The sequence below is a fragment of the Lipophrys pholis genome (genome assembly GCF_963383615.2).
Source record: "Lipophrys pholis genome assembly, chromosome: 14".
In the NCBI taxonomy this organism is placed as follows: domain Eukaryota; kingdom Metazoa; phylum Chordata; class Actinopteri; order Blenniiformes; family Blenniidae; genus Lipophrys; species Lipophrys pholis.
Window position 1 is genome coordinate 27,781,675 of NC_137633.1, and position 144,179 is coordinate 27,925,853.

The 144,179-nt window shown below is 43.8% G+C and overlaps 5 protein-coding genes across 5 annotated transcripts; 2 read left to right on the forward strand and 3 right to left on the reverse strand.

Annotated features, from left to right (window-relative positions):
* Positions 1 to 25,028: 25,028 nt before the first annotated feature.
* Positions 25,029 to 32,296, forward strand: ky (kyphoscoliosis peptidase). Its single transcript, XM_080479305.1, has 7 exons — positions 25,029 to 25,099; positions 26,012 to 26,604; positions 27,480 to 27,594; positions 27,705 to 27,822; positions 29,219 to 29,410; positions 29,596 to 29,786; positions 30,594 to 32,296. Exons 2-7 carry the CDS (start codon positions 26,032 to 26,034, stop codon positions 31,919 to 31,921), a joined length of 2,517 nt encoding a protein of 838 aa, XP_080335431.1. The 5' UTR covers positions 25,029 to 25,099; positions 26,012 to 26,031; the 3' UTR covers positions 31,922 to 32,296.
* Positions 32,297 to 39,167: 6,871 nt separating this feature from the next.
* On the reverse strand, positions 39,168 to 58,638 carry dnaaf9 (dynein axonemal assembly factor 9). The gene is made up of 37 exons (XM_080480084.1): positions 58,474 to 58,638; positions 57,766 to 57,845; positions 57,470 to 57,592; positions 57,270 to 57,394; positions 56,870 to 56,966; positions 56,637 to 56,743; positions 56,476 to 56,553; positions 55,708 to 55,809; positions 55,574 to 55,629; positions 55,372 to 55,507; positions 52,482 to 52,563; positions 52,259 to 52,295; positions 52,079 to 52,163; positions 51,918 to 51,994; positions 51,780 to 51,824; positions 51,625 to 51,670; positions 51,436 to 51,547; positions 51,157 to 51,227; positions 51,002 to 51,049; positions 50,447 to 50,537; positions 50,243 to 50,346; positions 49,945 to 50,088; positions 49,399 to 49,484; positions 49,221 to 49,322; positions 48,542 to 48,659; positions 48,360 to 48,448; positions 48,151 to 48,276; positions 47,437 to 47,562; positions 45,474 to 45,511; positions 44,057 to 44,192; positions 43,186 to 43,272; positions 42,448 to 42,554; positions 42,072 to 42,146; positions 41,115 to 41,302; positions 40,957 to 41,022; positions 39,846 to 39,939; positions 39,168 to 39,307 (listed from the first exon to the last, which is right to left on the reverse strand). The coding sequence occupies exons 1-37, from the start codon at positions 58,527 to 58,529 to the stop codon at positions 39,201 to 39,203; spliced, it is 3,447 nt and encodes a 1,148-aa protein (XP_080336210.1). The 5' UTR covers positions 58,530 to 58,638; the 3' UTR covers positions 39,168 to 39,200.
* Positions 58,639 to 60,991: 2,353 nt separating this feature from the next.
* On the forward strand, positions 60,992 to 67,221 carry LOC308119963 (uncharacterized protein). The gene is made up of 3 exons (XM_080480292.1): positions 60,992 to 61,060; positions 61,166 to 61,999; positions 65,342 to 67,221. Exons 1-3 carry the CDS (start codon positions 61,051 to 61,053, stop codon positions 66,052 to 66,054), a joined length of 1,557 nt encoding a protein of 518 aa, XP_080336418.1. The 5' UTR covers positions 60,992 to 61,050; the 3' UTR covers positions 66,055 to 67,221.
* Positions 66,849 to 71,822, reverse strand: cfd (complement factor D (adipsin)). The gene is made up of 5 exons (XM_080480294.1): positions 71,572 to 71,822; positions 71,316 to 71,472; positions 69,019 to 69,160; positions 68,650 to 68,940; positions 66,849 to 67,904 (listed from the first exon to the last, which is right to left on the reverse strand). Exons 1-5 carry the CDS (start codon positions 71,633 to 71,635, stop codon positions 67,725 to 67,727), a joined length of 834 nt encoding a protein of 277 aa, XP_080336420.1. The 5' UTR covers positions 71,636 to 71,822; the 3' UTR covers positions 66,849 to 67,724.
* Positions 71,823 to 135,714: 63,892 nt separating this feature from the next.
* foxi2 (forkhead box I2) lies at positions 135,715 to 137,757 on the reverse strand (the record flags this gene model as incomplete). Its single annotated transcript, XM_080479793.1, has 2 exons — positions 135,715 to 136,295; positions 137,127 to 137,757. 2 exons carry the CDS (start codon positions 137,755 to 137,757, stop codon positions 135,715 to 135,717), a joined length of 1,212 nt encoding a protein of 403 aa, XP_080335919.1.
* Between the last annotated feature and the right edge of the window lie 6,422 nt (positions 137,758 to 144,179).

The following is a 144,179-nucleotide window of genomic DNA, read 5'->3' on the forward strand; positions in this document are numbered from 1 at the left end:
TTTACTCACAACATCAAAATTATACTATTTTTATGATTTTTTTTCCCCTTAAAAACCGTGTTTTTCCGAAAGCTTTGCAACATCACATTTATAAACCAAGCTTCAGTTCAGTAAATGTTATTATCCATCTCGTTGTGATAAAATGTGAAAGGTTTTGGTTTCCTGGCAGCAGCAGAGCAGCTGCAGCAGTCATCCTCAGCCACACGTGGCCGATACGAGTCGTCATGTGCACCAGCAAAGTGAAACACCCCCCACCCCCACCACCACCACCCCCACCCCCACCACCACCCAAACCCCCCCCGCTCCCTTAAAGTAAGCCGTCCTGGAAACCTGAATGACATAACCAGCGCAGCTCAGACCACCCGGACTCCCCGGCACAGAGTTGGCCCTGCAACCCTTTCCTCTGCTCAAGGGCACGTGACACTTCCCATCGATTTCCCTGCCTGGACGCTGCCTCAGGCTTTCAGATTGGAACCGGCAACCCCGTGGTCACAAACATTGCTCAAAGCTCTCGGCTCCGACTGCCATCACAGATCTTCCTCAGACCATCCGAATAAACATGCAATGGTGTGTGTGTGTGTGTGTGTGTGTGTGTGTGTGTGTGTGTGTGTGTGTGTGTGTGTGTGTGTGTGTGTGTGTGTGTGTGTGTGTGTGTGTAAATGTGCGTGCGGCTTTACGAGTCCTCCCAGAAAACAGAGTCAGCCAGTGGAGAGGATAAAAATGTAAAAACTGACCGTAAAGCATCATGGTTCTCTTTAATGTTGTGATGTTTCACTCTAAGAATGTAGATTTTATTTACCTCGTACTCACTAAGCACTGTGGATATGAGGCTGAGTAGAAAATGAGCTGGATGATTCAATGTCCCGCCACCAGAAGGCTGTTTTGCCGTTGTGCAGTTTCCCTCCACTAGGCGGAGCTACAGAGACGTCAAACAGAAGTCCACCTCAATGTGTCGGGATGTGGCGAACACAGTGTGTCAGAAGATCCAAACGATGCTTCATTTGAAAAATCTCATGACGCCATGAAGCACCACCACCTTATTTACACCCGATTCACATGATGGTTTCGAGTGAAAACACCAAAGTTTCAGTGGGATTTGGGCGTCTTGTTTTACACAACAAGGGTCAGAGTCACGGACACTTTGAGAAATGTTTAGGAAGCACTCCCGAGGTGGAACTTTTTGAACACACTCCGTTTCTATGGAAACGGGGAATAGCAGTGTGTGTAGTTTCATTAAAAGAAAAACCAACATCAGCAAAACTAGTGGCCCAAAACAAAGATCTTTTCAAAACGCTCATGTGTGATTGTGAAACTTTTCTGAAACAAAAACCCAAAAACAATGTTTTCAGTTCAGCGTCGTCCTGTGCACGGAGGCTGAAGCAAAGCACCACCACACTGAACTAGGGTTGTTCGGTATACCGGTACTGTATTGGTATCGCGGTACTGACGCCTTTAAAACTATACTGGGCCCGGCTGGTACCGGTACTGGTATCTATTTATTTTCTAACGTCGCGGCGGAGCGTCACTGTGTTGTAATTTGCACCGAGGAGAGTCGTCGGTCCCTCTGTCGGCCGGCTGCTCTGCTTCCTGACTCAGGATGTTGTAGACGTGGCGAATGACCGGGGATCTCTAGGAGAGCCATCGTTGACGCGCGAGATATTGACGGCTCTTCACGCAATCATGGGGCGGGGGGCTACGGGATGTTGTGGACAATCTGGAAATTGGAAAGTGCGGAAAACAGCGCTATGGTTTCCTTAGTTTTTTTGGGGTTTTTTGCACTCCGGTTTCCGAGAGGTGTGAAAGAAACCGCCGAGACGGGGTGCGTGTGCTCCCACGCTCCTGTGCCCCGACACGAGAGCTGCAACTGAATAAGCCTTCATACTAGACCGAATTCACCAACAACATTCCTGGACACAACTTCAAAAGAAAAAATCAAAACAACGTATTTTCAAAACAATCTTCTCCCAACCGAGCTTGTACTTTGAAAAGAATACCGCATGCGTAAATGACATGGCGTTTGCGTCCATGTGAGAGGGCGCATGCGTAACTGACTTAACAACCCGTGGAAACTCCGTAAAAAGAAAGTGCATCACTAACGGAGCAGCAGAGAGCAAGAGTCTGGAGAGAGAGAGAGAGAGAGAGAGAGAGAGAGAGAGAGAGAGAGAGAGAGAGAGAGAGAGAGAGAGAGAGAGAGAGAGAGAGAGAGAGAGAGAGAGAGAGAGAGAGAGAGAGAGAGAGAGAGAGAGAGAGAGAGAGAGAGAGAGAGAGAGAGAGAGAGAGGAAACAATGGCTGTTGCTACATCCACAAGGCCGTAACTGTGTTACTCTTTATTTGGAAAAGTATCAAAAAGTATCGAACTACATGGTGGTATTGGTATCGATAAATGTTGGTATTGTGGCATCACTACACTGAACTGAAATAGTGTGAGGAAACGACTCCTGCAGGACGAGCAGGTCCAGCTATCGTTTACCCCGAGACACTGGAATCAGTGTGAGAACAGAATCCAGATCGCTGTAACACGACAGTCACCTGATCTGCTTCCGCTGGACTTCATGGAAGGTTTCAAGGCTTCAGGTTAACTGACCACGATGAGCCTCAACACAGAGCGAGCACGCCCAATACTCATGTACAGAATGCTGCGTCATAACTTTACAACATTTAAAATCCAATGCTATTCCTGAAGATGGTGATCAATTAAAATCTTTAAAGACTCCTGATTCACACTGTATATGTATGCCTTTTCAGGCATGCTAACTGGATATGGGATGTATATGTGTATACGTGATTATATATTATCCATTTTTTTCTAAATAGATCCTCATGAAATGTAACTTTAATTAATCATATTAAGGGTTTATAGAGGGATTTGTATATATACTTATATGTATGTGGGTAGAGGGAGTGTATATATGATTGCACACGTTAAAAAAAAATCACATGTCTGAAATTAATTAATAATAGTAAAAAATATGTTCTGGAATTAATTTCAACACTGAGAAACAAAACATTCGTGTCGCTGGTGGAAAAAAAAAGGGAAAATTGTCACCAAAAATATCACCAACAAATAAACAAATACATGACTATGCGGGATGTTTCAGGAGTAATTTCTACTCTCAGTCAAGGACAATTTTCTTGTTAAATCTACTTTACAACAAAATATAAAATCATAAATCAATTTCGATCATTCAAACGGTTTGAGCTGCAGTTTAGAGCCAGTTATGTGAGAAAAGTCAGGATTTATATCAACATATGTTTGTTGAAAAAAAAAGAGTAGCAGTATTGAAACTGAGAGATGTAACTATAAAGTATATTATCATCAATATCTTATCCAGAAACACAGATGAATACTGCATCCACTGGTTTGGATAAAATACACACACACACACACACACACACACACACACACACACACACACACACACACACACACACACACACACACACACACACACACACACACACACACACACACACACACACACACACCACTGCCCTCTGCTGGAGGCTCATCTCGTTTCTCTGCGGCTGTTTCTTCTATTGAAGCATTAAAGTGAGAATCTCAGTAGAAATGTGAGCATTAGCATTAACATTAGCATTCAGGTTCCATCCATTAACATTAACCTCGATGTGATTGTGAATTATATCAACTTGTTTTTAATTATCTAAAATATTTGATTTATTTCATTCCTATTCTGCTCTTTATATAATTTGTTAATAGTTTTGTATATAATGTTATTGATTAATGTGCAATAACAATAATAGTAATAAAACTGGAAATCAGTTATTATTGTATGAGTGAAAATAATAACAAAAAGCTCCAATATAGAACTGCGGTTATGATCATCATTAAAAAAAAGGTAATATTCATGTGGTTTCATCACTTAATATTGAATTATTGTGTCATCATTGGTGTGATTACCACTCCCAACATATCTGATTGGACCAGGTGCTGATTAATTCTTTGTATGCCCAGTCAGACTTGACTTTAACGACAGCATTTTAAAACCTGGATTCATCTCTTTTGAAGAAAATGATTTGTGTTTGTCCTTGATTTTCTCATCAGGACTCTCACTTCATAGAGATTCCGCTTTTCTTTCCTTTTTACAGTATTATTATTATTATTATTATTCTATGTCAGTATTCTGAGAGCAGGTGAAGCAGTGTGTCAGTCTGAGCAGCTTTAACACGCAGCATTAACACAGTAAGCGTACAGGACACCTTGTTGTCCGAGCAGGAAGACACAGCGACTCTGGGTGGGACTTCCTCTCCTCTGATCGCATTGTCCTCGTTCACATGCTGGCCGAGCGCCACGCAACCAGGAGAATAACAAAATGTGTCATGGAAAAACACACACACATGCACACGCACACGTTCTGCCAGCATTGTAACCCAACATTGACATCATGTTTATTCATTTCCAGGATTTTCACATCAATAGCACACTAAAGCACCAACACGCTGCCATTTGTCAATAAATCTGAATAAATTCAGCTGTTTTCTCCAGAACAATAGAAGATCCAGAACAATAGAAGATCCAGAACAATAGAAGATCCAGAACAATACGAGACACTGAGTATTGCCAAACTTTGGTCAAACAAAAGAGAAATTGTCAAATGACTTTGCTAATATCTCAATATCTACCCCCGTCCTGAAGGACTCTCGTCCTGGAGGACAACCCGTCCTGGAGGATACCCTGTCCTGGAAGACACCCTGTCCTGGAACACCCCGTCCTGGAGGATAACCCATCCTGGAACACCGCCATCCTGGAGGACAACCTATCCTGGAAGACACCCTGTCCTGGAACACCCCTGTCCTGAAACACCGCCGTCCTGGAGGACAACCCGTCCTGGAACACACCCCGTCCTGGAACACTCCCCGTCCTGGAGGACAACCTATCCTGGAAGACACCCTGTCCTGGAACACCCCTGTCTTGAAACACCGCCGTCCTGGAGGACAACCTGTCCTGGAACACACCCCGTCCTGGAACACTCCCCGTCCTGGAGGACAACCTATCCTGGAAGACACCCTTTTCCTGGAACACCCTCGTCCTGGAGGACCCTTGGTCCATCTCTAAACATTTCAAACTGCAGGCATCAATGCCCTTGATGCCAACAGACTAAATAAAGGGATCAAAAAGGCCGGTTGTAGGTTCAAAGCTCGTCTCTCTGCAGAAGGCAGCTGAAGACAGATTGTTGGCAAAGTTGCTGACAATCATGGACAATATCTCCCAATCCACTGCATGAAAGACTGGACAACCTGGAGCAGCTTCAGCCACAGACTCATCCAACGTCACTGACTAAAATCTACTTCTGCCTCCTACGCTGCAAAATATGCACAATATTTTTTTATACGTGTATGATCATATGTGCTGTGTTCATACTAATATTTGCACACTCAGTGTTTGGTTTTAGAAGTTAATCGTATAATATTTGTATACAGTGATGGAGAAATACGTTGTACAGTCGGTCATTACCGATAAAAATGCCCTTGGTCTGGTTAATATCCTCTTAAAACTGGTCTCATGTCCAAACTTTTCATTGGTGACTGAAAAAAACCAAGAATCACCTCCCAGTGTTTCATATCAATTGGCGCCGCCATTTTGAATGGTGACGTCATGTCACATGACTCGGCGGGGATTTCCGGTTCTTGTGTGGTGATTTGCACATTCATGTTTTAGAGAGTAGAGGCCTACAATGTTATGGTATTGGAACAATTTTGTTTCTTGTCTTGAGACAAACAATTGATGTTGACTTAATTTGTAATGACAGCCAAAAGTAATTTGTGAATTCTAGTCAGATAAGTTGTTTACTGCTGAAGTATTTAGTGTTTGTGATTTTATTTTTTTTTTCACATTATGTTCACATAAGGTTTTACATCTGTTTTGACAGTTTGTGATGCTGATAAACTTTATATTACCATAAACCAGTCTGACAAGCTGTCTGCTGCTGCAGCATCTCAGCTTCACCCCCAGGCAGCATTTCATGAAAGACCCTAAAACAACAGCGGCGTTACTGAATTAGCCCGTGTCCAGCAACACGTCACCGTGGAGCAGGAAAACAAGACATGTCTGGGTGTTTCAGGAATACGTTTGTAAAGGAGGTGTAGAAAAGCAGATTACAGTATATACTGTAATTTCCGGACTATTGAGCACACCTGAATATAAGCCAGAACGACTGAATTTAAAAAGGAAAAAAGAAAAATCGAAGTTACGTGATGCACCTGAATGCATCACCCATTAACGGTGGCATGAAGCTCATTAACCAGTAAAAATCCTTTAATTACCCGCGTCATTGTTTAAGACGTAGGATTCAAAGCCTGTGAAAAAAGTTATTGTTTTTTAGCCAGGAGAACCACATTGAGATTAATAATCTCTTTTTCAAGTGTGTCCTGGAGGGCTGGGGGGGTTGAGGGTCTTGCTCGGGGACCCCCAGTGCATGTTTTTGGGACTGTGGGGGAAACCGGAGTACCCGGAGGAAACCCACACGCACACAGAAAGGCCCTGTGTTTGAACCCACAACCTTCTTGCTGTGAGGCGAGTGTGCTAGCCACTGCGTCACCGTGCGGTCTAGAAGTAAGTGGCGTATAGTTGGAGAATTATGGGAATAAAATCACATCCCATTCAGAAGGATTAGAAATGTACCAAGACCAGCAGGAGTACTAACCTTTAGCTACTTGCTGATACCGAGTAATGACACAAGCAAGTACTTATCTGAAGGTCTAATTTATATTCCGGCAAACAATATGTAAAGACTATGTGTACTCCCACTGGTAATGTTCAGTCATTTAGGAGTGGCGGGCGCTCGGTAGAACAGGCTGAACACAGGCAATGTGTTTGCTGCTAAAGCCAGTTTAAGTAGTGGCAGCTCACAGTTAAAGGACGCAAACCTTAATTTTCAAAAAAGACGGGCGAAATAATAGAGCACAGCTTGATGCTCAAAAAAATAAAGGGAACACCTAAACAACACATCCGAGATCTCAATTAATGAAATATTGCAGTTGAAAGTCTTTATTCAATATATAGTAGAGTGTTGAGAACAAAATAACGTAAAAATGATCAATGTGAATATAAATCAAATTATTATCCCCTGGAGGTCTGGATTTGGAATCCTATCAAAATAAAAGTGGAGAATCACATTACAGGGTGATCAGACGTCAAGTAAGATTCCTCCAGACAAGTCAGAATGAGGCTCAGTAGTGTGTGTGTGGCCTCCACCTGCCTGGAGGACCTCCCCACAACGCCTGGGCATGTTTCTGATGGGGGGGCGGATGTTCTCCTGGGGGATGTTCTCCTGGGCGATGTTCTCCTGAGGTACGCTCTCCTGAGGTACGTTCTAATGAGGGATGTTCTCCTGGGGGATGTTCTCCTGAGGGATGGCCTCCTGAGGGATGGCCTCCTGAGGGATGGCCTCCTGAGGGATGGCCTCCTGAGGGATGTTCTCCTGAGGTACGCTCTCCTGAGGTACGTTCTAATGAGGGATGTTACCCTGGGGGATGTTCTCCTGAGGGATGTTCTCCTGAGGGATGGCCTCCTGAGGGATGGCCTCCTGAGGGATGGCCTCCTGAGGGATGGCCTCCTGAGGGATGTTCTCCTGAGGGATGACCTCCCAGACTTGGATCAAAGCATCAGTCACCTCCTGGACCGTCTGTGGTCAACGTTGGTTGGTGGATGGAACCAGACATGATGTCCAGATGAGCTCAGATGGATTGAGGTCTGGGGAACGGGCAGACCAGTCCAGAGCATCAAGACCTTCATGATGGAAGAACTGTTGACACACTTCAGCCACATGAGGCCCGGCATTGTCCTGCATCAGAAGGAACCCAGGAACCACTGCACCAGCATCTGGTCTCACGATGGGTCTGAGGATCTCATCCTGGTACCTCATGGCAGTCAGGGTACCTCTGGCACATGGAGGGCTGTGAACCATCCAAAGAAATGCCTCCCAACACCATTACTGACCCACTGCCAAACCGCTCATGCAGGAGGATGTTCCTGCAGTAGAACGTTCTCCAGGTTCTCCAGACTCTATCACATCTGTCACATGCTCAGTGTGAAGCTGCTCTCATCTGTGAAGAGCACAAGGCGCCAATGGCCAATCTGATAATATTGGTGTTCTCTGGCTAATGCCAGTGGCCCTGCACGGTGTTGGACTGTAAGAACAGCCCCCCCTTGTGGAAGTGGGCCCTCATAGCACCCTGGTGAAGTCTGTTTCTGATTGTTTGAGCAGAAACATCACATTAGTGACCTGCTGGAGGTCATGTTGCAGGGCTCCTCCTGTTCCTTCTTGCTCAAAGGAGGAGATAGAGGTCCTGCTGCTGGCTTGTTGCCCTCCTACGCCCCCTCCACGTCTCCTGGTGTCCTGGCCTGTCTCCTGGTGTCTCCTCCATGCTCTGGACACTGTGCTGGGAGACACAGCAGACCTTCTTACCACAGCTCACATTGATGTTTCATCTTGGATGAGTTGCTCAACCTGAGCAACTTGTGTTGGTTGTCGACTCGCCTCCTGCTGCCTCCAGGACTGAGAACACTATCAACATTCACAAGTGAGCAGAACATCAGCCAGGAACCAGGAGAACAGCGTCATGGTTTGTGGTCACCACCTGCAGAACCTCCTTTATAGGAGCTAATTGCCTCTCATTTCCTCATGTTGCCTGTTTCATTTGTATAACAGGAGAAATTGATTCACAATCAGAGTTGCTTCCCACCTGGACAGGTTGATTTCACACCAGTGTGACATACTTGGAGGTACATTGTGTTGTTTAGGGGTTCCCTTTACTTTTTTTGAGCAGTGTATATAATGTGTAGTCGAACCTCAGATGAGGGGATCCAATAAGAGCGGACACATTGTCGTACAGACCCCCGGCCAGCTCAGCTGGTAGAGCATGAGACTCTCAACCTCAGGGTAGAGGGTTCATGTCCCACGCCGGGCGCCACCTTCCCGTGGGCTCACCACCTGCTGGAAGGTTCTTAATGGTGCAATGTGAAAGCTGAACCGTTTTTCATCAATTGTGCATTTTCTGCTCAATCCAGCCAAAACCGTTTCAACATATTTTCATTTTATTAAAGCTCTGTCCCACCATGCAACTCATTAACAACTGATTTCTTCTTACAGGGGCGACCACAAAGGAAAACAATGTATGAATTTCCCCCTATTATTCACATATCTCCATTTTAAACACGCATGTTGGTGAAAACGAGTGAGAAACCGTGCAGATATGGTCAGTTTTGCAGAAGCTGCAGCTCACTATTTCTCTTCAACGTATTGAACCAGAAAACACACATATGGTCTGAAGTACCCTATACGTCCCCCCCCCCCCCCCCCTTAATGTGACCTGTGCAGGACTAAGAGGGTCGCGGATGTGTTCTCCTGAGTAGGTCAGCATGTAGAGCACGGCGTTAACAGCGTCAGAGAGCGAGGCTCGAATCCCCCCGGAAACCAAACAGCGTGTATGCACTCTGAGGTCCGCCCGGAGCGCCGGATGAAAGTGCCAGCCAAATGGCAGCGAAAAAAAGTGGTAATCCTGGTTAAGACAGACAGTTACACAATACACGCCAGATGATGCGTCTGTGTGTGTGTGTGTGTGTGTGTGTGTGTGTGTGTGTGTGTGTGTGTGTGTGTGTGTGTGTGTGTGTGTGTGTGTGTGTGTGTGTGTGTGTGTGTGTGTGTGTGTGTGTGTGTGTGTATATAGAAACTCAAGGTCAGAGGAATACAGATATTTTTTTTAACTTGCGAGGATTCAGGACTACAAAGCTCCTGTTGTACACTGGCCAATTAAAAAGTGAAGATAAAGCTGAGGAGGGTTCAGGGGGGTAATAGTGCGTCGCTCTGTGAATTGGTCCAATTAAAACACCCTGGATTTTATTTTATCATGTAAAAACTGAGGAGTATGAGACGTAAAATTCAACTAAATCCACAGCTTCTTTCCATCTCTCACTACCACTCACTCATTCATTTTTCCCTTTAAAACAACTTTACAGTTTAGTTCAGATGTTAAAGTCATAAAAAAATGACGCATTATCAACCTGCAGTACAACTTATGTAGCCGTAGCTCTGTCATTCAGAAAACACTCATATTTACATCCATCACTGTGACCGAGCAGACAGTTTCATTCAGAGGTGATTAACCCAGACGATGCCAGATTAATGCACCAACTTCAGATTATACCCCAGAAAAATGTTTTTTCTAAAAACAGTAGTGCTGTCAATTGATTAAAAAAGTAACTAATTGTTCACGATTAACTGCATTTTTTTTTCTTCTTCGGACTGAAGCTTGTATTACATATTGATTGGTGGAAAACCGAGCACACACACACATATACAGGAGAGCGAGGGAAAGAGAGGGAGCAGGAATAAATTATTTACCTGCAAGTTTCAAGTATTTCATTCAGCTTCAGCAGTTTGGTGGCTACTGGTCAGCCAACATGGCAACCTGCTGTTTTTCTGTGCAGAATTACTTCTGTGGTCGTAAAATTCAGCTTTACATACTGCTAATGACTTTTGTTTACTTTAACAAGGCACTTTTCAAAGTGAAACTTTCTGCCTTAATATTATCCAATAGTTGCTCAGTATTCTGCTGAGAAGAAAAAAAGAGGGCGGGACAAAACTGGGTTAATCATGTAACATTTTTTACACGTTAAATGTTTTAAAGTAATTAATTAAATGAACACATTATTTTTGACAGCACATAAAAAGTAAAAGATGAAATATAAATCCATCTTCTATTTGGTCCTCTACATGAGGAAGAACATGCAAACTGTGAACAAGCCGAGCCTGGACTCGAACCAGAGACTTTATGTTGTGAGGCAGGAGTTCAAACCACCACCCAACAAAGTAACAAGTGTTACCCCCTGGGACCTATATCCCACCGGGACCTGTTCCCCACTGGAACCTGTACCCCTCCGGGACCTGTTCCCCACTGAGACCTGTACCCCTCCGGGACCTGTTCCCCACTGGGACCTGTTCCCCACTGGGACCTGTACCCCTCCGGGACATGTTCCCCTCTAGGACTGCAAAGCATGTGGGCAAGATGATGGCTGACCCCTCCCACCCTAGACAAGAACTGTTCCAAGCCCTCCCCTCGGGCAGGAGGCTCCGGTCCATCAGAACCAGAATCTCACGCCATGAGAACAACTTCTTCCCGTCTGCCTCCGTCCTCCTGAACGAGGCCCTGGACCCCCACGGACCCAATTTCAGCCTGTATTCAGTATGTCCAGTTCTTAAAGCTGACTCTGGACTACAAACCATCTGCTCTGCTTCCAGCTCTGCGACCTTTTCCCTCCAAACACTGGATTCTACATTTGGATTCACACGCTGCTTCCAAGGGATGAGAACGACTTCAAGATGCCACATTTCACTGTTTGTTGGACTTAAATCTGCTTGTTTACATGTGTTGTGGCCCCGATCGCTCTGTTTACTCACATCTATCCACTTCTAAGTCCTTCTTCTGGAGGTCTTTCACGTCTCTTGGCACCATGGTGCAGAGCGGCCACGCAATCGTCTGCAGAAAACTGCTAATGACCGTCGACCGGCTTCGTTTCTTCTGATCAAAAGCTCCAGTTCAGATTCGTCTTTCGCCGGCCGAACAGTCGAATCACCAAGCATTTGTAAGATGTAGATTTGTAGTCGCAGCACAACTGGACATTAACTGAGACAGGCGGTAGATGAACGTGTGTGTGTGTGTGTGTGTGTGTGTGTGTGTGTGTGTGTGTGTGTGTGTAGGTTGCTGTTTGAAATAAACAGTACTGTTAATCCGTTCTTTTTCACATTCAGACTTTAGAGCAACTAATGAGCCTGGTTAGAGTCCGATATGTAACAACGACCCGAATTGTTATAAAATATAATGTAATAAAACCCAAAATGTAGTGACTGGTCACTCATGTAAAAAGATTTAACAAGAATTTAAATGTGATCCCTGGGGGTGCAGGGCCTCCCCCTTTCTGGTGGGGGTGCCCGCTGCGGCGCCGGGAGTGGGTCCTCCCTCCGACTCCCTCCCCCGCTGAGGCGAGCTGGCCCCTGCTGCCACGCTCCGGGTCTGCCTCGCTCCCGGATCTGGAGGAGCCCTAACCACTGGCTTCCAGCCGGGCTCGCACTGGGCCCTGCAGGTCTTAGACTCTGCTGTCTGGCCGTTGGGTGGGGTGGGGGCTCCCTGCCCGGTTCCCCGGGTCCTAAGCCAGCCACTTGGGGGTGGGGTGGGGCAGCGCGGGGGGTCCAGCTGGGCCAAGGTCCTAGGTCCTAGGCCAGGGAGGGTTCCCTCAGAACCCTCCCTGCCTTACCTCACCTTACTTCACTCTACAATAGGGAACAGTGGGGCGGTGCCTCGGGTGGGGGGGTCCAGGCTACTTAACTGGGGGGCGGGGGCATCACCCCCCCCCCCCCCCCCCCCCCCCCCCCCAGTGTGTGAGTGTGTGAGTGTCTGTGTCTGTGTGGGGTCTGTGGGGGTGTGGGTGGGGGTGTGGGTGTATCTATCAAGATCGGGGGGAGAATCATGGGGCGGGAAAGTGGGGGGTGGGATATGAGGCTCCTGGGGGTAGAGAGTTGACTGTCCTCCGACCGGGGCCTGTTCGGGCCTTTGCTTTTCCTGGTCCGGGGCGCGGCGGCTGGGGCCATCTCTGCCTTGCCGGGTTGGGGGGCGCAGTGGGTGGGCCGGCTCCAGGGGTGCGGCGGGCCTCGCCGCCGGGGTTGGGAGGGCTCTCAGCCCGCTCGGCCAGGGGCCCTGCTCCGGCCTTTTCTCGGCTTGGCGGCTTGGGTCGGGGCCTGCGGCCCTGTGCACTTTATCCTTCTCCCGGGCTCCTCTTGCCTGGGGGGGATTCCTCTCTGCATTCTCTATCTGGTGCTTTCTGGGCGGGGGCGTGGCTCTCTGGGGTGGTTCGCTGGGGCCTCCCTGGACTTGGGGGGCTGCCGTCCGCCAGGGTGGCGGTGTCCGGGCCCAATGGCCTCGGGCCCCGGGGTGTCGCTACGGGCCCCCCCACAACAGTTTCGGCCACACCCAGTGGACAAACCACACACACACACACACACACACACACACACACACACACACACACACACACACACACACACACTTCCACTCCTCACGAAAGGTGCTTCTGAAGTTGCTTGTTCTCTGTCATCATTTGCTCAAACTCTCAAAATCATGTTCCTCTTTTGTTGTTGCTTCTTTGTTAATTCATGTTCCTGCTTCACGTTACTGTCTAGATAGAGCTGCTCAGGCTGGTTAATCTAGAAAATCATGTTACTGTCTAGATAGAGCTGCTCAGGCTGGTTAATCTAGAAAATCATGTTACTGTCTAGATAGAGCTGCTCAGGCTGGTTAATCTAGGAAATCATGTTACTGTCTAGATAGAGCTGCTCAGGCTGGTTAATCTAAGAAATCATGTTACTGTCTAGATAGAGCTGCTCAGGCTGGTTAATCTAAGAAATCATGTTACTGTCTAGATAGAGCTGCTCAGGCTGGTTAATCTAGGAAATCATGTTACTGTCTAGATAGAGCTGCTCAGGCTGGTTAATCTAGAAAATCACATTACTGTCTAGATAGAGCTGCTCAGGCTGGTTAATCTAGAAAATCATGTTACTGTCTAGATAGAGCTGCTCAGGCTGGTTTAAACTAGGAAATCATGTTACTGTCTAGATAGAGCTGCTCAGGCTGGTTAATCTAAGAAATCATCTTACTGTCTAGATAGAGCTGCTCAGGCTGGTTTAATCTAGGAAATCATGTTACTGTCTAGATAAAGCTGCTCAGGCTGGTTTAATCTAGAAAATCATGTTACTGTCTAGATAGAGCTGCTCAGGCTGGTTAATCTAGAAAATCATCTTACTGTCTACATAGAGCTGCTCAGGCTGGTTTAATCTAATAACAGTTGTAAAGTATTTGGATCAGTGTGATAACTGCAAATAATATATGTAGCACTAACAAGGGTATTGTATGTATCCTCCCCCTCAACTTCTCTTCTCTCTCTTCTCTTCTCTCTCTCTCTCTCTCTCTCTTTGAGCGTTCCCCCCCGGTCGTGTACAGCAGCCATGCCAACTTCTAATAAAGGCAGGAACAGGAGGAGACTCCAGGTCTCTTCCTGTTCTAGAGTAAAAACTGTTCTGACTCCAGAAGGTTCTAGATCACATCAAGCTGCCGAACAGGACAAGGGCGAATAAATAAATAAATAAATATAATGTGATCTTAACATGTTTAATGTTATACATTATTTTGTAATGATGATTGGAGAAATAGATTACAGATTATATAGAACAGAAGACTAGAAATGACTTGGGCAACAGAAATCATACATGAACACGATAAACTGTATATAGAAATACGTATAAACAAATAGTCTGAAATGTTACAACTCATTCTTTCAGTGTTCTTTAAATTGGAGCTGGTCAAGTTCAAATCCAAACCATAAATCATTGACACACCTTATGATGTATTGAAATTATTACAGTATCAGGGCAACATATTTTTCCTGCCTCATAATGTAATATTTAAAGTTTTTAAGTTTTGTGCTCAGTGTCTTGTTACATCCTTGATCAGTTATTACTTGTCAGGTTCAGATTATACATTCTATTACATTCTATTTTATAACATTTTGGGTCGTTGCTATATATCGGGCTCTAACAAGCCTCAAACATGTTTCTGGATTATTTCCGGAGATTTCTCACTGAGTTTCACTCCCTGAGCTGCTTCTCGCTGCTCGCTCAGATTTGAGGAAGAATTTTTCACCGTAGATAAAAGTTTTCTTCTCACACAGAGTACACAGCGGACGCTAAGGTTTCTACTGAGTGGAATTCACTGTACTGTTGGTTCTTCTTCTCACATTAAAGGCAGCAGGTCCTGCTCTCCATGATGTTACACTTAGGCCTGGGCCATAAACCCAAAGTTTACCGAAATTTACGAAAATGACCGATGTCCTTTTACCTATTTCGTTATATTTGGTGTTTAAAAACCCTTGTGGCACAACGTACGCTGTGCAGCGTACGTTTCACATGCCTCGTTTACGATGACGTAGCGGGACGGTGCTTGGGTGCTGAGACGATTCTGAGCTTCATTCAGTCTTTAAATCGTGTTGAGACGCCACGTCAAACCAGATTCATGATGAAAACTAAAAGTGATGTTGTCCGTTAAAAAAACTTTTTTTTATTAATTGCTTCACGATTTATGATCAATCACAGTTTCTATGCATTCTAAATTTTGTAGATCTATATCTTCAGTGTAGCTCTATGCTTCCCCCTCCCTCACTGGATCACATGCCACAACCGGCCAATCGAAAAGAGAAAATGGCCGGCATATCAGGAAATGATGTTTTATTCAGTGTGTTTCAGACGATAAACATAATGGAGCAGATCACGGCTTTAGAAGCGATGGAAGCAACTCCTCTTTGATCGTCTGATTCATCGGGACTTGTAATCAGGGGGCGGAGTCACAGAGCTGCGACAATCCGCGCCTCCATCGCCGGCAGAGCGACGCATAGCGACCCGCCGTCCGCCGGGGCGCCACGTGAAAACTCATTTTATACACAACAGATGTAACTTTTTTCATGAGAATTAGGTTATATAGGCCTTTTTTCATATAACTGTGGAGGAATCCTGTGTTTTCAGGAGCAGTACATACCTGAGCCCCGCTGCTCTTCCAGTCAGCTCTTCGGAATATCCATATTTAGAATTTCTTCATAAGAGACTGTATTTTTAATACTTTGTGTTAGCAGGAAATTGAAGTTATTGTATACTTTTAAATGTATTCAGTCGTTCTCATTTCAAGTAATCTGTGCTTATCAGCTCTTTAATAAATCTTAACAACTAAAAGTTCCTAATTTGTATTTTCTTCATTCATTTTCAGACAGTGTAGTTTTATATTCCTTTAAAGTGTCAATAAATAGGTCCAGGGGAGTCATACTGTCAATATAACTGCCACATGAAGTGGCCAAACATTGTTTTGCGCAGGCGGCGCAGTGGAGTACTTATCCTCTATTTACCTTCATGGAGGTGAACTGCTCAATATATGGTGATATTGATTTGAGGCCATATCGCCCAGCCCTATTTACACTGACGTCACGCGGCTGATTGGTCAGACAGTCTCACTGTGGGCTGCTTGCGGGAAAGTAACTGTAATCTTATGACTGTTTTTGCAAAAGTAATCCCTTGCTTTACTTGTTACTTGAAAAAGTAATCAGATTGAGGCGTGAACCACTTCACCACCGCGCACCAACAACATAGACCAGGGGTGTCAACGTCATCCTGACTGGACTGAAATAGAAACATAGAGAGTGTTTCCACAGAAACAACGATGTAGTTAGTCTGCCGGGCCACTGGAGGGCGCTGTTGCTTGATTTTGTAATGAAACTACACAGACGTGTGCAGAGAACAAAACACTATAAAGGTGAAGAAAATGGAGAGAACCTGACATCCTAGTGGACTGATGAGGAACCGGATGATATCAGGGAGAGTCTCAACTATTAAACTACTGATCTGGACCATAAAACTAGAATATGGACCGCGGGTCGTACCACTACGGGTCGTACCACTACGGGTCGTACCGCTACGGGTCGTACCGCTACGGGTCGTACCACTACGGGTCGTACCACTACGGGTCGTACCACTATGGGTAGGGTCATACCACTACGGGTAGGGTCATACCACTACGGGTCGTACCACTACGGGTAGGGTCATACCACTATGGGTCGTACCACTATGGGTCGTACCACTACGGGTCGTACCACTACGGGTCGTACCACTACGGGTCGTACCACTACGGGGCCGCCATGTTTGTTTACAACTGGAGAGCAGGAGGGAGGAGGAGATGAGCAGTAACAGGCTCTGTAGCCTCCATCAGTCTCTGCAGGAGGGAACAGAGACCATGAAAGAATCTTTCCACTTTGGGAGACGGATTACAAACTTTGTGGATACAGTGGATCAGAACACTGGTGTCGTGTAAACGGACCCCCCAAACGTGAAGAAAGTTTTGCAGATACACTCGTACTGGTTGTCGTGTAAATGGGGCCTTAACAACGTTTGAATCTAAACTTTAAAGTTGATCTCTGTCATGGAGCAGAGTACACGCCATGAAAGTGTAGATATTTTCACAAAGAACAAACAGGAACTGAGGAAAACGACTGACATTTTAACATAAACTGATTTTAAATGAAGCCTGCAGCAAAATACAATGAAATGTCCAGAGCAACGCCACTCCGGTCCCAGCATCTGTTTGGACCATTTGCTTGGTGTTTTGGCCGAATGGAGCCTCTTGCGGCCGGTTTTGGCCCACGGGCCTCATGTTTGACACCCCTGATGGAGGCAAAGGTTTGGATTTTCATTGTAATTGTGCTCCTAATCTGAAGAGACACACCAAGTTTAAAACTAGATGGAGATCTTGAAGTGAAGCTACATACATGGAAAAGTACAAATACAGATTACTGACACTTTTGAGTATTTCCAGAGAAAAGTTGGGTGGGAAACGTGTTGATTTTTCCAAATGTTGCACTTTAAATGACTCAGCACAGTTTTAGAAAATGACCTGCAACGAATCAAACTTCAGCTGAAACTGAGAAGATTAAAATCATCTTACCTGCAGTGAAGCGACTCCCAGACTCCACCGCTCCGTCCTCCTCCATCTTGCTCCACACACACACACACACACACACACACACACACACACACACACACACACACACACACACACACACACACACACACACGTTGAGTTTCCACATCTGAAAGTGTCTGCAGGTAATCGCCGTCACCAGGTGTGGGTGACAGCGGCACGTGCCCGCGCAATGCGCGCAGTCAGTGACCTCGCCCACTGCGCATGCCACACGTGAAGCGCGTGTCCCCACCGTGCACACATCAACTCTGACACGTTTCTACATTTTTCTATCAATTTAAAACTTATTTGACAAAGTTTAAAACTCTGAGATATATATATATATATATATATATATATAATTTATTTATATACCATCACTATTTATTTCCTAATTATTGGAAAATAGATATAATTAAAATAATCTGGTGTGATAAAAACAACTTTTTTTTTTTTTTTTTTCTATTACAAGCAACACACAATTAAAATGTGAGAAGACTGTGTACACAAAAGTATAAAATGGATATAGATTTGTTTATATTTATAATAAATTAATGAATAAAGGTCAATAATAGAAATAAAATAATGAATGAGACATAAATACTTTTTTAAATTTCAGATGAAAAACAAGATTAAAACTTTGAGAATAATTAATTTTAGTAATGAATAAATGTGAGAATGAAAAGTAAATCTGTAATGAACTATTTCAAAAAGAAAAAAGTATATTTGGAAATTTAAAAAAAAAAGAAAGAAATTAAATAAAAATTCTAATAATCAATCAAATGTCTACTAGAATAATTTCAGCAAATGAAAATAAATCTAGTTGTTAAAGTCATTGGTATTAAAATAGAATATAAATATATAAAGTGTTATAATCCCATAAAATTGATTGATAAAATTACTTAAAAATGACCTAAAATCATTAAAAAAATTTAAAGATGAAATAATTTAGCTTTACCAACACGTGACTTGTACAAATATTGAGTTTGACAATATGATCACTTCTCACCGAGACAAAATTCTTATATAGATTTTAAAATTCTGAGATGTTTGAAAATGCAGCCAATTTTCAAAAAACGATTCTAATCATACTCGTCTCATTTCCAGGACGCGACGAGCCACCATGTCGACATCCTGTGGGGAGCTGACGGGGGTCAAGGTCAAGCTCAGGGAGCCACAGTGACCTGTGGGAATCAAACCTGCAAAATGTCTTCTTCTCTTACCTCGAGACCATCACTATTTATTTATTCCTGTAAAATAAATAAACAAAAGTATTCAATAGAAATATTTCTGAAGAAATAAATCAAAGTGATGAACTGACTTTCGAAGGAATATCAGCAGTTTTTCAATGACATCAGGACTATTGCATTGTGTCTTCAGGCTGATTATTTTCTGCTCACATTAATTCAAATCAAAGTAAAATACTTTGTACTTGTAATCTCCAGTGTGACTCTTCCGCAGTGCGTTCACTGCCCCAGTTTCTAAAATCGGCCTGTTTATTCTTAAAACCTCAATGCAAAGCCAACCCGTCATTAAATGTATTTTCAGAGGCAAGCTGTCCGGATAATCTACTTCTAATGCTGGTATTACCAAAGTCATTTCAAAAATGGGATATTTACAAGTGTTTAATTATTTCTAGCCAAATGAATGGAGATGGGCTTACAGACCGGCAGAGGCGGAGATCACATCCAGTTTTCATTTCTACCTCAGAATGTGTTGAACCTCGTGACCATAAAAACCTCCAGTCCAATTTAGAAATCTTTTCGTCTTAATGGACTCAGATTGTTGCTCCAGCTGCTGCATCAACACTGTGCTGCCAGAGCAATGACTAAATCAGCCTTTTATCGGCTATAAATAGCAGCAAACCGAAGTCCAGGTGAGATTCAGACAAACTCATTTCTGTCTTCGTCTACAGCCGCTGCAGCTCGCAAAAAAGACAACTGCAAAACATTTTTCTTTTACCGCGGCTGCCACAGTAACGAGGACGGAGACAACTGAGCACATTACAGCTCTGAGTGATTAGCCATAACAATATGACCACTGAGAGTGAGGTGAATAACGATGTTGGTGCGTGGGATGCTGCAGCCAGCGAGTGGACATTTCAAAGTTCTGTCAGAAGCAGGAAAATAGCAAGAGTAAAGATTTTAATGAGTTGGACTACAACTGGGTGAGAACATCTGTAAGTCTGCAGCTCTTGTTAGGAGACGACAAAATAAAAGACCCAAGGAGCAGACGTGGGAACAAACAAAAAGCATCTTTACTTAAAATGATCCAGAAACAGTGAGATCCTCAATAAGGGGAAACACAACCAAAGTCCAGGCTAAAGCTCCTGTGGCTGCATTTTGGAGGTCTGTTGCTCGGAGCCACTGACAATGCAACTTCCTGAAAATGTCTTCTAAGGTGGAAGTTTTTGAAAAAGATCTGTATTAATCTGTCAATATCTGCAAAAAAAGCATATGGAAAGAATTTTGCGTGTTGACTTGAAAACTAAGCCAAGGAAAGGAAAAGCAAAAACCAAAATGGCCACAATTGCTAGAAATAGCTTAAAATTTAGAGAAACAAAAATATGTGAGAGTCAAAACCGCTTTAACCGCTAAAGTTGCTCAAAGGGGCTGAAGCAGACAGACTTGCTCAAAAGAAAACAAAGTAAAACAGTTGAAATGGCTAATGCACTTGAGATTCAAAATTGTAAAAGAATTTATCCAAATGTCCACAGATTTAAATTAGACTAACTGCAAACTGGAGAAACATTTGTTTGTTTCATTTATGTACAAAATCATGAACTCAGATATCTTAATGTAAAGGTTGAACTTGTTCTGTGGCTCCAGATTAAGTTCATTTAATGGAAAGTGTAAAAAGTAATGTTGCAGATGAGGCTGAAGAGACAGATTAAACCCGACACACTGAGAACAACACAAGAACAGATGAAGACTGAAGAGGCGTCCAAACTCACCAACAACACTGACACTTCAAGAAACGCAAGTGCAGAACTCCTGAGAACCAGAACGCCTTCAAACTTCTGACCAAGTGGTTGGACATCACAGAAGAAAAAAGTTCTGCTCAGATAATGCATCGAGAACGAGTTCTGGAAAGTTCTCTACCAATGTCTTACTACGCCGCACAGTGTGGTCGCTGCCAGGAGCAAAGTTTGTAAGCATTAGTTCCTGCTGTTCCAAGACATTGACTGCAACTATCCTTGCTGGGTTCCGGGTTCCGGGTTCCGGGTTCCGGGTTCCGGGTTCCGGGTTCCGGGTTCCGGGTTCCGGGTTCCGGGTTCCAGGTTTGGGTCCTGGTGACGGTCCTGGTCCAATCCAACCAACAAACCGTCTCTCAAACTGCTGCTGACGTTAATGCTGGTTCTGATACAAGCTGTCAGGATGAATGCTTCCTGTTGTCTATGAGCCACTAAGAAATCCAACCACATAGGAGAAGGTGTCTGAGGAGAACTGGGCATCAGGATGAGATGGAGACGAGAGGAGGGCGAGCCAGTGGAGGGAGGCAGTGGGACATTTTGGTCCTGCTCGGGAAGCATCCTGCCCCCCGTGAGGATGATCCTATGACAGGTACCATCCACCTACACAGACCTTGTACAGTCTTTCTGATGGCCATGGTCTTTTCCACAAAGCAAACATGATTTAGTAAAGGTTTGAGGAACCCAACAACAGGTCTGAGGTCTGAGCTCTGCCTCTGGGGGTCATACTGAACAAACAAGTCTAAATCATGGACCCCTCAGAACTTATCTTCGTGGTCTGACACCAGAACACACCTTCAGACGGGTAGAGTCCATGATGGGTGGTCATAATGTTATGGCCGATGGGTGTAACTATAGAAAAGATTTTGAGGGCTTTTGGTTGGTTGATAGATCCCATAACAGCTCAGGGGCAAAATGTGTTTGAGGAATATAAAGCCAGTTGATCTCTCAGATCTGAGGGAAATATTGTTTGTGCCTGCAGTCAAAACCAGACGTCACAACTTCAACCACTCTCAGGTCAGATTTCACATTATTTCTCCCCAGTTTCACTTCTCCTGCTATACACCTGTAGTATTCTGTAGATCAGCTGATCTTAAGCCAATTAAACAGCAGCTGTGGATCTTTATCACTCCATTGGAAATAAGGCATCAGTTTCCAACGGCGCCATCTGCATCCAGAGGCGAAGATCAAGGGACTGAAATCCAAAATATAAAAACTTGTCAGTGCCTGGAAGCAGATTAAAATTCTTCTTTTTCAGCCTGCAGTGATTTTCCATTTCTTTGGCAGATCTCCCCTCCATGTGTCTCACCTCTCTTTGAGCCGGAGAGAATCCCCCCCCCACCTCTGCTCTCCCTAATAAGCCTGAGCGAGTTTCCTTGCAGACAGCTGTTCCAGATGGCATTGTCACTCTCTAGTTTCAGTCATCTGGCTCGGGGTGCACCACCAGCAGAGGTGGCTGTCCCTCCGCCGTGCCCACACATCAACACCAACATATGGCGGGATTACGTAACGGCGTCATGTCTGCTGGGTGATATGTTGGAGTGATCACCCGACACCCCCTCTTCTCCTTCTCTTCATCTCCTTCGCCTCGACAGTCTGCTCTGTTTCTCTCTCAGCTGTTTTTACCTACACACAGAAATGCACTGAAGATGACAGAGTGTTGAGTTGAAGGTGAGAAAAACCTTGATGCGTTCAGCTTCCTCAGCATGAAAACAGCCTGAAGAGATACTTGAAAGGAGCAAATTTGGTTTAGCTTACAAGTTCAAAGTGTTTGTGGTCCACATAGGAGACGATGCACTGGAGTCTGCCTTCGCTGTTTTGTCTCCTGGATATTTCTGCTGGGCTTATTTACCAAACTATGATGAAATAAACTTATACAATCACACTGTTTGTATCCACAAGAGAAGGGAGTTTAAACCCACTCCCCCCGTGGTTTTGGCATTTTTTAGGGCGTGTCCACATGAGAACTATGATCCATGTAATGGCACCATGTTTGTCCTATCATCCACACGGCGCGGCGTTTTAGGAGCCCAGAAACATAAACATAAAAAATAAACGGGCTCCAGAGTTGAGAAATTTTAAAACGGCGCCTCGATTTTGAGATGTGAACGGGCAAGACGTATATTTGCTGAAAACGATGATGTCATGGCCGATCCTTTCAACCTCTAACCCCACGACGTGACTTAAAAACCACAACAATGGTGAACTACATGCTGCAGGTCAGGCTGCTGAAGCTACTGATGAAAGTCGCAAAATAAGGTGATTTCTTGAATAAGAGTAGGAGTGTGTCTTCTGCATTGTTGGTGTATTTCTGTGGCAGCCTTACAGCGCCACCTACAGGCCTGGCAGATGTACTGCGTTGTTTTGAGCCATGTTCATACTGACGTGTGGATGCAATTTCTTTTAAGAACGACGGGGAGAAGAAAATACTGTTTTGGCTCGTGTGTGGCGCCTTAGTTGATCCTACAATGGAGCGAAACACCACCTGACTCTGAAGAAAGAGGTCGTATATATAACCAGAAAACACCTTTCTGTGGGTTATTAGGCCCTGTTTCCATGGCAACAACTTCAAGTGAAAACCAAAACGTTCATAGTGTTTTGGGTGTTCATTTGCATGACAGCTATGCTTGTAGTCACTGAAGACACAACTTTTTGAAAATGCTCAGTTTCAGTCGCCACGTAAACGGGGAAAACGCTTCTGTTGGTCCTGGTCACCACGGTCATGGTAACTCGCTGTTCTGCACATGCTCAGTGGATGGACAATAAAAACATGGTGTCATGACTCCCACTCCATATTCTCCTGGACTTGGTAGTTTTATTTTGACAGTCACCGTAATAACAATCCATCTTGGTAGTTTTATTTTGACAGTCACCGTAAAAACAATCCATCTTGGTAGTTTTATTTTGACAGTCACCGTAATAACAATCCCAACTTGGTAGTTTTATTTTGACAGTCACTGTAATAAAAATCCCACTTGGTAGTTTTATTTTGACAGTCACCGTAATAACAATCCCAACTTGGTAGTTTTATTTTGACAGTCACCGTAATAACAATCCATCTTGGTAGTTTTATTTTGACAGTCACTGTAATAACAATCCAACTTGGTAGTTTTATTTTGACAGTCACCGTAATAACAATCCCAACTTGGTAGTTTTATTTTGACAGTCACCGTAATAACAATCCAACTTGGTAGTTTTATTTTGACAGTCACTGTAATAACAATCCAACTTGGTAGTTTTATTTTGACAGTCACTGTAATAACAATCCAACTTGGTAGTTTTATTTTGACAGTCACTGTAATAACAATCCAACTTGGTAGTTTATTTTGACAGTCACCATAATAACAATCCAACCTGGTGGTCTGTCCACTAGAATGTCTGTGTTCTCCCGCTGTTAATGTTTAGGGCTCATTGTTCTCTGCTCTGTGTGTGTGTGTGTGTGTGTGTGTGTGTGTGTGTGTGTGTGTGTGTGTGTGTGTGTGTGTGTGTGTGTGTGTGTGTGGTTTCATTATAAAACAAACAAACAAACAGCACCAACAAGTGGCCCAACATGCTAACTACATCATTTTCAGCATTTATGCCGTTTCCATGGGAACAGACGTCATTTTCAGAATGTTTCCATGTAAATGTGAAACTTATCTGAAAGGAAAAGGTAAAAACAATGCGGTGACTTGAAATGATTAAACGGGTCCTGATTCTGAACAAAATGTCCCTTTAATAAAGAAGAAACCAACCTTACTAGAACCATGTCCAGCTCGCTGGTGTCCTGTTGACCTGGCCTTCTCCTGCATTACTTCTCCTTCATCATATCTGTCTACTGATATTCTAGTTTATTTTGGTAATAAGTAAAAAAAATAAATAAATAAATAATGCAAAAAACAGCATATTAACTGGATGAAAATGTTCTGCAGGACTTGGATGTTGGCTATTAACAAAGTAGATAAAACTTTTAATGGAAAGTTTGATGTTTTATAAACTTCTTCCCAAAGCAGAAAAGAGAAAATGCCGATTAGCAGAAATAAAGTGTATTTATTGTCTGTGTGTGAAGGAAGCAGGGTGACCGGGTGCATCCTTGATGTTGATGAGGTTCACGCCCCCTCCTCAACACTCAGTCCTTTTCTTTGGCCGGCTTGGAGCCCAATGCAGATCCTTCCTTGCATACTCTGCACTCGGCCGCCCCCCGTCCCGCCTGACCCCTCCGACCAAACATACTCACCACACAGAAGTGCGCAAGCGCCACCCTCATGGAAACACGCCAACGTCACACACACATTCACACACTGCACACACTGATTGACACATGCAGCAACACATCTGTAAGCTGCACACACACACTGACAGATGCACACGCAGATGTCACACTCCTCTGTTGGGGCTCACTCCATTGGCTGCTCTGAGCTGCTTTGTAGTATTTTTAGGCCTGTTATTCTGGGGCCTGTCCTGCCAGGCCACCGCGACTGTATATAAGCCTCCCCCCCTACAACTGGGGACCACTGAGAACCCAGTGGAAACATCTCTGTCCGACACTCCAGCAAACATCCAGCAGGCATTTAAATCCTCTCAGGGTGAGTCCAAGCTTTGGTTCACATTTAAGGACATCAAGTACAGTCTGAACTACCTGGATAGTATTATCTGAGTAACCTTTCATAGTAAATTGATCATTTTTAGCAGTATTCTGGAAGTTTGAAGTGAGATTTGCAAAACAAATTTGATGCCTAATTTAATTTCTTTTTCAGCTCCTCTAAAACAGACATCGTGCTTTTGTTTGGTGTTTAGGTATTGGGAATGTTTTGAGTCAATGTGAACCGCCTTGGGGTCGGGTGGGAGGGGGGGGTTGTCCAATACGTTTGGGATTTTCACAATAAATGCACTCCAGGAAAGTCAAAGGGCAGCGCCCTCACTTCCGATAGGACTTGATGACCTGTTGAGGGACACTTGAGCCGAGTTAGATATTCGCCCACAAGAGGCTTCAGCCCGGCTCGCCTGGTTGACGGACAGCGGCTGTGCCAACCTGCTGCTGCTTTCAGCCAATAAGTACTTTCTCCAGAGATTAACTTGTCACCATATGTTGCTTATTTTTGAGAGGCGATGAATGCAGCCATCAATCTGCAGGTGCATGAGTGCAATCTCTGGGGTCGTATTAATACACCAAAGTCTCTGACTTTCTTTATGCTCCAAGCAGCGACAGTGACTAATGACTCCAACCTTTGCGTTCATTTACGGGTATGAATAGACATGGTAAAATGGCTAATTCGTCACTGTCTTACATAAAATCTAGGGATATAGATTAAACTTTGTGCTTCTTTCCTTCCTCGGTGGAGCACGTGTAGGAGTGCTATGGATCTTCCCTCAGAAGTCAGGTGTCTGATCTCAGGCGGAGCACCATTCTGCAGCCCTGCCTGCTCACAGGATTACGCTAAAAATACCTCAAAGAAAATGGCTGTCTTTTAAATTTCCTCTGCTTTCTCTCTGGTTAGGACGCCATGTATCCAGCATAATGTCAGCTGAAGTTGCAATCCAGAAGTTCTCTTTGCCGTTTGCCTGTGCCGCACGACTTCCTCAGCAGGATGAGGTGAAACAGAAGGGCTGCGTGCGGGTGAAGGCCCTGGAGCTCCGCCACATCCAGGAGACTCCGGCCTTAAAGCAGACCAGCACTGTGCTGGGCGCCCTTGTGAACCATGACAAACCGGGCCAGGAGAGCTCAAAGCCGGGTCCAGGCGGAGACCAGGTCCCGGTCCAGCTGCTGGTCTGTACTGAAGCCTCCCAGAAGGCTGTGCACTCCAGGAAAAACGTGTTTGAGAAACTGACGGCGGAGAGCGAGGACCAGCGCCCGGTAGCAAAGAGACAGCTGTCGTCTGAGAGCGCGGCGAGGACCATCACCGTGGTGAAGAAGAGCGCCGTGAGGAAGGAGGCAGATGAGCACAAGTCGCTTCAGCAGAAGGTTCATCCAGGACAGAGGCGCACGCCGAGTGGCAATCAGACCGGGAAGAGGAAGCGACGGAAAGACCTATTCACCAGCTCAGAGGCGTTCCACAGGGTCGACTCCTACGTGATCAGGGCTGGAGCTGAGGTGAGGACACGTCCACACCACTGGTGGCAAGTAACTAAGTATCTCTACATCATGACTGAAGTACATCTCAGGTATCTGCACAGTTTGGTTTGTTTGGTTTTTTTACTTAACTTTAGTACATTTTAACATGAATATCTGTACTTTTACCTTTAATTCTTCAAACTGAATCGATGCTTTTAACCTTTGTGAGGATGATTCAGAGATAAAGAATCAATATAAAGTACAGTGGGATTATACCAGTTTTATTAATCCATGGATTAAACAGGTCTATTCATGGTCGCATGGGATTACAATCACAATAGATATAGAATGTGCATTAAATCCCACCACCACCCATAAAAATAAAAGAAAAAATTGTCTTTACTTTTTAACTCAAGTACATTTCAAAATCTGCATTTTGTTTCTCTAGTAAAGAAGCTGAATCTGCATTTTTACTTTTCTTTTACCAAAGTTTCTTTTGACACTTCTTGATTAAAAGATGTGAGTATTTTTGCCTCCTTTACGCCACATAAAGTACCGGTGTAATACTACAAAGGAACTGCTTGTGTTTTCATTTTCTATTCTTAATTCTTCAGCTTGAGTCCAGAGCTGCTTCATCTGCCAAGGAAACCAGAATCCCCGCTTCACAGCGAGTCACTCAGTTATTTCATCCAGACTGCAGAGAGGGAATAATTACATGAACTGCTGTAAAACCACCACGAGCAGCACTCACATCTTTGAGTGTGAAGGGAACTTTGTTTGTGAAATGCGCCGTAAGACGATGGAAAGTTTGTGACGCTTCAGACAGCGAAAACATAAAGACTACAGCCCGGATGTGTTAATTACCTTGAACAGTGTCTTACCTGACAGCTCGTGTCTGTGGATGTATGTTGCAGCTGAAGGAGAAGAGAGTCTACAATGTGAAGACGATCGTTCGGAGCATCACGCAGGGAGCCAGAAACGAGCTGGAGAAGCTTCGTGCCATCTGGGTCTGGCTGTGCAACAACATCGGTGGGTCTGCCGAGCTACACAAACGGCGATGTGATCAAACTTTGTGATAGATTAGTAGGGCTGCTCGTGATTGATTGAGAGCTGGAACAGAACGAAGCTTGTCTTTGCAGAGTACGATGTAAGTGGGTACCTCGGCCGCTCGGAGAAGCTGAGCTCGTCGGAGGAGGTGATCGCGGCCGGGCGAGGCGTCTGCTGCAGCTACTCCAACCTCTGTTCAGAGATGTGCAGGTGAACACAGAACTTAAAACTGCATCTGAGGCCCGCTTTACCAGATGTTTCCAGTGACAACACATCGTTTTTGAATTTTTGTTTCACAAAAGTTTCACGTTTAAACAGCAATATTTTGAAAACGGTGTCTGTTCACACAGGAATGGAGTTAGCATGCTATAAGTTGGCACTCTGGTTTTTTTTTAATGAAACCACATGCAGAGAACAAAGTTGGATTGTTATTACAGTGACTGTCAAAATAAAACTACCAAGTTTAGTCCGGCCGTGGTGCGCAGGAGCAGGTGAACGGTAGCTTTTCCCCCCGTTTCCATGGAGACGGAGCCCAATTGTTTTCAGACAGATGAATTTTCCTTCTGTTTTCACGGAGATGGAGTCAGTGTTTTAAAATGTTCACCTCGGGAGCCATTTTCAAAGAGTTGTGTTTTCAGTGGTTCCAAGCATCGTTGTTGTGTAAACAGACACGAGAGCTTTCTGTTGTTACTTGAAGATGTTGTCATGTGAACAGGCCCACACCCACACACAGGATGAAAGTTGTCCCGGGGGCTGGGTAACAATTAACAGCGCAGTAAACTTAGTGTATGAATAAATCACATAAGCGTGACAATGTCATCATAAAAATAATGAAGCCAAAGAAGGAATACATAGATCCAAGTACGGTAGAAGAAACTTCCTCATTGCACCCTGGACATCGCACTCTGTCCACCTTCAACAGTTGTTAAGTTTTTCTAAAACTCGTTTGATATTTCCTCAGATTCCCCCCCAAACCTTCAACTGATTTGTTTTTCTCATTCATCACTTAAATGCTGACTGTGCCCTCTGTTTGGTGCATGCGGCGACCTACAGTTGCCTAATGGGGCCATTTTTGCTGGAAATTACTGTCAGCTGCCTGGAAAATAGCCTGAGAAGAGCTGAGGTTGCAGTATTCATTTAGCGCCAGTCATTGGTAATACGAAAATATCAAATGGAAATGATTCAGTGCTCGTACGGCTCACTAAATTGAGCTGAAACCAACAACCGTGAGGAAAATACTTATGTTACTGTGCTGTTATACCTCTGTGACTATTTATTGTACAGCTACAAGAATATAAAGTACAAAATGAGTCCAAATGGCAGCACATACTTCTTTAAATCCTTCATACTAATAGACAGCAGTAAACACTCCAGCTCAGGGAGAGCTCTTTATATTCCCCTTCCTCCATTACTAACTCAAAAATATGCTGTATTTTTGCAGCCTTGGTCCCTTCTGAGTTCATGGCTGCCACTTTCAGCAGAATAACGTCCACTGAAGGGGCTGAATGTAACACACACACACACACACACACACACACACGGTTTGAGGACAAGGACATAAGACAAAAGGTGATGAGTGTGTGTGTCGCCCGGCTTGTGTTTGCAGAGAGGTGGGCATCGAGTGTCAGGAGGTGCCGGGCCACAGTAAGGGCATCGGATACCGGCAGGGCCAGAGTCTGAAGAACGTGAAATCGGATCACCTGTGGAATGCCGTGCTGCTGGGGGGGCAGTGGTTCCTACTGGACTCCTGCTGGGGGGCCGGCAGAGTCGACATGGAGCACGAAACCTTCGTCAAAAGGTACAAACACCAGTTCAGACCAGTCGTCGTCCAGCTGTGACGACATTTAACAAGGAAACACAGTGAGGGACTGGATTCTTTTGGTTTGGCAGTTTGTCGCTGCTCTGGGTTTATTTGAATACTCCTTTAACCAGCAGTGAGCCGAGTCTCAGATCAGTCTGCTTTCTCCATCTGTTGCCTCCAAGGTTTGATGATTTCTACTTCCTGACGGACCCAGAGGAGTTCATCGACTCGCACTTCCCCGATGAGGAGAAATGGCAGCTCCTGGACTCACCCATCGCCCTGGAGGACTTTGAGAGGAGGGTCTTCAAGACGTCAGCGTTCTTCACCATGGGACTCCGGCTGATTCAACCGCACCACTGCCACATCCTTACAGGTTCATCTTCACTTCCTCCCACTTGTTTTAGGTGGTGTACAAACAAGGTATTAAGTGTGTTTTACAAACCTTCAGTGACCTTTACTGGATATTAGTGTGGAGTTAACGTATGAGTAACAGGAAAAACTACAACTATATATTAGTTAAACAACTTGATTTTTGGACTTATAATTCTCTCTTTTACTAAGGACATGATTCACTTATTAGGTTTATCTGAAGTTACACCAGCTAGAGTAGGAAGATGCTCTATAATCTGGATGTTACTGCTTCCTAAAAGAACCAGAGCTATGTTCTAAAGTTGATCAAAAGAAGCGCTACCAGCTGAGATAATCTACCAACAGCTTCTACGCTAACATCATCACAGGTAATGGATACATGCTAATATTAATGGTGTACACTTTCAGACACTTCTATTATTACCCTCGAAAAGAGTGGATGAGTTACTTCAGGACAAACGAGGCACTGCTAATCTTGAAAAAAGGAGTTTAGTAAAATAAAGGCCAATAAGACAACTTTGACAAGCACTGAAGCTAACTGCTGGCTCGTAAAGCAGCAGCAGCTCTACTACTGTTACTACTATCCTCGTCAGTGATAATCAGTGATAAGTATAGTTTACACAAAATAGTTGTGTTACAATTATTCACCACAGTGCAATCAAATCATTAACAATTTGATAGATGTTTGAATTTCGCCTCGCCAATTTATAACTGCTGTTTTTGTTTCCTATTTACTCAAAGAAAACGGATCTTAAATCTTAAAAAAAGCTATTCTTTCTATTCTTTCTATTCTTTCGATGTCCCAACTCAGATGATGGAGAAGCCAACGTGTCTCTTGGCTTCACCAGACCAACGACCTTCACCTACGAGATCACGCAGCACCAGGACCTTCTCCACAGAGGAGCTTCAGAGCAGAAAGAGTCCGGAAACTCTTCGTCTGGCCTTCTTACCGTCTCCCACCGCAGCATGAAGCTGCAGCTCCTCCCGCCCGCCAGTGGCACGTACGACGTCAAGGTGTTTGCCAGACCGGAAAGTGCCACCACAACACTGTTCTGGGTCTGTTCCTTCACTGTCGAGTGTCCGACTCCCAGAGCCATGGAGGAGATCCCGGAGAACCCCTTCTTGTCTTGGGGCTTGCAGCCGTTCGCAGCATCGCTGGGGATCAGCAGCAGCAGCCAGGGCAGCGAGCTGGCAGAGGTGGAAGAGGGGGCGTTTAATTTGGTGTTAAAAACCTCCAGGCCTCTGCTGGTGCTCTGTGAACTGGTCCAACCGGAGCTGGAGGCGGCTGTGGCCAAACGCTGCCTGGCTACCCAGATCCAGACGGACGCCCTGACCTGCCACGTCCTGTGCCCGCTGCGAGGCTTCTACCGACTGTCGGTGTTCGTACGGGACTACGACAAAGTAGATGCAAAGTTTCAGAACGTGGCAAACTTCCTGCTGCACTGCAAAGGGAAGGTGGTGGGTTCAGATGAGCTGTTCCCTCCAAACCTGGGCTCAGTATGCGGACCAGGGACCAGGACCTCGGAGGCGGGCTTGTCCAAATTCAGCCACACGACTGCAGTGGTGAGTACCCAGCAAGGCAAGTGTAACATCACCTTCCACAACCAGCGGGACCTGGAGCTTCACAGCGTCCTCAGCCAGGAAGACAACAAAGCAGCAGCTATTCCTCTTTCACGCCATCTGTTCTGCACGTACACTGACAGCAAGGTGACCGTGAGCGCCAGCCTACCCCACGCTGGCGTGTTCCGACTCGGCCTCTACGCGAAGATCACCCCAGGTGGAGATTTCAACCCCATGTGTGACTTTGTTCTGAGGAACAGTTGCAAGCAGCCGGGGCCTCCGTTCCCCTGTGTCTATTCTGCCTGGAGAAAAGGCTGCGTGCTCTTCGAGCCCCGCGTGGGCCTACTGGAGCCGCTCTGCTGGGTCCGCTTCAGGATGCGGGTTCCCGGGGCCCAGAGGGTCAGCGTGGTGGGGGAGACGCGAACTGATCTGAAATTGAACAAGAGTCGGGTCTGGGAGGGGGAGGTGTTCAGTGCAAACAGTCTGCAGCAGCTGAAACTGGCCGCCTCCTTCGGGGAGTCCAGTGACATGACAGTCCTCATGGCCTTTGACATCAAGCAGCAGGAGGCCAACATGTGAGATCCCCACCGCACAACCGAGATGCTAATACGGACAAATCAACCAGGGGTCGAACGGATCTGCAAACACCTCAAAACTGTGAGCCATATTCTTTCAGGTTTACCTGCATCTGTATCAAACTAAAACACAGTCAGTCAGTGACACTGTGACTGAGTGAACTTTGCAGCAATGAAGCTATAAATACAACATGTCTTGTTTGTTGGGGTTGTTTGAAAGCTATTTTTTGATCGAAGTTGCATTTGCCATGAAAAACCTTTGGAGTTTGACGACGGTGCTCAGCTGTGATATCACAGTGATTATGAGTGCTTTTGTGCATTATTACTATGTTGGTTTTAAATAATGATGATTGTCAAAGGGTGTGCAATAAAATGTACTGTGAAGACAACGTCTAAACTGGACAAGTTTTTTGTTTTCAGCTGTTGTGAATGCATGTTACTGGAGAGATGATTGGAAATATGTTATTGACATATTGATTAACTGGTAAATAGATTTCAAAGTGTTTTATAAGTATAACTTTAAATGACTGATATGTTATGGTTCAATTGTTGTAGTCTCAAGGATATTTTATACATCAGGTCAGGTACTCTTTGCTGATACTGCACCGGATCGCCTTTTGCCTCAACTCTTTATGTCATGCTTTCACCACTTTGGTCCTTCCTGGTCTGGCAGCAGATTTGATTGGACATTAAGAGACAGACGTGGTCAGGAACAATACTCAGACGAGCTATAGGGTTTAAATTGGAACCAAGTGGACCAAAGAATGATAAGAAATCAGTCCCAGTTCCAGCGGTAATCTAGTCGTCCCCAAGTGGTCTCGTGCTGGTACCACCTGCACTACGGATTATGGCAGTATCTCATCAAATCACCTGTTTTCTACTGTTTCCACTAAAGTCAATGAGTTGTCTTGACCGAGCCGAACAGATTTGAGCTTCTGCAGTTCGGCTGACTGTAAATGATGCCTACCATTTCAGTGAAGCCACACGCCAACGGACGAACCCATTTGATAATCCGACGTTACAGATTGAGTGTTGTGCAGTGAAATCATATTCCTTTACAGTAGTAGTTCAACAAGTCAAATATCCTACTAAGCAATGAGTTCCTGCCAATTGTCGGATTAGATATTTGCATCAACAACAAGCATTTTCCTGATTTATCTACAACTGTTCCCCTTTTTTTTTTTTTACTTTGTAGCACCCTGAGATTGCATGTGAAACATTTCTGACTGTCTTTTCAAGATTCTACAAAACCTCTTTCTGTGGTTTTCTTTGAAAAATTTATTTCTAATCTGGACAACCTCAGCGCTGGAAAAGCCCCTCTGTGGTCTCTTGTAGTCCTGGACCACAGGTTTGGAACCACTGGTCTCGATAACTAAACTCAGCTTGAATTAAATCAAATCAAACATGAATCAAATAATAAAAATCAACTATCAAGAACACCTAACTCCAGGTTTTAAGACGGTAAAATGTGGTCTTTTTCATAGAAGCATAACTCTCTGAACATCTATGCTGAATGACTGTGGTGTGTTGAGGTAGAATGTGTTGTAGTAGTAGTGTGTGTGTGTGTGTGTGTGTGTGTGTGTGTGTGTGTGTGTGTGTGTGTGTGTGTGTGTGTGTGTGTGTGTGTGTGTGTGTGTGTGAGAGATAAACAGGCCTCTGAGTGCATGTACTGGTTAATGACTCCTTTGCAAACCCAATAGGCAGTTAAATCCAGGGTCAAGGTTGGGGATACTGTTCTTTCCATCCCACCAAAACATAATACATATTACTTTATTAGACCTCAAGTTATAAAAGATTACGTAAACAAAATCCACCATCCAGTAGAGTAAAAGTGAAAAGTGTCACAGAGAGCTCCATTGTAGTCGTGGTCTGGGCCCACTCAGCAGGCTTTGGCAGACGCCAGTGAGAATGATGAGTGTTTACATGTGGCTGTCATAATAGCCCACAAATAGCCTCTGCGCAGAGCCGCGGTAAAAATACAACAATAGTGGGGTGGGGGAGAAAGGGCGGTTAATGTTGGAAGAGATATGGTGAGAGCGTGTTTCAAGTGTGCTAAGTGTATCTGGGCGGATAGTCTTGCCTTGAGTTGCTGGGGAGAAAGTGGCAGCAAGGTGGTGGCGGGAGAGAGGCGAGGAAACGCTGATGTCAGAGGTTAGCCATGTGGAGGACGAGATCTGCCTGGCAACAATACAGCGCCACAGACACAGACACAGACACGCTCTCTGTAGAGGCGCAGCTTCAGGAAATCGAGGGACGTGTCGGCCACATTCTCAGCTGGTGTTTGTGGAACACAAACAAGCTGGTACAGTTACACTAAAGACACAGGAACCTGGGGAAAGTGAGCAGCCTGCCTCAGTGGCAGAAGGGACAGGTTGAAAAGGCTGAATGAATCCCCGTTCATTCATCAACAGACACGTCCACAACAACCCTGAACGGCTCAACATGCTGCATCGCGACAGGTTACTGTACACACCAGTAACCGATTACTGTCAGAAGTAATCTCATAACCACCACACTTTCAATAAGCTTCTTATTTTGAATGTTTCAGAATGGTTGTTAGCTTTAGCAATAGTTAGCATTAACAATCACTATTCCACTAAACTCCTGTTTACTGGAGGAGTGCCTCATCTGACCTGGATTAAGTTAATCTGACATCAACATGAAACATTTATGACATTTATAGCCTGCATCCATGGCAGCTGTGACAAGATAACATTTATTAAAGACTATTGATGTTTATCTTGTTAAGAATGTTGGTAGTTTCTCAGCTCGTTGCTCCGTCATCGATTCTTCAATCTGCTTCATTCAAGAAGGGCTAACATCCAGATTATAGCATCTTCCTCCACTAACTGACGTAGCTTCATTTGAATTTGAGAGTGAATCAGACTCACACTACTGACAGTTCAGCTCATGTTCCAGTTACAACAATTCGTCCAAGTAACTCGTAACTACAATCGGGACAAAAATAGGCAAAACTGCTTCCAACAGAGAAACAGTTCAAACATAAACTGAAGATAGAACACAAACTTTTAAAACATTTTCCATTTTAAAGAAAGAGCACACGTGGTTAGCCATATAAATATTTAATATATTACGTAATGCAATAAATACAACAGTTAGATTAGAAAAGCTTCAGTCACAGGAGAAAAACAGAAGTTAAAGTAGTTTTGTGCAAATGCAATTGAGTTTTGCTCACTTTGTGCGAAGACCCTCAGAATGTGGAAGTCAATTTGGCACCTTTGAAGTTACCCTTTTTTTTAAATTTTTTTTTTTTATTTGCTTCTCGTCACAACAGAGAACTATCTGAAGTTATTTTTATCCTTTCGTTTGGACGGCCTGTGGATGGGAGACAAGAAATGAGCCCTTTGCTTCTTTCCACAGATCTAATTCTGCCTTCATGACATCAAACACCTGCCAACTTTAATCAACACTTTTTACAGCTTTTGGTTTCTTTTGTTCCCAGTTAGTGGCGACAGACGGATATTAGCCACAATTTCACCTCCATCCCTTCCTGTACGACGGAAATCTGATGAGGCAAATATGTAATCTCACCCTGGAGAAGCGTGAGTACACCTGAGCGAATTCTTGTGGCTGCCTGCGGGCCAAGAGCTTGTGATTCCCTTTTAACCTCGATCGGACAGAACAGCCCAAACAATTAGCATCAGCATTCCCCTGAGGCCTGAGGAATATGTGGTCGGTTGAAAATCCATTTTCCCCCCAACATGCACAAAAATACCATAAAAAAGATCCACTTTTTCAAGAAGTGCGTACATTCCATGTCCGCACTGCAGCGGAAAAACACGAAACCAATTAACACCAAACTTTGTTTTAGTCCTATAACCTCAGCTACCGACGGCTGGCCTCCACACAGAGTGAGGAGCGCTCGGCGTGCCAGAGAGCGGCGTGGCGGCACACTGAGAGGCCGGTGGGGGGCTCCTCGGGGGGTCCCATGTGCAATGAGTAGGGATCGCCCGACTTTAGTCACAAACTCAATCTTCCTTTTGGAAGAGCACTGTGCTCCGATACAAGTCTTCCTTCTCTTGGCCTCCGGGGCCGAACACAAACAGAACATCTCAGATCGACGTCTTAAATGTTGTTCGGAGATTCTTCAGAAGAAAGTTGTTTTTAACTCGTGTCACAAATCAAATCAAGTCTCCGACAGCTGAACATAACTTTGGGAATCAGAGCAGCTGCAGTTCCTCTTTTGTTCACCTGTTTGTAAGAATACCTGAATGATAGTGAGCCCGCCAGCGGCCTGCCCCCGTGTGACCCCACCCACTTGACCCTCTGGCAGGGTAAAAACACACTCCGCGGATTCCTTTCACCAACACTGTTGAAGGACAGCCCCCCCCCCCCCCCCCCCCGAGCCGAGGGGGCGGGATCGAGCTCAGCTTTAATCTCTGCTTTTCTTAGCTGCACGTAGCCAAGGCACTGCTGGATCAGAGAAACCTGATGTCTCGCAACCAATCGGATCAAGCTCGTTTTTTTTCACACTAAAAAAAACTTGCATCTGCTTTTGCTTTTTGTTTTGCAGCTTGTGCGACAGAAAACATTTTGTTTGCATGTAGAATCTTCAATTCAGTCTTATAAAAATACCATCTGCCGTTTTGAGGTAATTCAATTTCTCAGCAGAGATTTAAAATAAATTTTTGAATCTTTTCACTTTGCTGTACCAGTTTGGTGAAAGGCAACTCTGCAGCATCATGTTCACATGACATGCAGAGTAGTGTAGTAGCAGGAGTGTACAGTATATGTAGGTTATGTACGTCTTACATAAGCCTCCGCTCTTTAAGGACGCGCTGCTTTTCCAATTAGATTCTGTGTTTCTGCTGCTTGACGTGGAAGAGGTGTCGGGTTTGTGGCGTACGACAGCCTCGCATCCATTTCATTGTCAGTCAGGAAACTCTCTACAGTATTACATAACATGAGAACGCCAGCAACTGTTGCTCCAGACAGGCAGCTTAGAGAGCGCATCTCTGAAACGCTGCTCGGAGGATCCAGCTTAAACAAGAGTGATCATTTTTTTACCGGACGATTTAAGTTACATATTACCCTCTGCCATTTGTTAAAAACGACACAGTAATCCGTTTGTGTTCTGTTATATCAGTCATTTGTGAGCAGAGGTAATACTTTTCTGCGGGGCCGTTTAATTTGACCCCAGAGTCTGACTTGTTATGCAAGCTGTGATCACAGAATGCTGAGTTTAGCGTCGTCCTTAAAGAGCCATCCGAGGATATTATAAGAAGGATATATAAAAACACACACAATAAAACAATTGCACTTGGTTTATAGAGTAAGAGAGACAATGTGGAATGAGTAACGGGGAGTTAGCTCCTCTCTAATACAATTGTGTCATGTGCTATCAGATCCTACGGATGTTCGATTTGTGGAAAAGCCCAACATGGTGTGGCTTGTTTGGATCCGAGCGGGCTCCGGGGAGAGAACAGACGGGGCCAGCAGTGTTCACACTCGGGATTATTTGAATGTGCAGACCGAGAGGTCGTCCGGGGTAAAATAGCTCGCCGGCAATGTGAGCAATTTGTTTGTGTCGAGAGTGAAAGAAAAACAAAGAATAATTGATTCTCTTAGTTTTACTGGCTGCTGACAGCACTGTCAAAACCACATGTAAAACATGCCAGCACGAGCTGCTAGCCCGAAATAGACTCGGGTCATCACTGATCTAAAAATACACTGGTAGATAAGAGCCCAACATCCAGAAGAGTTTGTTTCACTGGCGAGCTCTAATTAGTTTATTAGGACCTGAATATTAGACACAGCCAAAATCTCTACGCTGGAAACTGAGTCCAGGATTTTCTGGAGCAGAATATCTCAGTAACAGAAGGTTTACGAAGCATTCAGGTTCATTCAATCAAGCACCTCTGTAGAGTCTGTGAGGTTCACTGCTAACCCCTCTTAGAACGAAAGCTAGAAGATCTCCAGACATGGACAGGGCTCCTACACCTCATCAAATCTACCCAACAATGTATTGTGGGGGTCCAACACGCTCATGAATCACCACTGATCCTCCAAACATGAGACGGCATTAATAACAGCTCAAACCCTCCAGAGAAGCTACTTTTCAAACCCAATCTGAGACGTCACAAATGGAGAACTTGTGTAGGAACCCTGACAGGAGCAAGACATGCATAGAACATTAAAGCGGCAGGGTGGTCGTACTAACTGAGCCTCACACCTCATCTGAATGGCCCCGTGTTTACACCAGATTACAACCCATCTCCCACCCAGATGCATTGACACAGCAGACTAAAAAACACGAGAATATTCCCTCAAAAGAAACAAAGTGAGCAGTCTGCAGTGACATTAACACTCCGTGGCTGTGTTGTGTCTCATCATTAGTTAGCAGCATTACAATAAACAAGATAGGGTGTTTTATCTTCCTGCTCGATGTGCTTTATGAGGCTGTTTTTGGACTGCAACACTTGGCTACAGGATCTGAAGTCAGTTTTATTGCACTTCCATTAGATTCACTTTAGGAGTCTTAAAATAAAGCATGGGGATGGCGTGTGGCCGTGTGATTAACGGTATCATTCATCAGTTGTCTGCATCCAGCAGGCTGTCCAAGGTTCTTGCTCTGCTGCAGCTTGCAGACAAGCTAACAGGTGGAGCTTGGATTGGGTGACAACAGAGGAGGAGCGATTCTCGAGAAACCCCACCAGGGAGCCCACCCGAATCACACGGCTCTCTACGCCTGCCCAGAAATAGAGGCATTAATTTGCCAACTGTGATAAACAGAAACACACACGCTGGAGAAGAGTGGGCTTGGAAATTCCCCTCAACTGTGAAGCTCTCACAGCTCGCAGGCTTAAAGATGGGAGGCACGCGCTGCATTGTTTCTCAGATTCATTTCATCTCAGGACAAAAGTGTTTTGATTTCACCGGCCACGAGTGACCGCATCGACGAGCCACTTTGATTTGATAATGATGAAACCGAACTGGTCAGAGTGTTAACGGTGTGTTTAGTGGTGTGTCGGGCAGTGAGGCAGACCGCCACAGCGACAGAAGTGGGTTTTGAGAGGTGACGACACAGTTCAAACGCTCCCCTGCACGCCGCCTTTACATGCCTGGAAATTGGAAAGCAACAGAACAAGGAGGGATGGAGCGGACCTCGAGCAGCGGCAGCAGTTTTCTAAAGATGTGAACACACATTGCTCATTCATTGAGAATTCAGTGCGTGCGTGTGTGTGCCCCCCCCCATAGTCCCCCCCCCCCCCCCTCCATGAGTGAAAGACGACAGAGATAGTGAACGTACACAAATCATGTTATCATGGATCAAACAGGTCAGGCTGGGCCTGCAGCTCCAGCTGAGAGTTGAAACGCTCGATCTCCTTGTTGGCGTCACTGATGTAGTCTTCAATGAACAGCTCCATGTCTGCAGAAAGCGCGATGGAAGGAAAACACCAACATGATTCCGGCTGCTCGCATCAGCTTGTTTCTCCTCACTACATTCACTCACACTCGCTGCATGCAAACGTGCTTTACTTTTTGATTTATTTATTTTCGTGCGTCTGCCGTTAAAATAAAACTGAAGAATTTCATACAACCTGAGGCCGCATTAACGCCACGAAGTTTCAAGTGAAAAGGCATTGGTTTTGTGTTTTTGTTTCAGGAAAGTTTCACATCAGTCATGACACCACAGAGGAAACTTTGTTCTCTACTGAGCACGTGCACAACTACTAGTTATTTTGGCCGTGGAGACCAGGACCAGGAGCAGCCTTTTCCCGTTTCCACAGAGATGGAGTCAGAATGTTTTCCAAAAGTTGTGTTTTCAGTGGCTCAGAGCAGCATTATCATGTAGACAGACAACAACCAAACAAAAAGAAAGTTTGGGAGTTTCACTTGAAGAGGTGGTTTAAACAGGACCTGAGAGAAAGATGAGGTCTATTCCTGGTTTGAAGACAAAAGGATACTGGGATGGAGGCTTCTTTTCTTTCCAAAGATGTCCATGAATTGATAACCGTTGTAGAAGTAGCCAGGTGGCAACGGGTCCAAGTGTCTGTTCATCTGGACACAGATACATCAGATCAGATCCAGTCGAGGTTATTGATCAAAGGTCCTACAGCACTAAGTTCCTAACTCGGGAAGCCAGAGACAAAAAGCTGCATTCACACAGGGAGAACATGCAGATTAGTAATGAATGTAACTTTTAACCACTGTGCAGCATCATGCCTCTCCTGCTAAATGCTAAAACTAAAACTACATCAAAATGAGAAATTGATTGTTTGATAATTACAATTAATTTGTCTTGAATTCTCTTAATTTATGCTCTCTGGACATATTAAAATAGTTGTGTTTACTCCAATTGCATTTAAAAACAACATTTTGAATATGAACAACATAAATAACTTAACTTTTTTTTAAAAATTTTTTATCAGAGTTTGGAGTATCTAATTTTTCCCTTGATGCAATTCTGTCCTGACGAATGGAGTCGCATGCAGACATCACTGTGAATTATGTTTAGGCACGTATGAAAATATAGTCAGGAAATCAAACAGTGATTTCTCTTGCTCATTTATTTCCTGAGTCACTGATTTTGCAGCAGCTCCAGAAATATACACACGCATACACAATACACACTATTATATTAGATATCCTTACACTACAATCTGCTTTTCTAAAAATGCTGTCTTTACAAAAAGCCTGCTGACTTTTGCTTGAGATTATCGGAGCGGTTTTAATTTGACTACATGTTTGCGGCAGCACTTTACGGTTTACTTTATTTATATGAGACATAAACACCCCAACCCAAAAAGCTCATTTAAAATGAACTCCACACGTTTCTGCAGACACCTCTGACTGTTTGGAATATCCTGTACAATATAACTGACATGGATATGAATATTAACATGTTTCTGGACTGTGGGAGGAAACCGGAGAAACCGATCTGAACTCAAACCAGGGACCGTCTCACTGTGAGTCGAGTGGTAACCACTGCAGTAGAAAAAGATCGACCAGTGTTTGATGCAGTGGAGCAAAGGTTCTCACAGGTTTGAGGATATTGGCTCAACATTTTAAACTCACATGTATGGTCTTGAGTTCTTGTGGTGAAAGAGTATTTTTAGTCTTCTTTGCTTTCGTCATCTGCCGCTGGAAAACATCAGAGAGAGACAATAACAGTTATTTCTTTGAACCTGCTGCTTGACAGCAGACGCTACATGAGTCACGGAGGAGCTGCGGACCTGTTTGCCACACAGCCTCAGCCAATCCTTCAGCCCGTCTTCGTTCAGGCCGACGCCATCAAAGGTCAGGAAGCAGGAAGTGTCGGTCTCTGTGGGGCCGGGGGTCCGAGGGTCGGAGCTCTGGTCTGGGACCATGCTCAGAGTGCCACTTACTGCGTTGTAGCTCACCTCCATCAGTTGGTCGGAGTCTGGATGGTTCAGAGATGAAGCAATCAGATGAAAGTGTCACCTAACGTTCACACCGACCGCAACACCTGCTGCAGCGGCTTCATGTGTGGCGGCATGCTGTTGGTGGGGTGTTAATGTTTGAACATCCGCTCGGCCCCTCACATACCAACATGGCTCACAAAACTCACGTGTGGAACAAAACAGGATCAATCAAGTCCTGATTCAAAGGAAATATGCAGAAATGTACAAAAGCTACATAAGAAAAGCTAAATAAAACAAAGTGATGTAAATGAGACTCTACAGACGAAATGTGTTCTCTTGGGATCACACAGGCTCCACAACTCCCACCTCTACGAACAGCTGCACACTCACTAAACAGCAGCTCACATCCTCGCTGACATCTGCACTCATTCCTCATGCACCAGCGCTACACAAAGCTTCAAATTTTAAAAAAGAAAGTGTGAAAACTATGCAGAGGAAAGTAAACTGGTGAACTATGAGCTGATTTCTACACACCAGACATCAGACCGACAGCCAGGTAAAGTTCCTACCGTCACGAGCGCCCCCCTGCCTCCAGAGAAACCTTTTCTCTAATTATTCCCAAAACTGGGAAATGCAAAAGCAGATCAAACATTTTCCAAGGAAAGAAGTCACAATTGTTAAGTGATGATTTTCACAAGTAGGTTCTTTGGAATTCAATCAAAAGCTGATCTGAAATAGTTAAATGTTGGTACATGTGAAAAGTGATGCATTAGACAAAATAATTTAAAACCTAAAGGTGAAGACTACCTGAGAATCGGACTTTTCCCCAGATGTTGTACAGGTTTCCACGGAATGGGCTCAGACGCAGGGATGACTTGATGGCTAAAACAATGAGGAGTCTGTTAGAAACAAGCGCTGTCAAACTAATCACAGGGTGTGACAATTATAATGCAAATTAACAATTTCCCAACAAACGACATCGGTGGCAGGATACAGCAAGTGAGTGGTTGGGGAATACCGATTATTTGACAGGAAAGCTGATAATTACTTTGAGAGCTCAGCTGTCTCCATATTTGGAGGGAAAGGCGGGTTATGTAATCATCCCCAAATCCTGCCAGCTCATATCTGGAGCTTCTGTCACATGTAAGAGTCAGAAAAGAGGCGGAGGGGGCGGGGCTCTCACCTTTACAGCGGGTGACAAACAGAGGCCTCTCCAGGGGCCGGCAGAACGCCACGCGCTGCTGGGTGACGACCAGAGCCCCCGAACCGGAGCAGAAACGCCCTTTGCACCTGGAACACACGACATGTGCACATTAGACAAATGTGCGAGAAAGTTAAGTCCCGAGCAAGCCAAATGTTTGAGTTACATTTTGTCTTTGGCAGGATTGTTGTTTACTCTACCAGCTGCTCAGAGGAAATAGGCCAGTGTGTGTGGCTTGCTGGTGAAAGTGTGAGTGGATGATCAATCTGTAAACGTACGCACTCTCATCCGAAGGTGGAAATGTGTTCTAACAGTTAAGAAACGTGTAGGAAGTTTGTGAAACACTCTCATGTCTGCATACAGAGCATACAAACAAATACAGAGTGTCCAGACAGCCTGATGATCTGAGGGGGGATTAACAAGGAGTTCATATTAGGTTGACCATTGAGGCATGAGGGCAGAATGGACCTGGTCCAGAAGGAAAGAGACCCCCTCTGTGTTCATGGCAACTGCATGGCCCAGAGCTCGTTACTCTGCTGCCAGGAGGCAACTGGTGATGGAACACGAGATGCCCCGAGGGGCTTTACAGCAATCAGCAGCCGATACCCCCACCACTGCATCGGAGTGGCAATTAAACCGCCGGCTGGCCGGAGCGGAGGAAGCTGAGGCAGAAATTGAGCTGTCGCTCTGCAGCCAAAGGTTGAATGGTGGAGGTCTTACCATCCAGGGTAGAGGACATAGCGTGCCCGCAGCATCTGGGGCTCACTGAAGCCGGTCTCAGACAATATCAGAGCTACGTCTTCATTCCTGTGGAGGGAAAAATGAAGGGAAAAGGATGAATACCTGAGTCAGGGGTGTCAAACTCATTGGAGTTCAGGTTCCACATTCAGCCCAATATCACCCTGAGTGGGTAAAACAGTGTCAAAATTACGTTTACATTTAAACTTTCAAGTGTTTCTTTGTTAAAATATCTTTAGTTTCACAAAATCCAACAATTACAACAGAAAACAACTACAATCTCAACATGAAGCCAATTTTAATAAAACTTCTGATTTAAAATCCAGTGAACTGTCCAGAAAACTTGTCCTAGAGCTGTTGCATTCTGGGAGTTTTTACAGACTCCCCCTGACAGCGTGGCTTGAGGCTGTTTGATAGCAACCAGGGAGCTTTCATGGAAACATCACGAGATCTCAGCTCAGGCCTCAGTGTTGTGTCATGTCGCTACTCTTAAGAAATTTGTTAAAAAATACATATATATCTCAATATTTATTTGAAATTCATAGAATTTGCTTGGTGGTTTGGCCAGATTGGAGCCGGTTGCGGGCCAGTTCTGGCCCACAGGCCAGTTGTTTGACACCCCTGACCTGCATTCCCACTGAATGAAACCTTCAATAGTGCAAATATTCACCATTCATAATAGAGTTTTATAAACAACCGGGACAATTCTTCATCTATGTAATTGTAAAGAAGTAATGCAATTAATTAATAACTTTGTTAATTATTGGCATTTTGTTTGATATCAGTATTTGATAGAAAAAGCAGCAGGTAAATGAGCGTTGGCAGTGTTGATCATAATTCAGCAGGCACCCACCTGGTGACAGCTCCTTTCTCTGCCAGTATGAAAGCAGCCGTGGGGTTGGCAGAGCGTACCAACTGCTGAACATGCTGCATGAGAGGGTGCTTCTCCTCTGCTGTCAGCCCGGTGAACACCACTGTACTCACAATACCTGACATGCAAGCAGCCAGACACAGAATGTGAATTTCAGGTTGAAACGGGCGGCTCTCTCCACAATACAAAACCTTCTGAGTCGCTCTACATTTCCTCACTGGGTTGATTTACTGCTCTTAATGCTCCTGTTGTCTACCTGGGAGTGGAACATTTGATCTTTTCTACCAACTGTAAGGACATGAAGTGTAAGTAACAGACAGATTAGACTATGGTGGCGCTGCCTGTCCTCCATCCCCCTCCTCCACATTTCTGAACCAACCTGCCATCTACCTGGATCATTCCCAAGAATATCTACGCTGTCTTCACAATTTTATCTGTTTTGTGTTTTGCAAAGACTTAAAAATGGTGTTCTTTAAACATAGACATAGTTAAAAGTGATGAGTGATTTTAAATACAATTGAAAACAGGTTGAAGTAGTCCTACAAACTGTTAAAGTGAATGACCCGTCATATAATAAACTGGGAATAGATTCCACCATCAATATTAACCTGAGCCTGATGATTCACAGATCAAAAAGGAAATAACATTTCAATTCCGGGTTACTTTAATTCACAATATGTAATATCTATGTTCAATATGACTCAATACTAGTGAAAATAATTGAAGAGACGAGTCTGGCAGTACACGTTTGTACCATGAGGTGGAGTATTGAGTCAATGAAAGGAGCCGCTGAAGGACTAATTAATTTATTACCCACTGGACTCAACCTAAACCACTGCAGCTACTAACTGACTATTATGAATAGAAAAAGATGCAAAACTTGAATTTGAAGCTGTGCATAATTTTAATTACTAAAATCAAAGACATGAATTACATATTAATGGAGGTCTTATTAAGGATTTCATTTAACCGTCTTATGAATTTAATCATTTTCATATTATAATCAAAAACATGCAATGTGAAGATGTCTTGTCTAGATTTATTTTGATTTTATGACTGCAAATTGGTTCAATAAATGTGCAGTGAGTGACCGTTCCCCCTTTTGGCAAGACCCATCCATCCATGGATGAAGGCAGAAGTGGACCGTTCACACAACAGAGAAACACACTCATAATCACTCATATTGTTATTCTAACATCACCATTTAACAACACCTGAATGTTGTTCTGATTTCTGCATTGTGGAAAGAATCTGGAGTACCAGAGGAAACACACCACATTTGAAGCCCCGACCATTGAGTTAGATATTGTTTCATCAGGACTCGATAACAGAGTGTATCTTGGATGTATTTTGCGGTTGGGAAGGTGGTTAATACAACAGTCCAACAGGCATGACTTACCTTGGCTGCACTGCTCCAACAGCTTAGGGAAGGTAAACCTGAAGTGACAGAGGAAAGAAAAAAATACACTTAAGCACAGGGTAAGAAAAAGAAGCCAGAAAAACATACACAAACATAAATACAATCTGGCTTGATACATTTAAAGTCCCATTTTGAAATGTTGTACTGTCCCACCATCATAATCACTAAAAATAACCCTCTATTTATACACGATGGGAGCGTGCCAGTGCAGCACTGAACAGGCTGATTCCACGTTGTGGCCCCCGGCTGCACGCCGATTAGCCATAATAAGGATTCTTTTTTCCCCCCAAATCATGACATCTCAACTGCGCCTCACAGCTGATGAATGTAAAAGCTTTTTCTAATGGAATTTATGAGAGAAATTCATCTCGACTTTTCACATCGATCAGTGTTACACAGCACTTTGTGGATAAGCAATTTGAGGCGAGTGTCGCTCCGAGCAGCAGTGGGCTCCCCTGCAGGCCGGGCAGCAGCGATTTGAAAGGCATTTAGCTTTCCTGTCCTGGTATAATGAACCGTCTCCATCCATCACACAGAATAGATCATGACTGACTGATGAGCTTCATTGAAGAGGGAGTGTTGGTCACACATGTGGGTCTGGAGGATTAAAGGGCTCTGCTGGAGGGGGTGACGGGCAGGTCAGACCTAAGCTGGGCTAACCACTCCCAATTAGCACCATAGTCGGGGTTCATGGATCTCCACACAATCTACGGCAGCAGACGGTGGGGGGTTAGGTCGTTGAAGATGCTTCTTATGGGAAAGTGAACCTTTAATAAAACATTTTCCACTGCTGGACCATGTAAGGCTCGTCTGAGTTTATCTGAGTGGTCAGCATCACTTTTATAGCAGAAGATCCAGATTTATTAGTGAAGCTTAGCTTCAGCCTAAAGACCTTATTAGTGTTTTATGTAACATGTATAAATGTTCTGTGAAGAATCAAATTATCTGCATGCAAGCATCAGTGACCAGTGCAGCTTGGCTGTGCAATGGATGCCTATTAAGCGGAGTGGTATGTCATATTGTTTGGAGCAGAACAGTCAATCTACGACAGTGAGAAGCTCAGTAAGCTACATCTAAAGCCTGTAACAAAAGAAGAGTGAGATTAAATGTAGGGCTGATCCTCTCTGTAAAAGGGACACCGCCTTGAGTTTTAATAGCTTAAAGTGTCATGTAACCTTGTCCTGAAAACCTTCAGTGCTACAACAATTCATCAACATCCGGCTGTGTCTGTACTCGCCTGCTCCGTCCGCATGCTGAGAGAAACCCTCACAGGTCTGATTTACCTCTTTAATGTGGTACAAAAAGGCCCAAAGTAAATGAAAAAAAACAGTGGCTGCTCACCTTTTTTCAGCAAGGTTCATTTGTTAATGATGGTTATGTGGTGCTTCTTGTGCCAGGCACAGATTGAAGCACAGACAGGTCGCTGAATAGTGAGTTCCACAGATTGATGACTTGTTTTTCTGTGCTGAAACTGGGTCAGTGAACGCAGTTTGAACTGATGTGAAACCCGATCGAGTGCACAACCAAGCTACTTTTCAGCCATGTTACAACGGACTACAAGGCACTTCAGGTATGGTGGATTCTTTCACTTCTTCTGCAGTGTGTTGACACTGTTAGCCACATTCATCCCTTCACAAACAGACGCATCGATGGCGGCGGCTGCCAAGCATGGCGCTCAACCTCCAGCGGGAGTAATTCAGGGTTCAGTGTCTTCTTACTCAAGGACGCTCTGACATATGGACTGAACCCACAAGCTTGTGACTGGAAGACGACCAGCAGCTCTTCCAACGGGACTCCGCACAATGATAAGGGGTATTTTATGTCAGTGAATTAACGCATTATATTTCATTTATCTGCTACTATCTGTTCCTGAAAGGCGGCTGCAATAGAATCAATTAATCACCTTTAAGTAAACAGTTTGAAGATGCTTTGTAAATCTTACCGATGCTCCATGCAGGAGGACAGCGGGTTCACACAGGCAGTGACGGCACCGATAGTGAAACACGCCTGGAGGACTGGGTCAGGATGGAAGAGCACTGCCTGGACCACATCCAGAGCATCTGTGTACCTGCAGGTAGGAACACTCCGACATGTCAACTGTTATTCTTATGCCTGCCCTAGTGGCAAGGCGCAAAGACTACTATCCTAGGCGGGAGTTTAATTCTATTATTATTATTATTACTATTACCTTCGCCAACAAAAGCTGGGCCAAGAAGGTTATGTTTTCGGCTGCGTGTATTTATTTATTGGTTTGTACTTATGCATTTTACCAACTTTTCGCAAGAACTATTAACTCAAATTGCATGATTTTGGAATGTTAACAGCTAACCGTTTCCGAATAAATCCCATACAAAGTGGATGGGAGAGGCACCTCATGAAGGAGTTCAAAGGAAATCAGCAAGAAGAGGCAGGCATACAAAATTTCCTCTGGAATTGTCTGGTCTAATCACTACTATCCTATCAAAATGAGTCAGAATACCCCAACCTACATCTGTGTGTAGTCTGAGGAAATCTAAAAACAATTAACTGAGATAAAAATGACAAAGTCACTTAATGAGAAATATCATGATCTGTGGAGAAATGCTTCTATGTTGCTTTGTTTGGCTCCAGGAGATCTCAGCGCCCAGAGCCTCAGCTTGTCAGCAGGGTTTCTTACCCAGGCGAGAGCACCAGCAGCCGCTGTTTTCCTCTTACGCCTCTCTGACTCTCCAGAAAGCTCGACAAATACTGCTGGAGGTGAGAGGCTGAGAATCCGTGTGGACCTGGCTCGTATACCACCCACCTATAAGTGTAATGATTCAAATGAGCTTTATTTCTGCTGTTTTTTCACATTGATTTCAATATTATCACACTGCAGTGCTTTACCTTCCACGGTCCTTGTTCAGGTGCAACAGAAATCTGTGAAGTTTGTCCTTATGACTTCCTGGCAGTCCAGTGATGATGGTGATGACAACCTTTTCATAAATATAAAGACCACAGCAAATACGCATCACACTGGAGTTATTGTGACGGGACGACAGCAGAGCAGAAAACAGTGAAATCCTCACCTTGTCTCCATTGGCAGAGAAGTCTTTTTTGAGCTCTGCAGAGGGGAACAGCACCCCCAAGTGGTCATAAAGAATCGGCTCCTGACCGATGCTGCTCAAGGCAAAATGCTGGAGAAACCTGAAGAAAGCCCAAGAACAGAAATCAATAAAGAGACATGAGGTCACAACTGAAGGGTGGGTCACAATTCAGGTTTATCACCCACTAACACAGGAAGTTTTTAAGAGCCATTTATTGTAGATGAGCAACATTAGAAATGTATTTGAAGGCAGACAATCAGTGTTTATTCCTGAAGGAAAAGACAGTCGTCAATGAAACATGACTGAGAGTGCACGACTACTTTAACCGGCTGAGGATGTAAATCCAGCAGGTGAGAGGTTTGTCACAGATCTGGGAATACCAAAGTGTTGTTGTCCCTGCATGTAATCGTCTTTGTTTATCTGCACTGATAGGAGGGAAAACACGCATGCATTGCTTATTTTGGCCTGAATAATGAAGCTGCATTAGCTTAACCGTTTCTCCCGAGTGAAAAGACAATGCAGCACTGATGAAAACAGTAAATCAAGGCACACAGGCTTAAATGCTATTTTGGGAATACAATTTCATGATCAAACAACATCTAGCAGTAGTATCAGGTTTTATTGCTTGTTTGAAGCGCTCCACTGGTTTATGTGTACTAACATGTCTTGCTCGGGCAGCTGGGAATATGAAGTTTTGAGACTCCCTCTGCGCTTGGCCACTGGAGGTTCCTGACTGTTGTGAAGCTTCTGCAGTCTTGTGTGCCTGGAAGAAAACAAAACTCAGTGAGATTGTTTTCTAAAAGATAGTGCAGCTATAATTGACCCTGAATCAACCTTACATGTTCTTCTGGGTCCAGGTCAGCTGGTCCTGGTCCAACAGTTGCAGATTAAGTCCTGATTCTGAACTTTTCCACACTGACAAAACCTAAAAGAAGAAAAACAGCTGGATGAATGTTGATTCAGAAGCAGATTAAAACTTTAAACCAACTTGATTTCTGTAGTTTGTGTCGATTTTTACTCATTAATGAATATCTACAAGTTACATTTATGATTCATTCATTCATTTTCTTCCGCTTATCCGTTTCCGGGTCGCGGGGGTGACAGTCTGAGCACCGTCACCCAGATCACATGGCACCATTTAAGAACCTTCCTGCAGGTGTGAGCCCACGGGATGTTATGAGTACATAACAAATCAGTTTCTGCTTTACAAGTCAGTTCAAAGCTTACCGGTCAAGGAATACCACTGACAGTCTGACGGACCATATATAGTTTATTATGCAATACCTGTGAATGGTTGGATTGGACTCATTCTCATAATGTCAACAACTGTTGTGTTGACTTATGACAATCTGCTCTGCATATGAACAGCTGTCAGATGAACTGACCTTGGAATAGAAAGCTTGGTGGCTCTTCGACCTCGGCTGAAGAGCAAAGACCAGACACTGATCCGAGCTGTGGAGAGGGAAGGGAAGATGAGGAAGCAGATTGGCTCCGTACTCCACAAAGAGAGAAGCGACAGTGCCGGAGTCCTGGTGACGAGACAAAAAACCCAAGTTATACAACAAGACGTAACATAAGTGTGTACAGTTTTCAAAAACTGCCATTTAAATGAACGGTGGGTAAACATATGTAGAATAAAGCACGTCACAGAAGAAAATACACAATAATCACAGTTATACACACCAGATGGTAGAATTTGATGTTGTTGATGTGATGTTTGGACAGAGTGATGCTGCCATACTGAGAATGGATGAACAAGAGTCCCTCGGAGAAGAAGATGATCTTTCCTAAAATGGAAATGCATTTTAAAATATACACATGTACAATATTTAAAACTGCCCAGTGCACATTTTCTTTCAGTTTTTGCAAGATGTTTGTGAGCTTCACCTTCTTCAGGTGTGGAGAGTTGGCTGCCGGAGAACATGTACGCAGCGTCGGCTGAGGTCAGAATCGTCCCCAGACAAGTGTCGTCCTCGTTCTGGCACACACACACACACACACACACACACACACACACACACACACACACACACACACACACACACACACACACACACACACACACACACACACACACACACACACACACACACACACACACACACACACACACACACACACACACACACACACACACACACACACACACACACACACACACACACACACACACACACACACACACACACACACACACACACACACACACACACACACACACACACACACACACACACACACACACACACACACACACACACACACACACACACACACACACACACACACACACACACACACACACACACACACACACACACACACACACACACACACACACACACACACACACACACACACACACACACACACACACACACACGTTACAGGAACATGCATGGAGTGTCTAGTATCTGAAGGAGGGAGCAGGTTGGGACTGACCTTGGAGAGCTGCTGCGCCTGCTCGGACTGCTTCACATCAGATTCCATCTGACAAACAACAAAAAATACAACGTTGTTTATTTTCTGGGCACATGCAATTAAATGTTATTGGTTTTGTAATCAAGCAGAAATGAATGTTTGAGCATCACTCGCACCAGCCAGCAGGCGTATCGAGGCACAGTGGTCGTCAGGATGGTGTAGCAGCTGTCCGAGGACACAGTGCCATCTAGAGGGAAGGAACCAGGCTCATCAAGTGCCAAGCCCAAGAATGACTAACACAGAAACCAAATCCTCAGCACAGGAAACAAGCTATTTTTACACTAGAATTACTTTCTGAGTGTTCTGTGAACAGCGACTTGCAGATTTGTACTCATTGTATAAATCTAATATCCAGAAATCCATTCCCATCAGTCTGTGTCAAATCAATACTTCACCTCTCTGCAGAATGTTGATGCTGGACTCCAGAAAGGATTCAGAAAAGACCACAGAGCCCAGGTCCCCGCCGTCCTGCTGCAGGTTCGGGATGTCTCGGACAATCAGAGACGCCTGAGAGGAGAAACAATAAGTACACAAAGAGGACCGCGAACAATGTCTGTAGTTTCAGTCGTGATTCTCTGACTTACCGTTTTTATGATGTAACGGCTGCTTTCGTCAGTCAAAGGAATCACCCTGAAAATAAAAAAAACATTCAGAAAGAATCCGTTCAGTTTGCATCCTTCACAAAAACCCAACAATATACCAAGATGCATAAAAAAAGCCAATGAGCAATAAAACCTACATCCTTTGATTATTGATTGCCTGAATGCTGAATTCACATTTGGATCTGTAGAAAACAAACACGGAAGCAAACAAAAGACTTTTAAACATCAATAACGACCTCATATAGGAGGTAATATCATAGTAAAACTATCCGTACCTGAGAGCCCTGCAGTACTGATTTAAATTCATCGACTCCAGAGCCCGCAGAAAGGTGTTCTCTGCCACATCCTTCGTCTGAAAAAACCTCAGTGAGAAACTGCACAGGACACAGTGGAAGCTGGAAAAAACAACGTTCATTTGGTCTCTTTTCTTCCTCACCTTGAAGGCGCTGGTGGTGGACGAGTAACATTTGATTCCTGATAGGACTCCTTGAATAGCAGCGGAATAGATCTGGGACAAAAGTCTGATAAACACAATGAAAGAAACAACATATTTACCTTCACATGTCACGAAAAGCCATGAACCCAAAAGAAAAACATAAATGAAAGAAATACTCACAAGATTTCTGATTTACTTTGCTCTGCGCTCTGATTTCCTGAGGGAGAAAAGCAGTGCATGTAAATAAAATGGCGTGATGTTTCACCCAGCAGACACTAACTGTGGGGTTATGATGGAGGAGAAGCCTGAACCACCAGAGAACCTCTCCAGCCTCACACATCACCTCATTAAAACTCTTCAGGACCGGGAGTATTCTTCAACACGATCATAAAGTAAATCTCACCCAGGTAAGGAGTGTGTGTGGTCCCGAAGAAATAGGTTCGTGAGCAGGCCAGAGGTCCTTTTGGAGTCACACACTGCAGAATCTGAGGAGGGAATTTAAAAACTGTTTCAAGTCCGATCTGTAAATATGACAGGATGTTGATGTGGATGTTACTGACGTCACTGATGCTGGTTGTACCAAATGTCTTCAGCAGATGGTGCTGCACCCTGTTTTTGTCATGATTTACACATTGCAGAGACAATTGCAAGTTATATTATGTCATTAATCATCATTTTATCTTGCTTATTATGTTTAACCACTTTTTATTGAGTTTATTCAACTGTTTCAGGCTTGCATCCGTCTCTACATTTCATTTTCTAGCTCTGTGGACTTGATTTTGTGTGTGTGTGTGTGTGTGTGTGTGTGTGTGTGTGTGTGTGTGTGTGTGTGTGTGTGTGTGTGTGTGTGTGTGTGTGTGTGTGTGTGTGTGTGTGTGTGTGTGTGTGTGTGTGTGTGTGTATATACTGCTGAACTTCTAAGATGTTTCCTGGTTACATACAGTTTGTACATCGTGAATAATGCACCTGAAGATGCTATTATCCCCAAGTCACTGCATATTGTGCAAATATAATACAAGTATAACGAGATACTAGAGCGCAATCTGACATATTGTGACTGACTGGAATACGTGCGGATGTGTTAGTATAGTGAGGCAGAGAGGTGATGAAGCCCTGATGCGAATCAAGTGTGCCGCCTCACCTCTCTGCCCATAAAGAAGCCGCCCAGAGACACGTGTGACAGGCGGAAGAGACACATGCAGGACTGCAGAGTCTGTATGTGAGAGTTTTGGGTTTGTGGTTTTTCATTTATTTAAATAAAAGTAATGGGTTTGGAACTCCTGACTCCGTGCCTCTGTGGGGGAACCCAGCGGTGGCATGCTCTATTGCCACATTTACTTTTTTGGATTTAGTGTTCTTATCAATCATTTGGAGCTGGATTCAGATGCCATTTACACGTTTCAAGTCAAAACGCAAAGTTTTTGCATTTTCGTTTCAGAAACGTTTCGAGTTAACATAGCAACGTTTTCAAAACGATGTCAGTTTCCACGGAAACCGCAGAAACAGTGAAATGATGTAGTTAGGTTGCTGGAACACTACTGGGGGGTAATGAAGTCGCACACACATGCGGCAGCAGTGGTGTTTAGTCAGGGGCAGCACTGCTAGCACTGCTAGCACTGCTAGCACTGTCAAAAAGGATTTTTCTGGGTTTTTTCAATTAAAAAGTGATTCTGAAATCTGTGTCTCGAATCAATTAGGCTGCTTGTTCAGTATGCAACTTTATCCAGAAAACCACTGGTTATATTTTGTAAAGCTCAAATTTCCTACGTCCTAAAAAAGCATCACAGCTCCGTTCCTCTGCTGAGGCCAGCAGTAATTCCATCGCTCACCTCTGATGGAAGGTGGACGCTGCTATTGGGTTAAAATGTTGAGTGACAGGAACATCAGCCAATCAAATTGTGATGTGTTATTGGCGGAACGCCCCAGGGCAAGCAGAGTTTCTTGTGCTGGTCTTGGTGTCGTCATTGAAATGAGCTTCACTGATTGGCCCATGAGCAGGTGGTGATGACGCACTGTTATTATCTGATGTTCTGGAGGTGATGGCGGCGAATTTAACAGCAAGATCGGATGATACGATGGCGGACCTGCTTCTGGACCTTTTTCAAGGAGCTCGTTTGCAGAAGAAATGTAAATTGAGAGTAGAGGACGACTAAAGGCTTTGTGCAGCATTTTACAGCGGGAAACTACCGACACTACGACTGGGAGGCAGCGAGCTGGAGCTCAACAAGCTGTTCTGCTGGTCATGGTGACTCTTCACTACAGCTCAACAAGCTGTTCTGCTGGCCATGTTGACTCTTCAGTACCGCTCCAGAAGCTGTTCTGCTGGTCATGGTGACTCTTCAGTACAGCTCCAGAACATGGAGTAGCAGTGGTTTTAGCAGCCTCATGGAGCCGTTCATCAAAAAGGATGGCAGGATGGATTCCATCTACCAGTGATGGTGAGTGCTAGTTTGTTTTCTTTCTTTTTCTTTGTCTGGATTAGATTGGCGCTGCTGTGGGCATTTGGTTCTGTTTTTGATTGTAAAGTGGTGTTTCCCATACAATTGTGGCGGCTGCCACCATTAAATTATGTCAGGTTTTGGTTGGACCAACGTGATATCGCTCTGTTCATTCATCTCCGCATAACCTCTTTCTCCGCTATCGTCATTCACACAGATAGACGAGTGCGCATGCATGACAGTGGTGTGTCTTGATGTGTTGAGGTTGTTGATCAGCTGTCATGTTGGTATTGATAAAGTACTGATGAATAATAGTGACCTTACATTGGATTCAAATAGTTTTTTTACTGTAGGACATAATGTTGTATTGGCTGTATTGCATTGGGGGGGGTTGTTACTGCTGGCCCTGACTGAAACACCACCGCACGCTACCGTGCAGCAGGGAGCAATACGCTATAAACATTAAGAACGGGAATACGACCACAACCCAACGATGACTGCTTTTTACACTAAATGCATCTTCAACTACTGCTTCTCTCCACTCTGTTTTTTTTTTTTTTTTTTTTACTACTTTTAGCATGGCTTTTAACTGATTTTTCATCTTGAATCTGTGGATAATGGAGGAAACTAGATTTCTCTTGGGGATGAATGAAGTATCTGTGATCTACCCGGTTCACACGACCCTGAATGCCGATAGCAGGTATCATATACTCACGTCAGTAGTTTATAGATAAAGCCACCCCCCCCCCCCCCCCCCCCCCCCACATCACAATTGTTTTTTTTTCTAGTTTTGTTCTTTTATTCCACAGTGAAGTGTTGTGAGTTTTTCTCCTGTGGTGAACGTCTGTTTCTCACCATGTGTCTGGCTGAGGAGCCTTGCGGCCCTGTGCTGCGGACCTGATGACTCTCAGAAGGAAAGTTGAATGAATAGGTCTCCAGATCCTCTGAAGACGAATGTTTCCCAAACAACACAAAGGGCTGCTGACTTTTGCTGGAATAAAAACATGTCAATTTTACTATATTACAGTTAAACACAGTTGAGGACTAAAAGATATACCTCTTCTCTGTGATGTTACTGGAGATTAGGCCATGTGAGTAGTAAGTGCGGAACGGCTGTGGATGGAAAAGCAGTAAATTATTGTCCAGGTATGGTTACGTGTTGGTAGGACGATGTGGAAATGACATCTATACCTCTCCTGCTTGTGCTTCTGACAGCTCCAGAATGGACAAGTGACTCTCCAGGTCCATGCTTGAGAAAAAGCCGTTCCACTGTTTTTCAAAGTTTGCCAAATCCTAAAACACAATATCAGGAACACATTAACTAAATTTGGTTTCTCATTGATAAAAAAAATAAATATATATATAAATAAGAACAATATATATATATATATATATATAAACATTCATGTCAAATAACCGTATCTGTATATTTATACTATATGTATAACTGTGTACAATTGCCATTTCCAAATAAAAAAAAGAAAGAAAAATTAAAAAAAAAAAAAAAGAAACTTCTAAGCTCTTCCTCGTCTCCTGCTCAAACACACTTTCTCCAAACTGTCCTGATCTGACCTCTCGTCTTTTTTCTTTCAACTACTTATCCTCAGCTCTCTGATTTGATCCATTTAAAGCAGGGGTGCCCAAACTTGGTCCTCGAGGGCCCCTGTCTTGCATGTTCTAGTTCCTCCCTGCTTCAGCACACCTGAATCTGATGATGATGATGTCATCACCAAGGTTGTGAAAAAGCCCAATAACAAGCACCTCATTGCAATCAGGTGTGCTGCAACTGGGAGGAGCTAAAACATGCAGGACAGGGGCCCTCGAGGACCGAGGTTATACACCCCTGATTTAAAGCATCTCTGTGACCTCCAGCTCAGCATCCGTCTGTCTCCAGAGCACAGGTCATAACAGCTCTCACTCCTGGCCTGTAAGTTGATGAGGCAATCAAAAGAGTGTTACCTCTGTGAGGAGCTGATCCAGTGATACCGGGTCAAGTCTGTTGTAAGCCTGCCACAGCTTCTCACTCATGTCCATCAGCTGCAAAACCAAATACAGACAACATATAAGACAAGTAGAAAAAGACCACAACAATTCAGTTCATATTTCTATTGATGTTGTACCTTGTATTTCAAGGTAAAAAAGCTTCCTCCCCCAATACCGTCCAGAGCAAAGGCTTGAATGAGTGGCCACTTCTCCACCATGAACATATCAAACCTCTGAATGTGTCCTAAAAGTAAGAACAGGGTCGGTTAAAGTTCACAGCAGAACATGCTGTAGGTATGAATCAATAAAGCTACAGTGCACCATTTCTTAAACACACATGTTCGCTGCAGAGGAGGAACTGAATATTTACCCTGGGCACTGTTTGGGACTCCAATATGATAACAATCTTGCACCATTGTCACAAAACTGGAGATTTTGAATTCCTCTGCTGCTTCCTCGTCTTCATACTGAACATGTAGCAAGAAGAAAAAGGTTTTCAGTAAATAGAAGAATGATTTATTGTCACACATCACGAAAGTACAGCAAAACTTGTTCGATGCCAAAGACTCCTTCTAGGTCAAACTTACTTTTCTGTGATGTTTCAGATTTTCCAAAAACTTTGAATACAAGCAATGCATTACTGAAGCAGAAATTCGAAGCACACAAACTGGAGACAATAAAGAATGAGCAGCTATATTGGTGCATTTGATCAGACTGCCACACTGAGGCTAAGCATTCAGGAAGTGTAATAAATAGGAACGACAGGGAACCTCTGCTTCAGTCATGCAGTAGAGATGCAGGTTCCTCCAGTGGGACACGTAGGGTAACAGGTAACCGTAGTTCAGCGGGTTACAGTACAGGTGAACACATTCCGCCTTGATCAGCAGGATTACATCTGGCAAACAGACAAATGATGAGTTACAGTCAAGAAAACTAAGTCAGAGTTAATAATGTTGAGATTAACACTCACCATCCAGCATTTCTTCTGGGAACTCCTCGAGGACGTCCAGATTGACCTGGTGTTGCTCGTATAAACCATAGAACAAATATTTGGCCAGCTCAGTGCATCCTTCATTATATCTGCTGTCAATTCCTGAAATGGAAACAAACCTGATTAGTTTACTGTAGGGTTGCAAAATTCCGGGAATTTGGAATAGTTCCAAAATTCCCCATGGAAAGTCTCGGGAAAGTTTCCGGAAATTGTCTGCCCCTTTGCTGTCACTACAGTGACATACAATGTTATGTGGCCTGAACATGACAACATACCAAGAGAGCAGAGGATGCCATCCGGAGTGGAGCTGCTTCCCTCACACAGAAGAGTCTGGACCTGACGCAGGCGGCAGCAACTGGAAAACAACATGGTTAAACTAGAACTATGGAGTTATCTGTGGATTAGCACAATCTGGTTCGATACCAGAGTTGGAACGTTTCAGTATGGAGGTTCTTCGTGTCAGCAGGGGAGTCAAACACATCTTAGTCCAGGGGCCACATTCACCTCAAACTCATCTTTAGTGGTAAAAATACTCCCATACTAAATTTAAAGTTTTGATGAAAATGTCTGATGTAGACAGAATTAGTAATGTCGCAGCACTGCTGTTAAAAAATACTGTTTTCATGATGTGATGTACAGACTTACACTGCTGTAACGGTGTTAGAGAAGCTTTGATAGTAGATTGTGTTACATATTGTATATATATATATATTGTTTAATATTCAATCTCACGGTTTATTATCATTGGAAGCGTCATTAGACTACAGGTAAAGTCACCTGAAAAATATGATCATATCTAGGGACAGGAGATGTATATGAGTATACATTAAAACACATCTACAATCCGCTTTATTAGAAGTATAAATACTCTCCAGATGGTTTACATTATCTCTCTAACTGAAGCTGCCTCGATCGCTCCCGCTAGTGCTAACGTTAGCCGGTTAGCTGCAGCCTCTCCCGGTACAGCTCGGTGTAAACATTACCTGACGGCGGGGTTGATCCCAGACAGTTTCCCGTTAACTCTCCTTAAACCTGCCATTGCGACTGTATTTACGGCACACACGAAGCTCAATGGTTTAAAATTATTTGTCGTTCCGGGCCGAGCAGCTACATTTTCTCCTCCATCGCCCCGGCGAGAGTCCACACAGTAGAGCATAGCAACGGAGCGGACCATTCAAAAACAGGGGTTGTCCCGATCAATTTATTTTGATTTGGAGCGAAATGGACAATGTTGAAAAACAAAATCCATATAATGACGGCTTGGTGATGTAATGTAGTGTACAGTTTTCTAAAGAATAAACCTAAAAGAACACAGATCATAAAGTGAGTCATTTTAAAGAACAAGTCCCCCTATGTCACCGTGTAGTTTGGCCATGTCTGGGACGTTTGGCAGCGGAAGGCCGCGAGCAGCTGATGGTGGTGATGATGGTGATGGTGTTGATGATGGTGATGGTGGTGATGATGGTGATGGTGGTGATGATGGTGATGGTACAATCCGTCAGTAATCTGCAGTGAGGGGGGTTCCCTCAGACACTACTGTAGAATATTATACCTAGCTAATCTTATACTAATAGCATAACTATTACTCATTTGGTATTTATTAATCAATTTATTTTTTATCTTTCGTGTGCCTAAATTATAATTTTTTCATTACTGTCAATGTCATATAGTGTGTTGTTTTGAGTGCTCTTTTCATTACGTGTATCCTAGATTTTTATTTCTATTCTTCCATCCCATTAAAAACACAAAAACTATACATCATATATCACTGGAAACATTTATTTTTTACTGTAATCTTTATGATTGTAATTGGGCGTGATGGTGTCAGTCAGTCCTTATTAGTATAGTAGAAGACCGGGGTCCGAGTCCCCGACGGGGGAGATTTTGCATCTTTATTGTTCCTATTTAATCAGTTTCCAAGTTTAAAATTATGAAATCTATAAACTAATAAAATGAAATATAAAATTTATATTTTATATTAAATATATATTTATGATATATATATTTTTAATATATATTTTTTTCGTGGGAAAATCAAACCGATTTTATTCATTTTCATTCAAATGTAAATGCAATTGCATTAAATTTCTAAACTAAGACAAAATGAAGTGAGTCAACCCTGCAGGGAATCCAATGCAGGTCTTATACATGACAGGCAGAGATACCGTCTCCTCTTTGACGGCTTCCACACTAAACTAATTGTATGAAATTATTTCCTTAGATCAGAATTAGTTTTATTGTAAACCGTTTTCCTCGACTTGACTTGAGCTGCGAACTGCGCCGCCAAGTCGTAGTGACCGAAAATATATTGCATCATTAGTGGTGTAGGACTACCGTCGAAATGAATGGGAAACGTTTTTGACCGTTTAACTAAACAACCGGCTTGTGGGTGTAGGTCAATTTTTCCGACGAGACGATCTATAATCACTTTTATTTGTTGTTTTTCGTCTTAATTGTTATTTTGAAAATAAAAAAATAAAAAAAGTTTCTCCCCGTCGGGGAATCGAACCCCGGTCTTCCGCGTGACAGGCGGAGATACTGTCCACTATACTAACGAGGAAGGACTGAAAAGTATGGACTAAATAGACATCAAAACTTTTAATTTCTTCATGTAATGGTAATGGTGCTTGTTTTATATTCTATATTACGGTAAGTACAAATACTCATATTTACAAATATCCTCGGCAAAATACAAAGTAATGTTCTCCAAAACTACTTAAAAACATCTGCGCCTTTTAAACATCATTGGATTCAGTTTAGCTGTATGGAATGTCAAAATTTTTATTGAATTTCTCAGGAAATTATAAGTATATAACATTGCTCTACAGTAATTACATGTAAACAGTATTTGTTTTCTGTAGCAAATTAATTTAATCATGAAAAAAATGTAAACGAAAAAGTTGTTCAGTGAATTGCATACTGACTTTCCCCATGTGGTATTAATAAAGTCTGTTCATCTTACATTGTGTAGATTGTACTCAAGTAGGAATAGACTTACATCAGTGGAAAACAAAATAAAGCACAGGCACAAACAACAAGTGATTACTTATAGAAATCATTTGTGAGTCTTTATTTCCACCCCTGGAAAGAGGTTTAAAGGGTATTCACTTTTTAAAGACATAAATATGTGGCTTGTGGGCCAAAACTGCCCAGCTAAAGCTTATAGTCTGGTCCACATGATGACCTGCAAAGTGTAAAAACACCAAATTAAATGTAATTCATTGAGTGCAAAAATTATAGTATCATTAGTTTGTTTCATCTCTGCTGTTTGTGACTGTGTGTGCATGGATGTGCGTGTGTTCGTGTGTGTGTGTGTGTGTGTGCGTGCGTGCGTGCGTGCGTGCGTGCGTGCGTGCTTCGTGCTCAGGTCAAGCATGAGGAAGACACATTTTCCTTCTCCATTGTTTGCTGAATGTATTTCCTTCAGGTTCCACATGAACGGTCGTCACCAGGAAGCATTTTCAGCCTCCATATATTGCCAGATTCAGAAGCAGAGGATCCAGTTTCATGACTTTTCTTGATCTGACGAGGATCTTTGAACTGACTGGAGCAGCTACAACATGTCCCACAGTGAGTGAACACATGAATATGAATGTTTGTCATTAACTGCATGCACAATATCAAAGTATGTCTTGGATTTTGAATTCCTGAAGTAATATCTGTGTTCTCTGGCAGACAGCGAAGCAAACACGAGGGAGATGATGGTGGTCCTCTCCACGGCGGATCACTGGTCAGCTCTGAAGTCTCTGCTGCAGGACAGCTGCGTAGACAAAGGTCATCAGTTAACCTTCACCTCAGTGGAATCAAACCAGGTCTGTGATTTGAATGTGGAGGGCCACTCCATCAGCATGCGCTGTGCAGAGTTAAACCCGGACATGACGCAGGCAGACATCAGCCAGGCGGTTGACTGCTGCTTCAAATCCTGCTCAGATGGAATCAGTGTGTTTCTGCTGCTGATCCAAGGTGGAGCGTACACAAAGAGGGAAAGAAGACTCATCGAGGTCTTCCAGACGTGCTTTGGAGCTGAGGCACTGAAGTACCTAATCATCCTCTCAGTGGAGGATTGTCATGTGGTCGACAGGCTGGACGACAACCTGTTGGATCTGATCAAAGTGTGTGATGGCCGATACTGCAGAGTCGAGTCACCTGCTGCGGCCGACGGACTGCGAGCACTTGTCAAGATGGTCAACGGCATCGTGAGTGAAAACGGATCGAGCGGTTACACAGAGTCCATGCTCGGCGCAGCCAGGAAGAGGAGCACGGAGGACCAGGCCGTGGACATACTGAGGCAGAAGCTGATGCAGGCTCAGGAGAAGGAGCAGGTCTTTAAACAGCTGGTGGAGCAGCGAGAGGCCCACAGAGCCAGACACATGCAGGAGCTGAAGACCCAACACGCCGACGAGAGGCAGAAGGAAGCAGCCGAGCGGAAGAAATACGAGAGCAGGAGGCAGAGCCTGGAGGAGGCTCTCAATAGCCTCACTGTGCAGCTGCAGAAGACGCCCGCTGCTGGTGAGGGCCACTTCACAGTCACAATACTCACACTCACTAAAATTACAACAGTAGCCACTGAATAACAAATTCAACCATAAAGGTGATAACTTCACAATATTGTAAAACATTTCCACTCATGATTGAGAGCTAGTGCTGCATAGCATGTCATAAATATGATGACTATCGCAGCCATGAATATCTATGTTTGATAAAAAATGAGATGGGGGTGTTTGTTTATAAAGATTATCTCTAAAAAGTTTTATTGTAAACAGTTATATTGTATTATATATACAGTATATAATCTTCGACTTGACTGGCAAACAGCGCCACCAAATCGTCGTGGCCAAAAATATATTGCATCAGTAGTGTTTAGGACTATGATAGGTTGGGAAACGTTTCAGACCGTTTATAACTAAACAATCGGCCTGGAGGCGCCGGTCGATAACCGACGGGACGATCTGTAATCACTTTTATCTGTTGTTTTTAGTCTTAAAGGGGACATATCATGCTAAATCCACTTTTTTAGCCTTTAAATGCATTTTGTTGTATATTTAGAGTGTTTAGAAGTACAGAAAAGTTCAAAGTAGTCTCTTCAGGTGCTCCGTTGATATCTTTATATTCTGTTTTGGTCATATTTTGCGATCGGTTTCGATTTTTCTATTCTCTATTACGTTTTTTGAACAATGACGTCACAGTATTCTCAGCGGAACTGCCAAATTAGGACATCGACATTTCGAGCAATCCGCCATTTTTGTTTCTCGCTGCGATTTTGTAGTCCAACTGAAGTTACGAGAGGATAAGTCGAAATGTTCGGTTGTTGGATGTAGTAACCCACAAGCTTCGTTACACCGTCTCCCAGCATCAGAACCTTTTCCAAGTGCCTGGTTGAGTTTTATTTTTCACAGAAATGTACCCACATCTGTGGGTAAGGTCATTTTTGTGTGCGCGAAGCACTTTAAAGGAGACATATCATGCTTTTAAATCCTTCCTTTTTACATATAAATCATACAGTTGTGGTCTATACAACGCGAAACTGCAATGCTTGGGTCTGAATTCCTCATTATTAGAGCTCCACAGGCCCCTTTTCTACCCCTTTTCTGATGTGCTTCTGAGAGCAACTCGTTTTGGGGCGGTCTCTTCAAATGCAAATGACACACTTCATACCCCGCCTCCTCTCCAGGTTGCAGAGGTCACACTCGGTTCAACGTCACCCTGTTCGGCCATCTTTGTAGTTTGATAGAACAGATACAATTATCTAGCGGCGCAGAAACTTTATATTCACACATTATTTACAAAATGTCAACAACGGAAGATTTGTCCATCCAGCCATACATGTTGGAGCCAGAGTCGGACCCGGCGGAGCGAGATGAAAATGACGATGATGCACCTACAGAACAACGTCTTCATATGGATGTAACGCAATGGTGTGTTACTATATTTACACTAACTTCTCCATCCATGCCCACTACTACAATACTGCCTGTATTACAACGACTATTTAACACAGAAGTTACATTATAATCTAAAACGAGCACACAGCGCTAACATATGAAGACGGTGCAACTGCTAATGCTAACAAAACAATGACAGGGACGTCTTATCATCACACTTTTTAGCGTTATATACAGCTTACCGAAGTGCTCTGTTCGTCGTCTCCATAGATAGAAGGAACTGACCGCTCAATCAGACGAAGTCTTTCGGCAAATCCTTCTTTATACTGGCGGAGGTTGCTGAAGCAGTCGTCCTTAAAGTGATTCGCGCACACAAAAATGACCTTACCCACAGATGTGGGTACATTTCTGTGAAAAATAAAACTCAACCAGGCACTTCGAAAAGGTTCTGATGCTGGGAGACGGTGTAACGAAGCTTGTGGGTTACTACATCCAACAACCGAACATTTCCACTTATCCTCTCGTAACTTCGGTTGGACTACAAAATCGCAGCGAGAAACAAAAATGGCGGATTGCTCGAAATGTCGATGTCCTAATTTGGCAGTTCCGCTGAGAATACTGTGACGTCATTGTTCAAAAAACGTAATAGAGAATAGAAAAATCGAAACCGATCGCAAAATATGACCAAAACAGAATATAAAGATATCAACGGAGCACCTGAAGAGACTACTTTGAACTTTTCTGTACTTCTAAACACTCTAAATATACAACAACATGCATTTAAGGGCTAAAAAAGTGGATTTAGCATGATATGTCCCCTTTAAGGACGACTGCTTCAACAACCTCCACCAGTATAAAGAAGGATTTGCCGAAAGACTTGGTCTGATTGAGCGGTCAGTTCCTTCTATCTATGGAGACGACGAACAGAGCACTTCGGTAAGCTGTATATAACGCTAAAAAGTGTGATGATAAGACGTCCCTGTCATTGTTTTGTTAGCATTAGCAGTTGCACCGTCTTCATATGTTAGCGCTGTGTGCTCGTTTTAGATTATAATGTAACTTCTGTGTTAAATAGTCGTTGTAATACAGGCAGTATTGTAGTAGTGGGCATGGATGGAGAAGTTAGTGTAAATATAGTAACACACCATTGCGTTACATCCATATGAAGACGTTGTTCTGTAGGTGCATCATGGTCATTTTCATCTGGCTCCGCCGGGTCCGACTCTGGCTCCAACATGTATGGCTGGATGGACAAATCTTCCCTTGTTGACATTTTGTAAATAATGTGTGAATATAAAGTTTCTGCGCCGCTAGATAATTGTATCTGTTCTATCAAACTACAAAGATGGCTGAACAGGGTGACGTTGAACCGAGTATCACCTCTGCAACCTGGAGAGGAGGCGGGGTATGAAGTGTGTCATTTGCATTTGAAGAGACCGCCCCAAAACGAGTTGCTCTCAGAAGCGCATCAGAAAAGGGGTAGAAAAGGGGCCTGTGGAGCTCTAATAATGAGGAATTCAGACCCAAGCATTGCAGTTTCGCGTTGTATAGACCACAACTGTATGATTTATATGTAAAAAGGAAGGATTTAAAAGCATGATATGTCTCCTTTAAGTGTTGTGTTGAAAAAAAAGCAAAACTTTATGACTTCCTGTCAGGGAATCAAACCCCAGTCTTCTGCTGGGCAGGCAGAGACACTGTCCATTATACTAAAGAGGAGTAACACTACAGTGTGGAAAACTTTTTCTAAACATATATTTTTTTCAAGGACATTTCCCTGATTGGTAGTTTTGGTGAATTACTATTAAACTGTGCTTGAGGTATCCTCAATTATATGCTTCTGTCTTCTCTGTGGAATCGGATATCATTTTCATTTGTTGTGTGAAAGTGAAACAATGCGTTTTCACTTTTCACATGAAAGGTTGTCGTGTAAACGGAGTCTCAGAATGAATTTGTTTTTCTGCTTCAGATGAGGAATCCCAGAAGACGTCGGTGATCCTGTTGGGTCTCTCTGGCAGTGGGAAGTCTTCTGCTCTTGGTCTACTTCTGCAGCGAGCCGGGGGTCAGTACTCGGTCAATGGCTCCGTTCTGGATCCGGCCCCGCAGACGGTGTGCTGCAAGAGGAAGGAGGTGTCTGCGGTGGGGAGGCGGGTCATCCTGGTGGACACTCCAGAGCTGTGGGATGAAGACGGCGTGGAGAATGTGGAGCTGGTGAAGGACTGCCTTGCTCTGGCCTTGCCCGGTCCACACGTCTTCCTGCTGGTGCTCCAGATGGGACGCTTCACGCAGGGCGAGAGTGAGATGCTCGGACACCTGCAGAGGATCTTCGGACGGGAGTTTGCCGATCACGCCATTGTGCTCTTCGTCCAGGCCGAGTGCGACCAGCACAGACCTCAGAGGATCAACGACTACGTGTCAGGCGCTCATTCCGCTCTGCAGGATCTCATCCGGAAGTGTGGCAGTCGGTACTACGAGCTGAACATCACAAAGTCCCAGAATGCTTTGAGCTATCCTCAGGTGAAAGATCTGCTTCTGGGAATCAACAAACTGGTGGCTGCACACGGAGGACACGCCTACGCTGCGAGAAGATTTTGTCCTCAGGAGCTAAAGGAAAGGAGCAAAGAGCTTGAAGACAGGAAGGAGGGAGGGTTGGAAGGAAACTACTTACTGAGAGAAGTTTAATCTATGAAGCAACAGATTGATGAAATCTGTACGATGTGATTCAATCTAATAAAAGTTAAATGGATGATCATGAAGTTATCATGCCACCAGAATCTAAATGAGTCAAGTCAACTCACTATTTCATTGAGTGGGATTGCCAGCATTCATTATTCAAACTGACAAATCAATTATAAATTTGATGAATTCCAATGACATTTTGTTCCAAAACTCAAACTAATGGTGCATTTTAACTTATTTCAAGGGGAAAAAAGCATTTTCAGGTTTCTTTAATTGTATTAAACTGCTTTAGAAACTTAGTGCTTCCAAACTTTAAGCTGAATTTAAGATTAATACCCTATTGTTGCACATACAGAGGGAAGGTACTGCTTATATTTTTCTGAAATAAAACAATCAACATTGTTTTTTGATTTATTGGTGGTGGGGATTTTCAAAACTGAGCTAATCAGCTGAGACCATCAGGAGGTTTTTCTGTCTGCCTTCATGATTCAGCTGCACATTGTGTTTAGTTTAGCTTCTTCGGTATGAAAACGGACAAGTTTTCCAGATTTGTTTCACTGATATCTCATTTGCCTGGAGGTCAAAGGTCAATAAACCAGTAAAACTGCATGAAAACAAGAGGAAGGTACCTTAATCACAAGAACGAATTGTTATTGAAGAAAAACAGTCAGATTTAAGAAATGTTTTAATTGTCAGTCTGACACACAATGTGATTCTAATTAAGAGTCTATAAGGCCATGAGGGGAATAGTTTGGTGCATCATCAGTGCAGGATGATGAAGAAGTGAAAACATCCCATCAGAATGAACTGGGTTTTATTGAGTCATTTATACAGAGATAATATTACATGATGTGTGTTTGTTCACATGCATCGGTGTGTCCAGCCTGTCAGACGAGAGATTAAACATGAACAAAGAGACAAGCAGCTTCATCTTCATGCAAAAATATTCAGTGACTCAGAGGAATATGATATTGATATATCAGAGATTACATTGGTTTGCTTTTGGATCAATTGTAATGTTAAAATATCAATATTTACTCTGTACGTACTGTTTTTTGTTTAAAGTAAGAAATGATTTCAGGTCTTGTTTTTTGCCTTTCACATGATGCTGAAACAGCTGTCTGCTCACAGACGAGAAATAAAGAAGAACAAATAATATTCTTTGCCTTGGCGTCTTTTTAAAAGCTTTCATTTGAAATAAAATGTTAAAATACTACATTAATGCAGGTTTACCCTCACCCATCACATAGTATCCATGTATCTCAGATAACTGCTGTGGCTGTACTTCATATGGGAGAAGGAAAGGAGATCCGTGGGATGTGCTGCTAAATGTCAATCAGAGTTTGTAGATTTACCTGTTTTACTGTGTTGGATAGCAAAGCTCTCAATTATCTGGCTGAAATGTTTTTTATTAGAGACAACAGACAATAGATACTGATTGTGGAGGGACATTTTTGTTGTTTCAGTACATTCAAATACTAATTCACTGATGTTTAATTTCTGAAGAACACTTTCAGGGACAACCATTCTTTTATCACTAATAATTTGCATGATTGCAGGATTAGCATTTTTCATAAAGAAAAGTATGAATATTGAGCAGAATTGAGATGACTGAAGATCTCAGCCCTCCTCGTCTCAGTTGGTCCTCCCTGTGAGGAGCTGCTCTCAGCTGTTTATGTAGTCGGGTCCGTCGTCGCTGCAGGACGCAGGTTCATGGTGTTATCAATCCACTCAGTGTAGTGGGAGATGATGGTGTAAATTCCAGGTTTCTTTAACTGGCCACACTTTTTCCCTCCATTGGAGGTGATGCCCACCACGGTGCCGTTAAAGAGCAGCGGGCCGCCGGAGTCACCCTGAAAACAGAAGAAAACACAAAACCAGAAGCAGAAACAGGTTTGAAAGAGATGTCACAGGATAAAAGCAACGTTTTACACAATAGAAACAGTTCAAATGAACTGCAGTCATACAGCTGTGGATACAATATTAAGACATCAGATCCTGTTTTAAAATAACTAGTGATGGCCAGTAACAACTAAAATGTCTACTCTTTAATATACAGCTAGTTTTCTAGTTTCTAGTATTCTAGTGCTAATTTTAAGCAACTTGCACAGCATTAATTAGTAGCATGAAGCTAAAAACAAGACTAACACGCCAGGCTTCTACTGGACCAGGGCTGTCAAACTAATTTCAGACAAAATTCATCTTATATCAGCTACAGAAAGAGAAAACTCTCCATGTTTCCTTCAGTTTTGGTGCAAAACTACATGAACTTATGATAAAAAATCATGTTAATCAAACATCTCGTCTCAAAATCTGTAAAAATAAAGTTTTAAATTGCATCTGGTACAAAATACAGCAAAACATAGAAAAGACCCCTGTTATTCTTGTTGTCTTGTCTGGTGAAGATTTGACCTGCAAAACGCACTCAAACCATTTATGGGAATGATTTATAGCACACTACATGCAAAAAGTCCTCTGAGGTTAAACATCTTGGGATTACAGGTTTAATCCGGAGTATTTGACAACAACTTGACCCCGTGTGAGCCGACAGAGCGAACCACTGCACCACCGTGCCGCTCTGTAACGGCTCAGACTCACATCGCAGGTGTCTTCCTTCCTGTGCGGTTGGTCGCAGGGCTCCGGACACAGTTTGTGAGCACAGATCATGTTGCTGGTGAACTTCCTGCCGAAGTAGTCGCTGCGTCTGCAGCGGACCGGGTTCACCACGTCCATCACCACCTCCCGGAGCCGGTCCGGTCTGGACCCCAGGTTGTCCAGAGACCCCCAGCCGGCGGCCTCCACCTCTGCGTCAGTGTTGGGATTCGTGCCGCCGGCTCGCAGGAAGTCCACGGCTGCCACGGCTTCAGAGGCGTTGAAGGAACGATCCAGCTGCAAACGTCACACAGACGACTGTCTTCTCTGTTTCTTATCGTCTTTGACAGCAACAGCAGGACAGACGGGATTTACCTTAATTAAAGCGATGTCGTTGTCATAGTTGGACTCTGAGAATTCGGGGTGATTGTGAAGCTCTAGGATGTCGAAGGTTTGCTTTGTTTCTTCAGGTTCACTCAGAGAATGGACACCCAGCACGACCTTCCTCCCGTTTGGTCTGTGGAAAAAAGAATAACTGATTTAGAACATTTGGATGGAATTGCCTGCCAATAAAGTACCAGTAAAGGTATCAAGTATAAAATACCAGTAATAGTTGAAAAAGCATCAAGAAAGTACCAGAAATTATGAAAAAGTAGCAATACTGAACCAGAAATGGTTACAAACTATTAATAACATACCAGTAATAGAGAAAGTAGTTAAAGAGTATCCATAAATAACCACTAATAGTTAAAAAGTATCAATAAAGTACTAGTATTTAGTGACCATCAGCTGTGACAGTGAGCAAATGGCTCCGACGGATTCTGGAGGACTGCAGGAAGTGATTGGTTATCGAGAAGTGAGCGACCGATTTGAAAGCTTGTTGAACCTAAAGCATCATCTGCAGTTTTTGAGTGTTTTTCATCAAAATTCCATCCGCTTTGTATGGGAATTTTCTTTTCAGTTTTTTTGCGATTTTTGCGGAAACACTTTGCTGAATTGTTCACAAAAGTTATAGTGCACTATTCCCAAATTTTCAGCATTTGTTTGATGTGCTTTTTGTGAACATGCTCCCGACGGCGTGGGACTAGTTTGGCAGACGAAAATAGGCAGGAGAACTAAACGGGGCTCAACGATAGTAATAGTTTCATCCTGCCTGCTTCATAGGCAAGTACACAAAATTATACACACAACCAGGGGCGACTGGTTATTAGGGGCAGGTGAGGCTGAGCGCCACCTGGTGTCATCAGAAAGGACTGCATGCAAAGTATGCTATTAATTCAATTCTTTAAGATTATCTACAATATTTTCTTGTCTGTGAATAAAACTTCCTCTTATAGAGTACATAGTTACTGTGTGAGGACTGAACTCCCTGGTTCTTGGTCTCCTCTTGTGGTTTCAGGTTGTTTCCTCCTGATCCACACCGATGGTGCATTAGTGTAGCTCGCCCCTCTCTCACCATGCAGTGTGTATTGCATTAGTGCAGCTTGCCCCTCCCTCACCATGCAGTGTGTATTGCATTAGTGTAGCTCGCCCCTCTCTCACCATGCAGTGTGTATTGCATTAGTGTAGCTCGCCCCTCTCTCACCATGCAGTGTGTATTGCATTAGTGCAGCTCGCCCCTCCCTCACCATGCAGTGTGTATTGCATTAGTGTAGCTCGCCCCTCTCTCACCATGCAGTGTGTATTGCATTAGTGCAGCTTGCCCCTCTCTCATCATGCAGTGTGTATTGCATTAGTGTAGCTCGCCCCTCTCTCACCATGCAGTGTGTATTGCATTAGTGTAGCTCGCCCCTCTCTCACCATGCAGTGTGTATTGCATTAGTGCAGCTCGCCCCTCCCTCACCATGCAGTGTGTATTGCATTAGTGCAGCTCACCCCTCCCTCACCATGCAGTGTGTATTGCTTTAGTGCAGCTCGCCCCTCCCTCACCATGCAGTGTGTATTGCATGCAGTTAACTATAAGTGTTCATGCTCAGGCTGTGGCTCCATTCATTCAGTTCAGGTGATTTTGATGCTTGAAGCTCCGCCCACTAACAACGTCATTAGAAGCTCAAAGCTGATTGGCTGTTGCTGATTTAGGCTCTGCTTCACAGAACCAGAGTGAGTGGGACAAATACCAGCTTGATAGCAGCTAAAGCTAACAAACAGTTAAGAATCTAAATTAATTAGGTCGATTATTTATGAGTACAAGTTTGATACTCTTACATTTTCTGAGAAAATTTAAGTAAGTAGTTGTAAACTGTGTAATGCGGTGAGGAACACTTTTTAAGAATCTCATTAGCTTGTAGTTTTACTGGTGGTTGAGGGGCTGAGCTGCCGTCTCAGAGACTTCATGACCTGATTCAAACTCCATCATTGATATTTTTTTTTTATTTAATTTTTTATTTTTTTTGATCGGCTATTTCCAAGTATCAGTTATGGTTGTCATAACGTTGTGGCTAAAAGTTTGTGCGCACACTTTACTTTGGAATTCAGTAGTGTCACTACACCTGAAATAAAATCTTGCCCCACCAAGTCTTTACATCTAGAAACGCCACTGAACACAACATTTTAATAAATACAATAAAACTACAATTATTGAGCAAATTCATCGAAGAAACACAATTGTGTGTCCAGCAAACTCTACAAGTGTAAACCAAATGTTATGGCAAGGTTGTGGGCCGTCGTCTCACCCGGTGGGCAGACAGTGAGCCGCAGTCATCACCCACTGGTCCGCCACCACGAAGCCTCCACACTCGTGCTTCAGGTTCTCTCCTTCTGGCAGCTGGATGGACGCCATGTAGGGCCGTGAGTGCGGAGCCGCCTCCCTGCCACCGATTATACCCTCACCTCGCATGATTAAAGACAGCAATCGTTAACCAGATGCATTTAAAAAAGAAACGCGAATGCGGCAAAGCAGAGAAATCATGGAGAAGGAAACAAACTCACTCTGCGAAATGAGAGCGACGACAACCAAAGCAGCTCCAAACAGCATGCCGTTCCCTGACAACATGGCCTCGATTTAACTCACCCAACAGCAGCAGGCGACTGGTTTTAAAGGCTTCAATGATAAAGAGAGGAAACATAAATCAAGTGGGAGTGCGAGGCCTCTCAGGCTCGTCTTCCTGGAACAAAAACACAGGAAAGCATCAATGTCCTTTATTTTTTCACTGTGACTTTCCATTGGAAACACCCGACTCACACTTTAGCCACTTTAGCCGACTGACACACATACACACACACACACACACACACACACACACACGCACGCACGCACGCACGCACGCACGCACGCACGCACGCACGCACGCACGCACGCACGCACGCACGCACGCACGCACGCACGCACGCACGCACGCACACACACACACACACACACATAATTACAGACATCAACATTTTCACTTATAACGTTTCAGAACTCAGAGAATTACTCCAACTTAAGGTTGCATAATAGCAGGATTGTGGATAAGCTCCAGTTAACCTCACACACCTGAACACAACACCCACAGGAAGAGAACATTGTCTCTTTTCTTCCCGTAAATGAAGCAGGAAAACTGGAACCACGGCCAACAGACATTGTTTTTGTAGAGTTCAGGGCACAAAATGATCAGGTTGTTTATCACACTGCATGTTAACACACAGAGCACAGAAATGAATGATAGTTAGTAGAAGTTGGCAAAAGACTTAGAGATCTAGACAAAGTGTTGACTGTCAGGGAAGCTGAAAATGAAGTTTTCCTGTTGGAAAAAAACGCTATGAAAGTTCAGCATTTACGATTCAAAACACTGTTGTGAAAACGTGCACCAGGATTTTATCCACATGACATTTCTCTGCTGTTTTGGGAATTTCTTGATTGTAAATCTGTAAGGAACCGTGGTGTAGAGGTCAGCACTCTCTTCTCGTAGACAGAAGCTTGTGTATTTGAGTTTACATGTTCTCCCGCTGCATATGTGAGCCTTCTCCAGTTTCATCCTACACTTTAATTTCAATTACTGAGAGTGTAAACATTACTAAAATGTGTTTTCATTTTTCCAGAAGAACACATTTCTGATCTTGTTTTTTTTTTGTTTTTTTGTTTTTTTGTTCAACATGAGAAAACTACCATTAGGCCAGATCACTAACAATATGGTCTTGCAGCATGAAGATCAATCCAAAACACATTTGAACCCCTATGAATTATAATCATTAATTTTGTTCTTACTTAATGCACTCAGAGGTGAAAACTGTCCAATTCAAAGTGATTCTAAGTTCTTTCCTCTGGTTTCAGTGGTAGAAGATGCTCTCTGATGGTTTACTGATTCACTCAAAGGTGCAGTTCCTAACTCAATTTTAGGCTTGCACTGCCCCCTGTAGGGCGAAACAGGATTCACTCCTAATAATCTTGTCACCGCAGCGGCTAATTTAACATTTGACCAGAAGTTCATGTGAGGTTTTCTTGTACAAAACAGTTGATCATTTCTGTTTGATTAGGGCTGTTTTCTGTGAAACAAACTGATTACGATCAGCTCAATCTTTTATAATAGTGATTTCAGTTACATAAATACTTTGGGAGACATTATGTTCTGTGGGATTTGACCTGCTGATTATCATGTCGCATCATTACTGCAATGTGGAGAAATTCTTTTAATTTGATCGCTGAATCACGTTTTCCTTCCCGCCCTCATTAAGTCATGACTCGTGTTCTTACAATTACTAGTTAGGAAGGATATAATTGTTGAAAATTACAGGTTAAATCTGACAAAACATCTGTATCCACGCGGATTATGATGATGAGTCAATTTGGATACAAAGAGTTTGACTGCAAAGACGAACATCAAGTCTGTGGGAGTCATGCGGCAAAGCAGCAGCGGAAATTAATCACCAGTTCATGTTCAACATTTTCAGGCTAATTAAGACTAAATAACAGCTTCTTAATACTTTATTTTTAATGTCACCTGTGTGTGTGTGTGTGTGTGTGTGTGTGTGTGTGTGTGTGTGTGTGTGTGTGTGTGTGTGTGTGTGTGTGAGAGAGAGAGAGAGAGAGAGAGAGAGAGAGAGACTACTATACTATACTAGTGGGGACCAAACTCTGGTTGCACACTAACCCATTAGGCCTCCTGTTGCCAGAGTAACAAAAACTATGGCCTCATTAAGAGAAATCAATAAATTTGAACGCATGTGTATCAGTGAGTCTTTGGTCATGGTTAGAAACAGGATTATTTTAAAATTTATGTCTATGTCTGCATGCATATTTAAGCATATAATGTTCATATTAGTATAAATGGAGATGTTATTTTTTGTATGTGTCTGTATTTCTAAATGTTTTTATTTTAACAAAAGGCAAAAATTTAAATCATGATGTTTTTTCACTTATTAATGTTACTGAAGAAATGGGGAAGTTGCATAATATCGCAAAACAATCCATTTTGTTAATGTGTGTATCATCCTGTTAAACTTCATTGTGGGATCGAAATCTGCAATTGTGCAGCACTCATGGGTCTCCTACATTCTCTCCATCCTTTTGCTCTTTGACCATCAGGTAGAATCTCTGAGTCAGATATGCAGAATTGAATTTAAAAGGTTTTGGGAATAAATAATGACAATGAATAGTGATGCTGCAGTAACATTTGTGTGTGTGTGTGTGTGTGTGTGTGTGTGTGTGTGTGTGTGTGTGTGTGTGTGTGTGTGTGTGTGTGTGTGTGTGTGTGTGTGTGTGTGTGTGTGTGTGTGTTGAGTTTCTGTCCTGGTTGAGATGATGAAAATAAATGAGGCATTTGAAAGAGGAGAAATAGGAATTAGAGTCTTTTTCGACCTTTCTCCATCTAGTCTGGGAGCTCTTTTGTTTATTGTTTATGTTAATGACTTTGTACGATGTTGCAGTGAAATTCTCAAAATTCTCTTTGCAGATGACACAAACTTGTTTATGTCACACAGGCACATGGATCAGCTTGAAAAGCTCCTGAATGAGCAACTTGACTTGGTTTAAATGTAATAAATTATCATTAAATATTAGCAAGACCTTTCATATTATGTTCTGCTCAAACAGTCATGAGTACAGTGATCAGGCCATGAATAGAAATATAGATGGTATAGATATTAAAAAAGTGAATTCCATACATTTTTTAGGAATCCAAATAGATGAATTCATACATTTTAAAAATCATATTATAGAACTAGTAAAAAACTTGTTGTCGGCCTATTATTTAAAATGAGACGGTTCCAATTGAAGCTCTCTTATCACTGTACTTCTCTGTTTGAGCCTCACTTGAATTATTGTAACGTTTTCTGGAACAATACTTATTCTACTTACACGACAATAAAAAGCTCTAAGAATCATTTCATGGTCGATGCCAAACTCTCCAACAGCTCTTCCATAAATATGGTCTCCTAAAGCTTCCTGAAGTGAATCTTTATCACAACGCAGGTATTATGTATAATGTTGTTAATAGGTCAAATACTAGAATATTCAAACTCATTCCATTATACTTACCCTCTCACCATTATACCAGAAATAAACTGCTTCGAAAAGGTAAATATAGAAAACTAAAATGTACCAGTTTTAGTATAAGTCAGAGGTCCAAATGAGTCTGAAAGCAACTTAAAACAATCAGCCACACTTTCCATATTTAAAAGGAAACTAAAGAATCAGCTACTGGAGAGTTGTGCACGTGGTTTACCTTCATCTTAGTACTCACAGGGTTAAAAGGTTTTCTCTGTACATGGATCGATGATTTACTTTTACATGCACGTAAATGTGGAGTCATTTATTGTCTTTTCTTTTGATTTTAGGACCACAATTGTAGGGGGATGGGTTTGTTTCTATATGTGTATATGTACGTATGTATGTATGTGTATATATTAGTCCCCATCCATCACTACTCTCTAGTGATGTCTGAGGGATCTAGTTGTGGTTGAGCCATTTTTGGTTGAAGTACAACACAAGATGCACTGGGTGGTGGTGTGTTAGACCCCAACATGAGAAGCTCCAAGCTTTTTCAGGGTGTCCATTTTTTCACAATTTTGCAAATTCATGCACATTTCAAAATCCTTGTTGTATATGAGAAATTGTGGAAAGTAAGTAAATGAAATGAAATGAACGAATGAAAATTACGTTGTTTGGAGGTGAAGACATGAAGGTGACACTGAGGTTAGAGGTTGGTTAATGTTAGTTAGTTATGATTGAGTGTAGGTGAGACTACCATAAGTAATACTACAAGGCGTAGTAAAGCACATGTGTTTCCTGTTTTTCTACACTAATGAGGACCTCGCCCTGATGGTGCACTAAACCAGGAGGACATTTGACGCTGTGAGAACAAAATGGAAGACTGAATTATATGTTTATTTGAAGACTGTTGTGTGGTCAGACTGTGTTTATAGTCAATGTGGTAGACCAGGGGTCCCTCAGCTCGGTCCTGGAGGGTCTCGGTCCTGGAGGGTCTCGGTCCTGGAGGGTCTCGGTCCTGGAGGGTCTCGGTCCTGCAGGTTTAGCTCCTCCCTGCTGCAACACACCTGATAGCAATGAAGGGCTCGTTACTGAGCTCTTTCACAACCTTGGTGATGACATCATCATTAGATTCAGGTATGCTGAAGAGAGAGAACTAAAACATGCGGGACAGGCGCCCTCCAGGAGTTGGAGACCTCTGATATAGAGTTTGTGTCGAGTTCATTATTGTACACGTATTCATTATTATTGAGCTTTGAGTCAGTCTGCAGGATATTAAGTCAATGAGACGTCCCCTCAGGGAGGATAGAGATAACGTGTGTGTGTGTGTGTGTGTGTGTGTGTGTGTGTGTGTGTGTGTGTGTGTGTGTGTGTGTGTGTGTGTGTGTGTGTGTGTGTGTGCGTGTGTGTGTGCGTGTGTGTGTGTGTGTGTAGACATCCATATCTGTTCATCCATGTGTGTGGTCTGGCACCAAACCAGTTATTAGAGGTGAGTTAACAGAGTCATCTTCAACTTCATGTCACACCTCTCTCTCTCTCTCTCTCTCTCTCTCTCTCTCTCTCTCTCTCTCTCTCTCTCTCTCTCTCTTCTGCCCCCCCCCCCCCCCCCCCCCCGCCTCTCATTCACAGACACTGAGTCAGTGAGCTTGTCAGTTGTCTGGGAGGTTTTCTTTTTTCTTTTTCTTTTTTCTGTCAATCATTTCTTCATTCAGTCACTTTGTCTTCTTTATTCGTTCAGTTTTATTCTCTTCAGACTTTCCAAAGAACCTGAGAAGAACCAGGACGACCTGCCTGGAGGTCTGCAGAGACTGGGAGCCTGATGGCGGGCTGGACTGAGGATCCGTCCAGAACAAGCTGATGACTCATAACTGGGCACCGGGACACTTAGGGGAAGTGACGTAGAGTGAGTAACACGAGTACCACGAGTACCACGAGTACCACAAGTAACACCAGCTGATCTTAAAGTGGTCAGCCCAAAATGCATGATACGGACAAGTGTAAAGAGTCTGGGCTCACCCGAGACGCTTGTTAGCATCAGGTCAAAGACGGATCAGAGACTCGAAGAACCTGTTCAGGGTTCTTCGAGTCTCTGATCCGTCCTTTGGTTCATTGAGTGCGAGACGCAGTTGACATGCTGTCACTTCATCACTTCATCTCTCCTACAGTGTGTACCATAGTCTTCCTCATGTGTTTGCTGTAGGACTGTCTAACATTAACATGCAGAATTCAAACCTTCATTAAAATTAAAAGAGTGTCAATAAAATTGACTTTAACATCTCCCCTAAAGGAACATTGTGTTGCTGGATTGGAACCAATGTAGATAAATATGAAATGGCGTTACTTCAGTGGGGAGCCTTCACCGCTGACGACTTCTGTAGTGGACCGGGCCTCGTACCCACACCCTGTTTTTCTTTTCTTTTCTGAAAACCTTTAAGTGTGACTTCAGTGCTGTAAAGGTCCGTTTACACAGGAACAATTTCTTATGAAAACGCAAAACCTCTGTTGTGTTGTCGGTGTTTGTTTTTGACACTGAAAACTTCTCCCAAGGTTGAACGTTCTGGAGACTCTTGGTCTAGTAGTTACATTGCTACTGCGTATGGACACCACGGCCGTAGTAACTAGTAGTTCTGCACATGCTCAGTAGAGACAATCAGAACAAATTTTCCTCCGTGGTGTCATGACTCCCAGTCCTTATTCTCCTGGAGGTGGTAGTTTTATTTTGACAGTCACCGTAATAACAATCCTACTTGGTAGTTTTATTTTGACAGTCACCGTAATAATCCAACTTGGAACTTTTATTTTGACAGTTACCGTAATAACAATCCTACTTGGTAGTTTTATTTTGACAGTCACCGTAATAATCCAACTTGGTACTTTTATTTTGACAGTCACCGTAATAACAATCCTACTTGGTAGTTTTATTTTGACAGTCACCGTAATAATCCAACTTGGAACTTTTATTTTGACAGTTACCGTAATAACAATGCAAGTCTGTCCACTAGAATGTCCGTGTTCTCATATTGTTAGTGTTTAGAGCAGATTGTTCTCGACTGCATGTGTGTGTGGTTTCATTTTAAATACAGACAGCAGCGCCAACTAGTGGCCCAACATGCTCACTCCATTGTTTGCTGTGTAAATGGACATCATTTTCAGAATGTTGCTGTGAAAACACAAAACAATACATTTTACTTGACAGGTCATGTAAACAGGTCCTAGCAATACCTGGAAATCCATCACTAACGACCAAAACTGAGAAACAGGCTTACAGATTACTGTTCCCGCTGGTGGCAGTAATCCCGTTATGAGATGTACCTGTAACTTATATTAAAATACTCGTATTTCCACCACACCTTTGATAGGGACATAGTAACAGTCTGAAAGCGTTACCTGAAATCCAAAGCTTCCATACCTCTACATGTTTTCATTTTTAAACCGCCAAAGAAAAAAATTTACTTGAGTTTTGGTTTCAGTGAATTCTTCCAAATAAAGTCAACTGCAACAGAGCAGCATTCATGTCAAATAGTCCAAATCCTCATTAACTGCTGTAAAATCCCAAATCTTGTTAAAAACTGTGTGTGTGTGAGTTTCTCTTTGTCTCTCCAGTTGAGTGGTGGTCTTCTGCTTCACTGGCGGAGCTCCAGGAGAGAGGGATTACTGCTAAACGCGTCTAATCTCTGCTGTTTCCTCCGTCGGTCCAGGCCCATCTGATGGGAGCTTGTGTTTAGGAGGGGCTCCACGGGACCAGATACTCTTTAACTGTAATCTCTCTAATCTCTCTTCTTAGCGCAGGCCAGGGTCTCACAGACCTGCCATCTTCACACTCTGCCGCTGAGGGTCACATTTCTCTTCAAGCAATCCGGCAGCCTGGACTCTCACTTTGGGAAACATTCTCAGCTTTTGTCTAATGCAGAGACGTAAGACGTCATTATGGTGCTTCAAATGTCCTGAAATCTGAGGCCAAACGTTTGGAGAGCTTCATGTGAAGTTCAGAAGGTATAGTCGAGGTGAAAAACATAATATCCCGAGAGACATTTACTTTGCAAATTTGAAAGACTCAAGCAACTAATGATAAATCAAAACTACATTGCAATTGCACAAAAGTAATTTTGACAAATTTATATGTCATTACTTAAATAAATGCAACTGGGACTGAATGTTTGTATGTGTGTTTTAAAAACAGAAATCCTGGAGATCGTGGTAATATTACAGCTATAGTGAAGTTTTTAGGCTCTATTGTACTGGTGTTATTATCCTTAATCCCTCTATTTGGATTAAAATCTCAACGATCACAACAAATTCATCCATCCATCCATCCATCCATCTTCTCCCTCTTCTCCGTTCCCGGGTGGTGGTGGTGTCAGTCTGAGCACCGTCACCCAGATCACATTGCACCATTAAGAACCTTCCTGCAGGTGGAGAGCCCACAGGAAGGTGGAGAGCCCACAGGAAGGTGGAGAGCCCACAGGAAGGTGGAGAGCCCACAGGAAGGTGGAGAGCCCACAGGAAGGTGGAGAGCCCACAGGAAGGTGGAGAGCCCACAGGAAGGTGGAGAGCCCACAGGAAGGTGGAGAGCCCACAGGAAACAACAAATTCATTCTTATTCTAAAATATTGCACATTATTGTCACGCAGTAAAGCTCCACATGTTGCCAGTAAATGAAACGCTGAAAATTGAATGACACAAGACAAAATCTATGCCAGATTAAGTGTTTTCATGTATATTTTTGAACATATTTATATTTTCCCACCAAAAGCTGAATCCATTAATGTGACCTTGTCTCAGCTGTCTACGTGTTATTGTACACACTCAATTAAACAACTTAATTGAAAAATGACATTTCATATGTTTAAATGAAAGTAGGCTGACCAGAATGTTTGCATGTTGTAGTTCTCAGATTGTGAAATGTGTAGCAACTACAAATATATTGCCGATAAGAACTGTCAGAACTGAGCTGAAATAGTCAGGAGATTTCACATGCAACCATTCATCCACTGTCCTGCTCTGTCAGATTTCATTTTGCAGACAAAACCAACTGACAACGGGCAGAGGCAGGACACACCATGGACAGATCACCAGTCCAGTTATTCCCCCAGGCTCTCATGTCAGATGCATGTTTTTGTGGACTGTGGGAGGAAAGCACATCATAGGGACAACATGCAAACTGCACACAGAAAGGAGACTCAAGCCGGGACTCATCGGAGGGTACGTTCACACGTTTTCTGGTGAAAACGCATGACTTTAGTTGTGTTTTGGCTATCTGTTCACATGACTACAGTGCAACTTTCTGGAATGGCTCCCAAGGTGGAACTTTTAGAAAATGCTACAACTTCATTATTGTGTAATAACAATCCAACTTGGTCGTCTGTTTATACGAATGTTGTGTTCTCCCACTGTTAATGTTTATAGCATACTGTTCTCTACTGCATGTGTGTGTGGTTTCAATACGAAAACAACCAACAGTACCCACTAGTGGTCACACATGCTAACTACATCGTTTCAGCGTTTATGCCATTTTGGTGGAAACGGACATCATTTTCAAGACGTTACCATGTAAAGGTGAAACCATTCTGAAGCAAAAATGCTGCATTTCCATTTGAAACATTCAAAGCATGAGGTGAAAGAACCACTGCACCACTTTACACACTAGTTCTATGGCGTTTTCTCCTTTTTCCTTATATTTGAAATAAAACACAATATCCTAATAACTGATATTGATGTTTGTATTTTATATATTTGTATGCTGTGAATGATCCAAATGAAGCCAGTACATAGCAAGTAGAGGAAATATACAGAAATATAAAAACCTAAAATCTTTTCATGCATTAAGGTGTGAATGTGCTGTATTGTCCCATGAAGGGCCGAATCCCGTAATCTAAAAATTGTCCATCAATCTCTGTGCCTGTGTGTTTTTGTGGATTTAAATGATCATATGCCTTCAGCGTGTCGGCTATTAGACCTTCAAAGAAATCTGCAACTCTTCATGTTGGAATCTGCCTCCGAGTGTGTGTGTGAAGCCCGTTGGTTTGTTTTCTCATGAATGGTGAAATGTGTAAAAAGCATTTGCCTGCGCTCAGGCTCTTTATTTTTCCCAGTAAATGTGTGTGAAAGTCAAACTGACTGCTGAGGACGAGTGCGTCAAAACCTCCACGTTTCCCAGGAGAACTCTGAATCCCGTAAATCTGACATTTTTTCCCTCCTGGTGTTTGTCCCAGGAGGATCAGCAGGGAGATTCCACCTTTCCCACATTGCTCCTTGATCCACCCGACTCCTCCTCGCCTCACCCGTAAGCCTGGCTTTTGTCCCCATCTGCGCACCAGCGCTGGGTTTGTTTGTACATCCAGAAAACAGGCTGAGAACGTGCGACAGTCCCACAAAAGTGAGAAACGGCAGCTCACATTCCCACAAAGGAGGTGCACACTTCTCCAAACACATTCAGAAGAAGATACAAAAGGATGTGAGTGTAATTACAGTGAATGACTTGATATTAATCCCCAAATGAGCAAGTTTGAAAAGATTACCTGAAGGTCAGAGGAGGCAAAACTCCTGAAGGAGGTAACAAGAGAATATGATGAGAATACTTTGTTTCCTCATTCCGCAAAATTAAAACTGGGATTAAAACCATTGCTGTTGGTGATTCAGGGTAAGAAGAACCTAAAGTTCATCAAGTTCAGGGATCTGAGATCTGAGAAGAAGGCTTGAGGTGTTTCAATAGTTGGCCCGATGATTTAATCCTGCACCACAGATGTTAGTTTGCTAAACCAACTATTATTCAAGTCACGTAATCATTTGTTTAATTGCCATGCAGCCAACTGCCACTAGGCGGGGCTATAGTCATCAGACATAAGTCCTCATCCAGAGCGTAGACCTCAAGTAAACTCTATAGCAGTGAGATGGGACATTAGAGAAGTGTCCTCTCACAAAAACAGTGATTCGTGAATATTATCATCTTGAAAATGTCAGAAAGTAGCTTAGAATCTCTCCACTGGAGCAAAACAATCACATTGAAGTATTTAGATGTTAACCTGCTACCGCGATCCAAGACATCGCTTACCCAGAGACATTATAATCCCAGTGAACAGCTCGTCACAACAATGACCTCCTGCGATCTGCTTCCACTTCATTATTGTCCATCTACTGAGCATGTGCTCTTTACTACGGCCGTGGTGACCAGGGGCACCGAGTGTTTCCACCATTTGCTCGGGACGGAGGCCGAGTGTTTCCCAGAAAAGTGCGTTTTCCTCTCTTTATACAACAACGCAGTCGGAGCATGTTCAGAAAGTTGCATTTTCAGTGGCTTAGAGCATCATTGTCATGTAAACAGACTCTGAAAACACAACGAATGTTTTGCATTTTCTCTTGAAAACATTGTCATGGTAACGGGCCCTTGGCGTAGTTGACTAACCTCAATAATAACTTTGTTTTATGTGACAGAGAGGACAGTCACTCAGAATGTAACTATGAATGAATGAATGAATGAATGAGATTGTGTTCTGGGTACAGTATACAGTGTTTCTCCAATGGACACACAAAATGTACCAAAGCAGTGTTTTCAAGAAATACAGTGTAGATTAGAACCATATACCAGGAACACCTGAATATTCAGTTGGTCTGCAGAATTTTCAATCAAACTCATTAAGTTATAATTGTATATGTAAGTAACCTGACATCCCTCAAACAAAAACAAACATTTTAAGGTATCAGATAATGTTAATTAGTATATCAGTCAAAAGAGAATGTAAAAATTCTGTGAAATACTTTGGAAAATGCTTTCCTTGTGGTACGGTTTGTGTTTTGAGTGCTATCTCTCTTTTTGTCTGATTATTTATTCATAACAATTTTCACAGCCACTTGTTACACAACTGTTCTACATCCAATAGAAACGGATCCATAGGATCATATAATAACTACATTTGCTGGTTTATGATCAACAATTATATCTCATCTTCTTTAGTTCAAGCTGACTTTTTTTTGTTTACAAACCAGATGATTTTGAGAAAAAAAAGACCTTTCTAAAATAAACATCATAACATAAGCTTTCAAATGAAAAAAGAAATGTAAATTCAGGCGGTGAGAAGAGAGGGAAAAAAGATAACCTGAGTGCACAAAGAGAGCGAGAGACAGAGTGGTCTGAGACCGCGAGCCTCGTCTCAACATGTCGAGAAAGTGAGGTTTTCAGACGCTGTAATTTACTCAGATTCAGATTCAGATCACTTTGGCAGAACGTGGGACCACCTGCACTTCAGCTTCATGCATTCATGTGAGGAGCGACGCACAAAGCTGCTGTTTCATTTAACGCAGGAGATCTGAGGCCGGTACGAACTCTGACAGTCTGACACCTCCGTGTGTGTGTGTGTGTGTGTGTGTGTGTGTGTGTGTGTGTGTGTGTGTGTGTGTGTGTGTGTGTGTGTGTGTGTGTGTGTGTGTGTGTGTGTGTGTGTGTGTGTGTGTGTGTGTGTGTCAGCCTGCAGGGTTTAAAGCAGCTGTCAGTGCTCAGCAAGATGAATCTATATTGGAAGCTGTCAATGCTTTAATGAAGGAGGGTCAGGCCAGCTTTTCTCTCTGTCTGTACAGCCTTCTCTTGAATATCTGCTTCCTTTTTACCTTTTTACTCTTTCTAGTAAAGATTTGTGTCATGATTCCGGGGGGGCAGACCCAAGATGCAGAACACACAAGACAACGTTGGACAGATTTGAATGGGAAAAATCAAAGGTTTATTGAAAAGGGAGATCCTTCAGCTCCCAGTCAGCCACAGCTGAGAAGCTTCTCCACCGTGCAGGATGGGGGAGGATGGCGAGGACCGGGAGTCCGCAGGGGAACAGGAAACGCTGCGAAAGCGGGGGGGGGGACAGCCGAAGATTAACGAAAATCCAAAGGTACAAAAACCAGTCTTGATTAGTCTTGGCTCAATGCTACGACTTGCGAGCTCCGGGATCACCACTAGAGAAGAACTCTGAAGAGAGCTGGACCAAACCATTACCATCGCAGGAGTACGGACTGGTGACGACCATCTGGCAGCTCCAGGCTTTTAGGGGCGGAGCCTCTGATGAGCCACAGGTGAGACGAGTTGTCCTCTCGCACGGCTGCGCCTGCCTTGTTATCAAAATGCAAGAGGGAGGAAGGAACACTAAACACAGAACCGAAAGACCACCCCCACCAAAACAAACACAACACAAAACATAAATCTGCCAGGACCGGACCCACCGGAACCACCGGAAGCACTGGACCCACCCACCGGACCCACCCACCGGAACCACCGGACCCACCGGACCCACCGGACCCACCCACCGGACCCACCCACCGGAACCACCGGACCCACCGGACCCACCGGACCCACCGAAACCACCGGACCCACCGGATCCTGACAGATTTGATGACATTCTCAAAACACTTTAAACAAAATGTATGTTTGAATAGAGAGAGTTTAAGTCCTTTGATAGATTTAAAAGTACAGGAACAAATAACACAAATTCTAAATATGTTAAGTGGAGGGACAGTTGATGCTGATATTGAAATGTCTAAATCTAATGGAGACAGTTTGTGTTTGACGTGTCATTGCCCTGAGCGATGTCACAATGATTTAAAGAAGAAGTAAAAGTCAGGCCATGTTTACATGTATCCGAGTTTTTACAAAAACTGATATTACCCCCTCTCCTTTAAAAAAAAAAACTTAATTAAAACGGACCTCATATCCACCTGCTTCAGAGCTACTATGAGCAGACAAACCTGTAGGGGGCAGTGTAACAAGAAGCATGAAGCCCTGATAGCCAATTAGAATCCTGGAAAAAAAAAACACGTCACGAATTCTGACATGAATATCTGCCTTCATCTTTAGATGCAACCGGAGACACAGAATTCATCCAGAGCTCTAGTGTGGCCGGAGTTTTCAGAAATTATCGTTTGTGGTGAGTCGTAGCTGTGTTTATGTGTAAATGCGCTGCCCAACCTGAGAAACATCCCTGTCTTTTCAAATAGGTACATGTAAACGTGGCCTCAGTAACTAATCGTGCAGCTACTTGCTGAGGAGGGATCAACCCCCACAAAGGAAAGGTTCCCTTTCTTCAATTTTACTGGAGTGTAAGTATTTTTTCTCTGCTACTTTCCAAACAAACTACCTGCTGTTTAATATCAACAAGCCATGAAGGTAAAATAAAGACAAAGTGTTCGTGCTACTCAGAGCTGAAGTTGTCGTATCTCGTCTCTTCAGTGAAGTCAGACATCCCAGCAGTTTGATTGACATGGACGTGGACTTGAGCGTCTTTGATGTGCAACATGTGACGAGCGGCGCTCTTTGAAGCCGCCGTGTCTGAGTGTTGGACGCAGACGTCTGACAATCAGAGAGTCGCTGTGGGTCGGTCACAGGCGCTGACCCTTCACACCATTTTCACACCAGATTGAGAGTCACTCAACGGGAAAAGACACTGACTAAATCTGTCCATCTTTAATCCTGGCTTCACACACACACACACACACACACACACACACACACACACACACACACACACACACACACACACACACACACACACACACACACACACACACACACACACACACACACACACACACTGAGCCTGGCAAGTTAGAGTGTGTGTCAGCAGCCATGCCCGTTCACGACCGCAGGAGTGAAAACAAAATTCCAAATCTGAAGGATCCTGACTGTCAGTTGTAAAGAAAGGAAATCTCTTTCCTTCTAAGGAGAGTAAACACCTGGGGATTCAGGGACTAATTTGTTGAACATAGTTACAGTCGTCAAGGTGAAATCTGCCACATTTGAAGCGATGTTTACGTTGGAGGTGGCTGATTCCTTCGCCGCTGGCGTATTATGACTAGACATGGGCTGATTGTCAATAACTGTCACCCACAGAGGGGGAAAGAAATGGGGCCCATCTGCCTTTGCCTCTCATGTAATTAGCACTAAAACAAAATGTTTTGAGTTGAAATGTAGAGACTGGCACCCCTGCCAAGCTAGCATAGCATCGCAGGCCCAAAGAAAACATCAATGGGTGGCACGATGGAACAGAATCGCCCTTTTCCTGCTCATGAGGTATGCAAATGACGCAGGTCTGGGACACAAAGGCACCATTACGAGCTGATTAAAACATATGAGCTGTGCCATCTATTCTGCAGCGGTGTCTCCTGGTGTGTGCAGACGCATTGAGAGGACGCACCTGAAATCCGCTCGGGGCTCGATGCTGAACGAGCCCCCCGGGAAGGACGACGGGCCTGCAATCCACACCGGTGACAGATATATGTGAATATTAATGGAACCTCACACTATCTGGCGCTGCGCTACAACAACTGTCCCATTGTGCTAAATATCAGCTTGTGTTTTACACAGCGGTTAAGAGTAATGGGAGTGATGAAAACAAGTCTGTAAGTGGCTTCCCTCTGGAGGTCTCACCAACACAACACCCCGCTGGACCGTCTGCACAGTGGGAGCACATTCACTCACACATCAAAACAAAGCAACAGTTTAAACATGTGTAAAGCTTTGACGAATCAACAACAATAATAATCGGCACTTTGGAGTTTTCTACATTTGTGGCATTTTCAACTGCAGAACTGTAGGTGGCTGCATGACTGAACTCGGTTTCTTTGAGCCACGAACTTGGCTGTTGTGGTTTGTCCAAATGGTTTAAACGCCACCTGGTGCAGTCACGGGCAGTGAAATGGTGAACATTGTCTATTGAACCCTGGATCTGATCAATTCAGGACACAATATGTTTCACGAGGGCCGTAACTTCACAACGGATTGTGATGTGCAACCTGGAGCAACTCCTGCTGCTGCTTCAGAGTTTTATATTTTACCACCCCACTGCGTTGTCGTTGCCATTAAGTTACAGAAACTACATCCCAGCAGCTGCGCAGCATCAACATGAATTGATCCTTGGATGTCGGCTCTTCCCATCATTGTGAAGCAGAATTCACCAGGATTGTTCACCACTAACTGGGAAGGTGAGCTGGATTAGACCGTGGTGAGAGGATTAGCTTTACCCTGCTGATGATGTGTTGTTGCCATATAGTGATCCTCCAATCCAAACGTTGTTCTTATTGTCCCTCTACTGAGCATGTACAGAAATACTAGTGACTACGGCCGTGGTGACCACGACCAGAGGCAGTGTTACAGAAAAGTCGCTTTTCCCCCGTTTCCATGGAGACGGAGTGTTTTTGAAAAGTTCCACCTTAGGACTTTTCAAAAAGTTGTATTTTCTGTGATTCCAAGCAGAATTGTCACGTAAACCGGACATTAAAGAGGAGGTCCATTTTGTCCGTCTTTGTTTAACCAGTTGAGGACCGTCGTCCCTGATCAGGAGGGTTTAAATTGTATTTTTGATAACCCAGTATTCCAGAGGTTTTCATATCGTTCACTATGTGCATATTATACCTTGTTTGAAGCTAGCATATCCTAGAAAATGAATATTATGTTCATTTTATGATAAAAAATATAACCCTTAAACAATTAGCAATGATGCTGAGTAAAAGGCAAATCAGTAATCAACCATTACCTAACTTTTGTCTGTTTCTAAAAGTCCAGTACAATTTCAATGTGGGGCTTCTTGTGTTGATTCCTTTCATAATAATACACCACATTAATATCACACAATAGTGTCCATGTAGAACTCTAGCTGTTGCATTCAGGTATGTATAATTATAGAAATCAACTGGTTCTGAGAGATTAATTATTTAGTTTGGTTGTTAAATTGATTGTTAAATGTGATTGCAAAATGGAGCAGACTGAAGAGGGAACTTTTGTCTTTTTCTAACCTTTGCTCTCTAATGTGAACACAACTTTCAAGGATTAGAATCAGATAGTTTAAATGTTCTAATCCAAACCTCAGTCACAAAGGAAATGTTCACATGAAGCAGTAAATCCAATCACCCCCACAGCAATGGGATGAATGAAGCTTTGTTAAATTGTGTGTCATTGTGGTCAGATCTGTGCAAACGCAGCACAAGTACACACAATGTGTTGGAGATGAGTCAGTCACTTGACTTTATACTACATATGGGCGTATCAGATCCTTGACTTTCTCCTGTGAGTTGATTCCTCAAGATGGTAAAACGCTTCCTTTAGACATTGCATGCTTTGTGCATTTTATTCCTTAATTCTCTTTCTATTACCCAGCAATCCAAGCTCTTAACAGGTAATCAACGTAAAGCTGAGAGATCAGAGAGATTCCTCTGTCTTTAGTTTACAGGATCAGAAGTAGACGACAGTCATTCATAACTCAGGAGGAGAAACAGTGGCAGGATTGTTCAGCACCAACACCACACAGAATTTAACCCCTTTATTGAGGCAGATTGCTCAAATCCTAACCAACTAAAACAAATCCAGGAATGACTTTTAATTATTATGATGCCACAAGACTGACAAATCACTGCAGGCAAACCGCTGTGTGGCCTGTTTACAGGCTCATTATGAGCAAACAATTTGCCTGTGTGGTCAGTGGAGAGACAATGAGGTCAGTGACCTGAGGTAATGTCATTTCTCTTGTATGGATTGGATCAGGGAGTGTTGCCCCCCACCCCCGAGACTCCAGACCAGACTCTTCCCTAAAACTGCAAGAACCTGTTCATTCAATGTGCTGAGCTCTTTAAAGTCAGACCCACTCCTGATGTCCATCCATCCCTCCATCTTCTCCCTCTTCTCCGTTTCCAGGTGGTGGGGGTGTCAGTCTGAGCACCGTCACCCAGATCACAATGACCCATTAAGAACCTTCCTGCAGGTGGAGAGCCCACAGGAAGGTGGAGAGCCCACAGGAAGGTGGAGAGCCCACAGGAAGGTGGAGAGCCCACGGGAAGGTGGAGAGCCCACAGGAAGGTGGAGAGCCCACAGGAAGGTGGCGCCCGGCGTGGGACTTGAACTCTCTACCTTGAGATGGGACAAGAACCCTCTACCTTGAGATTAAGGCCCCGTTTACACGACAATGAATTCGAGTGTATCCACAAAACCTTCTTCACTTTTGGGGGGTCCGTTTACACGACACCAGTGTTCTGATCCTCTGTATCCGCAAAGTTTTTAATCCGGCTCCCAAAGTGGAAAGATTCTTTCACGGTCTCTGTTCCCTCCTGCAGAGACTGATGGAGGCTACAGAGCCTGTTACTGCTCATCTCCCCCTCCCTCCTGCTCATCCAGTTGTAAACAAACATGGCCGACCCTTAGTGGTTTGACTCGCGGTCGTATTCTAGTTTTATCCTCCAGATCAGTAGTTTGATAGTTGAGACTCTCCCTGATAGCATCCGATGTGTCATCAGTCCATACGGATGTAGGGTGCCCTCCATTTTCTTCACGTTTATAGTGCTTTGCTGGGGCTGGAAAGTATCCAGGATGACAGAGTTAAAGTAGATTATAACCTGATCCAGTCCCCCTCCTTCAGGCAACACAGAGAAACAGACATTGATCCGGTTTATGCCACTTTGGAGCAAACTATTAACTCAATTTTTCCAGCTCCATCGCAGCACAAATGATTGGGACTATTTTCACAGAGTTTAGCGTGGAGTGAATCGCCTGCTACAGCCTGGAGGAGCTGCTTTTCATTGTCATTGTCGTTCTCCTCGGAGAGCTGGCATTTTAAAACAATGACGCCTGGCTGCAGAGCGGCGCCTGGCTGCAGAGCGGCGCCTGGCTGCAGAGCGGCGCCTGGCTAAAAACATTTACGTTTCTGTTGCTTTGTGGTGTTTTCAGTGTAAAATCCCTCCAAACAGCAACATGTTGCCATGAAAAGTTGGATAGCACAGTGCTACTTCCCTAGCCTGCTCGCTGGCTGCAAACTGTGGAATGGATTTCCTGACTCATTCCTCCTGGTCTCATTGAGACCCGCCTCCCTTCAGGAAATCCAGTCCACAGTTTGCAGCCAGCGAGCAGAGCAGCAGCAGGGAAACACTGGGGATCATTTCAGCACCATGAAGCAGACCAGGATCATGAAGCAGACCAGGATCATGGATCAGGAATCACCGCAGGTTGGATCGGAAATTTCCGATCCGTGAATTACGTTGGTATCGGAACCCGATCCCGATACTGGATCGGATTTGCCCCATCCCTAGTTTTGAAAACGATGTCCATTTCAAGGGAAACTTCAGAAACGTATACATTAACAATGAGAGACTGTGAACTGTAAAACTACCTCTCTGGATGCAAACATTGTTCTTATTGTCCACTGAGCATGTGCAGAACAACTATTTACTACGGCCCAGGCGTGCATGTGGGACAGCAGAGCTTCCTCCAGCCACAAATTGCATTTTCAGTGACTAGTAGCACCGTTGTCATGTAAACGTCGTGTAAGACGTGTCCCTGCTTCAGCACACCTGGATCTAAACAGCATATCATCATCAAGCTCGTACAAAAACACAATAACGAGCTGTTCATTGCCATCAGGTGTGTTGGAACTGGGAGAATCTGAGGCCAGGTTTACACGTCCCCAGGTTCTTATGAAAACTGATGTGTCAAAATAATAATAATTACGTGGACAAAATAATCTTCATTTAAACAGACCTGCATATACACCTGGTTCAGAGCTACTATGACCAGCAAAACCTGTAGGGGGCAGTGTAACAAGAAGCATGAAGCTACGATAGCCAACCAGAGTCCAGGAAAAAGCACAACGTCATGCAAACGGAGACACTGAGTTTTTCTAAATCTCCACTGTGGCCGGAGTTTTCAGAAATCCTCATTAGTGGAGACTCATAGCTGTGTTTATCTGTAATTTCAAGAAATGCAGAGAAATATCACAGTTTCTCAAATACCCGGGTACGTGTAAATGGCGCCTGCACCCTGCAGGCTGAAGACCCTTCAGGACCGAGACCGGACAAGTCTGGGTAAAGTCTGTTACCTCAATGTTAATGTCGAACTCCCACAGGATCCTGATCATGGTATACAAAAATCACACAGACGTATCCAAAAAGTAGATTTAGTGATATTTTGAGCAGACAGAATGAATTCCTAATATATTTCACTGAACCACATTCTCAGACATGGCCTGCCACGTGCTTCAAGCTCCTTATGGGAATGTTTCTCAGTAACCTCTACGTCTTTGCCACCAGTCCCTCAACCTGAACCCGGCTGATGACAACCTCAGAATCAGGCCAGATCTCCTCTCTGAGGCTGTTGCTGGGTGTTTTTCAGCCGCTCACAGATGTTCTTTCTGCCTGTCTGTCTGCCTACCTGTCTACCTGTCTCGCCTCAAAGAACCCGTGTGCTTCGTTTGAGCTTGTCAACAAGCCGAGGAAACTCCTCCCATCCTTTCTTCACCTTACTTCTTCTCTCCCACCCGTCCTTCCCCGCCTCACTCGCCTCCTCCACAAACACCGGTTTGATTTATGGGCACGTCGAGCTCTGTGGCCCGGGACGACAGGTTATTTCCATTACTGCTGGATTCTCTGTAATAAGGGGATCCGATGTAATGGCACGCTGCGAGGCCAGCTGTCTTGTCCCAGCTGAGCAACAACAACAGAACCTCCATACACAGAAAATATTCACACTCTGCTGTTGTAACATTTCATGTAGTTGCATTTATCTCTGCTAACACATGCTTTCAGCGTCTTTCACTCATCAAACCTCCAGCGATGCATGGTTTTGTAATCTTTATCTGTAATTTCTGTTTGAGTCATAAAATGAAAATCCACCACACACAGACAAACGGATAGAAACTTGTCCACATTTGCCCAGAATACTTTGCTTCTGCTCACAAATACATCAACAACATGGCAGCGGTGTATTTAACAGCTTGTCAGGGTGTGTGAGGTCACACAACGTCGGGGGATCGATCCAGAGGTGCAGCACCTCCGTTTGCTCGCGATGAAGAAGAATCACTCTGAAATCTGATACGGTTGAGGTGGAATCAGTATGTGGAGCTTCATGGTGTCTCTGATGGAAAGAACATTATTATTGGTGTCATGTATCACCCACTTCTCCGTCATTAAAGATTTGAATCATAGTTTTTCCAGCGCTCTTGATTGATAAATATGGGAAGAAACTTTGTTTTATTTTGGGAGATTTTAACACAAGACAAGGCAGCTTTATTTGTGGAGCAAATACAATTTAATTCACATTAACACACACGTACTTGCAAAAGCAATGAGGGAGGTGAATAAAAAACAGGGAAAGATAAAACAAAAAAATGTAAAATATGGGCCCATATACACATCAATGTTTTCAATTGAAAACAGCCAATCAGGAGAGAGGATTCTGTCCCACAGTCAATCAGAAGAGGGTATTTTGTCAGTATGAGAAGAGTTTTCCCCGCTTGGAATCAACATATTCATTGAATCAGCAGCAGCAGAGAGGTGTTTTCTTTTTAGCCACATTAATACATTAACTCAGACACGAAGCTGCAAAAATGTCACCTCACTTATTTTCTGAAAATCTCCTCTCTTCTGATTGGCTGCGGGACAAAATCCTCTCTCCTGATTGGCTGTGAAATCCATCAGTCTCAGATAAGCACCACCTTTTTCTCTATGGACTGAACGCTCTGGTAGTAGCTGATATTTCAGCTGAGAGCTGCGATGTGTGATTTGTAGTTGAAAGAAACCAAATCTGTGACTCGTGAGGAAAAACTTCACATTGATACAGGTGCACAAGTATATTGTTCACCAAATTTACTGCAACAACTGTCGGAAAAATGTGAGCTTGTAAGTTTTTTAATCTGTGACTTGTAGAAAAGGATTTGTGCTCCTGTAATTAAGAATTTGTTACTGTGTGTGTGTGGTGTTGCATTTGTAGGGAGAAAAAAATTCTACAGGTGCAAAACTCACAGTACACAACTACAAACTCACAGTACACAACTACAAACTCACAGTACACAACTACAAACTCACAGTACACAATTACAAACTCACAGTACACAATTACAAACTCACAGTACACAATTACAAACTCACAGTACACAACTACAAACTCACAGTACACAACTACAAACTCACAGTACACAACTACAAACTCACAGTACACAACTACAAATTCCACTTTTACAAGTGCTCAAACCTTTTTCACCTATAATACCTCCTTAGCCCCGTCCAAAATGGCTGCATTACTCCCTAGTACGGTTTGAGGTGTCTGTCCTCTAGAATGTCTGTGTTCTTTCTTTGTTAATATCTAGAGCTCATTGTTCTCTGCTGCATGTGTGTGTGTGTGGTTTCAGTACGAGAACTGCTTTGTTTTCAGAACGTTTCCCAAACAAAAACACATCACTTTTATGATAAAATCAATTTTTTGAATTGACTGTTGAAGAGACTTTATAAATAAGATAATAATGTCAGTTTGACACTTTCTACCAATTTTTTTTTTTTGCAACATTTTATTGTGTGCTCTTTTTTTAAGACCATGCAAAGTCAGAAATATGAAAAAGCAGATCTTGAATTTTTGAAATTCTCCAAATTTCTCAATGAATGTATTGTAAAAGGTTCTTCTGAAACAAAATTGAACTCTTAGAGGAACTCATGTTACCTGGAGAAAAACCAGCAAGAACTGCAACTCACCACAGTGAGAGCAAAACCCACTGGGACTCCACCTGAGGATGCACCGCTGCATTGTGGATGCACCGCTGCATTGTGGATGCACCGCTGCATTGTGGATGCACCGCTGCATTGAGGATGCACCGCTGCATTGTGGATGCACCGCTGCATTGTGGATGCACCGCTGCATTGAGGATGCACCGCTGCATTGTGGATGCACCGCTGCATTGTGGATGCACCGCTGCATTTGGATGCACCGCTGCATTGAGGATGCACCGCTGCATTGTGGATGCACCGCTGCATTGAGGATGCACCGCTGCATTGAGGATGCACCGCTGCATTGTGGATGCACCGCTGCATTGAGGATGCACCGCTGCATTGTGGATGCACCGCTGCATTGTGGATGCACCGCTGCATTGTGGATGCACCGCTGCATTGTGCCAGAACAAAAGACTTTGAGATGAAGTTACAGATGTTTGACTCTGGTTGTGAAAACCTTTTGAGGGGAGGACACACACACACACACACACACACACACACACACACACACACACACACACACACACACACACACACACACACACACACACACACACACACACACACACACACACACACACACACACACACACACACACGCGCGCGTCAAAGCTGAAAATTTAGCAGTCTCATAGTCCGACTCAGCACTTTCTGCAGGTTCAGTGTGCAGCATTAGCATTAGCATTAGCATTAGCATCCTCAAATCGGCTTTAGCTGTTAAATGAAGTCTGGATTTTGGTATTTTAGCTCAATTTCCTTCTGGAGGAGCTGACATCCAGATTATAGAGCATCCCTCCCCTCTAACATCCAGATTATAGAGCCTCTTCCTTCTCTAACGTTCAGATTATAGAGCACCTTCCTTCTCTAACGTTCAGATTATAGAGCATCTTCCTTCTCTAACGTCCAGATTATAGAGCCTCTTCCTTCTCTAACGTTCAGATTATAGAGCATCTTCCTTCCCTAACGTCCAGATTATAGAGCATTTTCCTTCTCTAACGTCCAGATTATAGAGCACCTTCCTTCTCTAACGTTCAGATTATAGAGCCTCTTCCTTCTCTAACGTTCAGATTATAGAGCACCTTCCTTCTCTAACGTTCAGATTATAGAGCCTCTTCCTCCTCTAACATCCAGATTATAGAGCATCTTCCGCCTCTAACTGATGTAAATGTGATTATATTTCCCATTTCACCAACAGGCATTGAGGTGACAACACGTACCAGCATGTTTTCGATTTTACAAACTATGAGTGGATTCTTGATAAAGTGACGTGTTCGGATCATCTTACCTTTGTAATGTAACGTTCTCCGGCTCAGTGCACCGAGGCAGGCGGCGCGAGGCGCAGTGTGGGTGTTCTGTGTGTGTTTGTGTGTGTGTGTGTGTGTGTGTGTGTGTGTGTGTGTGTGTGTGTGTGTGTGTGTGTGTGTGTGTGTGTGTGTGTGTGTGTGTGTGTGTGTGCGTGTGTGTGTGATTCAGTGTCAGGTGGTTTTATATCACAGTGTAAGAAAGTGAAGAAAATAATGTTTATTTAAACAGTTCAGTTTCCATCATGATAAAATTATTAATTATATTAAGATAGAAATTGAGTTTAATACAGTTTCTTTGTTAAAAACAAAAGCAACAAGCCACTCCCCTCCCCCCTCTGAAGGTAAACTACCTCTTTCAAGACCTGCATGACTTCGTAATACTCACCGAACCTTTGCGTAATGTTCCTCATGAAGCTTTTTATGTCACTCGTAAAAAGCTAGAAACTGTAAATTAGAAGGTGTACAGTTGCATTTACCCTTCATTACATGCTGGAAATGTGTTTCTGGAGGCTTTTTGGAGTTAAAAGGAAGGATGAGTTGCGCCAGAGATGCAAGGAGGAGGGGAAATAATTCAGCAAGAGAAAGTCAATGCATGTAAAAACAATAGTGTAAATGCAGATTTCCAGCTGGAACCGGCCCTTTCTCCGGGTTCTCCCCCAGACAAGACACTCTCACGCACCCAAACAGGCGGTGGTTGTAGTGCAGAGTGAGGAGAAGAGGAGGGGGGTAATTTAAAGTTGAATTAGGGCCTTTTATACTGATGCCATATTGTCAACATGGCCCATAAAACCTCCTCCTCCTCTGCTCTGCCCTCCCCTTCGCTGCCATTCTTCCCTCGGTTCCTCTTTATTTCTTCTAATTCCAGGGACCGGCTGGGTCTTGCCTGGATTTGGAGAGTGCTTGGTTTCAAAGGGTAATTGACACCTTACCTGTAATTTCATGGTTTCACTCCACCTGCCTTTGATGTCTGGGTCTCCGTCGGGTTGGGATGCGGAGGGAAGAGGAGGCGATGTTGTGCCGCTGCACGCAGCACTGCCAGTCTCTTCCAGTTTCTTCCAGCCCGCCGCGGCCTTTTTTCTCCACATGAATGACGTCTCATGCAAACCCGGGTTATTAAAGACGAGGGGGGAGGAGGAAGAGGGAGGGGGGGCTTTTCTTGTGGTGACAAATAGGCGTGTGGAGTTGTCAGGATGAGAGACGACTCAGGGGCAGAGGCGGTGGCTTTTCCACTTTACCAACATCACATGGAAACCACATGAAAAAAAGTGTTGATGAACTTTTCTGGAATTTAGACAGAAAATAATCAGACGGTGGAGTTTTTAGGAATATTCAGAATTTAGTTTTTAGATGATCGATTCACGCGTCCATTCATATGATTCAAACTGAGCACACAACGATCACTGCAGACTGGATGAGATGGCTGTGCTGTGCAGTCAGACTGATGAAATTCATGACAGGACATTCATGAAGTTGTTTCAGCTTTGATTGAAACGCACCAAAGTTTGTATGAGAGACGCTTCAGTTCACTTTTAACAGAACCAAACTCAGAGTTTATCACCGCAGTCCCACAGCAGGAAGACCTACTTTTATTGACGGGACCTTTCTGTGTGGAGTTTGAATGTTCTTTTACAGCCTCCAGACACCTGCCTGTTGGTGGCGCTACATCAGGGAAGCAGATAAACTGAGTGTTTTCCTTTCACTAATTGACCCATGTCTTTGGGTTGAGGTTACAAATCAGGACAGTTGGTGGAAGAACATAGAAGAACAATAGAAGGTGAACAATAAACTATTTGATCTTAAATCACTGTAATCACTTTTATTTCTTTAGCTAGTATAGTTATTAGGATTTAGTTCAGGAATATAAGAAACTCAGGATGGGATTTATTGTGGACTTTCTGAAATTACAAAGAGACTACAAAAGTGGAGGAATGGTATCCTGCATGTTTTAAGGCACATTTAATGACTTTAAGAGAAAACACAAATGTTTCATAGCGTTTTACGTGTCCACTTACATGACAACGGGGCTCGGAGGCACTAAAAAGGCAACTTTCTGAGAATGCTCTGACTGTGTCTCCATGGAAACCAGGGGAAAATGCATCTTTATGAAAATGCACTGGCTTCGTCGCCATGGAATGACAGTAGCAGCGTTTCTGCATTCTCTTCAGGACGGAGCCCGAGCATTTTCAGAAAGTTGCATTTCCCCACGTTTTCCATGGAGATGGAGTTGGAGCATTTCTGTGTTTCCGGTAGCTCCGAGCACTGTTGTACATGAACCCTTGAAAAAACATAAATCAGTCATGTTTTATCGGCAGCAGAAAGCTGTAAACCACTGTCTGTTAATCGGGTCGTTATCAGCTCATTGTCACTGAACGAGTCACGAGTCTCTGTCTCATGTCTGCATTCCAGCACATGAAAATAGAAATATTGAGATATTGAGGAGCTGCTTGGATGCCACCGGGCAGAGAAAAGCCATCAGAATGAACTTTAAGGACTTCACGGAAAGTTTTTCCTGGTGTGTTTGAAGCTGCGGAGATGCTCCCGGTCGGGGTGAGAGGGAGGCTGCCTGCAGATCCAGGCGAGAAGAAATGAGTGATGAGAGGGGAGTGACAGGAAAATTGCATTTGTGCAACCATGAATCATTACAAACAACCCTTTAAAAGGCACCCCTCACTATAATTACCTCCTCTGCCATGCTCTATTACGGGGTACTTTATTACCTTCTATTACTCTGCTGTGCCTGCCTTGGCAGATGGAGACCTCACACTGACTAACAAAGCTTGGCAGGTGAATCTACAAGGAAAAAAAACACAGACACCCAAAAAGAGCAGCTTTTCTTCAGGGAGGGTTACGTAATCTGTGACCTTTTGATGCCTGCGACATTAAAGGATCAAACCTCAGAGCACAGCTGAAGACGTCAGCTCTCAAAGAAAAGACGAGTAATCCCAGAAAAACAATCATGAAAATGAAGAGAAAGTCTTTATTATCAGTGCAACTAAATGAAAACAATGATAGAAAACCCCCAGAATGAAACAAAGCCAAATTGTAATAACACCCAGAAAGTATAGATACAAGATTAAAAATGCAATTGTCAAAATCAGGAAAAAAATAACAGAAATACAAAGTGCAATCCTCAATTGTGCAATTATTTATATAAAAGAAACACACAGAAGTAAATAAAACCCAGATGAATAGAATTTATGAAATTACAAAATGTGAATATTCCTCCACATTATACTTTGTTTTGTGTATAAACGCCTCGAGCATTAAAAATGAATGTGAGTGATGTTTTTGTGTTTTTGAGGATGAAAGTCTTAAATATTCAGTAATGCTCAGTAGTCAAAGGCTGATAAACTACACACAAAAAGTGAAGATATTATTTTGTTGTTGTAAAATATTTTTTGGGCCACAAACCGTACAATTTGAAAGACCAGATTATTTCCTTTTGAATTATGGATGTACTGATAGCGATACCAGTATCAAGTATCGGTCCGGTACTGCACACAGTACTTGTACTCATTACAGATATCGGTTAAAACCCGAAGAGTATAACGTGACATCATGCGTCAGCAGCAGGTAGACGAGAGGACAAGCGATGTCAAGGATTAGAGATAACATGCATTTGTGGGATGAACAGCAGAGCTGAGTCTGGGCAAAATCTTCTTTCTTCACCGTCATCACCTGAGGGAATTATAACTGGACCTTTTTCAGGTATCTTCAACTCTTTTTAACAGGGGAAGTGAAACTTTGGAGCTTCAGGAGCAGAGTGCCGAGTCAACACCAAGACCTTCAAGACCTTGAAGGTCGTCTCGAGTCTGATCATTGCTTCACTGAGCTGCATTGTGGGATCTGTGGGTTATGCTGCTTCACACCAAGTTCACAGAGATTTGATCAAATTGAAGCTCTCACGTGTCAAATAAACGGACACGATGGGCCAGGTCTCGAGAGCTTTGGTGGATAAGATGAGTGTTTTACTGAGTTTACAGTTGCCCTGTTACTTAGACCCTTTCCAGATCTAGAAACCGAAAGTTACATATATAACTACGGTTCTATGAATCCTGGATAGTCATCGAGGCAGTCGCCAGAGGCGGTAGTTTAAGCACTGCATGTTCCATTTCGTGCATGCGCAGGTTGAATAATTATGTCAACAAAGTCACTCATGACCACTGGATGAGCTGGAGAGTCTATGTCTATCGGCGTCAGCATGTGATCTGTTCCTGTCAAAATCTTCTCGCGAGGACACGAGGATCCTGAGTGACAGGATGCTCTTGCAGTCATCCAGGATTCATAGAACCGTAGTTACATACGTAACTTTCGTTCTATTTCACCCTTCCAGATCGCCAGAGGCAGTGCTTTAAGCTCTGGATGACTTCTACCAGAAAGAATCCTCACCTACTCAAGGGTCTGAAGCTGTGGACAGTACAGTCACTGCCACAGGCTGGACACCTGCAACATTCACCTGATAGAAATGCCCAAAGGTGCAGGATGAGGACCAGGCAGCTGCATCACAGATGTCCTGTAGGAGAACGCCCCTCAAGGCGGCCCATGATGCAGCCATGCCTCTAGTACAGGGGTGGGCAATCCTGCTCCTCACAGTCCTGCACTGTTTCAACGTGTCCTCACATCAACACAGCTGACAGCAATTATTGGCTCATTATCAAGCTTTCTGCAGAGCCTCATCATGAAAACTCTGGTGTGTTTGAGCAGGGAAACATTGAAAACATGCAGGACTGTGGCCCTCGAGGACCAGGAATGCCCACCCCTGCTCTAGTAGGATGGCAGTTTATGCCCTGAGGCACCGGGATGCTCAGTGCACGATAGGCGTACTGAATGACCTCCACTACCCAGTGAGATTCTCTGTAGAAAGCACGGTTCCCCTTCTACAGCCTCCATGGCAGACAAAAGGCTGTCTGTTGTAAGCAGGCTAACCATCGCCTCCATGTACGTCTTAAGTGCCCGCACAGGCCAAACAGCAATGATGGCTCCCCCTTTCCCCCCGAGAAGCCCAGAGCCTGAAGGCAGCCACTCGATAGGCTGATTCATGTGATGAGGGGGCAACCGCTTGGGCGAAAATGAAGGATTTGGCCTGAGACTCACTCCAGAGCCATCAACCTTCCAGCGCAGACATGCCTGGCTCACTGACAGAGCATGCAGCTCTTCCACATATTTTGTCGTTGCCACAGCAAGAAGGAAGGCTGTCTTGAGAGACACCCACTTTAAATCAGTGTGTCCCAGTGGCTCGAAGGGCGGCTGGGAAAGAGACTGAAGCACGGCCTGCAAGTCCCATGTTGGCAGCTCCTGGACCCGGCACGGTCTGAGCCTCTGAGTCCCTTTCAGGAACTGCTTGACCAGATAATGCGATCCCACTGATCCACCTTGGTGTGATTGGCAGAGATAGCAGCCAAATACACCTGAGGGTGGAAGTAGTCCCGTTTCTGTCAAAAATGGACTGCAGGAAACGCAGTATTCCCACCACTGAACATGTTTCTGGTACCTCGTTGTGAGAGATACACCACTCCACAAATAGCTTCCACCGGTTAGCATAGAGTAACCTGGTGGATGGTGCCTGGCAGTTTAAGATGGTGTGGGCAACTGCACGGAGGTTCTTCATCTCTGGAAGATGCCACGGTGTCCCCTGCAGGAGTTTGAGCAACAGCTTGAACCATGGTCTTCCTGGCCAGCATGGGGCAACCAGAAGCAGGCGATGTAACCCTGCTGGACCCTGTGAAGCGTTGCTGGTATGAGGGGGAATGGAGGGAATGCGTAAATTCGGCCGGCCGGCCGGCCAGGTATGCACCTGGGCATCCTGCCCAAGGGGGCTGGTCTCTTCTCTCAGAGAGAACCAGAGAGGACCACTGATGCGCTGCCAAACATGGCCCATACCATGGTTTCCACCTCTGGATGAAGTCTCCACTCCTCGGACGGAGGCTTCTGACGTGAGAGTAGACCTGTGGCAGTGTTTCTGAGACCAGGAACATGCATTGCCCGGAGGCTTAGTACACAGCTGAGGTATTGTCTGACCGGACGAGAACATTCCAATCGCTTAGAACAGGGAGATAGTGCCTGAGCGCCAAGTATACAGCCTGAAGTTCCAACACATTTATGTGCTGCAGCTTCTGCTGAGTACTCCACAATCCCCTTACAGTCCTGGACAGCCACACTGCCCCCCACCCAACAAGAGAGGCGTCCATCTCGACAACCTCCCAGCGGGAGGCAACCGTCTCCAAGGTTACATCTGATATTAAGTATGCTCTCTCCCTCCAGGGTCGGAGGTTATGGAGGCACTGGGCAGACACCTTGACCACCTTGTGCCGGTGAGTGCTGTCACCAACCAGTCTCCTGCTGAGACAGTTTAAAGGACGATTGCCACACACAGCACATGGAAGGGGAGAACTTTGAGAAGCCGGTTCAGCCCCCTTAGGTCCAGGACTGGGTGAAATCCGCCCTCTTTCTTGAGCACCAGAAAGTAAGTGGAGTAAAACCCTCCAAAGCAAGCCTCCGGTTTCACTAGCTCGATGGCACCTTTTCCAAGAAGGGTGGCCACCTCGTGACATAGCACTAGGGATTTCACGGGATCTCTGACCATAGTGTGTTCAATCCAGCTGAAGGTAGGGGGCCGGTGTCGGAACTGTAATGTGTAACCCCTGGATAGCGTGGACACCACCCAAGGTCTGCTCTTCCCAGCAGTGGAGTTGCTCTTGGAGTTTGACGACCGGTCCGAGGTTCAGGTTCCGCCCTCGGGGGGATCCCCTAGGCCACTGAGCATATGGACGCGCTGCTACACGGCATTGCCGATTACCTGGCACCGTGACCTGCGGGCCCCAGGACTTCCCAGACGGGTGAGCGGACACCATGGGCAACCTGCCCCCGCTGCTGCCAAATATCCCTGCCTAAGAGGGGCAAGGGGTGCATGGTGCAGGTTGGCTGAGGGACTGGACTGAAGACTCCCCCCCGGAATCCTGCAAGGTATGTGACAGACCCAGTACCAGGTGTGACAGCAAATTACCCAAACGTCCCATATGAGTAGCAATGTTATAACTGCGGTTCAGCAAATCGTCTGTCAATCTGCACTGAGGCCGGGGGCAGCGTGCATCTGGTCTCACGGCCTCATCCGGCTAAACTATCAGTGTTGCAATGGCAGGCTACACTTGAGCTAGCTGTTTCAAGCCATAGCTGCCAGCATCATGCATGGCTGCCAGAGCCCTGCCATTGCTTGTGTGATGGGAGAGAACCCTCGAGTCCGGCCAGCATCTGCAGAGCTCCGCAATGTAGGGGTCAGAGGGAGGCACCACAAAGGCCGGGGGGTTGGGGGCCTGCCAGAAGAAAGCATTCGTCGTTCAGGAGGTGGGATGGCCCCGAGCCGGGGTTAACCACAAAGTCGGGCGCCCTGGGTTCTGTATGCAGGCGAAGCAAGATGGCCTTAACCTGCGCAAACTTGGTGGTGAGAGCATCCACCTTGTTAGCCAGAGCGTCAACCTTCGCCGGATACCGTGGTGGCGCGCTTAGCACCGCCAGCGGCTCTACCTGAAGAGGGCAGGTCTATCGTGTCCCCTGCCTCAGCCAACCTGGAGAGTCGCAGTGCATAAGGCATAAAACTGCAGTTTGTGCACGGATTATCAGATACCCTCCTCTTCAATGCCAAGACAAGCAGGACACCGATCATGACCGTCCTCTGCCTGAAGATGGGCCATGCATGAGACACACACGGCAGTCCATCCTCCCCAATTATTATGATTAGTAATTAATACATATTATTAACTATATTAATACGATTATTAATAAATATTATATTAGCAATTGTTATATTAATGATTAATGATTCTATTAATAATTGTTTATATCAATAATTATTATCAGTTAACACAGCTGATAAGGAGGTGTGAGCGAGAAAACCGCACATGTCGTTTCCTTTTTTTTTTTACTTCAGCTACAGCGGCTTCCATGTAGAAGCGTGATTCAGGCCAGCGAGCACACTGACCAAGAGTGATCAAACTATAAGCCCAGTGAATCTAACTGGAGCAACCCCCGACAGAAACTAGAGAGAGAGAGAGAGAGTGAGAGCAGTGCCAAGGTGAACACAGCCATTTAAGCTACAGCGCACCCGTTCAGTGTACAAGCTGCGCCAAAACACTGCTAGTGGCAGTGTGCCGGGAGGCCCCACACACCCACACACCAGCGAATCCACCGGTCAGGGTCACCACAACGGTGCCAACAGAAAGCCCAGTAGAGTAACACAGCAGAGTTACCTGAGCTGTTTAACACACAGAGGAGAGACAGGGGCGTAGCCGCGGAGATACCGAGGCTAAGGTAGCACACAATCACAAGGCGAATCTCCGCCAATGATAGTATGTGCACAGTACTCACCACCTCCGGCAGCCCCCTGGTACACTGGTCACATTAGTCAAGCGGCGCTCTCACCTGCCACTGACCGTGGGATCCCAGCCACACTTCAAAAAGGGAAAACAGCAAGTCGCAGCTTCTAGCGGACGAGAGTACTCGAGGCGCCAACCTTACGGTTACAAAGCTAGAAGCGACAAGCTGTGAATAGCAAATACCGACCTGGTATCGTATCCGCAATCGCGAGAAGATAGAAGAAACAGATCACCTGATGACACTGGTAGATATAGACTCTCCGGGTCATCCAGGGGTCATGGGTGACTTTGTTAATGTAGTTACTCGACTTGCGCATGCGCGAGATAGAGCATCCAGTGCTTAAAGCACCGCCTCTGGGGGTCTGGAAGGATAAAATAGAACAGCGGAGCAGTCAGCAGGTATCTAGAGTACCACAGGTCCAATACTCAACAGTCAAGAAGCAGTTTAAGAAGATCTGACTCACACTTTGCTCTCAAATGTACGTATGTTCCTGACTAAAGTGGCTGAAGGTAGAAAAATCTGGTTTTCTAACAAGTTGTTTTTTTTATTTGCTGAGCAGCCTTGTTACAGCAGAAACGATCTAACAGATGGCGGCAATTTGTATATTTTTTTTGATATGAAACTATAAAGAAAGCCCAATTTAAAAAAAAAAAAAATGCATAGAATTCCATGAATAAACTGTAATCTCAATGATGTGCTGCAAAGTATCAAAAAACCACAACAACAAAACATGATTCTTTGGCCCTGTTTACACGACAACGTTTCACGTGACAACACCTAATCCGCTAAAAATAAGGAGTGTGTTTCCACTGCAGCAGCGGACACAGAGACAATGATGTAGTTAGTCTGCCGGGCCACAGGAGGGCGCTTGATTTTGAAATGAAACTACACAGACGTGTGCAGAGTACAAAACACTATAAATGTGAAGAAAATGGAGAGAACCTGACATCCTAGTGGACTGATGATGCATCGGATGCTATCAGGGAGAGTCTCAACTATTAAACTACTGATCTGGACCATAAAACTAGAATATGGACCGCGGGTCGTACCACTACGGGTCGTACCACTACGGGTCGTACCACTACGGGTCGTACCACTACGGGTCGTACCACTACGGGTCGTACCACTACGGGTCGAACCACTACGGGTCGAACCACTACGGGTCGTACCACTACGCAGCTGCCATGTTTGTTTACAACTGGATGAGCAGGAGGGAGGGGGAGATGAGCAGTAACAGGCTCTGTAGCCTCCATCAGTCTCTGCAGGAGGGAACAGAGACCGTGAAAGAATCTTTCCACCTTGAGAGCCGGATTAAAAACTTTGCGGATACAGTGGATCAGAACACTGGTGTCGTGTAAACCGACCCCCAAAAGTGAAGGAAGTTTTGCGGATACACTCTAATTCGTTGTTGTGTAAACGGGGCCTTTATGTAACTCAACAAATCTTCACTGTGGCAGCAGCAGCTTGTTATAAAGAAACATTTTTGACAGAAGCAACAAAAGACTGGTAAATTTGTGTAACGCTCTGAGAATTAATTTGTGAAACATTTCACACCTCATTATGATAATAAGCAGCAAGTTCGAAGTTCGTCTGGGTTGAAAAGGGCATGGAGAGTCCTGAAGACAAGGTGTGGTTCACAAACTCTGGAAGGACTGAACAGACTCAGAAATACAATTTCACAGCTTTAAATTAAAGTGTCCAAGGACACTTTGGCATGTAGGCAGGGAGAGATGGGAATCGAACCTGCAACCTTCCAATAGGGAGACAATTGCTCTATCAACCGAGCTATGCCTGTCCCTTAAGTTATTATATTTCTCTTCATTTGGGCTGCACATTTACACATAAACGCAGCTACGACTCACCGCGAACGATGACACAGCCACAGTGGAGATCTAGATAAACTCTGTGTCTCCGGTTGCATCGAAAGGGAGGTAGGCGGATATTTACGTCACAATTTGTGGCATCTTGTTTTTTTTCCAGGATTCTGATTGGCTATCATAGCTTCATGCCTATCGCAACACTGCCCCCTACAGGTTTGGCTGCTCATAGCAGCTCTGAACCAGTGCGTATTCACAAAGCATCCTAAGGATAAAAGTAGCTTCGGGGCATGTAGTGCATATGTCAGGCGTTTAGGGGCGCTGTGACTCACCAAATACACCACAAACGCAGAAGACAGAGAGCATAGAAATTTAGAAGCAGACTCCTCCTCATAAATTTTTATATAATTCACAGCCGAGCTGGGGTTTTAGAATTTCCCACTCTGGGACATGTGTTGAATTTTTTTTTTTTAAGTTTTCAGGCTCCTAAACCATTGCCTCGTGTAGCTGATCGGCCAAAAACGGTCCGTTTTCGTAAAACAGCATTCTCGTGTGGACGGCTCCTTAATGGCTGTTGGTGTGGGTGTGTGTGTGTGTGTGTGTGTGTGTGTGTGTGTGTGTGTGTGTGTGTGTGTGTGTGTGTGTGTGTGTGTGTGTGTGTGTGATGGATGACAGACCAATGCAGGTGTAACCTGTCCCTTCATTTCCACGGAGACAGAGTCACAATTTTTTGAAAAAGTTAGGTAGCTTGGAGTGTTTTTTTTTCTCTGGAAAACGCAAATGTACAGTAGGAACAGAAATTTAACTCCTGAATTCAGATATAACCCGTTCCTGCAGGAATGCGTCATAAACAAAGGAATCGATGAACCATCCAGACCAAGCCCAGCACAGAGAAGTGGATCATACAGTGTGGGGGGGGGGGGGGGCCCTCTCCCCCGCTGTGAGCCCCGGCCGACGCTGCCTGACTGCCTGGCTGCCCCGGCTCTGCTGGGCCAGCGGGCACCGGTCCAGTTCTCTCTTCAAATTATCAGCTCTGCTCGGCAGAGGAAGGCCAGCGGGGTGAGAAGATCTCCACCCACCCCCCCACATACTCCACTCCTCCCACCTCCACCCCCTCCCCGTCTGAAGCCCTCGCTGGCCCGGTGTGAAGCCGATGGAGCGTCGCGGATGGCCCTGGATTGCACCTGCGCCGGGGGCTTTCCACTCCATCCCCCCTTTGGTTCACACACATGCAGCCCCCCAGACCAGAACCATGATTCCCTGCGAGTTTCAATCAGGTGGTCCAACGAGCCCCCGACACCCAGAAAACTCTACTTTCTTCAAGAAACCCACCGATTCTCAGGCATGATGGAGTTTTATTCACAATCCGATAAATAATACTGGCTCATATTTAAGTTAAAGAATGGCTGGTCGTGTCATTGTTCCTTTTAGTTTGAGGGAAAACTTATTTTTAAAAAGCATCTCCTGAAAATATGTCAATCATCATGAATGTGCTCAACTGAGTGAATTTAACCCTTTAGAAGGGTTCATGTGGAGGTCACTGGACACATTTTACTGAATATCGGATGAATCTAACAGAACAATGTGAGAAAAACTCAAATCTGTGGGTTGATTTAGAGTACAGTCAATAAATGTCGCTATCACCATAATGTTAAAGAAATGACATGTTAGAATGTTAGATTATTAGGACTTCAACTGAGTTAATTTCTAAACTCTGATTCAGATTTAATTAAATTTTTTTGAAAGAAAAACAATGCAGCTTTCTGGTGTCAATGTAGAAAGTATAACAAACAATTTAAAATAACAATCTGTTCTAGACAGACCACCGAGTTGGGTTGTTACTACGGTGACTGTCAAAATAAAACTTCCAGGACTGGGAGCCAAGACACCACAGAGGAAACTTTGTTCTGATTGGCTCTACTGAGCATGTGCAGAACGACCAGTTACTATGGCCGTGGTGAGCAGCAGCAGGAGCAGAGGTCGAGACCTTGAGCGTTTTCCCCCCTTTCCACTAAGATGGAGTCAGAGTGTTTTCTAAAACTTGTGTTTTCAGTGGCTCAGAGCACCGTTGTCGTGTCACCACACCAAAGGTTTTCCATTTTCTCTTTGGCTGGACTTAGTCCTGCAGACGAGGCTCAGAACTCAGAACGAAAAACAGAACAACAGACAAAAAGACACAGACAAACTGCCAACGGGCACAGAACTGACTTCCAATATAAAGAGCTGCCACCAGGGGGCGACACTCAGACACAGGTGAAACATATCAGGACCAATCAGAACATGAGGAGGAGAAGTGAAGGAGGCGGAGCGTGGAGACTTTCTGTTCTTCCTGTTCCTGTTGCTTTCACAATAATAAAATACACTTTAATCCAAACTACATTTTTGAAGGCAGTTTGTTCATTTAGTGGCCAGAAGTTTCTTCCTGCATGTTTCCTGTGATGTAGTTTAGTTGATAATCGTTTCAAACAAAGGCTTCAGATCTGTGAGAATCAGGTCTGTGTTCCCCCTCCGACCCCTCCGCAGGAGGAACCCTCAGATGGTTGTTTTCCTGTTTGTTCACGCCGTGCACACATGAAAAAACCTGGAAAACAAGCCGCACAGAGCCGGAGCTGCGAGCTGCTGGAGGTCAGCGTGCTATAGGTCACACTCCCCTCGCTGCTCACTCGCTCACGACTTCAGCCTGTCCCTGCCAATTAGAGCTCTTCATGAGTAACGAAGCATTCATTCGCTCATACATTCATTCGTCACAGACCTTCCCAGCATCTCCTCATATTCACTAAATCTGCTCAGATTTTATTAATTTGTTCCGATGTTGTAACCTTCAGGAATGATGTGCACTATTCTCCAATCGTCTATTTAATTTTCTTTGGCATTAAACGAATGCTTTACCTGCTCAATGAAAGCATCATGACGGCCGTGGATGAAGCTAGAAATGTTTGTCTTTGAGGTGCAGAAGCTTGATGCTGGGGATTCTTTCTGATGGAGTTTTCAGGGGTGTCATGGATAATGGAGGGGGGGGGGGGTTCACGGCTTTGAATAGGGGTCGGAGATCGTGTTTACCTCAAAACAAAATGCAGGCTGATTCTGATCCGCTGCCAGTGTAAACGTGGAAACTGTCAACCACACACACACAAAGCAGCTGCATCGTCTTGCCACTCGCCCCTGTAGATGTTTCTGTGGAGAATCAAACGTTATTACATCTGCTTTAACCTCCAAATACTGAGCACATGCAGAAGAACTAGTGGTGACCAGGACCAGGAGCAATGTTTCAGAAAAGTTTCTGTGTGAATGTGAAACACATAACGTGGCGTTTTCACTTTGAACGTTGTCGTGAAAACGAGGTCGAAAATAGTGATATGAACAATAATCCCCGTAAGGCAGCTTTCTGCTGTTTAGGAGTGTTCTACTCTTCAGACTTGTTTAATTCAAACATTAATTCTGGTGTTTACGTCTTCATCCTGCGACCTCCTGAAATCGTCTCTGTCTTTCGTTCCTTGTGTGTCTCCAGTGAGCCGTCACGAGCGCCAGCTGACCAGCGGCTCGGAGCCGACGTTCAGGGCGGTGAACCCATACAGGCGTACGTGAGGACCCTCAGAACCAGCACACACACACACACACACACACACACACACACACACACACACACACACACACACACACACACACACACACACACACACACACACACACACACACACACACACACTGCAGCCCACCATTAGTAGGAATGATGGTGCTTTCTCTCTCTTATACAAATCCTTCAAGACACACACAGATGTACCCCCCCCCACACACACACACACTGAAACTTGCCCCCACCCTGCTCCTCGCCATGGAGGCTGAATCCGCCCTCTGGATGAACCTTCGCTGAGGACCCTTGGCTCAGAGGGGGCTGGATTAGAGTGTGTGTGTGTGTGTGTGTATTTGTGTGTGTGTGTGTGTGTGTGTGTGTGTGTGTGTGTGTGTGTGAAATTTGATACATAGAAACATACACACAGTTTCGCAAATTATGTTTTACTGTTGTATGTTTAGTGATCATCGATCAGCGAATCAAATTTTTTTTCATTTTAGAACTTCTTTGTTTTTTTGGTTGTTTCTTTAGAAATTACATTCTGTATATTTCCCCATTTCTCTGCACAGTAATTGGAATTATTTCTGCTTGATTTACTGCCTGCTGTAGTTTGAATGACGCCATGAACATAAAGAGATTCATGATCTCACATGCAGCTCTCATATTTGAGTTCTACCTCTATGAGATTAGAATGGAATGGTTTATTTGTCATTATATGATGAATAATGAAGTTAAATTGCAGGTTTTGCTCCCTTCAGCATCAAAATACATACAAATAAAGTCTGCAAAATACATTGAAAACCAATATAAAAGCACTCATAATATAAATGTAGCCCTGTGTAAAAATACCCTATTAGATATTATTAGATACCACACATTAGTTGGAATATGTGAATTAAAATATTTTGTTTTGGGTTGAAATTTGAAAAGCACCTTTTTTTTGAGGAGTTGTTTGTTGTCAATGTTTTATTGTTTTATGTTGTTTTCAGTTCTAAAACTTTTTGATTTCTTTTGCTGGTGTTCAGAGATGAAGTTTGTTTTGGTTGACACCCACATTGTGTTGTAACTGCTGATTGGAGGGAGAATAGCTCCAGCAGATATTGATGACGTGAGGCGGCACATACAGCAGCTGATGGCAGCAGGGATTATAACAGAATCCCGTAGTCCTAATGCCTCCCCGATTGTCATTGTCCGAAAGAAAAATGGAAAAATAAGAATTTGTATAGATTACAGAACTCTAAACAACCGCACAATACCAGACCAGTACACAATGCCACGCATTGACGACGCTCTGGATTCGTTGTCAGGCAGCAGGTGGTTCTCTGTACTAGATCTCCGTAGTGGCTACTACCAGATCGATATGGCTGAGGAAGACAAAGAAAAAACTGCCTTTATCTGTCCCCTTGGTTTTTACCAGTTCGAGCGCATGCCACAAGGAATTACCGGAGCGCCTGCCACGTTCCAGCATCTGATGGAGAAAGCAATTGGTGACATGCATCTTCTGGAAGCCTTGGTGTATTTAGATGACATTATAGTGTTTGGGAAGACCCTTGAAGAACATGAGCAACGTCTATTGAAGGTGCTGGACCGATTAGAGGAGATCGGGTTGAAAGTGTCCATTGACAAATATCAATTCTGTCAGCCGCGAGTCAAATATGTTGGTCACATTGTGTCTGCTAATGGTATAGCGACTGATCCAGAGAAGGTGGAAGTGGTGAAACACTGGGAAGTGCCCCCTCACCTAAAGCCTCTCAATTCATTTCTTGGGTTCTGTGGTTACTATCGGAGGTTTATCAAAAATGACTCCGCTATCATCCGTCCCCTCACTGAGCTTACCAAAGGATATGCCCCCACTTGGTATGATGCTAAGATTAAAAAGAAAGCAGATGCAAACAAAGTCTATTTTAAAACCTCTGAGCCTTTTGGAGAGCGGTGGACTCCAGCCTGTCAGGAAGCATTTGAGAAAATCCGTGACTGCCTGGTAAATGCTCCGGTGTTAGCATTCGCTGATCCCACCAGAACTTACATCCTGCATGTGGACGCCAGTATGAATGGATTAGGTGCTGTCCTGAATCAAGAATATCCAGAGGGCCTTAGACCTGTTGCTTTTGCAAGTCGGAAACTCAAAGACTCTGAGTTTGACTACCCAGTCCACCAATTGGAGTTCCTGGCGTTAAAGTGGGCCGTCGTGGATAAATTCCATGACTATTTATATGGTGCAAAATTCATTGTAAGAACAGATAACAACCCACTAACCTATGTTTTGACCTCAGCAAAACTCAATGCGGTGGGACATCGCTGGCTCGCTGCTCTCGCCACATATGATTTCATCATCCAATATCGTCCAGGGCGACACAATACTGAAGCTGACTTATTGTCTCGGCAGGAGTGGGGTAGTATCCCAACTGCTGGTGTTAAAGCGCTTTGCAAAAGGGCCTGTGTCAGAAAAGAAGAGGTGGTACCTGATCGATTGGTGGATCAGCTTGGAGCTCCAGCCACTGCGATACCAGATGTTTTTGTGTTTCCTGTGAATCTCAGTTTAAACACCCTTGATCAGTTAAATCCAAAGGAAATCCAAACATCACAAGACCGGGATCCAACGATTGGACGGGTCAAGAAAGCAATTGAGAACAATCAGAAACTGAATCTTTCTAAAACTGACTCACAAGAAACTGTTTTGCTCCTCCGTGAAAGCACCAAACGAGGTTTCAGGCGGAATACTCTTCAGAGTGAAAGAAAAACCATGTGGGAAACGCATCAGACAGCTTGTCTTACCATCCAGGTATCGACCAATGGTGTTAAGATCCCTGCATGATGAATGTGGACACATGGGGATAGAAAGAACCAGAGAGTTGATAACAGACCGGTTCTACTGGCCGTGCATGGCAGCTGAAGTTGAGAAGTACATTCAAACATGTGGGAAGTGTATAACAAGGAAAACACTCCCTAAGCGTGCCGCACCGCTTAAGCAGATCACAAGTAATGGTCCCTTAGATTTAGTCTGTATTGACTTTTTACAGATAGAGCCTGACTCCAAAGGTGTTGCTAACGTGTTGGTAGTAACTGATCATTATACACGTTATGCACAGGCATTTCCTACCAAAAACCAAAAAGCTGTCACTGTTGCCAAAATATTGTGGGAAAAGTATTTTGTGCATTATGGCCTGCCGGCGCAGATACATTCTGATCAGGGCAGAGATTTTGAGAGTCGACTGATTAAAGAGTTTTTGTCCATGCTAGGGATCCGTAAATCTCGAACTTCTCCCTATCACCCACAGGGTGATGCGCAACCAGAGAGATTCAATCGCACACTTCTGGCGATGCTTGGGACCCTAGACACTGTGAAAAAACAATGCTGGAGTCAGCATATCGGTCACCTTGTACATGCCTATAATGCCACCAAAAATGATGCTACTGGATACTCACCTTATTCACTCATGTTTGGAAGAGAAGCCAGATTGCCGATTGACATCTGTTTCGGTATCTCCCCCGAGGGAGAGAGTGAGTCATCCTACCAGCAATACATTGCTCGGTTGAGGAGAGACCTGCAGAATGCCTATAAGTTGGCATCTGATGCTGCTACCCAATGTCATTTACAAAATAAAAAACGCTACGACCAACGAGTGAGAAATCAGCCCTTGGAAGTAGGAGACAGAATCCTCATTCGAAATATGGGATTACAAGGCAAACACAAACTACAGGATCGATGGAAGCCAGTCCCATATGTCGTTGTCAAAAAGTTACCCAATCTGCCAGTGTACAAAGTTAAACCAGAACATGGTCCAGGGTTGATCAAGACATTGCATCGAGATCATCTTTTGCCCATCGGTTATTTGGTCAGGATGTCAGAACCTTCCGATGATGTAGGACCCGTAAGGAGACCGGTAACCCGATCTGATACCCGTCAAAGAAAAACTCAACCTGGTCCTCAAACCGAAAATGACACCACAACATCAGAGTCCGAACTTGACACTACCTATGTGCCTTGGGAGTTTGATGAGGATGAGGTCAGAAGGCAACTGAAAACCCACCATCGACATCCTAAAGAGAATAGGAGCCCTGAAAGTTCTGAAGAGGAGAGTTCTGAAGTTCCTGAAACCCAACCTGGCATAGAAACTGAGAGTGACAATGCTTCTGAAAACTCCCAACCTTCTACTTCTGATTCAGATTCCCAAGAGATAACTGACTCTGCAGAAGAACAGCATTTAGAAGGCAAAGCAAAGTCACCCTTTTTGAGCAGAGCGAGAGGTGAAAGTTCTGATACAGGTATCAGACATCAAAATGAATCATCGTCGGCCCCTGTTCGAAAGTCTCAGAGAAAACCAAAACCCCCATTAAGACTTAACTATGACAAACCAGGTATTCCTTCCAGTGAACCAGTTACAATCATGCATCATGGTATGGTCATTGAATTAAAGCTTAACCCTCCCGACAAAGTCAGAAATACTTCAAGACAAAACCGTAAAATATGCAGAACGTTGTCAGATGAGGAAGGAAAGAAAATAAAGAAACGGTTTCCAAATCCAAGAGACACCCAGTCTAATGAGGACATCTACACGGTTAGAAGGGGGAGGATGTAGCCCTGTGTAAAAATACCCTATTAGATATTATTAGATACCACACATTAGTTGGAATATGTGAATAAAAATATTTTGTTTTGGGTTGAAATTTGAAAAGCACCTTTTTTTTTGAGGAGTTGTTTGTTGTCAATGTTTTATTGTTTTATGTTGTTTTCAGTTCTAAGACTTTTTCATTTCTTTTGCTGGTGTTCAGAGATGAAGTTTGTTTTGGTTGACACCCACATTGTGTTGTAACTGCTGATTTGGCAGTTCCGCTGCGAATACTGTGACGTCATTGTTCAAAAAACGTAATAGAGATTAGAAAAATCGAAACCGATCGCAAAATATGACCAAAACAGAATATAAAGATATCAACGGAGCACCTGAAGAGACTACTTTGAACTTTTCTGTACTTCTAAACACTCTAAATATACAACAAAATGCATTTAAGGGCTAAAAATGTGGATTTAGCATGATATGTCCCCTTTAAGGCAAGCATTTCTTGTGGCAACCAAAGGTAAATTGTACTTTGTGTGTTTTGGGAATGCACTGCCCGTAATAATGAAGCTTAAAGGTGATCAGCTGTTGAGCTAATGTGAATATCCATGTGAAATCCTGTGCAAATCATGCAGAGGCAGAAGAAGGCCAACAACCTGCCACCTGTTTTGGAACGGTCCTGCTGTTTCTTCTACTGGAGAAAGACTCCTGCCCAGTTCCTGCTACCCCCCTGCTCTCCCTCCATGACAGAAACCCCCCCCACACACACACACCCCACTCATCCAACCCCTGTGAGTACTGCACCGATCATTTTGCAGCTCCTTGAGCGAAGCGGCCAGAAAGTTTGGGCCTCACCGGACCCAGACGTCGAAACAGGCCGGCCACCAACCTTTTGCCAGTGGTACCGGGTGGAGGGGTGGGTGGTGTGATTAACCATTCAATTATCTTGTTTTGGTGGTTGTTTTCGTTGATTGATGATTTGTTTCATAAAAGAAGCACCATGAGAGTTACAAGGAATTTTGATTTATTGGCAAAGTAGAAGATTGTTTTGTTCGAGTGAAGGATTATTATTTTGAGTTCGAAGAGTTAAAAAGGTTCTGCGAAACCAGTTCTGTTGACAATAAGATTTAAACCTAATTTTTTCAACGGTTTAGCGTAAAATAGTTTTTCATTTTAAGAAAACCCTTGGTTGCAATTGTCTTGCTCTAATTTATTTTTTGTTTTATAATAAATGTCCAGACATTTTGGTATATAAGTTGTTGTTGTGTCCCATTACTTTTTGTTAATATGAACTCAGGCCCTCTCTCATAGCCTTCACATGAGAATTGGGTTACATAAGTGACGAGTTCAGCTCAAGCCCTGGCCTGGATCCGCAAAGGAGAAAAGAACCGCCACTATGGGAAGACCAAGATGAACCAGCGCAGCAGCCGCTCTCACACCATCTTCCGGATGATCATAGAGAGCCGGGACCGAAGCGACTCAGTGACAGGAGAAAACGCAGACGGAGGCATTATTGTGTCTCATTTGAACTTGGTGGATCTGGCCGGGTCTGAGAGAGCCAGCCAGACAGGAGCTGAAGGTACTCGCTTCAAAGAGCGCTGCAATATCAACCGCAGCTTGTTCAGCTTTAATTCAATGACCATACCATGATGCATGATTGTAACTGGTTCACTGGAAGGAATACCTGGTTTGTCATAGTTAAGTCTTAATGGGGGTTTTGGTTTTCTCTGAGACTTTCGAACAGGGGCCGACGATGATTCATTTTGATGTCTGATACCTGTATCAGAACTTTCACCTCTCGCTCTGCTCAAAAAGGGTGACTTTGCTTTGCCTTCTAAATGCTGTTCTTCTGCAGAGTCAGTTATCTCTTGGGAATCTGAATCAGAAGTAGAAGGTTGGGAGTTTTCAGAAGCATTGTCACTCTCAGTTTCTATGCCAGGTTGGGTTTCAGGAACTTCAGAACTCTCCTCTTCAGAACTTTCAGGGCTCCTATTCTCTTTAGGATGTCGATGGTGGGTTTTCAGTTGCCTTCTGACCTCATCCTCATCAAACTCCCAAGGCACATAGGTAGTGTCAAGTTCGGACTCTGATGTTGTGGTGTCATTTTCGGTTTGAGGACCAGGTTGAGTTTTTCTTTGACGGGTATCGGATCGGGTTACCTCCTAACGGGTCCTACATCATCGGAAGGTTCTGACATCCTGACCAAATAACCGATGGGCAAAAGATGATCTCGATGCAATGTCTTGATCAACCCTGGACCATGTTCTGGTTTAACTTTGTACACTGGCAGATTGGGTAACTTTTCAACAACGACATATGGGACTGGCTTCCATCGATCCTGTAGTTTGTGTTTGCCTTGTAATCCCATATTTCGAATGAGGATTCGGTCTCCTACTTCCAAGGGCTGATTTCTCACTCGCTGGTCGTAGCGTTTTTTATTTTGTAAATGACATTGGGTAGCAGCATCAGATGACAACTTATAGGCATTCTGCAGGTCTCTCCTCAACCGAGCAATGTATTGCTGGTAGGATGACTCACTCTCTCCCTCGGGGGAGATACCGAAACAGATGTCAATCGGCAATCTGGCTTCTCTTCCAAACATGAGTGAATAAGGTGAGTATCCAGTAGCATCATTTTTGGTGGCATTATAGGCATGTACAAGGTGACCGATATGCTGACTCCAGCATTGTTTTTTCACAGTGTCCAGGGTCCCAAGCATCGCCAGAAGTGTGCGATTGAATCTCTCTGGTTGCGCATCACCCTGTGGGTGATAGGGAGAAGTTCGAGATTTACGGATCCCTAGCATGGACAAAAACTCTTTAATCAGTCGACTCTCAAAATCTCTGCCCTGATCAGAATGTATCCGCGCCGGCAGGCCATAATGCACAAAATACTTTTCCCACAATATTTTGGCAACAGTGACAGCTTTTTGGTTTTTGGTAGGAAATGCCTGTGCATAACGTGTATAATGATCAGTTACTACCAACACGTTAGCAACACCTTTGGAGTCAGGCTCTATCTGTAAAAAGTCAATACAGACTAAATCTAAGGGACCATTACTTGTGATCTGCTTAAGCGGTGCGGCACGCTTAGGGAGTGTTTTCCTTGTTATTCACTTCCCACAGGTTTGAATGTACTTCTCAACTTCAGCTGCCATGCACGGCCAGTAGAACCGGTCTGTTATCAACTCTCTGGTTCTTTCTATCCCCATGTGTCCACATTCATCATGCAGGGATCTTAACACCATTGGTCGATACCTGGATGGTAAGACAAGCTGTCTGATGCGTTTCCCACATGGTTTTTCTTTCACTCTGAAGAGTATTCCGCCTGAAACCTCGTTTGGTGCTTTCACGGAGGAGCAAAACAGTTTCTTGTGAGTCAGTTTTAGAAAGATTCAGTTTCTGATTGTTCTCAATTGCTTTCTTGACCCGTCCAATCGTTGGATCCCGGTCTTGTGATGTTTGGATTTCCTTTGGATTTAACTGATCAAGGGTGTTTAAACTGAGATTCACAGGAAACACAAAAACATCTGGTATCGCAGTGGCTGGAGCTCCAAGCTGATCCACCAATCGATCAGGTACCACCTCTTCTTTTCTGACACAGGCCCTTTTGCAAAGCGCTTTAACACCAGCAGTTGGGATACTACCCCACTCCTGCCGAGACAATAAGTCAGCTTCAGTATTGTGTCGCCCTGGACGATATTGGATGATGAAATCATATGTGGCGAGAGCAGCGAGCCAGCGATGTCCCACCGCATTGAGTTTTGCTGAGGTCAAAACATAGGTTAGTGGGTTGTTATCTGTTCTTACAATGAATTTTGCACCATATAAATAGTCATGGAATTTATCCACGACGGCCCACTTTAACGCCAGGAACTCCAATTGGTGGACTGGGTAGTCAAACTCAGAGTCTTTGAGTTTCCGACTTGCAAAAGCAACAGGTCTAAGGCCCTCTGGATATTCTTGATTCAGGACAGCACCTAATCCATTCATACTGGCGTCCACATGCAGGATGTAAGTTCTGGTGGGATCAGCGAATGCTAACACCGGAGCATTTACCAGGCAGTCACGGATTTTCTCAAATGCTTCCTGACAGGCTGGAGTCCACCGCTCTCCAAAAGGCTCAGAGGTTTTAAAATAGACTTTGTTTGCATCTGCTTTCTTTTTAATCTTAGCATCATACCAAGTGGGGGCATATCCTTTGGTAAGCTCAGTGAGGGGACGGATGATAGCGGAGTCATTTTTGATAAACCTCCGATAGTAACCACAGAACCCAAGAAATGAATTGAGAGGCTTTAGGTGAGGGGGCACTTCCCAGTGTTTCACCACTTCCACCTTCTCTGGATCAGTCGCTATACCATTAGCAGACACAATGTGACCAACATATTTGACTCGTGGCTGACAGAATTGACATTTGTCAATGGACACTTTCAACCCGATCTCCTCTAATCGGTCCAGCACCTTCAATAGACGTTGCTCATGTTCTTCAAGGGTCTTCCCAAACACTATAATGTCATCTAAATACACCAAGGCTTCCAGAAGATGCATGTCACCAATTGCTTTCTCCATCAGACGCTGGAACGTGGCAGGCGCTCCGGTAATTCCTTGTGGCATGCGCTCGAACTGGTAAAAACCAAGGGGACAGATAAAGGCAGTTTTTTCTTTGTCTTCCTCAGCCATATCGATCTGGTAGTAGCCACTACGGAGATCTAGTACAGAGAACCACCTGCTGCCTGACAACGAATCCAGAGCGTCTTCAATGCGTGGCATTGTGTACTGGTCTGGTATTGTGCGGTTGTTTAGAGTTCTGTAATCTATACAAATTCTTATTTTTCCATTTTTCTTTCGGACAATGACAATCGGGGAGGCATTAGGACTACGGGATTCTGTTATAATCCCTGCTGCCATCAGCTGCTGTATGTGCCGCCTCACGTCATCAATATCTGCTGGAGCTATTCTCCTTGACCTTTCCCTGAACGGTCGGGGATCATGCAGGCGTATGTGATGTTCTACTCCTGTCGCCAGACCAACATCCCACTCATGCAGTGAGAAAACTTTTCGCCTCTCAGCTAACTTCTGCTGAAGCCGCCTCTTCCACTCTTTAGGGATTGGGGAATCTCCAAAGTCAAAAAGTTTTGGGTCTATTGCTTCCGTTGAGGACTCGGATGATTGAACTGGGGTGACTGTGTCCACAACATACATCTCTGCAATAACCGTTCCCACTGGTATCGCTGTTTCTTTTTTAGACTCATTCTGAATGAGCACTGTGAAATTGTTGCCATCTAGATTAGCATTTGGGAGCACACCGGGCTGTACCAGTACACCAGCAGGTAAAGCCTGAACAGTGGGTGCATCAATCAATACAAGCTCTTTACTTGAGGTATTATGTTTATCTATTTTGCACGTGGCATAATATTTTGCACCCGGAGCCACAATGAGGGGACCAGGTCCTGTCCATTTTATTTGTCCTAAGACTACTTCTTCCTTGGCTGATTGTGCCTTCACTGGGGCATACACAGACTGGATTCTCATTGAATGCACATCATCTATGGTGCTCTTTGATTTTGATTTTACCAAGTCTAATAACCGGCTGAACAAAGATGTGTTAGTGCCTACTAATACAGGGGCTTGCTGGTTGTTTTTCGGCTCAGGACAGATCAATGCAAGCACCTCTACTTGCCCGGAGACACCGGTGATCTCTTTAGCAAACTCCATGTCTACTACAATATAACCTCTATAGGGATATTCTGTATCAGCAAGGCCCCACAGACCAAGACGGGAGAGTGGTTGTATGGGGACATCTGCTAGATGCTCCTTGTACCAACTTTCAAAAATTATAGTCACATTAGACCCACTGTCAATCAGAGCATCACAGGATACATTATTGACCCTAATGGAATGAATGAATGATGGGCCCACCAGACCCTCAGGTAAGCTTGCATCTGTTGAAGGGACTTCAATTTTGTTGACATTAGCAACATCGCCTGCCGTAGACTTTGAATTTGTTTTATTTGGATCAGACGCTTCTCGCAATGCACGAATTAGTTTTCTTATTACTTTATGTGGGTTCTCTGCTGCTGTGCATCGGGTGGCTATGTGACCATTTACCCCACATCTATAACAGAAATACTGATTAGAATCTTTGGACAATGATGGGTTAAACGGAGTAGATTTATTGGTTTGTACTACTTTATGTCTACTAGGCTGTGTCAGGTTCCCTTGCTGCTGGGCGGATGTGTAGTTCACTGCCATTACACGCATTTTATTTTGTAGCACTTCCACTTGTTTCTTTAATGACTCCAGTTCACTTGATGGCTCCATTTTCGGGGTTTTCCTCCATTCTTTTGGTCCATGGACGGAACCAGCAGCAATCGATTGGGGCCGTGAGCTGTCGTTCTTCCTCTCCAACTGTGCTCTCAAATCTTGAATTTGAGCCTTTAACTGTTGCTGCGAAAGGGACTCAGAAGGCTCCTTCTCGGCCTGGATGGCACGTACCTGCTGCCGTCGTACAGGGGCTGCTTGTCTGGCAGAGTGACGATTTTCTTCTTCAATCACTTCTCGTAGCAAGTGCAGAAAGGTGGGGGGATTATCTTTTCGCTCCCTCACTTTCAACTGAAGCAACATAAGATCTGACGTTGATCCTTTAATAAGTTGCTCTATTCTGGCCTTATTGGCTGAAGTAACAGGTAGACTCTCATTAGGCTGCTGTTGAAGGGCTCTGAATGACAAATAGAGTTCTTCACCCGATTCCACAGTACCTAAAATGCTCGTTATTGCCTCTATGTACTCATGGGAGCTAGCATCGGGTTCTGTCATACGAACAGCTTGGATGATCTCCAAAGCAGGTCCTTTGAGACTTTCCAGTATTCGTCGTCGTTTTTCTTTGTCAGAGCACTCCCCTTCCTCTACTAGGAGTGTTGCCTGTTCCAACCACACACAAAACGGAAAATGTCCGTAGTCGTCTATAGGCATGGCTGTCAGCTGATCTGTTTGTTTTGCTCATTATATCACCCATTGCACGGATGATGGACTCAGAGTTGCTGTCTCCCGCTCCTGGTGAGATGCATGGACTCTGAATATCTTCTAAAGTTTTTCCTTCTTGTTTTAGAAAAGCTTGCAGTTTTACTTCAAACTCATCAAGTGGCTTTTCTATGTAGTACACTGATTTCCAGGTACTTCCACCACTGATTGGCATCACTTCTGGGGGGATTCTAGTGGGGTCTATTTCTTCCCGACATTCACACAACACCATTAAGGACTGTTGTTGAGGGTGAAACATTTTACCTTTAACCACTACTTTACTTAAAGCTTTAATAGTCTCTGCTGTTTCTTCTACCTCAGCTGTTGAAACACTTTCAGGCACTCCATATAATAAGAGAGCATGTTTCACATTGACTGACTCTCCTCTGCACCAATTAACCAACTCATTTTGTGACGGGCTGCCCATTTGAGTTTCCATTTTTTAATATTTAAAGTTGTTGTGTCCCGTAGATTTTACTTTATTTGTTACTTTTAATGATACAGTTTGTGAATCAAGAATATCCCAGCAGTGCCTCCATTTATGTAACCCCTGTGAGTACTGCACCGATCATTTTGCAGCTCTTTGAGCGAAGCGGCCAGAAAGTTTGGGCCTCACCGGACCCAGACGTCGAAACAGGCCGGCCACCAACCTTTTGCCAGTGGTACCGGGTGGAGGGGTGGGTGGTGTGATTAACCATTCAATTATCTTGTTTTGGTGGTTGTTTTCGTTGATTGATGATTTGTTTCATAAAAGAAGCACCATGAGAGTTACAAGGAATTTGGATTTATTGGCAAAGTAGAAGATTGTTTTGTTCGAGTGAAGGATTGTTATTTTGAGTTCGAAGAGTTAAAAAGGTTCTGCGAAACCAGTTCTGTTGACAATAAGATTTAAACCTCATTTTATCAACGGTTTAGCGTAAAATAGTTTTTCATTTTAAGAGAACCCTTGGTTGCAATTGTCTTGCTCTAATTTATTTTTTGTTTTATAATAAATGTCCAGAAATTTTGGTATATAAGTTGTTGTTGTGTCCCATTACTTTTTGTTAATATGAACTAAGGCCCTCTCTCATAGCCTTCACATGAGAATTGGGTTACATAAATGGAAATAGAAAGTTTGAAGATGTTAAAAGGGAAGTGATTCAACACAGAGACACTTTATAAAAGCATCAGCAGCAGGAGATTAAAACCAGCAACGTCCAGGTCAAGGTTAATAACTGTTTAGTACTCTGCATATTTGGTGTTGAATTGATCTGCAGCACTTTCCGGAACACAAAAGTTAAAAAATGTGACGAGCTGAATGGCTTTCGTCCTAGTATATTTTCTATACTTTCCGTGTTCAGATGCAAAATGCCTGCTGCATTCGTCCTCGTTTAATGCTTTTGTCTTACTTTTGACTGAAGGACTTCCCCCAAGGTTTGATGAAATATTTGTGTTGTATTTCATTCTATTCTATTGTACACGGTGACGGAAATGAAGTGTATTCGAAAAGTTGTGTTTTCAGTGGCTCTGAGCACTGTTGTCGTGTAAACAGCTAAAACGCAATGCAAGTTCTGTGTTTTCACTTGAAACACCCTAAATGGGCCCTAAATGACGAAATGCAGGCAGAGACCCTGCAGCCCCCCTGATGTGTAACCACAAACACACCCGCCATCCTCTGGACCCCTGGACTCCTACCTGGACCCCCATGGCCCCCCTGGACCCCCCCCCCCCCCCCCCCCTCCATCGTGCACCTGTTAACAGCTCTGTCCCAACCTGCCCTCCATTCCTCCAAACTTCATCACACAAACCTCCCCATGGCAGACCTGATGAGCTCAGATCAGCTCCATTCAGTCGACTTCCTTATATTGAGGAAGTGTTTCGGCCCAGCAGCAGCAGCAGCAGCAGCAGCAGCAGCAGCAGCAGCAGCAGCAGCAGCAGCAGCAGCAGCAGCAGCAGCTCTGAATCCGTCCTGCTGACAGACTCGGACTGCAGCCACGAGCGTGAGGCCTGTACACCCCCGACATGTCTTTTTCTTCCGCCAAGCCCCAGACGTGCTGCTGCGCCAAGGCCTCATCGAACTCGGCATCTTCTGCCCAGAGGTGTCAGGACTCGTTCCTTCTGTAGCTGCATGAAAGGAGCCTCGTTGCGCAGCACAGTGTGCCACTCGGGTTACATACATTCAGAGCCAGGATTTACCGGACTAATCCAGAAACTGGATTTCTGATACGCTCTGAAACATGTGACTGGGGGGGGTTAACCATCTAAGTTTACCAATCAAACTGCTACTGAAAGCTATTAAAATGAATAACTCTTGGCAATAACAGGTTGGTAACAGATTACTAAATCAGTTGTGTAATCTGATTGGCCCACCTGGCTTATTCAGCTCCATCAGGAGTCTAAATGTTAAAGAAAGTGACAGGTACCTGCTTTGCCCCCAAGCTGTCAATCTTCTGGATCCCCTCCGATTGTATGGAGCACTAACATTAACCTCCAAAAGAATAAATAAACATTAACTTCTTATAACTCCTGTCCAGTGGCGTTTCTAGATGTAAATTCTTGGTGTGGCAAGATTTTATTTCAGGTTTAGTGACACTACTGAATTCCAAAGTAAAGTGTGTGCACAACCTTTTAGCCACAACATTATAACAACCATATAGGCATTGATCCCATAAAAATGTTGAGCCTTGGAAATAGCTGATCAAAAAATAAATAAATAAAAAAATATATACAGTATATATCGACGAAGGGGTTCAAACCAGGTCATAATGGTTCCACTGCGGAGACTCTGCCACTCGACCAACGATAAAGATGCAAATTGATGAGATTCTTAAGAACTGTTTCTCACCGTGTCACACAGTGTACAACTACTTATTTTAATTTATTCTGTTAAACAAAGTGTTTCAAACCCGTACTGGTAAATAATCAAACTAATTAATGGCTGGAGCCACAGCCTGAGCATGAACACTTACAGTTAACTGCATGCAATACACACTGCATGGTGAGAGAGGGGCGAGCTACACTAGAGCATCTTCCTCCTCGAACATCCAGATTATAGTGCATCGTCCTCCTCGAACATCCAGATTATAGAGCATTGTCCTCCAGATTATAAAGCATTTTCCTCCCATAACATCCAGATTATAGAGCATCTTCCTCCATTAAAATCCATATTATAAACTACGGATTTGCGAATAATATATTATATTATTTTCGGGAGTCTTTGTTTTCTTCACAGGTGTTTGATGGTTTCAGGACGAGGCAGAATGTCATATTTTCTCTAAAGCACGACGGCTGAACTCAAGTGTTACAGTTTGTTTTGTTGTGTCTTTGGGCTGGGGAGAGGGAGTTCACCTCTCTTTGACCCCGCTCCTCCTCCTCCTCCTCCTCCTCCTCCTCCTCCTCCTCCTCCTCCTCCTCCTCCTGGTGTGGGTGTCCAGGGCTCTGATGTCCAGACCGTAACAATGCGGCACTGTGCTGTCCTGAGTCATGGACCCACACAATGACGATGTTGATTAGTGCAGCGTGGTGGTGGCGGGGCTGATCGTGGTGGGGCCTGATGATGGTGGGGCTGGTGGCGGGGCCTGATGGCGGGGCTGATCGTGGTGGGGCCTGATGACGGTGGGGCTGGTGGCGGGGCCTGATGGCGGGGCTGATGGTGGTGGGGCTGGTGGTGGGGCCTGATGGTGGTGGGGCTGGTGGCGGGGCCTGATGGTGGTGGGGCTGGTGGTGGCGGGGCTGATGGTGGTGGCAGGGCTGGTGGTGGCGGGGTCTGAATGTGGTGGGGCTGGTGGCGGGGCCTGATGGTGGTGGCGGGGCCTGAATGTGGTGGGGCTGGTTGTGGTGGCAGGGCTGGTGGGGCTGGTGGAGCTGGTGGTGGTAGTGGAGCAGGTGGTGGTGGTGGGGCTGGTGGCGGGGCCTGATGGTGGTGGGGCTGGTGGTGGCGGGGCTGATGGTGGTGGCAGGGCTGGTGGTGGCGGGGTCTGAATGTGGTGGGGCTGGTGGCGGGGCCTGATGGTGGTGGCGGGGCCTGAATGTGGTGGGGCTGGTTGTGGCGGGGCTGATGGTGGGGCTGGTGGTGGTGGCGGGGCTGGTGGTGGTGGCAGGGCTGGTGGGGCTGGTGGAGCTGGTGGTGGTAGTGGAGCAGGTGGTGGTGGTGGGGCTGGTGGTAGCGGCTGCAGCGGGGCCCGGTCTGGCCACGGTTAATAGCTTATTACTCAGCGTAAAGTAACTGCGATCTGGAGAGGTGCCAGGAGAACGGGCCCAATTAAAGGAGAAAAGAGAGGAGGCGGGTGTGTGTGTGTGTGTGTGTGGCTGTGTGTGTGTGTGTGTGTGTGTGTGTGTGTTTAGGGAGAGGTGGGAGTGTCAGGGAGGGGGTGAGGATGAGGGCAGCCATGTACATTCCTCCCAGCTTTGGTCTAATTCGCCCATGACGGGTTCCCTGGGGACTGACACCCTCCTTCTTTGAAAATATTTGAGTATCCTCCTGCTCTGTTGTTCCAAAACACCTCTGAAATAAACCCCCAACACGCTCACAGGCTGCGTTAGTGCCGCTCCGTTATGGGTAAACAACCCTGTTTACTTGTTGATACAGTTTGGGGGAGCAGACATGGAGAATATGAAGGAATAAAACTCTTATTTACACTGATGCTGTCCCGCATGCCTGTATGGAGACCACCGGACACTTAATGACATTTAACTTTAATCTGATGTGATCAGCTGATGCTCTTAACACAGATTACACTGAGTGATGAAACACAATGAGATTACAGCACTGTCCCGGTGCTGAGGCGTTAGATCTCCACAAAGCAGATTTTACTGATTTTATAAAGTTGATTTCAGACAGACGTTAGGTTGTAGGAGGAATCACTCACACGCACACGCACACGCACACACACACCAGCAGCATCTTAAGTTTAGGCCTCATTAGATGATAAATAAGTCTTCATAACATGTGAATGTGTGCTTCCTTCATATAATATTATAATCCCAAAACACTTTAGTCTCTTTGGGTTCTAATTGATCCAAATTTAAAAGAAGACACAGACAAAAAAATCAGAATTATGAGTTTTTCACAAACAAATAACAGTTTTGGTTTTATTCTTAAATCTTGGATTAGGAAGGTGACCATACTTGTTAACGTCTACATTTCTTCCTGTTTCCTTTCAACTGATAGATTAATAGATGAATCTCAATGATAGGAGATACTGATGATCAGCTATTCTACACATTGTGATGCTGCTGGTACGTTTTGTTGGCTTTGCCCTGGTCAAGCATCTTCTCCTTCCACATAATTTACCTGAGAAAAAACAAACACTGAAAAGTCGGACTTGATTCAAGCTTTGTCCACATAGTTTAAATGTTTTTTGTTTTTTAATGTCTGATGGTTTTTTAAGTCACATTTAGCAAATACATTTTTTTAATATAATTCATTACACAGAAGAACGATGTATGTACTTACTTATTTACAGACATCTAAGGAACAATGTTGCATGAGTTTAGAGAATTTTTGTGTTTGCAAATAATTGTTAACTCAAGTGTCTTTAAATTATGGTTAAAAATTACTCTGAATACCAATTACTTCACAATAGTGTTTCTATCAGATCATGTATATTTGAAGTATGTGTGTATGTATAAATAATGTGCTATTTTTATGTATCACAATGTCTTGATGAAAATAAACTGCATAAAATATTTCACCATTTTCGAACTAAACAAAACTCTCAATTGGATCATTTTCTCACAATATTTCTTAAAAGTTCACCTTCACATAATTGAGCTTCACTGTTGGAATGATATGTTTAAAATGGTCATCTCTCTTTTGATGCTCCAAGTTCTTAGCTTATATATATATATATATACTTTTATAATAATACTTTTCCCGCTGCATGATTTCACATTAATCAATCAAGACCAAAGCAATGGGCAGCAGCTACAATAGTGTGTACAATTCAAATATAATCCCTTCAATGGTCATGAATTTACACATAAAGCACTGAAACAGGAGGAAACGTAACAGTAAAGTACTTCGGTCAACAAGATTCTTTTTGTTCTTTCCATGTGAAAAAGACCCAAACATGACCAGCTCTTCATGACTGAATGTGGGTCTTGTTTGAGTTTATTAAGCACCTGTAGGTAGGGAGCATCAGTAGAAGCCGCCAGTTGAAGCTTTGCGACAGTAAAAGAAGTCATCACAGTCTCTCAGCAGAGACACTGGACTTCCCCGTCGCTGGATAAAGTGGAATAAAGCTATTGTAACACTGTGTTACTGGGATTTCTCTCAATGGGATGTGGAGTCTGTCAGTTTGATGTTTAAGCTCCAGGAGGAAGAACAACAGAAGGGGTTAATGTAATCCATTACATTAGTGGGGGCCTCTAATAACTGGTCTCTCCCGGCGTCTCTATTGGCCCGCGGAGTTTCCATTGTGCTGCCCGGTGCAGGTGTGGGACATGCTTTGTTGATCATAATCCCCCCGGCAAGGGGAGAGGCTTTGAGTGTGTTTGACGTACCCCACCGGCAGGCCCTTTGCTCCTCGGCCGCCGAGCAGCCACCGTCTCCAGCCGCCGCTCATGGGATCCGACAGGCGGAAAAATAATGAACAACACCTCAACCCGGAGCTGACCTGGCTCCAATTCACCAGCTCCACACGAGGAGTAAACGAACCACTTAATTGAGCCTTCCAGGATCAAATCATACTCAGGACCCCCCCCAGGCCGGCCCACTATCAACCCTCCCTGTTCGGGCTCCGTCCCGGACACAACCCATCAAGATGTTTTCCTACACACACCCCCACACTCTCATTCTTCTTTAACAGCTATGTGCAAAGACGGGCAGGTTCACTGAGCAGAGGAACACAGCTGCTCACTCACAGTCTGGACACTTTCACCCGCTGGAGACGGATATTACAAGAAAAACATCCATCACAAGTCACAAGACGTCAAAAAATACATCACAAAAAGGAAACAAATGACATATTGAAGTCTAATTTATTCTCCATGTCCAGATGTAACAGCTCTGTTGATGATCCAGGTCCATCAGCTGCTGTTCCAGAATCTTCTTCACATTTTAGCCGCGATTAATCCTGGACGTTTTACTGTAGCAGCTTTCTGTTGTCATACAATGACATCTAGTGGTCAAAGAGGGCACATACGTCCACACTTTGATATATATTTGCTTCTTAATATAACTCACATGACGAGCTGAACTACTGAAAAAATTGTGACTTGTATTCTGGCAAATACGGTGACATTCTGTATAACTTTCCCAAGACATGGTGGAGCAACTACCATATTTCCCAGACTATAAGTCGTCTCTCAACAAATGCGTCACAAGGATAAATAATCCCGGTCCAGCCTCACTGTTCCAGAACTTTCTGTGAATTTGTTCCTCAGCTTTTAGCTCACAATAGCCTTCTTTGTTTTCTTTGTTACGGTAACAGTTTCAACAGTTTTAACAGTATATTACGGTCAGAAATGAAGTTTTTCTGCGGTACCGTCGCAGCTTTCTGTGGCCATACAGTGACATCTAGTGTTTACACATGGTATGTTCGATGTTAATTGACTCTTAAGATAAATCTCATGGGCATCCAAACAACTAAAAAAAGTGCAATTTATAGTGCAGAATATACAGCGTAAATATCCAGAGTTTTGTAGTTTAAAACTCGACACACCCCAAATCGTTGTGTCAAAGTTAGATTTTCAGTAAACTCCTGTCTACTGGAGATGGTGCGACTCATCATTTCTGGCAAAAACATGAAAGATGTATTTCCACGAGTGGCATTAGCATTTGCCTGTGTCGTCAGTAACTGTGATTAACATTAGCAGCCTTAAAGTTGCTCGACCAGAATCCACACGAGAACAAATTCAACATTTATGAGCCAGTTTTAGTTGTCAAAGGACATCTCTACGTTTTCAATACTGTTCTGAAGGAAATTTCTCATTACACTCATACAAACGAGGCATGTGAATCTCCACCACTGACGACGGTTCCATACGCACCTCGATACACCAGCGATACGATACCTCAGCGATTCATTGAATCCCCTGGCGATACGATGCGATACGATACACCCCTGTTCCCGATTCGATACGATTTGATAGCGATTCAGTTTTACACAATGCGATACAATGCAATTTCGTGCAATACTGTATGATTCAACATGATGCAAAGAAATTATACCAAAAATTTTATTAGAAAATATGAAGCTGTGATAGTAGGTAGAACATGAGACTCTCGAGGTAGAGGGTTCATGTCCCACGCCGGGCGCCACCTTCCTGTGGGCTCTCCACCTTCCCGTGGGCTCTCCACCTTCCTGTGGGCTCTCCACCTTCCCGTGGGCTCTCTACCTTCCTGTGGGCTCTCCACCTTCCTGTGGGCTCTCCACCTTCCTGTGGGCTCTCCACCTTCCCGTGGGCTCTCTACCTTCCTGTGGGCTCTCCACCTTCCTGTGGGCTCTCCACCTTCCTGTGGGCTCTCCACCTTCCTGTGGGCTCTCCACCTTCCCGTGGGCTCTCTACCTTCCTGTGGGCTCTCCACCTTCCTGTGGGCTCTCCACCTTCCTGTGGGCTCTCCACCTTCCCGTGGGCTCTCTACCTTCCTGTGGGCTCTCCACCTTCCTGTGGGCTCACCACCTGCAGGAAGGTTCTTATGGTGCAATGTGATCTGGGTGATGGTGCTCAGACTGACACCACCACCACCCGAGAACAGAGAAGATGGATGGATGGAAGCTGCAATTCCGTATGGTACGAGAGGCAGAGGATTTATTCTTTTTTCCAATCCTCATAAGCAGCAAATTTAATAAAAAAGTTCACATTGTGCTTATGACCTACTAGAACTATGCATCACTTCATCATCTTCTTTTTGGCCTCTTAAAACGCACAAACACAAAAAACAGGCCTTTTCACAGGGTTGGGATTTGGAACCAGATTCAACATAAGGAACAGGAATCGGTTCTTCACATGTGGAACTAGTTTTATCACACCGTCACAACTTAAACAGTAAGACAACAACAACAATCACTATAAATGAGTAACTTAAAGTGACACTTTCAATAGTGCAATGTCCATATTCCTGTCTGCCAGACGAAACTAAGATTTCAAATATAAATGATACAAATAATAAAAAGCTTTTACAATCACGGTAGGTCTTTCACAACTATTACTTGGCAGTAGCAGCTGCTGTAAAGAGACTGACTCTAACTGAGTCATATTCAATGTAAATGACACAAAAAATAAATAAAAACAATATGCAATTTTGAAAACAGATCTGTCTGTAAATGCCACTCTCACTGCTAACCCCTAACTTGGTGGTTTATTTCAGATGTGTCTTTTTTCCCCAGGAAGATTAGTTGGTCCACATGTTGAGGAAGAAGCAGACTGACTCTGCTGTCACGATATCACCTGCTGGGCTGAACACTCCTTCAGAGGGAACGCTTGTTTCCAGGGTTTAGCAGCATGGCATTCTTTACAAACTTGTCAAGTTTACCATCTTTCTTGTAAAAGCCAAAGTACTTCTAAACGCCTGATTTAAAATTTTGCGGTGCACCAAAGACCTGATCTACCTGCTCACTGCTGCTCTCGCGGACCTCCATGCTGTGGCACTGGCTTGCAGAAGAAATGTGGTCCAGGCTTCAGGGAAGCAGGGACAGTGATGGTGCATTCAATGTGCCTCGGAAACACGGGATAGATTTAAATACAATGTGAAAAAATACAACGTGTAAAACAAATTTTCTCGCTGTATTTTTTCAAAAAATACATTGTGAAAAAATGTATGCAACCGTGGATTTTAAGATGCATCTCGATTTCACCTGTAAATTGCACCGATGCACACTGAAGGAACTGATACACTCGCATTGCACACGTTTGTATCTAGATACGATTCATATCCATTAATCTCCACATGCTTAATACAAACACGTATTTCCAGCATTTCAATTCCGCAGAATTACCCGAGTTTGTGACATCTTGCAGTCACAGAAAGTCCAGAGGATTCCCGAAGCAAGATCCCGTTTGTACCCGGGATCTCATGGGATCTTGATTCACACTGGAACAACACTTAATGTTTATACTCTTTCTTTGAGAAAGTCTGGCTTGTTTTGGGGCAAAAGGTGTCGAGTATTGAAATGTTGGCTGGAGCAGCTGTGACACCATCTTTGAAATCTCCAAAACTCCTGCTGCAGGTTCCCCAGATGATGTCAGTCAGCGAAATAAATAGTTTGACGGATACAAACTCCCATTTGTTTGTAAACAAATCAACTTCGGTGTGATGGATTTAGGAAACTGCTTGTTGGACATGAGTGGTGCTGGTCTGGTTTTGATGTGTTGGTTTATTCTCTGTGCAGAAGTGATTTCTTGAAGGGGAAGTAGATCTTAAATATTTCTTCTGGTAGAGTAACTTTAAGTAAATGTTAGCTTCTCAATCCAAGATGCTGCAGGTTAGTAGTTCATCTCAGTTGTTTCCTGTACACTCAAGGGGAGCTAACATTCAGATAATAGATCATCTTCCTCCACTGATGTAGCTTCAGCTGTTGTTTAACTTGAATGAAAGAGTTGATTTCAACCTTTTCTTCTTCTTTTTTTTATAAAAACAAATATCAGAACTTTTACATGAAGGGAAACTGCAACTCTTCTTGATGTCTCTGTTGTACTTCAGGTGGCAGCAATGAGTCATTTTAGCAGCACTCTGTCTCTGCCCGACTTTTACAGTTTGGGTTCTTTGGTTCTACTTGTTCTACTTGTACTTACTCTACGGGTAAATGATGTAAATCTGCTCATTGTGTAGACGGCACCATCGTGTGTGGAGCTTCAACCATGTAGCTCCTCCTCCAGCTGCTTCAGTTGACTCAATACACCATCTGGTGATGAAAACTGGTATTGCAAGACTAAATAAATCAGGCAAACTGGGAAAACATGGTGACCTTGCCAGGTTTATCATAGAATCCTCTGATATGAGATCACAATGTTTTCTGTCATTTGGATGAGCAACCAAACATTAAACTATCCCATATTTAATCGTAGAACATTCATGATATGTAGAAAACTCAGAGAAAGCAGAGTACTATAGCTCTGTAGTCCTTTGGACTTGACATATAATTGTCCAATCAGAGCAAACAAGTCTGAAGAAGCTCTCTGTTTCCCATGTGATTGACGTGTTGTTACGTTTCTCGGGTGCTTTGAGGACACGGCATCAGTGTGTTGTCCTGATGTAACACCACCGTCGGGGTTCCTGGACGGAGCTGATCCCTTCATGTGAAACCGGCTGAGCGGAGTGAACAGTTGCTTTCTGTGCTCCCTCCGAGATGCTTCTCATTAGCGAGGTGTCACCTCTTCCCTCTCCCATCGCTAGAGAACAGTTTGGATTTTGGCGAAGGGTTCATGTGAGGGCGTCGGCGTACAGTATACAGTCACCGATCGAAATAGCTTCGACGGTCCCACGTCCACCCTGCTTCCCAGCCGCTGCAACAAAGGAGCTTTTCAACACGGAGCTGTGCCGATGCCAAATTAGGATGAGTCGGCCGGCGCTTCGGCTGCAAAGAGGAAGGCGATCAAACTCTGCCTGGGTCAGTGGATCCTCTCTAATTGAGAAGTTCACACTTGGCAGCCGGTTTTCGTTGCGAGAACAACGGCGGTGCAGCCAGCCAGAGTGGAAAAAGCTCTGGAACCCTCTGTGCAGCGCGTACAACCTGGGTTGACATCGACAGTCAGATCTGGGTCGTCTGATCGCCACCGACCAGTCATTAGCGAGCGAGAAACATCCAGCAGCCGATTCAAACTCTGCACTGCTGGGGATTTGGACGCTTCCACAAATTAGATCACTGTTGTATTATTCTTTGGCTACGAAGCTTTTTATGAAGAGCTAAATTCATAGGGCCTAATTAGTTGGTCAAAGTATAATGAAACAAGGGTCACATTAGTGCAGGACAGGAGGTGAGATACCTTAACAATGTTTTATTATGATCAGGGTGCCATTGGACATGATGGGGGGGGGGGGGGGGGGGGGGGGGGGATAAATTTAATGATGCGGTTAGGAAATATAATTAACGTTTCAGGTGCTCGATTTGAGAGATTAACTTAACAGCATCAGTGACAAGAGATGAATCAAGAAGGGATCAAGTCACATCAATAAAGGTTGAACTCCGAAACTTCCTGTTTTCCTGTCGAGTCCAGACAGATCACATTTGCACTCAAAACTATGAAACAAGTCGAAATTATAAAAGTTGTAATGTGTTTGTTTGCATGTGCATTCAGTACTTTTCACCACATTGAACATTTGTTTTTCCTGTTCATCGATTCATTTCAGAACATTTCAGAACTTGTGTTTGTAATTTTGGGTTTGGTAAAGAAGTCTGTACTTCTAATGAGACAAAACAAGATGTTCCTGAGTTTCAAGTGAATTATGAGTTTCACTCTCAATGGGACGTGCCAGCTCTGCTTCACTGCTAATATGAAGAACTTTGATTTGTTTGGTCTGCAAACGTCCTCTTCTGGAAGATAAAGCTGCTTTTGATGCTTTACCAGCTTTAAATTTGCAGTTGTTTTCACCATCGCGGTCAAAACAGACACAAATCCAAGATAATGGGAAAGTAGGATGATATCAATATCACGTTGTGATGCTTAACTACCTGTAAACACGCACAGTGTGAAAAACAGACGGTGAAAACAAACAGAGGAGTGAATCCAGCCCCTCGGGAGCGAGATGGGTGGCAAAATGTTTACACAGGGAGCTTTTTTCGTTTCTCAGCTGGAGACAAAGCAAGATGGCCTCCTCTCAATTTAGGGCAAACACTGGCTGGATAATGGAAACAAAGGAGATGCTTAAATCCTATTGGTGTAAGGGGGATATCTTCACCTCTCCTCTGATTGAGACACGGGGATTGGCGTGACGGCCGGAGGACAATGGCTCCATTGTTTCTGCTCTTCAGTATCAAGACGTCTGTCAGCTGCTGTCTTCAGCTCCAAACTTCCACTCTGATCCAAACTTCCCTCCATCACGTCTGTCGCAGCGAATTACATCTCATATGATTCCTTTACAGGTATAAGTTTAAAACCTGAGATATGGAGGACTGGTCTTAGTATTACAGAAGAAATATAATGATATAGAAAAGCACAATTTCATATCATATGTAATTTAGATTTTGCCATTTTAAACGATCATAAGAATTCAAACAAACATGCAGATATATATTTGATGTAGTTTTAAGTGAAATTAGCTGAATGGAATTGGTATTAATAGCTTTATTTATCCAAGTTACCTGGACAATAAACACTGGAGTTCTGTTTGAATAAACAATTAAAGTAAGAAACTTTTCTAGAGAGTTAATAAACTGAAATGGTTTAATTGGTTTCCTCAAACCATTTGAGATGAACTATCAGGTTTCTACAGTGTGGAAAACTCACATTCTGTGAAGGAAAAATATTCTGCAGTTAATTAAAAAATAGTCACATCAACTGTTAATCGTATTTTTTTCTCATTGTATTCCTAAACATTGTTCAAGTATGAATTTTTCATTCTACCAGACGTGATCGATTTTTAATTATATGTCAATTTGAAGTCATATGAAATATTTTAATCTGTATTTTAAAGTTTTTACGTTGATTATTTTAACAGAAATCTGCTTGTTATCTCCATTTATGTACCAAACTATTAATTGTATATTTTATATTACGAGCCTCATGAATGTACTTTGGAACCTATATAATACCTTCTACTGATCAGGCAAAGGTAAAAGGTAACTAATATTCGAGTACATTCCACTTTTATATGTAATTGAGCTAAATTCAACTGGCAGTAATTTTACTCTGTAACTGCAAACAATTTGGATGTACTTCAAAATTACATTAAATACAGTGTGAATTTATTTACTTTATGACTGTATGATGTGACTTTAATTTAATCAAATATTAATATTGTGATAAACCAACACAGGTTATAAAGTAAAACTATTGAAAATACTTTCTCAGAAAAGTACTAGAGTATCTTTACTAAAACAGTACTTTTACTTGTAATATAGTACAATTTGAACAATGTAACAGTACACACTTTATAAGAATTTCCAAGTGCCTCAATTTTCTTAGTAATATTTTTTCCACTTTTCTTAATAAATTAATATTTTCCAGATTTTGTAAACTTCAAGTATCAAATGAAATATGAAGTACTTTGTCTGTTATAAGAATTTTATCAAAGTAATGTAAAACACTGACGTGACACATGAAACGAAAACCGTTCGAATAACCCCAGAAGGATTAATAAAGTATTTCATTAACACCTTACTGCCTGAATTAATTTACAATCATGTCAAAAAAGGGAAAATAACACATAATTATTTGCATATTTGTCAAATTAAGTGCAGATTAGTAATTTCAAAACAGCACATAAATGTACAGTATATACAATTCTAATGTGTAGAATATGCAGCAAATATCCATCAAATGTTAAGGTGTTCATTAAATAAATAGATATATAAGACCTTAATTCCACATTGCAAGATTTTAATATTAAATAGAAATGATGAAAACGCATCTAACAAGTGCTCAAGTGTCCGAGAAGTCACCACAAACTGCGTGAAAGAGAAATAGGAGAATTAATTCCATTTAAATGAGTGAATTGAAGTTATAGTGAAGCCTGAATACTGAAAAGGATCATGACATTAAAGTGGAAACCACAAAATGTTTATTTGAAATCACAGTCCAAACGGCCTGTCAGCTGTGTGCCCTGTATAAAGGTTATAAAAAGACAGAAGTAGATACAACAGCCATTCAATGATTGTCACACTGAATCCTGAGAGAAACCATCATATAGTATATAGCTTTTAATATATGTAAATAAAGATATATATGTGAGATCTGGGTTGGAGTGATACTGTTTTCGGTGCTAATATTCACTTCTGCTTGAATCAAACTATCTGCAGACAACAGTACAAAAACGCCTGTTAGCATAAATAGCATAAATAGTCACCTACTATTTGTCTTTTCTAATATAATTTACAAAAATACACGTTTTTCAGTCCGCATGTATTTACAGCAGTGTTGGAGCTGCGCTTCAGTCAAAATGGAGGGTGTAAGAGAGAAGGCAGGTTCCTGTGTGTGTTTCTGTAATCTGTGATTATTACTGCATTAGCGCGAACCCGTCGACGCTGGTCTCCGTCGTCTGCTGCTTCTGAGGTAACGGCGGTCTCACCAAGGCAACTTTGGTAGATTTCAGTTAAGAAACTTGTGATCTAGTGTAAGAATTTGGCCGCTCAATAGAAATATGAGTTGGATTTGGCAAAGAAATAACAAAAGCGCTGAGTTTGACATGAAAGAAAGCATCAGTAAAATGTAGAACATGAAGACAGTTTACATGAAAAAGTGTTCAGTGGTCTGAGTACGGAGTGTTTCCTCACCATGGAGAGGAAGGAGAGTTTGGATATAAAGATGAGAAATAAAGGATAAGTCCTTATTTTGTTGGTTTCTGGCAGATATTTCCACAGTGTGAGTGAAGTGAATTTAAGCGTACCAAACGACAGCTGAAGGTGTCTGCTGTCTCCTGGTGTGGTGGCTGGAGGCACCCCTGCGGGTGTGTGGTGTTGTTCCTATAGCTCGGCCCCCTCCCGGGGGTAAATCAAGCTGTTCACACTGAAGCTGTTGTAGAAGTGGCTGTTGAACTGTCCGCCCTGCCCGCCGCCAAACGTGTTGTAGTACACTCCACGGTTGAAATGCAGCCCGTCGCTGTGCTCCGAGGCCCCCGAGTCCTGGCCGCCGTGGCCTGGGTGGTACGGGCTCAGGGCCGTAATGTTCCTGTTGGTCAGCTCGTTGACCAGCCCCAGTGAGCCCTGCCGGCTCGGCCCCCCCGAGCCCAGCGAGGACATGTTGCTGTAGAAGTTATTGAAGCAGGGAGCGGACGAGGCCAGGCTGGGCGGGGACGACGAGGACGAGCTCTTGTGGTTCTCGCCCATGGCCTCCATCTCCGGGGAGGAAGGCCCCAGGAGGTGAGGACTGTCCGAAGGCTTCAGCGGGGCCCCCGCCACCGGCCTCCCGTCCTCCACCTTGGTGGCCCCCGCCGCTGCTCCTCCGGCACTGCTCGGGTCCGATCGCCTTTTCCTTTTCCTCCGGAAGTTTCCATTATCGAACATCTTCTCACAGTTCGGGTCCAACGTCCAGTAATTTCCTTTTCCTGCAGGTGGAAACACAACAATTGGTTCAGTGTTTGTCTTTTTTAATACTGATTCACTTTTTGCCATTTGACATGAAAACCTTTAACATTTATTTTAGTGATGTTTCTGCTTCTTCCAATCAAATAATAACGGCAAACCAAAATAACGAGAATCGTTTGTTCATTTCTATCCCACACATCCAAGTTTTACAAAATCTAACCCAAAAGTACTTTAAATGTGTAATCTATCATCTCCTGTTTTCTAATTCAGCATCACAATCTGGTCTCTTCAGTTTGAAGTCAGAGGAACAACATTTACTCATTTGAAGAGAAAGCAATGCAAAAAAGCACAAAGTTACATGAGTAGAAAGATGAAATAACTTTGTATTTCAAAATAGTTTGTTTCTTTACAAAAACTGAATTACTAAGTTTAACATGTATGTAAGTTGTTTTCTTCTGTTTTAATCTCTTATGTCTGTACAGTAGAATATCACATTTAACCTTATTTAGATAAATAAACATTAATTAGTAAGTCATTTGTTGACCACATATTAATTAAAAGTATATAGGGTTTTAACAATTATTCAGAGAAAAGTTATAAAACAACACATTCAACTAATCAGTTTATGAAAGCTACGATTAGTTATTATAAAAAATATTTCATGAAGTCTCAGATTTCTGTTGGGCATTTTTAGAAGTTAAAAAAAAAAAAAATAATATATATATATATATTTTATTTTTTTTTGGGAGGGGGTTATTTTGGTTTTAGAAATTTCCAGGTGACTTCTCCGCCCCTGAACGCCTCAGGGTTCGTTCACCCGCCGGTTTAAAGCGGTGGTGCGTTCATGGTACCTGGGTCGTCCTCGTCGCGCGGCACCTTCTTGAAGCAGTCGTTCAGGGAGAGGTTGTGCCGGATGGAGTTCTGCCAGCCCGCTTTGCTCTTCTTGTAGAAGGGGAAGTTGTCGGCCACGTACTGGTAGATCTGGCTCAGCGTGAGCTTCTTCTCGTGCGCGTTCTGGATGGCCATGGCGATGAGCGCGGAGTACGAGTACGGAGGACGCACGAGCTTCAGCAGGTCCTCCTGGCTGGCGATGGAGAGCCAGCCCAGGTCCGGACCCCCGAAACCGGGGGAGTTGGTGATGAACTGCCGCTGGGAGCCGTAGGACGGCGGGATGAAGGACGCGGGGTTGTTCCCGTGCAGGTAGGACGCGGAGGAGTTGACGCCCGGGCCGTTGAGCCACAGGTACGGGTTCGGAGACGACGCGTAATCCCCGAGGCCGTAGCCGGCCGGCCGCTGCGCACCCTGCAGGCTCTGCTGGTGGTACATGCTGCTCAGGTTGTCGCAGTACACTGCGGCCATGTCCGGGGCCTCCTGTGCGCCTTTAGGGGGGAGAGAGCCGACGGCCGGGGAGCTGTGGTGCTGGTGCTGGTTCTGGTGCTGGTTCTGGTGCTGATGGTGGGACTGAGGGTCGATGGAGTTCATCACTCCCAGAGGAGAAGCTCGGAGCGGATCAGCTGGCGGAGCAACAAGTGTCAGGAGGATGGAAGAGTTTGGGGAGTTTTAATAGTATAAACCTGTGACAGCTTCCACATGCAGGCTGGAGCCCTGAGCTCCACAGCCAATAGACACACACCGGGGCAGAGGGGAGTGAGAGGGGGGTGAGAGGGGGAGTGCTCAGCTCCACCTCACCCACTAAACCTGCTGCTGCACAAAGCAGTGATGTGCAGACCTGCACTAACACCTGCACAGGCTCTCTGAGGCTGGAGCATGCAGACAGGAGAAAATACTGCATGCAAACATCAAGATCAAGCATTTTACATTTTGCACAAGATTTATTCCCACATGGACATTCAGTCATCCCAGCAGCTCCACATAAAGAGAAAAGATTATTGATGATAAAAAATATAGGCCAGGTGTGTCAAACACATTCCAGGTCAAATTGAGTCCATTTCCCTCCTGACTGGGCCGGACGGGTCAAATGGAGCCATAATAACCTGCAAAGTTAAACTTGAACGTTTTTGTTGTTGTTCAGCCTACATCATGGGTGTTAAACATCAAGCTGCCTGGAACAGGCTCCCATCGGGCCAAACCACCAAGCAAGACGTAAACATTTAAGAGAAAACATGAATTTTTTCAACACATTTCTTCAGACTTTTGGACACAGCAGGACACTGAGGTGTCGTGATGAAAACCTCCTGGTTGTTATCAAACAGCCTCAGAGCCACGCTGTCAGGGGGAGTTTGTGAAAAATGAAGGATTTCTTTTCTCCATTTGTTTCAAAAAGCTGTTCCTGTAAACCTTTCTTTTTCTTTTATTGACGGACTTTGAACATCAATATTACAGGTGCTTTTTAAAAAAAATTTATAACGCAGTAGAAAATATAACTTTAATGAAATGCAAACGGTGACATTTTCATACATTTTTTCAATATATTCTTTATATTCTTAAAATCTAAATAACAGTCCCTTAAAATATTTGAATATATTACATAAAATGTTATGTTTTTCCACGTTTGTTTTTCACCCAATGTCAAAAATAATTCCGATTATCATTTGGGAAATATTTTAAACATTTATGATGGAAGAAAAAAACTGACAAAATAATTTTCTTCTCTTCAATATTCTGATTACTGAAGTTTCCCTCTGGACATCGAGGTCAATTCAATCCAATGCCTGCTGTTGAAAATGTAACTAAGTGCAGTTAAAAAGTAAGTAATACTCAGATTTCTGAGAATTGAAACATTGTAACTTATTGTTGTAAAGATCAAAAGGTTTGAAGAGTCATTCGATACACTGTCATTACGTTTGATTTGAAAAGTAACACAGTAATCTGAGTATTTGTAATTCCATACTTTCTCCTGCACAGTTCATGATATTGAACATTTATTCCAAGAGATTCTTTTTTATTTATAATTTTCATGTTTCATAGTGAACTGACAGATTTAAACGACCATTTTGAAAAAGAGGACGATGGAATATTACTGAGTATTTCAGTCATTGTATTCGAGTTCCTCGGCTGAGTAGTTGTTCATTTTTCCAACAAAGAATCAGACTCTTTTCATCTTCTTTTTCCTCTGGAATTTAATCCGTTTAATTTCAATACAAAATGTCTTAAGTTGATCTATTATTAGATTTAATCAATTTAAATGATTGAAAAATGTTGTCTAAGTTGTGTTATTGTTGTTGGCTTCAACACTGGTCTTAATATTGATGATGATTTAATCATCAATACTAAGAATGAAGAAGAGCAAACATGAAAGACGAAAAAGAAAATTGAAAACTATAAAAACAGAAACATTTCATGTGTGATATCGAACAGATCATTAGAAATGGTTTCCCTGAAATCAAGACAGAAGTTCGTCAAGGACGTTTGACTGTATGATCACATTATTTACTCTTTTCAGTTCATTTCATTTTCACAAATTGTTTTTCCTGACAAAAATATTTGCACATAAAAGGAAACTGTTGATAAACTGAGTTGTATGAAGAAGGTTCATTAGTGAAATTAAAGCAGGACACGAGGTCGTCAGTGAGCTGAATCACAGGTCTTTTTATTTTATTGGAACAATCAGCTCGTCCAGGAACACAAAGGGAAATGACAGCATTTAATCTGAGAGGTTCTTTGCGCGAGGTAATTCTTTAACAGTCAGGATGAAAGAAAATTGTCTCAAAGTTGAAAAAAGGGAAGCTCCTCTAATGTTAGTTTTGGGTTAGTTTGAACACTTTTGTTCCGTTCTGAAGACAAAGCAGAGAGGAACGAGGTGCAGCGGGGGTTATGGATCATTAAGTTACGTGAAAAGGATTTCCCCGTCAACGATCCAGCTCCATAATCCGCATTCTCATCAGCGGTTCAAACACAGATTAACTGAACTGAGTCAGAAGAAGAGACGAAGCTTAAAGTGACACGTTACAGTGAACAAATCAACAATCTGAAAAGTGATTTCATTTCTCTCTCAAACACTTTGCTTAACAATACAAATCTCAGACTTAAGTGTGTTTTTATCTTCAGTTTCTTAATTGTTAATGGAACGACCACGAAGACTAAAGGGTAGAGACGATGTTCAGTCAATAAAACGAGGATGCAACGATATGAAACGATATAAACTGATATTAATCCACTTTCCATTCACAATAGAAGCAGAGTGAGGAACATTAGAACCTCATTCTTCAGGAGTTCGATGTTCATACAGACAGTACGACGTGTAATATTGTACAAACTCAGGTACAAAACAAAAGTGAAGGTTTTGGGTTTCATTAAAACGGTACGAGAGTCTGAAGTTCTTGTCTGATGAAGCTTTAAGTTGCTTTGACGTCTGTCGCTGGATTTTCCACTTCAGATTGTCCAAACATTGTTGGGTTTTCATTATTGAATCATTTATAAAATTAATCTGTTTCATCAATTTCTCCTATTTGTTTCTTAAATGTTGCCTCTTGTCATCTCAGTTTATGTACCCAAACGCTATTATTTTTCTTAAAAAGTCTCTAATATCTCCTGGCAGTAGATTTTCATCTGGATCCAGAATGTGTGTGTTTGATCTGCATCCAAATCTTTAGTTTCTAGGAGTCGAGTCGCTTGTTCACTCGTCTCCAGTGAATCCATGTTGCTCCGTTTACGTGATTTCAAGTAAAAACGCTAAACTTTCGATTTGTTTTGGGGTCTGCTTACATGACAACGGTGCTCGGGGTCAATGAAAACCCAACTTTTTGAAAACAGCTGCCAAGTGGAACCTTTAGGAAGCGCTCCGACTCAGTCGCCATGGAAGCAGGGAAAGGACACTTTCTGGAAACGTTTGGGGCCCGACTCCTTGTAGACGGCGGAAATACTGCTACTGCAAACAAACAACAGCACCCACTAGTGGCCCAACATGCTAACTACGTCATTTTCAAAATGTTGCCATGTAAACGACATTTTTTTCTGAAACAAAAAACAAAACTAAACATAAAAACGATATGTTTACACTTCAAACACTGACAGACACCTACACACACTGATGGTCACATTTTAATCATTTTCAACTAAAATAAAATATATTTTACTTAATTATATTAATAGGAGGGGGGCAGATGCATTAACTGCACCTCCAACAGGCAGTACCCCCCCCCCCCCCCCCCCCCCCCCCCCAGCCTCGGTTTCCTGCATAAAGACAGAAATTGTTCCTTTACTTCTGCAGATATAGATTTGATTGGTTTGCGGTTCCTTTCATGGGTAATGTAGAGACGTTACAGAAGTGATCGAAAAGTCGCTGGTTCAATTCCTGGAGAAACAATTGATTTCAGTGGTGAAATTTCAAGCCAGCGTTTGTTGCCACACAGATGGTCGTATTTCTATTTGATGAACATCTAGAATCTAACTGAGATGAACGCAGTTACACAGAAATGAAGGAGGAAGAGGACAGAAGCATTCATGTGGAGCATACCTGGAAACATTTGAGTATATTTAGAGATTGTTTTACACTTTCCAAACATTTCTTTAATCCATATTTATTAACATTTGATGGTTTTCTGGGGGACTTCTTGAAGACAGACTTTACAAAGATGCAGACGGACAGAAATATAAATCTGAACATGTCAGCCTACCTGCTCACCTTCTGTCACACCAACAACTCCCCGGTTTTCATCATAGTTGATTGGCTAATCATTGACACGTTTTCTTTTGGCCATTTTACAAAGTTTTATAATTGTTGATTTAATTTTATTGTTGCTCCAAGACTTCCTGTGGGCTCTCCACCTTCCTGTGGGCTCTCCACCTTCCTGTGGGCTCTCCACCTGCAGGAAGGTTCTTAATGGGTCAATGTGATCTGGGTGACGGTGCTCAGACTGACACCACCACCACCCGGGAACGGAGAAGAGGGAGGAGATGGAGGGATGGATGGATGGATGGATGGATGGATGGATGGATGGATGGATGGATGGATGTTGCTCCAAGAGGGAATGTTTTAATATAATTTTGTTCATCCATTTATTATCAATGTTTTTTTTGTGAGATATTTCAGCAGTTTATTAAAGCAGTTATCAACTTAAAAAAGAAAATAAACCTGTAATGCAGATGAATTAAGGTTACAGTTTAGAGTGACGATGAGGAAAAATAACTATTCTTCTGCTGTGTTCAGTTGTTTAAGAAAGCTGTTAGTCTTTTAAGGTTTAGATGATATTTAGGTAGAATAAACTAGTGAGTTTTGTTATCTTACCTTTATCTTTGCAACTCAACAATATAGCCTTTCTGGCAATGGTCAGTGTTCGTAATACAAAAGGTTTTAAATGATGATCCAGTGTAATGTTGAAGGTAAATGTTGGGCCGAGTATCTCGGAGAGCTCGCTCATGACAGGAAAACACTTTCTCACAGTGAGAAACACTTAAACCTCATTTTGATGTCAAACACTCGGATTCTCCCGTCCCTCTGCTGAAGGTTCCATTTGGAACCATTCTGCTGTTTCCTTGTTGTGCTGCATGATGGTGTTTATTTCAGGAAATCTGACCTTGTTCATATATTTAGAAAGCAGTGAAATAAAGTGAAGAAATGATTCCGACTCCATCAGTACGTCCTTAAAACTCCTTCCTTCTGACTTGTGGAGCCACACTGCCACCTTCAGATCTTTCATCCCTCCATCCAGTCTGAGCTTGTTAAAGCACGAGCTTCATGTGTTGGTCAGCAGCCACCAGCAGGTGGCGGCAGCTCCTCGCAGGAAGTGAGCAGCTCTTCCAGGAGCCTGAAGGAGGAGAAGAGGAGAAGAGTCTGGGATGGATGAAGGTGCCAACAAGCTCCTGAACTCATAAACCTCATGCGGCGCTGCGGTTAGAGTCTGAAAGCTTCCATCGCTCCGTGAAGTCTTTGAAGAAGTTCAAATATGCCTTTAGCGTCAAAGGTTGTTGAAACCCTTGTAAGACGAGAAATGGTCTTCAGAAATAGTCGTTCACATGGATGGCAGCTCGTTTGCATTTAGTTTGAACCCAATTGGTGTTGTATTTCTCTTTTGGAGAGGAACTGTCCAATAAAGTGGAGTCAGACCCAGTGGCGGCTGGCCAATAGAGGGCGCTAGGGCGCCGCCCCACCACATTGCCTTCAATAAGACATTAAAAATAGATAATAAGATAATATTTTGAGCTGTATGTATGTATATATTTAGATGAGCAAGATAATAACTATATAGTGAATGATGAATGAAGTTGTTTGGTTCATCTGTGTTGTCTGACTGGTGACGTGTTTCCACCAGGGACATAAAGATCTGTGTCCACAGACTCTGGTTGGAAGTTGTACATGAGCAGTGGCTCGTCTACAATGCAGGAGATCAGGGGGTGTTGGGGAGAACCTTTCCTCCACCCAGAGCTGAATGCAGCTGGGCTGACGGCACAGCCGTCTGTCACAGTGCTGATTGACGGGTGGAGTCGCTGGAGGTGGAGAAGATAGGACAGAGACACAAAAGGGAGGGAGAGGTTAGTTAGTTCCTTCCTGTGGGCTCTCCACCTTCCTGTGGGCTCTCCACCTTCCTGTGGGCTCTCCACCTTCCTGTGGGCTCTCCACCTGCAGGAAGGTTCTTAATGGTCTAATGTGATCTGGGTGACGGTGCTCAGACTGACACCACCACCACCCGGAAACGGAGAAGAGGGAGAAGATGGAGAGAGAGGTTAGTTAATTCAGTAAAGTCTCTTAAGACAACACCTTTTGAAAGGAGAACCTATCAGGAGAAGATCGACGTCAAAGAGCGTGGACCTGATCAGCAGGACATCACAATCCAGCAGCAGTCAGAAGACAGAGGGAGACGGTCCAGCTGGTCTTTTTCCAGGACCTGGTCCAGCAACAAGGCTGGACTCACTGCAGGTAGTGAAGCTGCTGCTTTATTCTGCTTTCCTGCCTCCTTTTCCAAACCTCAGGATCCCACCCAGCATGGAGTCATACAGGTATTATT

Bases quoted from the DNA above. Each gene is read 5' to 3' on its own strand.
- ky (XM_080479305.1), top strand. From the start codon at position 26,032: ATGTCAGCTGAAGTTGCAATCCAGAAGTTCTCTTTGCCGTTTGCCTGT. The intron at 26,605-27,479 runs GTGAGGACACGT...TGTATGTTGCAG, and splicing joins TGATCAGGGCTGGAGCTGAG to CTGAAGGAGAAGAGAGTCTA. The intron at 29,411-29,595 runs GTACAAACACCA...GTTGCCTCCAAG, and splicing joins CACGAAACCTTCGTCAAAAG to GTTTGATGATTTCTACTTCC.
- dnaaf9 (XM_080480084.1), bottom strand. From the start codon at position 58,529: ATGGCAGGTTTAAGGAGAGTTAACGGGAAACTGTCTGGGATCAACCCC. The intron at 50,347-50,446 runs GTGAAGCTCACA...TTTCCATTTTAG, and splicing joins ACTCTCCACACCTGAAGAAG to GAAAGATCATCTTCTTCTCC. The intron at 42,147-42,447 runs GTGAGAGCCCCG...TCATTGTTTTAG, and splicing joins GTTTGTCACCCGCTGTAAAG to CCATCAAGTCATCCCTGCGT.
- LOC308119963 (XM_080480292.1), top strand. The intron at 62,000-65,341 runs GTGAGGGCCACT...TTTCTGCTTCAG, and splicing joins GCAGAAGACGCCCGCTGCTG to ATGAGGAATCCCAGAAGACG.
- cfd (XM_080480294.1), bottom strand. From the start codon at position 71,635: ATGTTGTCAGGGAACGGCATGCTGTTTGGAGCTGCTTTGGTTGTCGTC. The intron at 71,473-71,571 runs GTGAGTTTGTTT...TAATCATGCGAG, and splicing joins CGTCGCTCTCATTTCGCAGA to GTGAGGGTATAATCGGTGGC. The intron at 68,941-69,018 runs GTAAATCCCGTC...TGACGTTTGCAG, and splicing joins ACGACATCGCTTTAATTAAG to CTGGATCGTTCCTTCAACGC.